Source organism: Triticum aestivum, chromosome 3A, assembly GCF_018294505.1.
Source record: "Triticum aestivum cultivar Chinese Spring chromosome 3A, IWGSC CS RefSeq v2.1, whole genome shotgun sequence".
Classification (NCBI taxonomy): domain Eukaryota; kingdom Viridiplantae; phylum Streptophyta; class Magnoliopsida; order Poales; family Poaceae; genus Triticum; species Triticum aestivum.
In genome coordinates, this window is record NC_057800.1 from 554,318,281 (window position 1) to 554,462,459 (window position 144,179).

A 144,179-nucleotide genomic window follows, 5' to 3' on the forward strand; every position below is an offset into this window, starting at 1 on the left:
CTTTATACGAGGTAACGAAAAATTTATTATCGGTTCAGATGTATATTTGTTTACTCAATATTGTGTTAGATTACAAAGATTTTATGCACATGAACTTAGACATAAACAACTATTAAATAAATACAACATGGTGAGGGGGGGGGGCAATGCCCTCCTACCCACCCCATAATAGCTGGAAAATAAACCAAGTGAGTAAAGACATACTAATAGAATTTCTTTTTTTTTTGATAGCAATGTATTCTTTTGGGAGTTCAACTGTACATTTCCTTGCTCGGATTCGAGTCAACCGGTTTCGTGTGGTGCATGGACTAACTGAGGAAGAGATGGAGTCGTTCCATGGGTACCAGTTCATCCATGAGGATGATTAGTTGAAGCTCAACTAGTATGAAATATAATGTTCCTATCATCACTTTGTAGCCGTGAGAGTTTTTTCATTTTAGTTGCCAACATTTCCTCTTGCAGGTTGAAAAGTTGAGTTCTCTGTAGTTCTAAGATTGCATCTGTAATGATTTAACACTGGCATTAGGCAGTCTTTGGAGCTCCAAACTATAGTTAACTAAAAATATCCACAGGCACTCGGATCGATGCTAGTGAAGCTAAGTCGCATGGTCGAGGGAAGACTGTCAGCAAACCTAGCACATGCTCGCCTCCCACCCCCTACAGTTGAGGAAAGAAAGCCCTGCTCATAAACTTTTCACATGTTTATTCTTGTGGAGAAAAGTTAGAGTTCATTCAGCGACGGGAAATCCCTCCTAATAGGGAGAGAACGCCCCTCCCTTGTATTCCTGGTGCAAATAATTGTTCGCTCTGGGGTGGCTCATTCGAGTGACAGTGCCACCATAGTGTTGCCTCAAAAAACCCTCTCTCTTCAGTAATTGTCATGCTACAACAGAGATAGTTGTCGTCTTATAACAGAGAGATTTGTCATGCTGAGAAGAAATAATTGCATTGCTATAGCAGGAAAAAATATTGTACTACAACAACGAAAATTGCCATGCATTTGAGGGATTTGCCATGTTGCAGAAAAAGGGAGAAGTGGCCGTCATATCCAGGATTTGCCATGATGCAGCAAGGCAAATAGCCATGCTATGCAAAGAAGTTGCCATACATGCTTCGAGTAATTATCATGCTACATCATATGAGAGTGCCACGCTTGTGTCGTTTGTAGAAGTGCATGCTCTAGCCAGTGCAACCAAAAGACCGATCTGATGGAAGAGACTAGGCAACACATTATACGTCAACACTCCCCCTCACGTGTGGCCCCCTCAGGCCTAAACGTGGACCGAAAGTGGGCTGCAATTTAATTGCGCCAGCCGGGTCTTGAACTCAAGACCTCTTGGCTCCGATACCATGTAGAAGTGCATGCTCTAGCCAGTGCAATCAAAAGACCGATCTGATGGAAGAGACTAGGCAGCACATTATACGTCAACATCGTTCTCTCGGGAGGGTGCATGAGAGTGAATGGTGCGCCAATGGAAATTGCCATGTGTCAACGTTTTGAAATTCGTAGTTGGGACCGGACGCATCAGGCAATGTTCCCTAAAAAACCCACTCCAGAAAACATTCGCTCAATATGATTTCCATTTTCTAAATAGTCCTCCTAGGATTGGAGGTAGATGTTTGGCTCTCAGGTGCCAGTGCATCCAATTTTCATTTTTTAAATAGTAATTGCAAAAAAGTATAAAAATCCTGACACTTTTTGGCAACAAACATGATCAAGTGTTGTACTCGTGTAAAAGTTTCAACACTATATACTCCCTCTGTTCCATAACCTAGTGTGCATAGATTTTCTGAAAAGTTAAACTTTGCAAACTTTGATTAAGTTCATAGACAAACTTCAAATATATAAAATATGAAACTACCTCTTATCATGAATCTAATGACATATGTTTGGCATTCTAGATGTAAATATGTTTTCCCACAAACTTGGTCTTTGACTTTTAAAAAAAATCTATGTGCACTACATTATGAAACAGATGGAGTACAAGTTACTATTCATGCTTTTTGTCCTCAAAAATATTTTTCCCTGGAAGTCATGGAATTTTTTCGTTCACGAAACTTTTTATACAGGTACAATAGAAGGTCAAAGTTTTATTTTCAAAATGCTTCAGATTTTTTAACTTTTCTTTGAAACATAATTTTAAAACTTTTTTTACAGTTACTAATATGTTTTTTCCATATCAGGTCCACTGACGTCTGAGAGACAGGGGGTGTGTATTTCCCTCCTAGGATGATACTACTTGCTGTGCTGACCGCTGTCGAAAGGAGGGTAGAATGCTTGTGAGTTTGTGACATGATCAAACTTAGCTATTCCGTGGGTAATTGTGGGCGAAATATTGGTATTCACGATGGACCAAAGTTAGATAGAGAGCCAATCAATACTGCACGCAGGGACTGAATGGTTGTTGCATGCCTTAGAACCTTTGCCGGATACTCATCGTTCCATGCTGCTGATGCTTTTATGGAGATGTTGATATATCCTAAACGAGATTGTCCATGACAAGTCGCCACCACTGTCTGAGGTTTCGAAAAGATTCTTATGGAGCTATCTGGAGTCGCTGGTATGTATAAAAAATGATCCGTATTCTGATCCTTGCAAAGGAAAGATGGCAGTCTCACCTGATGCCTTAGCCCGAAGCTCACACAGAATAATAGCGGCAGCTCCTCAACTTGGCTGGGCACGCCCACCCCATGGGTAGGTTAAACTGAATTCGGATGGCTCCTTCTCAGAGGAGGGACGAGCTGGTTCGGGCGTGGTGTTGCGTGACGATCAAGGTTCAATTATTTTCTCCTCTTGTAGAGAGTTGTTCTCTTGTCGAGGTGCTTTGGAAGCCGAGCTGAGAGCATGTATGGAAGGTCTCCCGCTAGCACTGGTGCGTACTGAGCTGCCGGTGGCGATCGAGATGGACTCTTCAGTAGCTGTGAAGATGATTCACTCGAGCGATACGAATAGATCACTTTACTCGTCGCTGGTGAATGAGATTAAGCACTTGATTAGTCTTCGTAGAACTAGTATTACTCATGTTAGTCGTTCCCAAAACAAAGTTAGTAACTCTTTGGCAAATTTTGCTCGTGTGGAGGGTAAAACAATGACCTGGTTTGGGTCTGGGTCACCAGAGGCCGTTGAGCTCAATGACTTTGATTGTAATCTTGTGTGATGTGAGTAATACAGAGTTTTACCGAAAAAAGAAAAGAAAAAGAAGAGCCAATCACAAGTATATGTACAAGTACAACCAGGATATATTCAATACCTTTGGGAGAAGACGCGTTAGGGTCGCTAGGCACGTAGAACACGGGCATCAAAACTCTATGGCCATGGGATACCTTTTCCGTTTTAGATGCTTGTGAACGCAACCTTGTGATTCAAGAATCTTGGTCCAAAGTGCATGAATTGCGCATGCCCGCGTCTGAAAGCTACACTACTCCTCAAGCAAGTTGCACTGTTGAGCCCATGCCCGCCATCATTTTTTGAATACCAAATAGGACTAACACATGGCTTGATATCGCCGAAGCGTACTTGAAGAGTACTTGCAACCCTCAAAAGTGTTCGATTTTATTTGGCCCTATGTGCCCGTCGGCAGTACAGGATACAATCAAGGCCACCCTGCAGATCTCCCAGAGCACCTTCGAGGCAAAATATCTTGGCCTACCAACGCCAGATGGTCGCATGAGTAGGGGTAAGCTGAAAACTCTTGAGGAGAGACTTGCAAGAGCACTGTTGGAGTGGGGTGAAATTCAGTTGGCTATGGCTGGACGGGAAGTAAAAATCAAAGATATTGCACAAGCCTTGCCAGTTTACATTATGAGTGTTTTCAAGGTGACGGCCGGGCTGTCAGAGGAGCTCACCAAAATGATCCATCGTTTCTGGTGGGGTGCAAAGAAAGGGAAGAGAAAGACTCATTGGGTCGGCTGGGATATTATGCTAAGGCCCAAGGCTAGGGGAGGAATGGGCTTTAAGGACCTGAGATTATTTAACCAAGCACTCTTAGCTCGGTAGGCCTGGCGATTAATCCAGTACTCAGACAGTCTATGCGCACAAGTTCTGCGAGCAAAATATTATCCCCAAGGAGATATCACTGACACGGTGTTCACTGGAAACAGATCAACTTCTTGGCAGGCTATCGAGCATGGCTTGGAACTGCTAAAGCAAGGATATATATGGCGAGTGGGCGACGGCTCTAGCATACGCGTGTGGCAAGACCCATGGATCCCAAAAGGGCTGTCGTTCAGGCCGATCGCTCCAAAGAGAAGGTGCAGACTGAAGTGGGTTGCTGATTTTATGCAAACTGATGGTTCATGGAACATCACACTCCTTCGACAACATTTCTTTCCGGTCCACGTTGATGAAATACTGAAAATCAAACCCTCTAGTAGAATGGAAAAGGACTACATTGCCTGGCAGCCAGACAAGCATGAAATGTTCTATGTCAGATCAACATATATAATGGCTCAGGATCGTCTCATGGAAACACAGGAGATTGGCGAGTCGAGTGGCCGTCCAGATGGGTCAAGACCAGCTTGGAAGTTGTTGCGGAGCTGTGGCGCCCCACCTAAAGTTCGGGTATTCGCGTGGAAGGCTGCGAGAGGGGCCTTGGCCACCAGGGAAAATAAGTTGCGCCATCATCTTGATCATGATGCGATCTATATCATCTGCGGGCAAGAGATTGAGACGACATTTCACACACTCGTACAATGCCCACATGCACGTAATTTCTGGACTATGATGAGATTAGTTTGGTGTTGGGGAATGTAGTATTTCAAAAAATTTGCCTACGATCAGGCAGGAACTATCTAGGAGAAGCATAGCAACGAGCGCGGAAAGTGTGTCCATGTACCCTCGTAGAACGAAAGTGGAAGAATTTAGTAACGCGGTTGATGTAATCGAATGTCTTCACGATCCAACCGATCTAATTACTGAACGTATGGCACCTCCGCGATCAGCACACGTTCAGCTCGGTGACGTCCCTCGAACTCTTGGTCCAGTTGAGGACGAGGGAGAGTTCCGTCAGCACGACGGCGTGGGGACGGTGATGATGAAGTTTACCGGCGCAGGGCTTCGCCTAAGCACTACGACGATATGACCGAGGTGTGTAACTGTGAAGGGGGGGGGCACCGCACACGGCTAAGAGAAACTTTTGTGTGTCTTTAGGGTGCCCCCCTCCCACGTATATAAAGGAGGGAGGAGAGGAGGCCGGCCATAGGGGGGCGTGCCATAGGGAGGAGTCCTACTTGGACTCCCGGTCCAAGTAGGATTTGCCCCCCTTTCCTATTCCAACTAGGAGAAGGAGGGAAGGGGAAGGAGGGGAGAAGGAGGGGGGGGGGGCGCCGCCCCCTCCTAGTCCAATTCAGACCAGCCCATTGGGGCGCGCGCGGCCACCCCTTGAGGCCCCTCTCTCCTTTCCCCTAAAGCCCATTAAGGCCCATTGCTCTCCCCGGGGGTCCTGGTAACCTCCCGATACTCCGGAAAATACCCGAAACACTTCGGAACCATTCCGGTGTCCGAATATAACCTTCCAATATATCTATCTTTATGTCTCGACCATTTCGAGACTCCTCGTCATGTCCGTGATCTCATCCGGGACTCCGAACAAACTTCGGTACATCAAATCACATAACTCATAATACAAATTGTCATCGAACGTTAAGCGTGTGGACCCTATGGGTTCGAGAACTCTGTAGACATGACCGAGACACATCTCCGGTCAATAACCAATAGCGGAACCTGGATGCTCATATTGGCTCCTACATATTCTACGAAGATCTTTATCGATCAAACCGCATAACAACATATGTTGTTCCCTTTGTCATCGGTATATTACCTGCCCGAGATTCGATCATCGGTATCATCATACCTAGTTCAATCTCGTTACCGACAAGTCTCTTTACTCATTCTGTAATGCATCATCCCGTAAATAACTCATTAGTCACATTGCTTTCAAGGCTTATAGTGATGCGCATTACCGAGAGGGCCCAGAGATACCTCTCCGAAATACGGAGTGAAAAATCCTAATCTCGATCCATGCCAACTCAACAAACACCATCGGAGACACCTGTAGAGCATCTTTATAATCACCCAGTTACGCTGTGACATTTGATAGCACACTAAGTGTTTCTCCGGTATTCGGGAGTTGCATAATCTCATAGTCATAGGAACATGTATAAGTCATGAAGAAAGCAATAGCAATAAACTAAACGATCATAGTGCTAAGCTAACGTATGGGTCTTGTCCATCACATCATTCTCTAATGACGTGATCCCGTTCATCAAATGACAACACATTGATACATCGCCATCGTATCTATAATTTTTGATTGTTCCATGCCAATATTATACAACTTTCATATACTTTTGGCAACTTTTTATACTATTTTTGGGACTAACATATTGATCCAGTGCCCAGTGCCAGTTCCTATTTGTTGCATGTTTTTTGTTTTGCAGAAAATCCATATCAAATGGAGTCCAAATGGGATAAAAACTTACGGAGATTTTTTTTGCAATATATGTGATTTTTGGGAAGAAGAATCAATGCGAGACGATGCCTGAGGGGGCCACGAGGCAGGAAGGCGCGCCCCAGGGGGGTGGGCGCTCCCCTGACCCTCGTGGCCACCCCATAAGGCGGTTGGTGCCCTTCTTTCGCCGCAAGAAATCCAATATCTGGATACAAATCGTGTTAAAATTTCACCCCAATCGGAGTTATGGATCTTCGGGAATATAAGAAACGGTGAAAGGCCAGAATCTGGAACGCAGAAACAGGGAGAGACGGAGAGACAGATCCAATCTTGGAGAGGCTCTCGCCCCTCCCATTCCATGGAAGCCAAGGACCAGAGGGGAAACCCTTCTCCCTGTTGGAGATATGCCCTAGAGGCAATCATGTATGATGATATTTCCTATGTGTTTATGAATAAAGATAGTCCTTGGACATTGTCAATGATGTGTATCAGCAAGTACGTGACTTGTTTGTGGGACTATGCATTGTATGATGAACGTCCTAAAATGTCCCTAGTCGAAAGGGATGTGTGGACACGCAGCCAACTAGACTAGCATATTACACGGTCGATGGCTTGGTCTCACTAGCCATGGGGAATTGGATGCTAACCGGATAATATGGACTTGGAAGGATCTGGTCGGATTCGACGTAGTAGGATCCGAGTCGAGATAAGGTCCGAGTCGGACAGACCCAACAATGAGACGCAGCGATGTGTCATCTGTGAGTCTCTAGTACAACATAAGTTCTATGTCCTAAGACCTGAGCTGGCGCATGTACTCGGGATGGTGACAGACTTGCCTTGGGCAAACCAAATGCTACTCCGTGACTGGGTAGTTACAAAGGTAGGTTTCGGGCTTGTCCAGACCCATGCTGTGAGACATGGTCGAGCAAGATGGGATTTGCCCCTCCGATCAGGAGAGATATACTCTGGGCCCCTCATGTGATCCGACCAGGATAAGCATGCCATGCGACAAGGATTATGAGATAATCTGGTCTGTGGTCGGCATCACTGGAATGAGAAAGAGGTCGGGCTAGCACAAAGATGACATACTCGCCTTGAGCCCGACAACATATATCGTGTGGCAAAAGGAATAGAAGTGTGATGTACATGTTCGCCTAACCAGCTTCATAGTCTGCTTGGTGGTCGGCACACCTTGCTAGGGGCCGCTACCAACCGTGTAGTTCGGAGGTGATCCGAACTGCGACCAAGCCGGCTTGAACCTAAGGGGTTGCGCGCTTAAGGGAAGGAGCCTACAAGGTCGAATCCGAGGTCACTAGTCGGATGTGATCTGAGCTGTATTCAGATTGTGGCCGAGTAGACTTATGGGCTTTAGGGTCTGTGCGAGGCCCAAGTGTTGAGCCCGCGACAGACGCCTATATAATGTGGGGTTGCGACACACTCATGTGACTGATTGCTTCGGCGTGGTCACTAGGGTTTGCATGTGTTGCGAATAAACACCTCCACTCGCCGCCAGTTGTGTGATCGGACCTAGCAGTCCGCTGCACGACGTTCCTCCTGCACGCGTGGATACAGTTAGAGGCGGTGCACCTGTGCCGCTCCGGCGAACTTGTACGTGGGATCCGGTGACCGGCTATTCGAGGGAGATCGGACGAGGAGGAGATGATCCACGCGGACGCGCTGCACCAACTATTCTTCCGCTGCACGACACTGCGCGTCTAGTGGTAATGAACTATGATCCATCTCCCGTAGCATGTTCTTGGTTGTTCTGCGCATAGGAAATTTTTAATTTGTAGTCGACGCACCCTACCGTAGAACCCAACAGTGGCATCAGAGCCTCTGCTATAGGATTTGGATTCAGATCGTATGCATATTAGATATGTGGAGGCGATAGATGAGATATGTTGTCGTTGATGAGATCGGATGTGTGCACGGTTGATGAGATCAACTGCACATGGGGATTGATGTGGTTACGTTTTCTGATGATCGGAGTCGATGAGGTCGTGACACAATCTACCCCTACTGGTCGGTATCCACCATCGGGGTTAACAGTGAAACGTAAATCCGAATCTGACTTGCGATGATTGATAAGTTCGGTCAGATCGAAAAATTCGGCATCATCAAAGTTCAGATGTGATCTGTAATTTCCGCCGTGTGTGTAGCGCCTTGTATTTCGTACACATCACCCAAACCGGTAGAATGCAATTCTATGCATAACTTTATTTTGCAGGCTTTGATGTGAATATTATGGCTCATGTGTATGTTGTCAGGACCCCAATTCCAAGTCACATCGATCTAGCCGGTAACACCTCATATCACTTTGCGGCCTCACACACGGTATTTCCACGGGTGTCGCCTTACCATGGCCCGGGACCGTTTGCGCCTTTTGGCTCACGTATATGATAGTGTTGCTAGCATCCATATGACAGAGAACCCGGGCCGACATGACTAGTCGTGAACCCAAAGTGGCACTAACTTACGAGGACAGACATACATGAATCAACATCGAGCATGTCGGTCAGCAGCGTGCGAATCCGGGCTGTAGCACTGGGCTAACAGGACTCCGGTGAACCAGGCTGTAGCAGGCTAGGCAGGACTCCGGATATCACCGTGTGACATTTCCCCGAAGGGACAGACACAGGAACGAAGTGAATCACATGCCGGCCAGTCAAGTGTTCTGGAGCAGTAGTGCTGGGCTAGCAGGACTCCGGTGAACCGAGCTGTAGCGGACTACTATGGCTCATGGAAGCACAAGACTACATTTTCCCATAAGAGAGGCTACCAAGGATAAACAACTAGGTTGTTGGATCCCACACATACCAAGCATTTCAATCATACACACAATATGCTCGATATGTGTAAATACAACATGGCATCACGACATAACTCTACGACTCAAGTATTTATTCATTAGGCTCCGTGGAGCGAGATATTACAAACATGGGTCTCATGACCCAACATTCAGAGCATACAATTCAAAGCACATGCGGAAGCTTAATTTGTCTGAGTACAGACAACTACAAATGAAGAAGGCTCAGAAGCCTGACTATCTACAAGACCCTCCCAAGGGTACAAGATCGTAGCTGAGGTAACAAGCTAAACGCCGAAGTCCACTTGGAACTACTAGCGAGACTGAAGTCTCTCTGCAAAACATAAAATAAGAAAACGTGAGTACAAATGTACCCAGCAAGACTTACATCAGAACTAACTACATATGCATCGGTATCAACAAAGGGGGTGGTGGAGTTTAACTACAACAAGCCAGCTTTGACTCAGTGGCTAACCTGAACTACGACTGCAAGTAACTCTTTTGAGGTGGCGCACACGAGTCCACAAATTCACCATATCAATACTCCACTATGGATCCGCTCCCGTCTCCCTGCGAGAATGCCATCCATAGCACTCATGCTTATCTTGCGAGTTTTAGAGTATCCACTTTCACTTGTCTATGAACTGTACAAGGGGTCCAAGTTTCCATATCCGAGGAATCCGGCTATTCTAATAGATAACGATAACCCTACAGGGGTGTACTTCTTCACACACGCTCTCGCCACTTATCGCCCTGTACACGTCATGTACCTCGGCAACCTTCAAGCGGAAGCCGGGCGAGGGAGTCGGCCATGACCTGACTAACCAACAAGTCTCTAGTCCAGGTTTAACACCTATTCGGGTTCCATCCGCAAGGAGATCCGGCCGGGGTGTCGCTCACGGCCCCAAACGATGTGTACAGGGTTCCCAAGCCCACCATCCGGGTGCCACTTGGTACACCGGGCCACTGTGCCTAGTCTGTCCCAAGCCCACCTGTACCGGGTGCCACTTGGTAGACTACTAACACTACCTACAAACATCAGAAACTAGTTGCAACTCCTGGATAGAGATCAGGTTGTTTAATAAGACGAGAGGGGCACTTAAGCATTCCAATGTGTGGTAGTAGCTGTTCATGGATCACAAACACAGAACTCAGTTCCTAAGGAGGGCTGCAATGAGACAACCCACCATGTACTCCTACATGGCCTCTCACCGCTACCCTTACCAAATCGTGTTCACACACTTAGCTCTCAACAGTAGGACATGTTCACCACATTCCAATTCATCCCCGATGAATCAGACCTGACTCAACTCTAAGTAGTAGCAGGCATGACAAACAAACATGAATGAGTAGGCACATCAGGGCTCAAACAACTCCTACTCATGCTAGTGGGTTTCATCTATTTACGGTGGCAATGACAGGTCATGCAGAGGAAAGGGGTTCAACTACCGCAGCATGTAACAGTTGAAACGTTGTTGTCCTAATGCAGTAAAAGAGAGCAGGAGCGAGAGAGTGGGATTGTATCGGAATGAACAAGGGGTTTTGCTTGCCTGGCACTTCTGAAGATAGTATAGCTCTTCATCGGTGTCATCGAATTCATTGCTGGAACAACGTCTACTGAGGGGGGGGGGACAAACGCTGGCAATTGAGAAAGAACACAATCAACACATGACGATATGCAACAATATGATGCATGCTATGACATGGCAATATGAGTGTGTTGGGCTAATGCAACTACAACCAGGGTGGTTTGAGCTTATTTGAATCAAAGATTCAAATACTAACTCAAGTTCTGAATTCAAAAGAGTGCATTATCATGTTTGATTTAAACAGCAGGGTTAAGTTGCTTTAACATGCATGAAACTAGTACAGATGGAAAGATTGGATTTTTCTGATCATTTTTCATATATAATTTATCTTATTTGGAGTTATAGATAATTTTCTATGATTTTTAGAAGTTTATACTATTTTCTGAAATTTCCTCGATTATTTTTAAACCAGAAAATTAATAACTGAGTTAGCATGACGTCATCACTGCGTCAGCAGGTCAACGTGGTCAGCCCAGGTCAAACCTGACCACTGGGCCCCGCAAGTCAGTGTCTCAGGTCTAATTTGGTTTAACTTTAAACTAAACCAGAGATTAACAGGGGCTGTACCCACCTATCAGTGGCGCAGGGGAAGTCAAATCCCGGTCAACCGGGGTCAAACCCACGGGCTTGGCCCATGGCTCATCGCCAGCGACGATAGAGACAGAGGGGCGGCTCGGAAATGCTCCTCCGGCGACCAAAACGGCGGCGGAGAGGCTCTACGTGATGCTGGAGCTCGTCCGCGTCTAGTGCAGCAAGCGGCAGCAGCTAGGGTGGCCGGGGTTGAGCGCGGCTGTTGGTGTCAAAACCGGTGGATCTCGGGTTGGGGGTCCCGAACTGTGCGTCTAGGTCGGATGGTAACAGGAGGCAGGGGACACGAAGTTTTACCCAGGTTCGGGCCCTCTTGATGGAGGTAAAACCCTACGTCCTGCTTGATTAATATTGATGATATAGGTAGTACAAGAGTAGATCTACCACGAGATCAGAGAGGCTAAACCCTAGAAGCTAGCCTATGGTATGATTGTTGTTCGTCCTACGGACTAAAACTCCCCGGTTTATATAGACACCGGAGAGGGCTAGGGTTACACAGAGTCGGTTACAATGGTAGGAGATCTACATATCCGTATCGCCAAGCTTGCTTTCCACGCCAAGGAAAGTCCCTTCCGAACACGGGACGAAGTCTTCAATCTTGTATCTTCATAGTCCAGGAGTCCAGTCGAAGGTATAGTCCGGCCATCCGGACACCCCCTAATCCAGGCTCCCTCAGTATCCCCTGAACCAGGCTTTAATGATGACGAGTCCGGCGCACAGATTATCTTCGGCATTGCAAGGCGGGTTCCTCCTCCAAGTACTTCATAGAAGATTTTGAACACAAAGGTAGTGTCCGTCTCTGCAAAATAAGTTTCCACATATTGCCATAGAGAGAATAATATTTACACAAATCTAATATGCTGACGTATTCCATAGCATGACATCACACCACGGCCAAGTCTTTATTCGAATCGTTTTACTGTCCCACCTCAGCGCGTTTAGCGAGGCAGTTTCCTTGGCACGTCTTGTTAAAGCAGAGATCGTGTCCCCTTATTCCAGGATTCTCATCAATACGGGTGTGGGTAACCCAACCGCGCCATTGACTATGGCGCTTGGGAGATAAGCGAGTTTTACCAGGCTGGTGGGGGCGCATAGTCGCATCTGCCCATATAAGGGGATAAGGATCCACCTTTTCATCCTCGCCTTCTTCCTCCTTTGCCTATCCATTTCCGCGCACTCGAGCTCCAACGCCCAAGTCCGCACACCCCACCTCAACCTTCTCCAGCCATGTCCGGAGCGGGAGGCAAGTGGATGGTCTCCTCCGTCACGGAGGGACACATCAAAAGACTAAGGAAGGCCGAATACTTGTCTAACGACATTGCGCACCGGCTTCCCGAAGAGGGGCAGCTCATCCCCACCCCTAGGCCCCATGAGAGGGTGGTGTTCCTCCCCCATTTCCTCCGTGGACTAGGCTTCCCTCTCCACCCATTTGTCCGGGGGCTCATGTTCTACTATGGCCTGGATTTCCACGATCTGGCCCCGAATTTTGTCCTCAATATCTCGGCGTTTATCGTCGTGTGCGAGGCTTTCTTCTGCATCCGCCCCCATTTCGGCCTATGGCTCAAGACTTTTAATGTCAAGCCGAAGGTGGTGCGCGGCACTCAGGCGGAGTGCGGAGGCGCCATGGTGGGCAAGATTCCCAACATCCTATGGCCCGAGGGCTCCTTCGTGGAGTCCCTAAAGGGGTGGCAATTGGGGTGGTTTTACGTCACCGAGCCGCGCGACCTTGAATGGGTCGCAGCCCCCGAGTTCCGATCCGGACCCCCTACGCGGCTCACCTCCTGGAAAGAGACGGGCCTGTCATGGGGTAAAGAAGGAGAGCTGACCGGACTCCAAACATGCGTCCAAACCCTGGTGGACAAGAAGCTCAAACTTGTCAACGTAGTCCAGGTTATGCTCATCCGCCGGATCCTCCCGTGTCAACAACGGGCTTTCAACCTGTGGGAGTTCGACCCGGCACAACACCAAACTCTAAGCAGGCTCTTCGACACAATGTATGAAGATGCCTGGAAGGTGCTTTTCAAGGGCGCCGAGGCCCCCGCATCCGCTACCGAGGATCGTGGATTCAGCACGCAGCGTCGCGCTCGTGCGGTAAGCTGTATTTACCTTTTACAGGGTATTAGTTTTTCATAGTTTGACTCCATGCGGGATCTTAAGCTCCCTTACCTTTGACAGGATTGGCAGGAGACGTCCGGACAGATCAACTATCCGGCTCCTTTGCCCGAAGGCCCAGCGGACACTCGCTTGGCGAAGCTGCTGGTTCCGGCACCCTATGTGGTGCCGGAGAAGAAGGCCAAGAAGAAGGCCACGGGGACTCGAAAGAGTGCCCGGTGCCCGGGGGTGTCGGATTCATCATCCAACGACTCCAAGGCGCACTCCTCCCATGAAGACGAGGAGGAGGAAGAAGAGACCTCTCCCCCTCCAGCGGGGGGAGAGAAGAAAAAGGAAGGCCGCCCCAACTGGGGAGGCCGAAGGGTCCAAGAAGGGGAAAACCCTTCCTCCGGACGGCTCCACCAATGCTGACGACGGCGAAGAGGAGTGGCCGCACAGGGCCAAGCCCCTGGCGAGATCGTAAGTGTCCGGATACCAGAGTGATTCATAGTATTCTTCCATTGCATAGCTTTTCCTTATGTCGAACATGTTTATGCAGTCCACCCAAAGACCGGCTCGACGTGTCGTCGAGCGGTTCCCTGGATTCATCGGATGTGAATTCACTTCCGACAGCTACCTCCCCCACCCTACGGATGACGTCGAGGTGCTGTCCCAACAGGTTCCAAGCTAGGAGGAGGTGGTCCTGGAGGCGCCACAAGGTGACCTCCCGGACTCCAGGCGCGAAGGGGATAAAACCCTCAAGGGCTCCGAGTCCGGCCTTGAGCCGGACACCGCGCCGGAACCTTCAATGGTTCCGGACTCCAGTAGGTGGCCTCCTTCCAAGAGGGGCGATCCTACCGACCCGGTGACCTCCTTCCAACCGGAGGCACCAGACAATTTGCTGGAGACACTTAACGGCGCCTCCATCGACGAGGAGCACCGTACTATTATGAGTGTGGTGATCCAGAAGGTTCAGTCCGCCAAGAGCGGACTGACTGAAGCCTGTGCCAGCCTTCTAACAGGCTTTGAGGTAGGTAAAGAATATGTAAAAATATTACCGCATGGACAGTAGCCCCTGATGCTTTGCTCGGTGTTCGGAAAGAAAAGCCGAATAGAGGATCTAATAATCGCAGGAGTCTAACATAATCAAGTCAATATGCGTATGCAGGCTTCGCTGCTGGCCTCCGCTGCACTGACTGCGGAGGTGGATACGCTGAAGCAGAACCTCACGCGGCTCGAGAATGAGCTCGACCATGCCAAGAGGCAACTCGAGGAGAAGGAAGGTAAGTAATACCTTGCGCAATTATATAAAGAAGATGTGGTTGCAAAAAATGACAGGATCAACGTGCTATTATAGGGGCCACGGCCGAGGTGGCAACCCTTAAGCAAGCGCTGTCCGAGGCCGAAAACAAGGCGGCCGTGGAGCGCACGGAGAGAGAGAAGCAGGAGGCGCGGGTGGAGGAGGTGCAGAAAGAGCTCCAGGCTCTCGTGAAAATACACGAGAGTTTGGAGCTTGACTCAAAGACGCAAGCGTCCGAGCTTGTGGCAGCCCTCAAAAGCGCGAAGTCTGCCAAGGCCGAAGCCCAGAAAGCCCTCAAAGAAATTGACGCGATGAAGAAGATAGCGGCGGGTAAGCCATTCATTATGCAAAGCAAGCACGTGAAAGTGAATTATTTGTTACTTACCCGAGTCCGGAGCTCTCCAGGAGCATTCGCAGATTTGCCCCGTAGTGCGTCTGATGCCGCCGCCTACTACCGAGCCGAGGAGGGGAGCTCGACGGAGAAGGTGTTCTGGTCTCAGTATGCTGAGGCTGGACACCTGGTGCCTTTGAGCGACCAGCTGAAGCAGATGGTCGAGCTCCACAAGGTTGCCGAACAGGCCGTAAAGGGCCTCCTAGTTCGGCTATGGCCTGGAGAGGCTCTGCCTGGGAGCTACTTCGGGCTGGTGAGGCGGCTGGTGGATGCCTGTCCACGGCTTGAAGTAATCAAGCGCTCCGTCTGCATCGAAGGTGCCCGTAGGGCGCTTGCCCGTGCTAAAGTGCACTGGGGCAAGATGGATGCGGAGAAGCTGGTGAAGGACGGGTCGCCGCCGGGCAAGGAGCATCGTGTCCCAGAAGCGTATTATGAGGGCGTCCTAAAGGGTGCCCGCCTTATAGCGGATGAATGCTCCAAAGATGTAATTTTTTAGTAAACTCGCATTTGTGATCCTGTACGCTGAAAACTTGTTTATATGCGCTAAGCAACGCTTTACCTTCGGTGCGTCTGTTTATCAAATTTGAGAGATGGCGAGTCGTCGGCTTCTGCCCCCATGCCACGAGTGTTGGGGTGTTCGGGATAAACATGAGCGCTCTTTTTCCCATTCTTGGGTCCTTCGAGGGAGGCGCTCAACACAACGAACAAGGCAATCGGACTATAATGCTTGAACACTCTCACTTAGCCATAGAATTCTATAATTTTAAATTTCGGCGAAGCCCCTAGTGTTCGGAAGACCGAGTTCGGGGCGCTATCCACGCCTAAGCCGGACAAAGCCGACTCCTCGCTCTAAGCAACATAAGTCTTTAGGAACTCGAAAACCTCTCGAACAGCGACCAGCTCTCTCCTCATCATGACGGTCAGTTTTAGCTTTCTCTACTGAGGTGCTTAGCCCAGCTCAACTGGGGCACAATCGCAGTAGTTCTCCTAGTGCTACCTTAGCCGATATGACGGAACGTAAGGTACCAAAACATAGGAGCCGGGCAAACCCAACTATTGACCCAAGACATGATTCGGAGCTGATGCATATAATGCTATAAGTTCGGGGTGCCGCACTTGGGAAAGTGTTCGGACTTCTCACGCCATGTTGTGGGGTACTTAAGCCCCTGGCATATTGGCCGTACCAAAGTGTACGGGTGCAACATGTCATTAATGAACATATATTCATAAAAAAGAGGTAATGCAATAATGGACGGAAGCTATGCATTGTTTATTATAAAAAAGTTGCGATTAAAGCAGAACGATACAAATAGTGCGATAAGCAAAAGATGGGACTATCAAATATGTCCTTTCCAGGGGCGAGCTGCGGAATGTTATGCGAAACAGGTATACTACTCATTATAGAGACCACCTTAGAGTTCCGTAGTGCGGCGTAGCTTTCTGCTTCCCTGGTTGTATCGTTTGTGCGGCAATTTTACTGCCGGACAAGCCTTCCGAAGAATGGAGTCCTGAAAATAAGAGAAAATTAAGAAATCGGCAGCCCCTAGTGCGGTTTAAGCCACGTTTCGGGCGTGCCGTGATGGTGCCCCTCCCCCTGTGCCCATGGTATTTCCAGAGCATAGTTATGTACACGCAGCACTGGTTTCGCAAGTTCGCGAGGGATGGGGTTGGGGCCACATTGCTACGCTTTCTCTGAACATGCCGGGCGGCCTTGGTGTAGGTTACTCCGGGCGCGCTTGATAGTGTCCGGACGTTTAATGGCCGGACTAGAGAATTGCCTTGAGAGGCTGCTTTGTACTTCCGCTGCGATAGCCGCCGTATGCTCCTCCGTTCGGAGAGAGCGTTCGGTATTTCCATTGACCGTGATGATGCCTCGAGGTCCTGGCATTTTGAGCTTGAGGTATGCGTAGTGTGGCACCGCATTGAATTTGGCAAATGCGGTTCGCCCGAGTAGTGCGTGATAGCCACTGCGGAACGGGACTATGTCAAAGATTAACTCCTCGCTTCAGAAGTTATCCGGAGATCCGAAGACCACTTCAAGTGTAACTGAGCCTGTACAGCTGGCTTCTACACCTGGTATGACGCCTTTAAATGTCGTTCTGGTGGGTTTAATCCTCGAGGGATCGATGCCCATTTTCCGCATTGTATCCTAATAAAGCAGGTTCAGGCTACTGCCGCCGTCCATAAGGACTCTAGTGAGGTGAAATCCGTCAATAATTGGGTCTAGAACCAATGCGGCGAATCTGCCATCACGGATACTAGTGGGGTGGTCCCTTCGATCAAAAGTGATCGGGCAGGAAGACCATGGGTTGAACTTTGGGGCGACTGGCTCCATCGCGTATATGTCCCTTAGCACACGCTTCCGCTCCCTCTTGGGGACGTGGGTTGCGTATATCATGTTCACCGTCCGCACTTGTGGGGGAAAACCTTTCTGTCCACTGTTGTTCGGCGGCCGGGGCTCCTCCTCGTCATCGCTATGTAGCCCCTTGTCTCTGCTTTTGGCATTTAACTTGCCTGCCTGCTTGAACACCCAACAATCCCTGTTGGTGTGATTGGCTGGTTTTTCGGGGGTGCCATGTATCTGGCATGAGCGGTCGAGTATTCGGTCCAAACTGGACGGGCCCGGAGTATTTCTTTTGAATGGTTTTTTCCGCTGATCGGGTTTAGAGCCTCTGAATCCGGCATTAACTGCCGTGTCCTCAGCATTGTCGCTGTTAATGCGACGCTTTTGCTTGTTGCGACGCGACCTGCCACTGCTGTCCTTGGTATCCGAATTACCAGGTCTCTTGGTCATGTTATTGTTGCGAGCTAGCCAGCTGTCTTCTCCCGCGCAAAAGCGGGTCATAAGTGTCATGAGGGCTGCCATAGATTTCGGCTTTTCCTGTCCTAGGTGCCGTGCAAGCCACTCGTCGTGGATGTTATGCTTGAAGGCTGCTAGGGCCTCTGCGTCCGGACAGTCGACAATTTGATTTTTCTTGGTTAGGAACCGTGTCCAGAATTGTCTGGCTGATTCCTTTGGCTGCTGAATTATGTGGCTTAGGTCACCGGCGTCTGGTGGTCGCACATAAGTGCCCTGGAAATTGTCGAGGACTGTGGCTTCCAGGTCCTCCCAACAACCAATTGATTCTGCTGGCAAGCTATTAAGCCAGTGTCGAGCTGGTCCTTTAAGCTTGAGTGGGAGGTATTTGATGGCGTGTAAGTCATCACCGCGGGCCATGTGGATATGAAGGAGATAGTCCTCGATCCATACCGCAGGATCTGTTGTGCCATCATATGATTCGATGTTCACGGGTTTGAAACCCTCGGGGATTTGATGATCCATTACTTCATCTGTGAAGCATAGTGGGTGTGCGGCGCCTCTGTACTGGGCTATATCACGACGCAGCTCAAACGAGCTTTGTCTACTGTGTTCGGCCCGACCGGATTTACTATATCCGGCGTGACGAGTACCGTCTCGTGCCGCGGGGCACCCACGTGATCCGTAGATCGATCTTGTTTGCCTTGTCCTCCAATATGTCTCACAGGTCTGGCGCATTTTCCCATGCCTTGGTATTTTTGGAGCGGCACCGGGGTGTGACTTGAGTGGAGGGCCGAGAGGCCTCCCTGTCGCGGCCACGGGGTGGCCGGTCGGCCGCATCATGTGCTGGTGATGTAGGTTTAAGTGCTTCCTCCTCTAATTGGGGTAGCAACCTGTGCTTTGGGTAACTCTTGGAGGGGCGTTCGAGTTCATACTTTTTGGCCGCAAGGACTTCAGTCCATCTGTCGGCTAGCAAATCTTGATCAGCTCTAAGCTGTTGCTGTTTTTTCTTGAGGCTGCTCGCCGTGGCCATAAGCCTGCGTTTGAAACGCTCTTGTTCGACGGGATCCTCCGGCATGACAAATTCGTCATCGTCGAGTCTTGCCTCGTCTTCGGAGGGAGGCATGTAATTATCGTCCTCGACCTCTCTGTCTGCCGCTCTCTCATGAGGGTTGGCTTCTCTATCCTCCTATGCTGACTCTTGCTGGAGGTGGTTGTCTCAGCACTGTACGGGGTGTTATTATCCCCCATGCCGGAATCACCGTTTTTGTTTTGGCGGGATTTAGAGCGGCGCCGCTGACGGTGGCGCTTAGGCTGCTTCTTGGAGGGGTCATCCTCCGCTGTTCCATCGCCATTGCCTTCTTTTGGGGTGTCCACCATGTATATATCATACGACGAGGTGGCTTTCCAGTGCCCTATAGGCGCTGGTTCTTGATCGTCTCCTGCATCGGCGTCCATACCGTCGATGTCTTCGGAGTCGAAGTCAAGCATGTCAGTTAAATCATCGACAGTGGCTACGAAGTGGGTGGTGGGTGGGCTTTGAATTTCTTCATCATCCGCATCCCAACCTTGCTGACCATAGTCCGGCCAGGGCTCTCCTGACAAAGAGAGAGACTTTAGTGACTTCAGAATATCGCCGAAGGGCGAGTGCTGAAAGATGTCCGCGGCGGTGAACTCCATGATCTGCGCCCAATCAGGTTCGATCGATCAGGGTGCGGAGGGCTCGGAGTCTGGAGAGGAGTCCGACTCCTTGGAGTCACGGGCTTCACAGAGAACAGGGCTGGTGTTCGGCTCGATCGCCATAGAAATTGCAGCCTCCAAGGCGGTGTCTAACCACCCATCCTCGGTTGGTGTGATCGGCTCCGAGCTAGGGGTCGGAGCGGACACAGGTGCGTCCTCCAGGGCACTATTCGGCGGCAGAGCTAAATCATGCCCATCGTGACAGTGCGGCGTGCTAGGCTATGGCTTGAATCCGTCGAAGATCAAGTCTCCGCGGATGTCGGCCGTGTAGTTCAAACTTCCAAATCTGACCTGATGGCCAGGGGCGTAGCTTTCGATCTGCTCCAGATGACCAAGCGAATTGGCCCGCAGTGCAAAGCCGCCGAATACGAAGATCTGTCTGGGGAGAAAAGTCTCACCCTGGATCGCATCGCTGTTGATGACCGGAGAAGCCATCGGGCCTAAAAGCGACGACACAGAGGAACTCTCAATGAAAGCACCAATGTCGGTGTCAAAACCGGCGGATCTCAGGTAGGGGGTCCCGAACTATGCGTCTAGGTTGGATGGTAACAGGAGGCAGGGGACACGAAGTTTTACCCAGGTTCGGGCCCTCTTGATGGAGGTAAAACCCTACGTCCTGCTTGATTAATATTGATGATATAGGTAGTACAAGAGTAGATCTACCACGAGATTAGAGAGGCTAAACCCTAGAAGCTAGCCTATGGTATGATTGTTGTTCGTCCTACGGACTAAAACTCCCCAGTTTGTATAGACACTGGAGAGGGCTAGGGTTACACAGAGTCGGTTACAATGGTAGGAGATCTACATATCCGTATCGCCAAGCTTGCCTTCCACGCCAAGGAAAGTCCCTTCCGGACACGGGACAAAGTCTTCAATCTTGTATCTTCATAGTCCAAGAGTCCGGTCGAAGGTATAGTCCGACCATCCGGACACCCCCTAATCCAGGACTCCCTCAGCGGCGTCGACCTCGGCGGTGGCCGGAGTTCGGGCGCACTCGGGAACAGGGCTGCGGTGGCTGTGGAGTGGCATGCTTAGCTCCTACGGCACCTACGCGGCGCGGTGAGCATGTTAGACGCACGCCCTGGACCAAATGGTCACCGGAGCGTCACCGACGACGAGTGCAGGCGGCGGCGCGTTCGGTCACAGGAGAGATGGCGGGTATGGCATGCAAACGAAGCAAATGAGAGGGGGGTTAGTGGGAGGAGCTCATGACGGATGCGAGGAGAGGCTCAGCGGGCTCGGGGAGGTGTCGGAGAGGGCGCAAGGTCGTCGGCGATCTCGGCGGCCGAAGGAAGAAGACGAGGGCGATGCAGGCGCTGTGCTGCGTCCCTAGTTGCGTGGGGCGTCGAGGAGGAAGACGGAGCCGAGGCGGTTCTCTTGGACACGCTGGATGGACTAGGGAGGGCCGGTGGCCGCGGTTGCAGCGGACGGCGGCGACGGAGTCGCTTGGGCACGTTTGGGAGATATGGCTAGAGTCCGAGGGAGAGAGCAGAGAGAGAGGGAGAAGGTTCAGGGCGTCTAGGGCAGCTCAACGACGCTAGACGAGGGCGCAGGGGGCGTCGACATCGCGAAGCAGGAGGTGGCTGCTCGGGCGCGTGCGCTGGCTGCCAGTAGGCGCAAGGTTGAGGACAACCTTGCCCCTGGTGGCTGGGCCAGGTAAGTGGGCCGCCGGGTGGGCTGCAGGTAAGCTCTTTCCTCTCTCTGGTTTTCTATTTTGTTTTATGTTTTTCTATTTTTGCTATTATGTTTTGATTTAGTTCAAAGACCAAAGGGACAATTACATTTGAGCCCCTAGTTGTGTCACACCCGTGTGTTTTGCCCCTAAATTCAAAAAACCCTCATTTCTATCCAAGCTCGTTTACTCCTCTTATGTTTTTGCCCTTTGACCGTTTGACTGCAACTTTGAAAACTTCATAACGAATTAATACTAACTCAGAAAAATGCAAATAAGATATCAAAATGATCAGAAAAACATCACCTATATGTGCATGCCATTTGCATTCATGACAAAAGTACTGAAAAGTCCCTATCACAGTTTGAGCTCATATGATGTCTTTTGTCATGAATGCCCTTTTTGTCATGAATGCAAATGACATGCACATATAGGTGATGTTTTTCCGGACATTTTGATATCTTATATGCATTTTTCTGAGTTAGTATGAATTCGTTATGAAGTTTTCAAAGTTACGGTCAAACGGTCAAAGAGCAAAAACATAAGAAGAGCAAACGAGCTCGGGTAGAAACGAGGGTTTTTTGAATTTAGGGGCAAAACACACGGGTGTGACACAACTAGGGGCTCAAATGTAATTGTCCCAAGACCAAACCATTTTCAAAATTCATGAAAATAATTGTGTGAACTAAATGGACTTATCCAAAGCTACACAACAATTTCCAGAATTATTGAACATATATTTATTATATAACAAATATAGATCCAATTCAAATATTTATTGGATTAATTCAAAGGCCAAAAATAATTGTTTCTGAGATTCTAGAAATATTGGTTTGAATTTCATTCCTTCCCAATATTTCCAGAGATTAACATGAACATTTTCTTGGACTCATTTGATGAGATTTAAATGTTGGTTATTTTTAGAGGTCTTCTGAGGCTTTTGAAAATTCCTCAATTCAAATTTCATTTGAATTTAAACATGATGCTCACATGAAGGGCTAGCCTAGTGCATACCTGAACTAGGGATGTGACATATGTGATGCATGTGTGTAAATTATACATGGCATGCGTGTCATGTTTGTCAGCTGGCAGGAGCCAAAGTGCTGTCATTATATTGTATAACGACCTGCGTGTCGACTTATGACTCTATGTAAAAATTCATTACTAGTTGTAGTAGTTGGATAATAGAGATCAAGTTGGTGGCTTAGCGTCCCGGCGTGACAAACAAAGATGGAGTTCCTAGATGGTCACCGGAGTCGGAGCCGACCTGGAAGAACATCCAAGAAGGAGTCATACTATTTCACAATATGTGTTTATTTGTGATTATTATGCTTCTTTGTTTCTATGCATGTTAGAATGGTAGAAAGATCCCTCGTTAATATCAAGCGTTTTGCCATTCCCGATGTTGCACCTTCGCACGTCAAGTACGTCTAGTAGTGGGCTCATAAAATTGGGGTGCTGCTAGGTGTCCTTGAACTGAAGGGTTCATGTCGGACATGGACATGCACTACATCAGGTTAACTTGACAAGGCTATCAAAATGGTTTTGGTCCTTGTGGCAAAGAAGGTTGGGGGCCGGGGTATGAGGTACCTTCACGACCGACAGGAGTCGTATAGAGATACGATTAGCAAGGAGTTGCTTACTGGATAGGCATGTTTGATGAAGCTATGCACCTAGGGTAGGGTCATAAGCCTGACCTAGACACCCTCCCCAAGGACATCACTCTAAAGCCAGACGCATTCAAAGGGTAGCATCATCCAGTCGACCAGAGACACTCCACTCGGAAGAATCAATGTCACTCGACTGTCACAAAAATCACTCGACAAACAGAAGATCTAAAGTCACTCTACACAACAACGGTCGGGTGTTTACTCATAGACTTAACTATCATTTATAGCACTTTAATACAAACGTTACATGTAACGCTCCTTCTTTATGTACATTGAACCCCGCATAATGGAGGGGAGCTGGGGCCCTAGCGCACTCTATATAAGCCACCCCCTCCTCCAGGACAGGGGTTCGCATCTTTTGTTAACTCACACACGCATATAATCCAGTCGACCGCCTCAGGGCACCGAGACGTAGGGCTGTTACTTCCTCCGCGAAGGGCTTGAACTCGTAAACTCATGTGTACAACTACTCCATAGCTAGGATCTTGCCTCCTCATACCTACCCCCCATTCTACTGTCAGTCTTAGATCCACGACAATTGGCGCCCACCATGGGGCAGGTGTCTTAGCAGTTTGTTGGAGAAGTTGCATTTTTTCCGATTCCCGTCATCATGATTTCCGGCGGAGGATTGGCTGAAGGCCGCGAGATCCGTCTTGGCACGCTTGTCTTCATCACCGACGACTCCGCTTGGCTCCATGAGGCTCCACTCAACATTGAGGCGCTTCCCGTCCGCGGGGCGACGCACTTCTGCGCATGCGTCCGCGGCGTCCTTCTTCGGCAGACGTCGACTCAGTAGCAGTCGGCTCCTACGGCAACCTCGCTTTCCGTTGTTCGCCGGCGCCAGTGATCCGGTCAGTCGCAGCTTCAGCGGTGGGTGAGGCATGCAGTGGCCCGCCAATCCGCCACCCCACAAATCGCGGAGATCAAGCCCGATGAAACTCTCTATGGCCTGTTCGATCTGTCGACTGGCTCCGTCGAGACTGCATCTGAGTGCGACAGCAGCGACCCCACGGCGGAAGTCTTGATGGTCAATGGACCATGCAGTCCTCCTGACTTCACCTGTGAAGACGGTGGCGATGGCGTCGGCGACCCATCACATGTCCACGAGGAGTACCACCCCGAACCCCTCTCTTCGCAGCGGAGGGAAGATCTTTGCCGCCGTAATATGGATGCACTTCACACTCCTATCGTTGGAGAAACCCCCGAGGCCCAGGCCTTGGAGGAGGCGCGCCTGGCCAACTTGGTTGAGCACACTCGTTTGGAGAACCTCCAGCGCACACTCGACGAGCGTGCTCGGCAGCGGATTCCTGAGTCCAGTCAATGACAACTTTTTCCGCCTCCGACTCAGGTATACCGAACTCCGATCCAGAATCTCACAGCTACAACTTGAATAGCAGAGTCAATTCAACCTTCCCATTCAAAAGCTGGCCGAGGTTTGATGCAGATCCGGGCTTTATTCTGGGCAGCAGGAGAGCATAACACAATAGTATCTCAGTCGTGGAATAGGATTCATAGCAGATCCGTGGTGGCAAATACTGTCCAATCTGCTCACAGCCCAAGATCGCCTCCGCGGCGTGAGGAACGTGGGCACTGCTACCTCTTGAGCTTGCGTTGGATTTCCCCGAAGAGGAAGAGATGATGCAGCAGAGTAGCGTAAGTATTTCCATCAGTTTTTGAGAACCAAGGTATCAATCCAGTAGGAGGCCACGCTCAAGTCCCTTGTACCTGCACAAAACGATAGCTACTCGCAACCAACGCGATTAGGGGTTGTCAATCCCTTCACAGTCACTTATGAGAGTGAGATCTGTTAGATATAATATTTTGGTATTTTTGGTATAAAGATGCAAAGTAAAAAGTAAAAGGCAAAGTAAAAAGCAAAACAAGATTAAAGTGATGGAGATTGATATGATGAGAATAGACCCGGGGGCCATAGGTTTCACTAGTGGAATCTCTCAAGAGCATAAGTATTCTACGGTGGGTGAACAAATTACTATTGAGCAATTGACAGAATTGAGCATTGTTATGAGAATATCTAGGCATGACCATGTATATAGGCATCACGTCCGTGACAAGTATACCAAAACGATTCTGCATCTACTACTATTACTCCACTCATCGACCGCTATCCAGCATGCCTTTAGAGTATTAAGTTAAAAACAGAGTAACGCCTTAAGCAAGATGACATGATGTAGAGAGATAAATTCATGCAATATGAAATAAACCCCATCTTTTTATCCTCGATGGCAACGATGCAATACGTGCCTTGATGCCCGTTCTGTCACTGGGAAAGGACACCGCAAGATCGAACCCAAAGCTAAGCACTTCCCCCATGGCAAGAACTACCAATCTAGTTGGCCAAACCAAACGGATAATTCGAAGAGACTTGCAAAGATAACCAATCATACATAAAAGAATTCAGAGAAGATTCAAATATTATTCATAGATAGACTTGATCATAAACCCACAATTCATCGGTCTCAACAAACACACTGCAAAAAGAAGATTACATCAAATAGATCTCCACAAGAGAGGGGGAGAACTTTGTATTGAGATCCAAAAAGAGAGAAGAAGCCATCTAGCTACTAACTATGGACCCGAAGGTCTGAGGTAAACTACTCACACTTCATCGAAGAGGCTATGGTGGTGTAGAAGCCCTCCGTGATGACGGCCCTCTCCGGCAGAGCTCCAGAACAGGCCCCAAGATGGGATCTCGTGGATACAGAAAGTTGCGGCGGTGGAATTAGTTTTTGGCTCCTGTTCAGATCGTTTGGGGGTACGTAGGTATATATAGGAGGAAGGAGTACGTCGGTGGAGCTCCGAGGGGCCCACGAGGCAGGGCGCGTGCCCTAGGGGGGGCGCCCCCACCCTCGTGACCGCCTCTCTGATGCGTTGGCGTAGGGTCCAAGTCTCCTGGATCATGTTCAGTGAGAAAATCACGTTCCCGAAGGTTTCATTCCGTTTGGACTCCGTTTGATATTCCGTTTCTTCGAAACACTGAAATAGGCAAAAAAACAGCAATTCTGGGCTGGGCCTCCGGTTAATAGGTTAGTCCCAAAAATAATATAAAAGTGGAAATTAAAGCCCAATATAGTCCAAAACAGTAGATAATATAGCATGGTGCAATCAAAAATTATAGATACGTTGGAGACCTATCAGGCACCAGCAAGATCAGTACAGGAACCGCGAGCAGTATGATCATCGACTCGGCCACGATGACCGTCGTCGAGTGCCCACGCCTCCTCCGAGGAGTGGGTCATACGCGCCTCGGCGGCAAGATGACAGGCGCCCCCACAGCGGCGAACGAAGAATTCCAGTCGACCCCAGAGAGCCAGGCTTTGATGCAAGATCTATCCTCGTTCAAGGTCTGGTTGATAGGAACATGGCTCACAGAGAAGGCCACAATAGAGATCATCCGACTGGAAGCAGGGTGCACGTTTCAGGACCCAAGTGTTTCAGTAGAGCCATCAGAGCAGCAGTGATTCCTCCCAACTTCAGGTTGGCGACTAGAGTCAGCAAGTTCACCGGCGAGTCCAAGCCAGACACTTGGCTTGAGGACTACCGAGTGGTTGTGCAGATTGGTGGCGGCAATGATGATGTGGCTATGAAGCACCTCCCCTTGATGTTGGAGGGCTCAGCCAGAGCGTGCTTGAATCAGTTGGCTCCTGGCAGCATATATAGTTGGGAGGAACTTGCTCGAGTGTTTGTTAGAACCTTTGAAGGTACTTGCAAAAGGTCGGCAGGGTTGACAAAATTGCAGTGTTGTGTTCAGAAACCGAATGAAACCTTGAGGGATTATATCCAGAGATGGATCACGTTACACCATACAGTGGAGAATGTGTCAGATCACCAAGCAATTTGTGCCTTCAAGGAAGGCGTTAAGTATCGGGAGTTGAATCTGAAATTCGGTCGGACAGGAGATATGACTCTGACTCGGACGATGGAGATTGCCACCAAATATGCCAATGGTGAAGAGGAAGACCGGCTCCGGAGTGGCAAGCACAAAACAATTGTTGCCCAAGGAAAGTTAAAGGGAAAGCCCAAAGGGCCTTGGACTCCCAAAAAAGTTAAGGATAAAGATGGGAATGCTGTGTTGGATCTACCGTGCCATATTCATACCAAAAAAGATGAAGAGGGGAACATCATTTACCCTAAACACACCACTCGACAGTGTCGTTTCCTGATCCAGCAGTTCCGAGAGAAACAACCCAAGGAGAAGGAAAGGAGTCGGACAGAGGTGAAGATAGGGAAGAAGATGATGATGGTTTTCCCAATGTCAATTCCACACTGATGATTTTTGCTGATGTTGAAAGCAAAAGTCAGTTGAAAGTTATTAACAGAGAAGTAAACATGGTTGCTCCTACAACACCCAATTATCTGAAGTGGTCCCAAACTGCCATCACATTCGACCAGTCGGACCATCCAGCCCATATAGCCACCCCTAGGAGGCAAGCACTGGTGGTCGACCCTGTAGTTGAAGGCACTCGACTGACTAAAGTGCTGATGGATGGTGGCAGTGGCCTGAATATCCTTTATGCTGAAACCTTGAAGGGAATGGGCATCTGATGTCCAAGCTTAGTGAAAGCAACATGAGTTTCCACGGCGTTATACCTGGCAAGAAGGCTCAGTCACTCTGCCAAATCGCCCTTGATGTGGTTTTCGGTGATTCCAAGAATTACCGCAAGGAAAAGTTGACATTTGAGGTAGTGGATTTCAAGAGTGCTTACCATGCTATTCTAGGTAGGCCCGCTTATGCACATTTTATGGCTCGACCATGTTACATGTATCTCAAATTGAAGATGCCTGGTCCTAGAGGAGTAATCACTGTCACTGGTAATCGACAGAAGGCAGAAGAGTGCTTCCAAAAGGGCTCAAAAATTGCCGATGCACAAACGGTAGTAGTAGAACTGCAAGAATATCAGAAAAATGCAGATCCGAGTGATTGCTACGAGCCAAGAAGCCTGCCACAGATTCTGCATTTCAGTCTTCCAGTGAAACAAAGTCGATTCATATTCACCTAACCGATCCCAATGCTGCTTTGACCCATATCTCAACAACACTCGACAGCAAATAGGAAGAAGCGCTCATCCAGTTCCTCTGTGAGAACTGGGACATCTTTGCATGGAAACCTTCTGACATGCCGGGTGTACCCAGGGGACTGGCTGAGCATCGTTTGCGAGTCGACCCAAAAGTAAAACCAGTCAAGGAACATCTCCAACGGTCCGCCGTCCAGAAGAGAAAATCAATTGGCGAAGAAGTGGCTCGGCTCCTGGCTGCTGAGTTCATCTGAGAGATTTACCACTCCGAGTGGCTCGCCAATGTTGTCATGGTCCCCAAGAAGGATGATTCACTTCGCATGTGCATTGACTTCAAGCATATCAATCGGGCCTTCCCAAAAGATCATTTTCCTCTCCCCCGCATCGACCAAATTGTCGAATCGACTGCGGGGTGTGAGCGTTTGTCCTTTTTGGACGCCTATTTGGGTACCATTAGATCCGACAGTATGGGCCCGATGAGATAAAGACGACTTTCATCACTTCATTCGGATGCTTCTGTTATGTCACTATGCCATTCGGTTTGAAGAACGCCGGAGCCACATTCATGAGGATGATCCAGAAGTGTCTGCTCACTCAAATCAGTCGGAATGTGGAAGCATACATGGATGACATTGTGGTCAAGTCACGTAAAGGTTCCAACCTGCTGGCTGACCTTGCCAAAACCTTTGCCAATCTCAAAAGATATGATATCAAACTTAATCCATCAAAGTGCACATTCGGAGTTCCTGGCGGAAAGTTACTCGGTTTCCTCGTTTCCGAACGAGGGATCGACGCTAACCCAGAGAAAGTTGGTGCTATACTTCGGATGAAACGCCCCGTGCGTGTGCACAATGTCCAGAAGCTTACTGGTTGTTTGGCCGCCTTGAGTCGATTCATTTCTCGCCTCGGTGAAAAGGCATTGCCTTTACCGACTGATGAAGAAGTCTGATAGGTTCGAGTGGACTCCCGAAGCTGATGCAGCATTTGCAGAGCTCAAAGCCCTGCTTTCCACCCAGCCGGTGCTTGCGGCACGAATCAGCAAAGAGCCTTTACTGCTTTATATTGCAGCCACTAGACAAGTTGTCAGTACAGTACTCACGGTCGAGCGGGAGGAAGAAGGAAAAGCCTATAAAATTCAGTGCCCAGTGTATTATGTTTCTAAAGTTCTGACTCCGTCGAAGAAAAGATACCCACACGATTTACATGACCACGAAGAAGGTTGCACACTATTTCTCTGATCATTCCATTACAGTCGTCAGCGACGCTCCATTATCAGAGATTCTGAACAACAGAGATGCAACTGGTCGAGTGGCAAAATAGGCGATTGAACGCCTTCCCTTGGACATCAAATTTGAGGCAAAGAAAGCTATCAAGTCCCAAGCAATAGCTGATTTCCTCGCCGAGTGGATCGAACAGCAACTTCCGGCCCAAATTCACTCGGATTATTGGACCATGTTCTTCGTGTTGGGGAACGTAGTAATTTCAAAATTTTCCTACGCACACGCAAGATCATGGTGATGCATAGCAACGAGAGGGGAGAGTGTAATCTATGTACACTCATAGACCGGCAGCGGAAGCGTTATGACAACGCGGTTGATGTAGTCGTACGTCTTTGCGACCCGACCGATCAAGCACCGAAACAATGGCACCTCTGAGTTTTAGCACACGTTCAGCTCAATGACGATCCCCGGACTCCGATCCAGCAAAGTGTCGGGGAAGAGTTCCATCAGCACGACAACGTGATGACAATCTTGATGTTCTACTGTCGCAGGGCTTCGCATAAGCACCACGACAATATTATCGAGGACTATGGTGGAGGGGGGCACCGCACACGGCTAAGAGAACGATCTTGAAGATCAACTTGTGTGTCTAGAGGTGCCCCCTTCCCCCGTATATAAAGGAGCAAGGGGGGAGGAGGCCGGCCCTAGGAGAGGCGCGCCAGGGGAGTAGGATTCCTACTCCTAGTTGGAGTAGGTTTCCTCCTTTCCTAGTCCAACTAGGAGAAGGGGGGAAAGGGGGGAAGAGGGGAAGGAAGGGAGAGAGGGGCTGCGCCCCAAATCCCTTGTCCAATTCGGACTGGGCTTGGGAGGGGCGCGCGCCACCTCCTGGTCCTTCCCACTAAGGCCCATTAAGGCCCATTGCTTCTTCCTCGTATTCCCGTAACTCCCCGGTACCTCCAAAAATACCTGAATCACTCAGAACCTTTCCGATGTCCGAATATAGTCGTCCAATATATCGATCTTTACGTCTCGACCATTTCGAGACTCCTCGTCATGTCCCTGATCTCATCTGGGACTCCGAACTCCTTCGGTACATCAAAACTCATAAACTCATAATATAACTGTCATCGAAACCTTAAGCATGTGGACCCTACGGGTTTGAGAACAATGTAGACATGACCGACTCACGTCTCCAGTCAATAACCAATAGCGGAACCTGGATGCTCATATTGGCTCCCACATATTCTATGAAGATCTTTATCGGTCAGACCGCATAACAACATACATTGTTCCCTTTGTCATCGGTATGTTACTTGCTCGAGATTCGATCGTCGGTATCTCAATACCTAGTTCAATCTCATTACCGGCAAGTCTCTTTACTCGTTCTGTAATACATCATCTCGCAACTAACTCATTAGTTGCAATGCTTGCAAGGCTTAAGTGATGTGCATTACCGAGAGGGCCCAGAGATACTTCTCCGACAATCGGAGTGACAAATCCTAATCTCGAAATACGCCAACCCAATATTTACCTTTGGAGACACCTGTAGAGCTCCTTTATAATCACCCAGTTACGTTGTGACGTTTGGTAGCACACAAAGTGTTCCTCCGGCAAACGGGAGTTGCATAATCTCATAGTCATAGGAACATGTATAAGTCATGAAGAAAGCAATAGCAACATACTAAACGATCGGGTGCTAAGCTAGTGGAATGGGTCATGTCAATCACATCATTCTCCTAATGATGTGATACCGTTAATCAAATGACAACACCTGTCTATGGTTAGGAAACATAACCATCTTCGATTAATGAGCTAGTCAAGTAGAGGCATACTAGTGACACTCTGTTTGTCTATGTATTCACACATGTATTATGTTTCCGGTTAATACAATTCTAGCATGAATAATAAACATTTATCATGGTATAAGGAAATAAATAATAACTTTATTATTGCCTCTAGGGCATATTTCCTTCAGTCTCCCACTTGCACTAGAGTCAATAATCTAGTTCACATCGCCATGTGATCTAACATCAATAGTTCACATATTTATGTGGTTAACACCCGTAGTTCACATCGATATGTGACCAACACCCAAAGGGTTTACTAGAGTCAGTAATCTAGTTCACATCGCTATGTGATTAATACCCAAAGAGTACTAAGGTGTGATCATGTTTTGCTTGTGAGAGAAGTTTAGTCAACGGGTCTGTCACATACAGATCCGTAAGTATTTTGCGAATTCTATGTCTACAATGCTCTGCACGGAGCTACTCTAGCTAATTGCTCCCACTTTCAATATGTATCTAGATCGAGACTTAGAGTCATCCAGACCTGTGTCAAAACTTGCATCGACGTAAGTTTTTACGGCGAACCTTTTGCCACCTCCATAATTGAGAAATATTTCCTTATTCCACTAAGGATAATTTTGACCACTGTCCAGTGATCTACTCTTAGATCACTATTGTACTCCCTTGCTTAACACAGTGTAGGGTATACAATAGATCTGGTACACAGCATGGCATACTTTGTAGAACCTATGGCTGAGGCATAGGGAATGACTTTCATTCTCTTTCTATCTTCTGCCGTGGTCAGGCTTTGAGTCTTACTCAATTTCACACCTTGTAACACAGCCAAGAACTCTTTCTTTAACTGTTCCATTTTTGAACTACTTCAAAATATTGTCAAGGTATGTACTCATTGAAAAAACTTATCAAGCGTCTTGATCTATCTCTATAGATCTTGATGCTTAATATGTAAGCAGCTTTACCGAGGTCTTTCTTTGAAAAACTTCTTTCAAAAACACTCCTTTATGCTTTGCAGAATAATTCTACATTATTTCCGATCAACAATATGTCATTCACATATACTTATCAGAAATGCTGTAGTGCTCCCACTCACTTTCTTGTAAATACAGGCTTCACCGCAAGTCTGTATAAAACTATATGCTTTGATCATCTCATCAAAGCGCATATTCCAACTCCGAGATACTTGCACCAGTCCATAGATGGATCGCTGGAGCTTGCACATTTTGTTAGCACCTTTAGGATTGACAAAACCTTCTGGTTGTATCATATACAACTATTCTTTAATAAATCCATTAAGAAATGCAGTTTTGTTTATCCATTTGCCGGATTTCATAAAATGCGGCAATTGCTAACATGATTCGGACAGACTTAAGCATAGATACGAGTGAGAAACTCTCATCATAGTCAACACCTTGAACTTGTCGAAAACCTTTTTGCGACAATTCTAGCTTTGTAGATAGTAACACTACTATCAGCGTCCGTCTTCCTCTTGAAGATCCATTTAATCTCAATGGCTTGCCGATCATTGGGCAAGTCAATCAAAGTCCATACTTTGTTCTCATACATGGATCGCATCTCAGATTTCATGTCCTCAAGCCATTTCGCGGAATCTGGGCTCATCATCGCTTCCTCATAGTTCGTAGGTTCGTCATGGTCAAGTAACATGACCTCTAGAACTGGATTACCATACCACTCTGGTGCGGATCTCACTCTGTTTTACCTATGAGGTTCGGTAGTAACTTGATCTGAAGTTACATGATCATCATCATTAGCTTCCTCACTAATCGGTCTAGTAGTCACAGGAACAGATTTCTGTGATGAACTACTTTCCAATAAGGGAGCAGGTACAGTTACCTCATCAAGTTCTACTTTCCTCCCACTCACTTCTTTCGAGAGAAACTCCTTCTCTAGAAAGGATCCATTCTCAGCAATGAATAACTTGCCTTCGGATCTGTGATAGAAGGTGTACCCAACAGTCTCCTTTGGGTATCCTATGAAGACATATTTCTCCGATTTGGGTTTGAGCTTATCAGGTTGAAACTTTTTCATATAAGCATCACAACCCCAAACTTTAAGAAACGACAACTTTGGTTTCTTGCCAAACCACAGTTCAGATTGTGTCATCTCAACGGACTTAGATGGTGACTTAGATGGTTCCCTTTTAAACGTGAATGCAGCTGTCTTTAATGCATAACCCCAAAACGATGTTGGTAAATCTGTAAGAAACATCATAGATTGCAAGTACGGTTATGACGTTTGGACACACCATTATGATGTGGTGTTCCAGGTGGCGTGAGTAGTGAAACTATTTCACATTGTTTTTAACTGAAGGCCAAACTCGTAACTCAAATACTTTACTTTTGTGATCATATCGTAGAAACTTTTATTTTTGTTATGACGATTCTCCACTTCACTCTGAAATTCTTTGAACTTTTCAAATGTTTCAGACTTGTGTTTCATCAAGTAGATATACTCATATCTGCTCAAATCATCTATGAAGATCAGAAAATAATGATACCTGCCGCGAGCCTCAATATTCATCGGACCACATACATCAGTATGTATGATTTCCAACAAATCTGTTGCTCGCTCCATGTTCCGGAGAACGGAGTCTTAGTCATCTTGCCCATGAGGCATGATTCGCAAGCACCAAGTGATTCATAATCAAGTGATTCCAAAATCCCATCAGTATGGAGTTTCTTCATGCGCTTTACACCAATATGACCTAAACGGCAGTGCCACAAATAAGTTGCACTATCATTATTAACTTTGCATCTTTTGGTTTCAATATTATGAATATGTGTATCACTACGACCGAGATTCAATGAACCATTTTCATTGGGTGTGTAACCATATAAGGTTTTATTCATGTAAACAAAACAACAATTTATTCTCTTACTTAAATGAATAACCGTATTACAATAAACATGATCAAATCATATTCATGCTCAACGCAAACACCAAATAACACTTATTTAGGTTCAACATTAATCCCGAAAATATAGGGAGTGTGCGATGATGATCATATCAATCTTGGAACCACTTCCAACACACATCGTCACTTCACCCTTAGCTAGTCTCTGTTTATTCTTCAACTCCCGTTTCGAGTTACTAATCTTAGAAATTGAACTAGTATCAAATACCGAGGGGTTGCTATAAACACTAGTAAAGTACACATCAATATGTATATCAATATACTTATGTTCACTTTGCCATCCTTCTTATCCGCCAATCACTTGGGGTAGTTCCGCTTCCAGTGACCAGTCCCTTTGCAGTAGAAGCACTTAGTCTCAGGCTTAGGACCAGACTTGGGCTTCTTCACTTGAGCAGCAACTTGCTTGCTGTTCTTCTTGAAGTTCCCCTTTTTCCCTTTGCCCTTTTCTTGAAACTAGTGATTTTGTCAACCATCAACACTTGATGCTCTTTCTTGATTTCTACCTTCATCGATTTCATCATCATGAAAAGCTCGGGAGTCGTTTTCGTCATCCCTGCTCTTAGTATGGCCACTTTTGCAGGATGAATCCGTTCACTGCCTGCTGCATACTATAGTTCATCACGAAGTTCTACTAACTTGGTGATGGTGACTAGAGAATTCTGTCAATCACTATCTTATCTGGAAGATTAACTCCCACTTGATTCAAAGCGATTGTAGTACCCAGCCAATTTGAGCACATGCTCACTAGTTGAGCGATTCTCCTCCATCTTTTAGCTATAGAACTTGTTGGAGACTTCATATCTCTCAACTCGGGTATTTGCTTGAAATATTAACTTCAACTCCTGGAACATCTCATATGGTCCATGACGTTCAAAACGTCTTTGAAGTCCCGATTCTAAGCCGTTAAGCATGGTGCACTAAACTATCAAGTAGTCATCATATTGAGAGAGCCAAATGTTCATAACGTCTACATCTGCTCCTGCAATAGGTCTGTCACCTAGCGGTGCATCAAGGACATAATTCTTTTGTGCAGCAATGAGGATAAACCTCAGATCACGGATCCAATCCGCATCATTGCTACTAACATCTTTCAACACAATTTTCTCTAGGAACATATCAAAATAAACATATGAAAGCAACAACGCGAGCTATTGATCTACAACATAGATATGCTAATACTACCAGGACTAATTTCATGATAAATTAAAGTTCAATTAATCATATTACTTAAGAACTCCCACTTAGATAGACATCCCTCTAATCCTCTAAGTGATCACGTGATCCAAATCAACTAAACCATGTCCGATCATCACGTGAGATGGAGTAGTTTTCAATGGTGAACATCACTATGTTGATCATATCTACTATATGATTCACGTTCGACCTTTTGGTCTCCGTGTTCCGAGGCCATATCTGTATATGCTAGGCTCGTCAAGTTTAACCTGAGTATTCCGCGTGTGCAACTGTCTTGCACCCATTGTATTTGAACGTAGATCCCCGATCATCACGTGGTGTCTCAGTACGAAGAACTTTCGCAACGGTGCATACTCAGGGAGAACACTTCTTGATAATTAGTGAGAGATCATCTTAAAATGCTACCGTCAAACTAAGCAAAATAAGATGTATAAAAAGATAAACATCATATGCAATCAAAATATGTGACATGATATGGCCATCATCATCTTGCGCCTTTGATCTCCATCTTCAAAGTACTGTCATGATCTCTATCGTCACCGGCATGACACCATGATCTTCATCATCTTGATCTATATCAATGTGTCGTCATGTGGACGTCTCGCCAACTATTGCTCTTGCAACTATTGCTATCGCATAGCGATAAAGTAAAGCAATTATTTGGCGCTTGCATCTTCTGCAATAAATAGACAACCATAAGGCTTTTGCCAGTTGCCGATAACTTCAACAAAACATGATTATCTCATACAACAACTTATATCTCATCACGTCTTGACCATATCACATCACAACATGCCCTGCAAAAACAAGTTAGACGTCCTCTACTTTGTTGTTGCAAGTTTTACGTGGCTGCTACGGGCTTAGCAAGAACCGTTCTTACCTACGCATCAAAACCACAACGATAGTTTGTCAAGTTGATGCTGTTTTAACCTTCGCAAGGACCGGGCGTAGCCACACTCGGTTCAACTAAAGTTGGAGAAACTGACACCCGCTAGCCACCTGTGTGCAAAGCACGTCAGTAGAACCAGTATCGCGTAAGCGTACGCGTAATGTCGGTCCGAGCCGCTTCATCCAACAATACCGCCGAACCAAAGTATGACATGCTGGTAAGCAGTATGACTTATATCGCCCACAACTCACTTGTGTTCTACTCGTGCATATAACATCAACACATAAAACCTAGGATCGGATGCCACTGTTGGGGAACATAGTAATTTCAAAATTTTCCTACGCACACGCAAGATCATGGTGATGCATAGCAAAGAGAGGGGAGAGTGTAATCTACGTACCCTCGTAGACCGACAGCGGAAGCGTTATGACAACGCGGTTGATATAGTCGTACGTCTTTACGGCCCGACCGATCAAGCACCGAAACTACGACACCTCCGAGTTTTAGCACACGTTCAGCTCAATGACGATCCCCGGACTCCGATCCATCAATGTGTCGGGGAAGAGTTCCGTTAGCACGACGGTGTGATGACGATCTTGATGTTCTACTGTCGCAGGGCTTCGCATAAGCACCACGACAATATTATCGAGGACTATGGTGGAGGGGGGCACCACACACGGCTAAGAGAACGATCTTGAAGATCAACTTGTGTGTCTAGAGGTGCCCCCCTGCCCTCGTATATAAAGGATCAAGGGGGAAGGAGGCCGGCCCTAGGAGAGGCGCGCCAGGGGAGTAGGATTCCTACTCCTAGTTGGAGTAGGTTTCCTCCTCTCCTAGTCCAACTAGGAGAAGGGGGGAAAGGGGGGAAGAGGGGAAGGAAGGGAGAGAGGGGCTGCGCCCCAAATCCCTTGTCCAATTCGGACTGGGCTTGGGAGGGGCGCGCGCCACCTCCTGGTCCTTCCCACTAAGGCCCATTACGGCCCATTGCTTTTTCCTCGTATTCCCATAATTCCCCGGTACCTCCGAAAATACCCGAATCACTCAGAACCTTTCCGATGTCCGAATATAGTCGTCCAATATATCAATCTTTACGTCTCGACCATTTCGAGACTCCTCGTCATGTCCCCGATCTCATCCGGGACTCTGAACTCCTTCGGTACATCAAAACTCATAAACTCATAATATAACTGTCATCGAAACCTTAAGCGTGCGGACCCTACGGGTTCGACAACAATGTAGACATGACCGAGACACGTCTCCAGTCAATAACCAATAGCGGAACCTGGATGCTCATATTTGCTCCCACATATTCTACGGAGATCTTTATCAGTCAGACCGCATAACAACATATGTTGTTCCCTTTGTCATCGGTATGTTACTTGCCCGAGATTCGATCGTCGGTATCTCAATACCTAGTTCAATCTCGTTACCGGCAAGTCTCTTTACTCGTTCCGTAATACATCATCTCGCAACTAACTCATTAGTTGCAATGCTTGTAAGGCTTAAGTGATGTGCATTACCGAGAGGGCCCAGAGATACCTCTCCGACAATCGGAGTGACAAATCCTAATCTCGAAATACGCCAACCCAACATGTACCTTTGGAGACACCTGTAGAGCTCCTTTATAATCACCCAGTTACGTTGTGACGTTTGGTAGCACACAAAGTGTTCCTCCGGCAAACAGGAGTTGCATAATCTCATAGTCATAGGAACATGTATAAGTCATGAAGAAAGCAATAGCAACATACTAAACGATCGGGTGCTAAGCTAATGGAATGGGTCATGTCAATCACATCATTCTCCTAATGATGTGATCCCGTTAATCAAATGACAACACATGTCTATGATTAGGAAACATAACCATCTTCGATTAACGAGCTAGTCAAGTAGAGGCATACTAGTGACACTCTGTTTGTCTATGTATTCACACATGTATTATGTTTTCGATTAATACAATTCTACCATGAATAATAAACATTTATCATGATATAAGGAAATAAATAATAACTCTATTATTGCCTCTAGGGCATATTTCCTTCACTTCGATGGGTCCAAGATGCTGAATGGTTCTAGTGCTGGGGTGGTGTTGGTATCCCCCCGTGGTGACAAACTTAGCTATGTTCTCCAGATTCACTTTGACTCCTCCAACAATGAAGCTGAATATGAGGCACTTCTGTATGGGTTGCGTATGTCCATTTCACTCGGCGCCCGTCTCCTCATGGTCTATGGCGACTCGGATTTAGTGGTCAACCAGGTGATGAAGAATGGGACATCAGAAGCCCAGCTATGACTGGTTATTGCAATGTAGTGAGAAAGTTAGACAAGAGATTTGAGGGATTAGAGCTCCATCACATCCCTCGACTGAAAAATCAAGCAGCCGATGATCTGGCAAAGATAGGCTCCAAGAGAGAAGCCATTCCCAGCAATGTGTTCTTGGAGCACATTCATACACCTTCAGTTCAAGAAGATCCCTTCACTGAAGAGCCCCCACAGCCGAAGAGTGCCACCAATCCGACTGAAGTCGAGGTTCCAGCCGTGGTCGATTTCATTATGGAGGTTTTGGTCACCATGCGTCCTCTCGGACCATTGTGGCCAAAGCATACCGAGCGGGATTTTACTAGCCATGGGAAAATGATATGGCAAAAGAAATAGTCGACAAATGTGAAGGTCGGCCCTGAAGACCATTCCACTCGTCTGGCCCTTTGCTGTTTGGGGATTGGACATGGTTGGATCTCTGAGGACTGGTAGGAGTGGATTCACTCATGTGCTTGTAGCAGTCGACAAGTTCACCAAGTGGATTGAGGCCAAGCCTATCAAGAACCTTGAAGCCAATACTGTTGTCAGCTTCATCAGAGAGTTAACATTCAGATATGGTGTTCCACATAGCATCATCACTGACAGTGGGTCAAACTTCGACTCTGATGAGTTCAGAACTTTCTGTGCTTCCCAAGGTACTCGAGTCGACTATGCCTCAGTCGCCCACCCCAGTTGAATGGGCAAGCTGAAAGAGCAAATGGATTGATTCTCATAGGACTGAAACCCCGACTGATGCGTGACCTCAAACACGCAGCAGGAGCCTGGGTCGATGAACTTCCATCAGTATTGTGGGGATTGAGGACAACGCCCAATCGGTCAACTGGCAGAACCCCTTTTTTCTTGGTTTATGGAGCTAAAGCTATACTTCCGAGTGACTTACTCCACAATGTGCCCCGAGTCGAGCTTTTCTCAGAAGAAGAAGCAGAATAGGCACGACAAGATGCATTCGATCTCCTGGAAGAAGAAAGAGAGATGGCCTTGATCCGATCAACCATCTATCAGCAAGACCTGCGTCGATTCCATGCCCGAAACGTGAGGGGTTGAGCATTTCAAGAGGGAGACTTGGTTCTCCGAGTGGATCAGCAGAAACCTCACAAGCTTGCTCTTGCCTGGGAAGGCCCCTTCGTTGTCACCAAAGTGCTCCACAATGGAGCGTACCACCTCTACAACGTCGAGCACAAGAAAGACGAGGCGCGAGCTTGGGATGCAGAGCTGCTCCGCCCCTTTTATACTTAAGCATTCAGTCTATTGGGATGTAATAAAAAGCACCTTTGTAGTTTGTTTATCAAAGACAAGAGTTTTTTACAGTCTTCTAAAATGATTGTCGATTGCTTACATTTGTTTCTGAAATCCCCCAGTGGGTGTCTTAGCTGCGAATCCGTTTCGCCTAAGTTTTAAAAAAATCCTACCGAGTGATGAGCAAGCCTCTCACTCGGTAGCTTAGCTGCGAATCCATTTCGCCCAAGTTTAAAAAATCCTACCGAGTGATGAGCAAGTCTCTCACTCGGGGGCTTAGCTGCAGTTCAGTACTCGCCTAAGTTTAAAAAATCCTACCGAGTGATGAGCAAGTCTCTCACTCAGGGGCTTAACTGCAGTCCAGTACTCGCCTAAGTTTAAAAACCATCCTACCGAGTGATGAGCAAGTCTCTCACTCGGGGGCTTAGCTGCAGTCCAGTACTCACCTATGTTTAAAAAATCCTACCAAGTGATGAGCAAGTCTCTCACTCGGGGGCTTAGCTGCAGTCCAGTGCTCGCCTAAGTTGAAAAAATTCTATCGAGTGATGAGCAAGTCTCTCACTCGGGGGCTTAGCTGCAGTCCAGTACTCGCCTAAGTTGAAAAAATCCTACCGAATGATGAGCAAACCTCACACTTGGGGGCTTAGCTGCAGTCCAGTACTCGCTTAAGTTTAAAAATCCTACCGAGTGATGAGCAAACCTCACACTCGGGGCTTAGCTGCAGCCCAGTGCTCGCCTAAGTTTCAAAAATCCTACCGAGTGATGAGCAAACCTCACACTTGGGGGCTTAGCTGCAGCCCAATGCTCGCCTAAGTTTCAAAAATCCTACCGAGTGATGAGCAAACCTCACACTTGGAGGCTTAGCTGCAGCCTAATGCTCGCTTAAGTTTCAAAAATCCTACCGAGTGATGAGCAAACCTCACACTCGGGGGCTTAGCTGCAGCCCAGTGCTTGCCTAAGTTTCAGAAATCCTACCGAGTGATGAGCAAACCTCACACTTGGAGGCTTAGCTGCAGCCCAATGCTCGCCTAAGTTTCAAAAATCCTACCGAGTGATGAGCAAACCTCACACTCGGGGGCTTAGCTGCAACCCAGTGCTCGCCTAAGTTTCAAAAATCCTACCGAGTGATGAGAAAACCTCACACCCGGGGGCTTAGCTGCAGTCTAGTACTCACCTAAGTTGAAAAACCATCCTTATCCGCAAGGTTAACGAGGTGCAGGCGACTGCAATCCTCTCCACGGAACTGCGCTACAAGTACAATGTCCGCTCCATCCCTATCCGCAAGGATGACGAGGTGCAGGTCGACGCAATCCTCTCCACGAAGCTGTGCCACAAGTACAATGTCCGCTCCATCCCTATCCGCAAGGATGACGAGATGCAGGTCGACTGCAATCCTCTCCATGGAGCTGCGCCACAAGTACAATGTCCGCTCCATCCCTATCCGCAAGGATGACGAGGTGCAAGTCGACTGCAATCCTCTCCATGGAGCTACGCCACAAGTACAATGTCCGCTCCATTCCTATCCGCAAGGACGACGAGGCGTAGGTCGACTGGGATATCTTCCTCAAAGTTGCATCTCAAAAAATATTTCGAGTGAAGATTAAGTTCCACTCGAAGGCAAACGCAAGCACATGCAGAAGATAAACCAGTATCAGATAAAGTCTCAAGAGTTTCAGGACGAAGATAAAAGTACTCGAGCGTCAGGCCCGAAGGAGTTTAACGGTTACGAGAACCACTCGGCATTCCGAGGCAAATTTAAAGCAAGTTTAAGTATCAAGTTTGTTCACTCAGCAGGAGGAGGACTTGCAGGCTCGACGAACTCGTCCAAATCAATCCCGTCAACGATCCGAGTGGCAGCAGCAATGAAAGTCTCCATGAAGGACTAGAAGTCGTGCCTTTTTGTGTTGGCAACCTTGATCGCCGCCAGCTTCTCCTCTCGAGCTTCTCTACAGTGGACCCTGACCAGTGATAGAGTCACGTCAGCACCGCATCGGGCAGAGGACTTCTTCCATTCCTGCACTCGACCAGGGACCTCATTGAGTCGAGCCATCAAAGACTCGAGATCATTCTGAGGCGTTGCCCTTGGCCAGAGCGATGAGTCGATGCGTGAAACTGCAACCTTCAGACGGGCAAGATAACTTGTAACACTGGCGACGCGGGATTCTAGTCAAAGCACATTCATGGCAGCCTCGTCGCCGACTGGAGAAAGGATAGGGTCCAAGCCCGTCTCGACCCGTCCAGTCTCCTCTTCAAAGTTTTGGCAGAATTCTGCAGAGTCAAGGAGTTAATGAGTCGACTGGTCAGGTCTAACTTGCAAACAGTAAAACAGTTGGGTAAAAAATGGGTACCTTCGAGCATAAGAAAGAGTTTCTTGGCGAGAGCTTTCAGATAAGCCTCCAGATCATTCCTCCAGCGAGTCATGCTTTCCAACTGGTCGTTCAGAGTCACTTTATCTTTTTTCAGACGAGTCGCCTCTCGATTGGATTCAGTGAGAGATGACTTCAGCTTGTTGATTTCTTCCTCCAGCGCTCCGACCGAAGCCAGTTTCTGGACAGCAAGGGCAGTCTTCTCCTGAGCTTCCTTCTGCGCAGCTGTAAGGTCCAAGTCCTTCTTCTCCAGGGCCAGCCTCATTTTCTCTACAAAATACACATTTAGATCAAACAAAAGAATGAAGAGATAACTTGAAGGATGGTCAAGATAAGCAGTCGACAGGCCGTTACCTTTCGTACCAGCGACTTCATCTTGAGCCTTCTTCAAGTTCTGCTAAGCCAACTCCAGGTCAAGGTTGAGTCACTACAACAAAGACCCCCCTATACCAACATATATCTAGCAACGGAGATGCCATATGCATTGGCCGACCATGGACTCAACCTCCCCCACCTCCCCACCAATAGTTAACCTCCTCCCTCTATGTACCCACCTCCTTAATTATCTACACCTCACGGCCAAACATGTGGAGAAGGGGGAACACGAACTTATCTTATTGGGGGGCACCACCACAAATCCTCCATCGATCTCACCTGATCCACCGCCCCCGCCGTTGGCTTGGCACGCATCCAGGTTTCTCCCACTTGATCCTTCGGTTATGCTATCACGGCTGGACAAGAAACTGTCATGGTGCCGCCGGCCATCTCCACCGCCGGCACCATCGTGCTCTCCCTGTAAGCCCCGCTCCCCCGGATCCATTTTGATAGTCGCAGCCGGGAACGACTACATGACAAACACGCATAAGGTTTCTTCTCGCCTTCTTTTGGTTTTTCTCTTTGACTTTCTTGCCTTGGGCGTTTGTTAATTCCTTCTCTGGCATCTATGTGAAGGTGTCAGAGATGCGGTTCAGGGCGACGGGGATGGCAAGGTCATGCGTCGCTGCGCCGGGAGACAGCGTCTACACCGCTATAAGAAGGTCGCGCGGCGCTAAGCAAAGTAAGAGGCTCTCCAAGATGGTATATGCTGCTTCTGTTTACTCACTTTTTTTGACCTTTTCAGCTAATCATAGTTCAGTTGTGAGAAGTCAATAAGAATTTAGTACTGCCAGAACTATCCCACGTTCATGCAGTTCGGTTGGTGTTATGTTCTGAATGCTTGGTGAGATTTCCAGGGCTTCATTTGAGTTGTGCCTTTCTCTGCATCATCCAGGTTCAGCAAAAACATAGTTTCTCCTTTGTAGTGATTACAAAAATTAGGCTTGCTTCTCTCCGTTTCCTATCTAGATCTTCATGTGCAGGTTGTTACTAGCTAGTTGTCTTCATTAATTTAGATAAATGCTACTTTGTTGACCTCTTGGTTGATAGAAATTTAGATCATATGTCAATAGTGCAGGGGCAGGGGGCTACTCGATGGCCGAAAAAGTGAAGGTTCAGTTGCGGTTCCCAGATGCACAGCAGTGGTGCGGCGACTCCCATACGCACAAGGATGGCGCGACGACTGCGAGATGTACAGAAGCGGCACGGCGACTCTACAGTGATGGTTCGTAGTGCAGCACGATCAGTTTGCCATCTGCCCCATCCCAATCCAGTACCATAGCTCAATCACCTAGGCTGATATGTCCGTTCATATTTCTAATGCCACATTGATTCATCTATGGTTAGCGGTTGGCATTTACTATAGTTTTTTGCGGCTCTCCGTGGGTTTGTGTTTCTCGTATGTTTATTGATTTATAATTCTTCATAGTAACTTAGCCATATTCCTACAGTACAATGCAAGATGCAGCAGCTAGAAGTTATACGGATATTACTTGGTGTAGTTGCAGCTATTAATTTTGTACTAGTATAGTTGTTCAGTCATGTAGGAAAAGTTAGATGCATGTACATGTACGAGACTGACTATGCAGTATTCAAGTTTCTAGCAGTTTTTTCATTGAAGAAAACTAATCATCGTTGAAAAAGTAGCTTTCAATTTGGACAGTAATCTTTTACTGGAAATACTGAACCATCTCGCCTAGCAAAGTTTATCTATTAATTAAATATATTGGCAATACCAAATCGCATCATCTCAGTATTTTCACTATCTTAAGAGAGTTCATATTTAGAGAACCATTTGGTCTAGAGACCTTAGTGTGAGTAATGTTGTTCTGTTGACTTCTCCATTCTAACCATGGTATTGGCTTATGGAGATCATAGTTTGTCTATGGACCAACTTTAATGTCAGTATACATACATTTGAAATATTGGTCTGCAGTCTTCTAAGTTACCAATACATATGTTGTATCTTCAGGTTACAGAAACTGGGTTGTTCCAGGTCGTGACGACGTTACATGGTGACTGTGACGTCAAAGGACAACACATGGTTCAGGTTTTTTGCTTGTGTTTACTACATCTAAGTGTAGTTCGTGTATGTATAATTTAAATTTATAACTTTGAAATCACATCTTGTGAATCATAGCACCACCAGTGTTCCATGTCAATATTCCTGGCGCTAAAACATACTGTAGAAGATAACTAGCGCCCATCAGGAATTTTTATGATATAATTTGTAACTGTAGTTCGGTACAAAGGAAAATTAGACTACTAATTGTAATCCTAAATATTATTTCCTATCTACCATATACCTATCTTTTTCCCACCTAATTTGTACAAAAGAAAACTTTTCTTGGATGTGAAATTCTCAATACTGCTTTTGTGAGACAAGACTCATTGCGACTAGATTAGGTAAAAAAATCATCAAATACTGTGTGTGTAAATTACATTACCTGCTTCCTATAAAACACTATTTCTATCAACATGGTGAAACTTAATTATTGAATGAGGTGAGTTAGTTTAGTACGCTAATATATACTCTCAGTTACAGTTGTGTGATACTTTCCAACTCTAACTAGTCTGGGTTTTGTGAACATATCACACCATATTCACTCATGCTATCGCCGACCAGTCACATAAGTTTACTCAATATCAATTAGATATGTATTTTAGTGTTTAAATTATAACTGAAATGCGTGCTGCAATATGAAATGATATCTAATTATGGGTGCATGTTGTATGTTATCAAGCAATTTGTGGTTAAAAACCCAATGAATTATAGGTTTTCTTCCTTACAGATGTACATGGAGTGTGAGTTCATGCTACATTAGCAAAATCTGAAATGTTGAGACGACCACTAAAAAGGCTAAAATTATTGGTCATGCAGTCGGATTAATTATCACATAGCCTTCAACCTTTGTTTGTTGATTTGCTTCTCTGTTAACCTTTTTTTCTACTGTATGTTACTGATCTCATTTCTTTATTTTTGTAGATTCATCAGATATATTTTGAGATGCATGGCCAGATGTTGATTCCAAGGTCGAGAATGGCGTTGCTGCTGGATAGTCTTATGTTATGTTTTAGGATATCATTTCCGATGTCAATGTTTCAAAAATTGTAATTTAGAATAGTTGAGAATGATTGAAAGATCCAAAATTGGGCTAGTACTAATTAGTACTCCTATGCTAGAGTATCACAACTTGTAATCTTTGGATCATGTTCTTTGTAATGCAACAGAGGAAATTTAATATATTAGACCTTTCTCTTTATTATATTGGGCCTCCTATGCACTATCACCTTTTCCTTATCATTATGAATGACAATATATAAAATAAATGTTATATCCATTTGAATATCCTTTTGTGTAGGGTGACTAGCAACACATATCAAACGTTGTTAGGGCCTTACTCTATACGTTGCTAATTTGCAACGTTTATTCACATCGTTTACCAACGCATGTGTATGTGTTGTTGTAGACCTTTGGAACGCCACTAACGGCAACACATATTAATCCGTTGGTGTAGACCCTAGCAACGGTTATATGGACATAGAACAACGCATCGATGCGTTGCTGCAGGGGGGTTCCTGTTGTAGTGAGTTGCCTTTGCTTTTTCTCAAATTCGGCAAACTTGGAGATAAGCGAACAAGATTTCTACAGTGAGTAAAAGACATATCAATTGACAAGATCAAAGATTATCTACTTCTGAGTGAATAAAACTTCAAGACTACTCAGACCTCAACCGACTGCCAGCAGTCGACTGCGGTCTCGGGGACTACACCCAGTGGATGCACTTAGCGTGTCCCCACTGGTTTGGATTCCACTCAGCCGGTCCGCCCAGGCCGAGTAAAAAAAGAAAAAAAGAGGAAGTGCTCAGACCCCAACCGACTGCCAGCAGTCGACTGCGGTCTCGGGGACTACACCCAGTGGGTGCACTTAGCGTGCCCCCACTGGTTTGGATTCCACTCGGCTACACCAAGTGGGTGTACAATCTCAAAGTGCAAGACAATGAAAGATTGCGTGAAGGAAAATATTCGGGTAGCATATCCTAAAAGAACAAGTTCAGTCAGAAGTTAACTTACCTGGACATTGGCTCGAAGAGCCGTGCTTGCGTCATAAGCAGCCTGACTGCTTTCGTGCACCGCCTTCACCCGCTCCATCATTATGCCATCCTGACGAATAGCCTCCGCAGCGGCGTCCGACTGGCTTTCTGGAACATGATGAGTGGCAAAGAAGGGGATGGACGGTCCAGACGCAGCGGCTTGGAGATCCGAGGCATGAAGTTGGATGGTTGAAACAAGCTCTGGAGCAGTCGACGATGCAGGATGCACACTCGACACTGGCTCGACAAAGGTTACAGAAACTTACTTGCATCTTCGAGCCGTTGAACTACCCGCTCCGCCGCCGGCTCCGACTAGGATGTCTTGCTAGCTGTTGCCTTCTTCCTCCTGGGCCTCAACGACACGTCCTCGTCATCATCCGGAAGCTCAATGACATTGGGAGGGGTTGCAAAGAAATCAGCCGACCCTAGATGAGTCACCAAAATTTAATCAACCAAACAATCGAGAACAAGATCACGAGGATTGTAGGTGACCACATCTTCCATGTCCTCATCTTCATACTGGCGGGTGGAGGTCCCAGAAGTAGCGGCACTACAAATTTCAGAATTCAGTCGGTCATGTTTGACGAAATGAGTCGACTCAAATCCAGATTCATACTAAAACAAGAAATCAAGTCCAACTAATACCCGGAAGCAATGGGGATGGCCACTTTGATCTTCGGCAAGGCTTTTGGCGGTTTGGACGGCGTAGCTTTCGGTTGCTTCGACGCGTTTTTAGTTGGCGCTGGAGAAGACGTCCGAGGGCGCTTCGATGACTGTCCAGTTTGCACGGTCGCTTTGCCGCGAGTGCTTGCTGGATCGTGAGAAAGCTTGGATCGTATTTCCCTACGAGGAGGAGAGTCGACCTCTTCCTCATCACTCAGGTCGTTGCTATCCTCGTCCTCTTCATCGTCCGAGTGCCACTCGCCGCTTTCACCTCCACTCGCTTCTCCTTCTGGGTCCTGCTCCTGCTCCCCGTTGGGCATCGAGTACATCTTAGTCAAGGCCTGGAAGACAACAACCAAGATAGGAGTCAGTCGGATGACAACAAACAACTACTTGATAAATCAAGAAGACACTCGACCATTTGGAGTCATACCTTGTCGGTTTCGTACGAGTTGTTGAGTGGAGGAATCCTCCGAGATCCTCTGGGGTTGTCCTTGTTGCCAGTAATACTCTTCAGCCACCCTTCCAACGTAGCATCATCGACTTCCTCTGGATGGATCCGAGTGGTGTCGTCGGTGCCCGAATACATCCACATCGGATGGTCATGAGCTTGAAGTGGTTGGATGCGTCGCCTGAGGAAGACCTCCAACAGATCCATACCGGTTACCCCATCACGGACAAGCTGAACTACTTGCTCAACCAGCACTTTCACTTGAGCCTTCTCCTCTGGGATCACTTTCAAAGCAGTGGGCTTCTCCATTCGGGCCATGGAAAAGGGAGGAAGTCCAGTCGAGTGACCCAGAGTCGGCTGGTCCTTGCAGTAGAACCAGGTCGACTGCCACCCTCGGACCGACCCAGGAAGGATCATGGCTGGGAAAGTACTTTTACTCCTCATCTGAATCCCAAGACCCCCGCACATCAGAATCAGTTGCGTCCTCTCGTCACTCAGGTTGGCCTTCTTGACCGACTGAGAAAGGCACGTGAATATGTGTTTGAAGAGGCCCCAATGCGGCCGACAGCCCAGGAAGCTCTCACACATGAACACAAAAGCAGCAAGATACACGATGGTGTTCGGGGTAAAGTGGTGGAGTTGCGCCCCAAAGAAGTTCAAGAAACCTCAAAAGAAAGGGTGGGGAGGCAAGGAAAACCCGCGGTCGACGTGAGTAGCGAGGAGAATGCGCTCACCCTCCTGTGGCTGCGGCTCTGTCTCGTTCCCCGGGAGTCGCGCCGATTCATGGGGGATCAGTCCCCACTCGACCAGGTCGTCGATGTCATCCTGACGGATCGTCGAGCGAATCCAGTCGCCCTGGATCCAGCCCGGCGGCAGGCCGGCCCTCGAGGAAGATCTACCCCGGCCGGACTTCTTTCCCTTCGCCTTCACCATCGCCTTCTTTGCGTGCTCCAATGCCACCGTCTTCTCCTTCCCCATCGCGGCGAGCGGAGCTCGAACGGGGCGGCGGCGCTGGAGCAGGAGCAGATGCAGCGGAGAAAACTAAGAGAGAAAGAGAAGAACGAAGACGCACTGTTCAAAGAAAACCCCGGCCCAACGCCTTATATGGGGCCGCTTTCGAGTGACTGACCTGTGGATCCGGACGACCCAATCAAATCCCGCAACAGTCGCGCACGAGGTATGTGGAGAAAAAGGTGGTGTGGTGATCGAGGCAGCCACACCTAATCCCTTCCGATTACAGCGGCCTCCCCCGTCCCGCGCGCTTCCCCAAAACCAAATCCCACGATATCCGCGCGCAGCAAGGCAATCTGTCAGACAGAATATCTTCTCCATATTAGTACTCAAGACATCATAATAAAGTTCACTGGCAGATTCAAGAATGGATCAAGGCGTCTGAAAAAGAGTCGAGATCATCATGGTTGTTCGCTTGGTCGCAATAAGTCACTCCCAGAGCACAAAAATTGAATCGGAGGAATTCTTGAATCCTCCTCCACTCAAGCCTCGAACCATTCGGGGGCTAATGATGAATCTATGCACCTAGGGTAGGGTCATAGGCCTGACCTAGACACCCTCCCCAAGGACATCACCCTAAAGCCAGATGCATTCAAAGGGTACCATCATCCACTTGACCAGAGACATTCCACTCGAAAGAATCAATGTCACTCGACTGTCATAGAAATCACTCGACAAACAAAAGATCTAAAGTCACTCTACATAGCAACGGTCGGGTGTTTACTCATAGACTTAACTATCATTTATAGCACTTTAATACAGACGTTACCTGTAACGCTCCTTGTCGGTGTCAAAACCGGCGGATCTCGGGTAGGTGGTCCCGAACTGTGCATCTAGGCCGGATGGTAACAGGAGGCAGGGGACACGATGTTTTACCCAGGTTCGGGCCCTCTTGATGGAGGTAAAACCCTACATCCTGCTTGATTGATATTGATGATATGAGTATTACAAGAGTTGATCTACCACGAGATCATAGAGGCTAAACCCTAGAAGCTAGCCTATGGTATGATTGTTGTTGTATATGTTGTATCGACTAGCCTGGCCTCGGTTTATATAGTGCACCAGAGGCCTAGGATAACAAGAGTCCTAGCCGAATACGCCGGTGGGGAGGAGTCCTTGTCTTGATTGCCAAGTCTTGTGGAATCTTCCTTGTATGCGGTAGCTGTCCGAACTGGCCCATGAGTATACGGCCATGGGGGTCCTTGGACCAATCTAACAGATCGGGAGATGACGTGGTGAGTACCCCCTCGTCCAGGACACCGTCAGTAGCCCCCTGAACCGGTCTTAAAGTTAGGGACGCTCCTCGATTCTTCTGAACCGTTCTTCATCTTCGGTCGTCGGTCTTGAAAACTGGTTCAACAAATCTTCTCATCTTCGATCTTGAGGATCGCCGAAATGCATTCGACGAGTTTACACGTCGGGATTCCGAGGAACCCCTTTAAGTTTCCGGCCTTTATCCATGCCTTGTTATTTTTATGCCACACCTCGGGTTTGAAGTTGTTCCCGGGCGACAGCGTCCTCTTGCGTCCGAGCTCCAATGCCGGACTGCATTCGAGGTATCTTTTGCGGCCGAGCACCAACGCCGGACCGCTTCCCAGCTCTAATGCCGGAATGTATCTGAGCTCCAACGTCGGACTATGTATCCGAGCTCCAACGCCGGACTATGTATCCGAGCTCCAACGTCGGACTATATCCGAGGTGTCATAAATCACCTTGGTTCAAAGAAGTTTGAAGGAGTTTAGCCGAGCTTAATGCCGGAAATGCCCTTTATGGAGCCAGCCACTAGCGCTCGAGCTTTATGCCGGACTGCTTCCGAGGTGGTGCACCACCCCGAATGTGGGCCGATTTTTGTCAATACTTTTGATTGGTGCAATTTATTCTCTGCCGAGATATATAGCCAGTAGCCCTCAAGGTGGGTATCGGTCTAAAACCCGAGATGCACATGAAGGATGACATAAGACCGCTGATCCCAGTAGCCGCTAAGACTTAGGTTGATTTGCAAAATCGTTCTGAGGATCAAGTCCTAGCTCGGCAGAATACCTCGGGACACAAAAAGCGGCATGCTCAGTCCTCGAGACTCAGGTTGGGTGCGGCCGACCAACCTGAGGATCAAAATCTCCTCGGAAACTGTATTACACTTAAAATTTTCTGCATTGGACAGGCAATGCAGTAGCCCCCGAGACACTGGTCGGGTGGCAACACCAGATCAGGGGATTGATTTGCCCTTTAATATTTGTAAATAATAAGCCCGAAGCCTAGTAGCCCCCGAGCCTTAATGCGGGCACGTGTGGCCGAATTAAGGATTGATATCCATAGTAAATCACAAATTATGTGTAATGACTCTATGTATCCAAGTACTTTACGTCATTAATGCTCAGATCCGCATTGTACAAAACTTTGTTGACCGACCATCGGCTTCCACCTCCTCGGCCAATAGCCGAGGAGTGTTTGTCCTACTTTATAAAGCCTTTATGAGGGCAAAGATTTACAACAAACAAGGCAATCTGGCCATACGGTTTTATAAACAAAGGTACGCAGAGAGATATGTTATATTACTGTTTAACAGAAGAAATTTCTTCCAAAGAAAATAGTCCCACTATCGGTTCCTTTCTTTGGGTTGTCATGCTAAGCATGATCATGAAACCTCAGCTCCAATGTAAGAGCAAAATATCGAGGATTTAGTTTGGGATGCCAGTTAATAGCCCCGGTAGTGTTCGGCGACATTTGAGGTCAAGCCGTAAACACTTCGGCCATTGTTATGAATGGCCCGTCATTTAACACCGTCATCGGATCGCTGGCCCGTTTACGCTTATTGTGACAGTCAGTTTTCGGCTTTCTCCACTGAGGTTCTTAACCATGTGATCTGGAAGCACAATCGCAGTGGTTCTCCCTTTGCACACCTAGCCGAACAAAGCGGAACGTAGGAGGCAAGCGCAGGAGCCGGGCAACCCAACTATTGACCGAAGACACAATTCGAAACCGATGCATATATAGCAATATCCGAGAATGTTTTTGCCGAATCTCTAAAGGTGTCCGACGTTGCACTGCGAGACTTGTGCTGAAAACACACAAATAGTTTAAAAGTGCCACAAGCTTGGAAAACCAAAAAACGTAAGTAAAAACTTGACGTCCGAACAAGATCAAGTGTTCGGTGCCAATCCAAAAATTGGCCTTAGAAAAAAAGTGCTTCTGTCGTGCTTTAACATGACACATCCTATCTCAAGACTTCAAGCGGGTCAGCCTACGGCTTCAACCTCCTATCCCGAAGGCGGAGTACTTCTCGTTAGGCCAGCTTAGCAAACTAAACTCTAGAGGCTTTGAGAGAGAAATTAGGCTCCCCGGCTAGTGACCACACACTCGTGTCAAAAAAAGGAGTGATAGATAATAATAATAATAAAACTTTGCAACGACTAAGAAGAAGAACACTTGTCATAAAACGGCTCATATAAATTTAAGAGCCCCCAAGTGACTTGGGTAAAAGAATGATTGCATGTACCGAAGTACTTATATCATATCTATGTTCAACCAAACTTTAAACGCATCTTAACCGACCGTCGGCTTCTCCCTCTTCGGTCAGGGACCAAATAGTGTTATGTACTCCATCTGTCGAGAATACCGATGGTGTTTCCAATAACCAGGCAATCAGACCATAAGGCTGTAACAGACAAAGCGCGCTCAGAGAACTTATGCTATATTACTGCAAAGTGTAAGAAGCATCTCCGAAGAAAATAGTACCCCCACCGATACCTTTCTTCGGTGCTCATTGTTATTATGAGACTTGTGCAATAGATTTTTTGTACTCATGAGTTCTGTTGTGTGCTGACCATAATTGAAAACAATAAGAGCGCTAGCTTTCGACTTCACCCAGTCTGAGGACCGGCTCGGGTGACCCGATTGTGACAATCGCAGAGGTGCTCCCTTTACTCCCTAGCCGAACAATCGGGAACGTAGGGGTAAACATAGGACCGAGGCAACCCAGCTTGCAAATCGCTTAAGTCAATATGGTGCATATTGTGGTCTAATACACGAACAAGGAACGAAGCCGTATAAGTATAATCATATGCAAGAAGAAAAGCTTCATGAAGGAAGCCCCCAAATGAATTGGGTATTTGAATTTATGCGTCACAAACAAAGTTTGGACAAGAAATTTTTTTACAAGCAACTTTTTTCCAAAAACTATAATGCTTGGTCGAACCGAACACAAGTTAGAAATTAAAGCTTTGAGCATGAAAGCGACTTAGCTGGTTAATGTGTTCGGTATTGATGACGCGGTCCGAGCTTGATGCGGGACAAGGTTCCATCCCCCAAGCCTGTCCTGAGGTGGCGGAGCGGAGAGTTCGACACGCTGAAGTGGTGAGATAGCACGGTCAATGCAGACCGGCAGAGTGACGCCGAAGTCTTCGGATCATTTTCCTGTGCACAAAAAATAGTGCAAACCGGAGATAATAGTAATAGTGATAATTAAAAAATGTTGCATAATAAATAATTTATGTAAAGTGAGTAATAAAAGAAATATGGCCTGGCGCTGAAGTCAATGTCGGCGCAGGGCGTCGGCGTGATGCGGTGAAGGCGTGACAAAGCCTGAATTCACAGGTCGGTCCGAGCTCCGGATGCGGTGTTCATCGGACTATGTACAGAAACTGACCGAACCACCATGCGACTGTCGTTAATGCGGCCATCATTTGATAGACCTGTGTACATATGATGGACAAACCAGAGTAATAATTCCTTGGGAAAAATGAACCAAACAAGCAAAAAATACTGGGATTAATAGCATCTGGTTTATTTGTTGTAGCAATCCGAAGGAAGGTGATTCCCAAAATTGGGACTCGCTCCGCACACCCATTGCCTGATGGGGATAAATCGATGGCATGGCAATGCTGGCAAAGGTTGGCTCGTCGAGGCAAAGCCCTCGGCCCAGCTAACGTGACGGAGCTGGTTGGCTAGTGAAGCCAAAGTGTACGGAGTAGGTTGATGAAGAGATGGCGAAGCTCCCGGTCTAGCTGAGATGTCGAAGCCTCGATGTCAGCCGATGAGTTGAAGTAGGTCGGCGTGATGGACACCAGCTTGAAGAAGCAATAGTGCGGCCTTGCCGATGTAGGTCGTGACATGGTCGATGCCGGCTTGATGAAGCGACCGTGCGGCGATGCCGGTATGCCCGCTCCGTGTAATCCGTGGGGCGGCGATGTTGGTGATGATTTATTCTTCGCGATGCCGGACTCTTGTTCGGCTTGCCGAGATGATGATCCGAAGAAGTTGAGCTTGGCTCAACAAAGTGACGACGTGTCTAGCGCAGGTCGGCAGGCGTGGAGCAATATTGCCGGACTAGTTTGACACCAGCATGATGTTGAAGATCATGTTCAAAAGATCTTAAAGTTAGTGGGATGTGTTCGGGAACAAAACACAATACCACATACAAAACTTCCTTCAAAAGGGATGTCCGAAATCCCCTTCATAAAAAAGACGAACTCGGGTCGGATTAGTTTTCGCGCAGAAAACAGATCCGAAAAGTGATGCACTAATCGGAAGGTTCCCGGAGTTTGGACGGTCGGATCAAGCTGAAATTTTGAGAGGTGGTAGATATATAAATTCCGCAGACGATCAACGGTTGGATCTTCCAAAGGACGTCTGAGCTAGAAGCTGAACACCACGCCCTAAACTCATCAAGATTCCCGTCTAGATTTGACACGGCTCCGGTATATCGTGGATTGCCAGAGATTCCTTCATCGGAACTCGACGAAATTTTCCAGGGTTGTTGTAGACTCAATTCTGCACGATTCCACCAAAGCGATCGTCAAAGCGATACTCGAGGAGATGGTGGCGGCAGATACGAGTTCGCTGTCCAGAAAAACAGCACAGTCGCTTGAGGGCAATGTTGACGTTGAGCCCCTGAGCTCCATGGATGATTTCTCCGTGATCTTGATAGAGATTGGAGTTGATGTTTGATGAAGGCCCTCGTCCGAACATGGTGATCCGAACACGGGACGCAGATCTTGGTCGAACCAAGGTGACCAGTCGAGCTGGTGACGAAGATGCTGAAGTCGCAGTTGATCTGCAGGCGAGCCATCGATCCTTTTGTTGATCACACAGCGGAACTCTCAATGAAAGCATCAATGTCGGTGTAAAAACCGGCAGATCTCGGGTAGGGGGTCCCGAACTGTGCGTCTAGGCCGGATGGTAATAGGAGGCAGGGGACACGATGTTTTACCCAGGTTCGGGCCCTCTTGATGGAGGTAAAACCCTACGTCCTGCTTGATTGATATTGATGATATGAGTATTACAAGAGTTGATCTACCACGAGATCGTAGAGGCTAAACCCTAGAAGCTAGCCTATGGTATGATTGTTGTTGTATATGTTGTATCGACTAGCCTGGCCTCGGTTTATATAATGCACCAGAGGCCTAGGATAACAAGAGTCCTAGCCGAATACGCCGGTGGGGAGGAGTCCTTGCCTTGATCGCCAAGTCTTGTGGAATCTTCCTTGTAAGCGGTAGCTGTCCAAACTGGCCCATGAGTATACGGCCATGGGGGTCCTCGGCCCAATCTAACAGATCGGGAGATGACATGGTGAGTACCCCCTCGTCCAGGACACCGTCACTCCTTCTTTATGTACATTGAACCCCGCGTAATGGAGGGGAGCTGGGGTCCTGGCGCACTCTATATAAGCCACCCCTCCTCCAGGACAGGGGTTCACATCTTTTGTAAACTCACCCACGCATATAATCCAGTCGACCGCCTCAGGGCACCGAGACGTAGGGTTGTTACTTCCTCTGCGAAGGGCCTGAACTCATAAACTCGTGTGTACAACTACTCCATAGCTAGGATCTTGCCTCCTCATACCTACCCCCATTCTACTGCCAGTCTTAGATCCACAACAATGTTATCTAGCAGTGATGCTAAAGCTCACTAGTCGCATGTGCTAGTCGGATCCTGAATCACTGAGAGTTTGCAGAGGGATGCCAACTTCAGTGGGAGTACTTATATTAAAGATTGAATTACTCTACATAAACACATTGCTTAGTGATTGCATATTTTCTGTTGTAGATCAATGGCACCACCTGCTCAACCCAACTTTGCATTGAAATCAATTCTAGAAAAGGATAAACTAAATGGAACAAACTTTACCACCTGGTATAGAAATCTGAGAATTGTTCTCAAGCATGATAAAAAGGAACAAGTTCTAGAGGATCCACTTCCAGAGGAACCTGCCGATAATGCTAGTTCCACAGCTAAGAATGCCTACCAGAAACTCATTGATGAATCAATGGAGATCAGCTGTCTGATGCTGGCTTGTATGGAGCCCGATTTGCAACAACATTTTGAAAATGTTGAGGCTTATGATATGATTGAAAGTCTTAAGAGCATGTTTCAGACACAGGCTAGGACCGAAAGGTTCAATGTCTGACGATCCTTAATGGATTGCAAGATGAAGGAAGGTGATCCACTGAGCCCACATGTGATCAAGATGATCGGATATGTGCAAGCTTTGGATCGTTTGGGCCTCCCACCCTTGGATGAGCTGGCTACTAATGCAGTTCTGGGTTCTCTTCTGCCCAGCTATGGGACGTTCATCTCGAACTATCATATGGATGGCATGGATAAGAAGCTCACTAAATTGCATGGGATGCTCAAAGTGGCAGAGCAAGATATTAAGAAAGGCACACATCAAGTGTTGATGGTGTAGAAATCGGCAAAGTTCAAGAAGAGTTGGTCTAAGAAGAAGGCTAAGGCAAAGGGCACAGAGATGATAACCTCCACTGCTGTGCCGAAGTCTGGACCGGACTCAAAGACCATTTGCTATTATTGCAAGGAAACCGGTCACTGGAAGAGGAACTGTAGAAAGTGGCTTGCAGAGCATGGCAAGAAGGCCGGGAATTCTGCTTCAGGCAAAGGTACACTTGTTGCATATGTTATAGACATTTACCTTGCTGACATACCTAGTAGCTCTTGGGTATTTGATACCGGATCGGTTGTTCATATTTGCAACTCGATGCAGGGGCTGGTAAGAACTAGGCGTGTGGCACAAGGGGAGATTGACATCAGGGTCGGCAACAAAGCAAGAGTTGCTACATTGGAGGTCAGCACGATGCAGCTCCAGCTTCCTTCTGGATTTATTTTGGAATTAAATAATTGTTATTACATTCCAGCACTTAGTCGGAACTTTATTTCTGCCTCATGCTTGATGAGTCAGGGTTATGAATTCAATTTAAAGGACAATGGTTGTTCGATTTATTGGATGGTATGTTCCACGGCTATGCACCCATTGTTGATGGGCTATTTATATTGAATCTAGAATAGGAATCAATCTGTAACGTGAATGTCAAGAGGCATAAGCCTAATGAGATAAATCCGACGTACTTCTGGCATTGCCGGCTTGGACACATTAGTCTGAAACGCATGAAGAAGCTCCATGATGATGGGCTCCTAACTTCGTCTGACTTTGAGTCGTTCGAGACATGCGAATCATGCTTGCTCAGCAAGATGACTAAGTCTCCTTTCGCAAAGAGTTGCGATAGGGCACCCAAGCTATTGGAACTTATACATAGTGATGTGTGTGGTCCAATGAGCACAACTACTAGAGGTGGCTATCAGTACTTCGAGACTTTTACTGGCGACTTGAGTAGATATGGATATATATATTTGATGAGGCACAAGTCAGAAACTTTTGAAATGTTCAAAGAGTTTCAAAATGAGGTTGAGAATCAGCTCGGCAATACTATAAAACTTCTACGATCTGATTGTGGAGGTGAGTACATGAGCCAGGAGTTTGATGATCATCTGAAAAGCCGAGGTATAGTACCTCAGCTCACACCTCCAAGTACGCCACAGAGAAACGACGTGTCAGAACGGAGGAATAGGACCTTGTTGGACATGGTCCGGTCAATGGTGAGCAAATCATATTTACCCTTATCTTTTGGGGATACGCTCTAGAAACTGCAACTTTCACACTTAATAGGGTACCATCAAAATCCGTAGATAATACACCACATGAGATGTGGATCGGGAATATTCCCAGTTTGTCTTTTCTAAAGATTTGGGGTTGTGAAACATTTGTCAAGCGACTTATGTCACACAAGCTTACACCCAAGTTGGACAAATGCATATTCGTGGGATATCCGAGGGAAACCTTGGGTATAGCTTCTACAACCAGGAAGAGAACAAAGTGTTTGTTGCTCGGAACAGGGTTTTCCCTAAGAAAGAGTTTCTCAGTTGGGAGGCCAGTGGGACGATGGTCCGACTCGAAGAAATTCGATTACCACTTGAGGATGGCTCGGCGGGTGATGAGATCATACCGGAGTCAGTCAGGGAACCCATAGTGGAAGCGGCACCTGAACCACGAAGGTCGGAAAGATTGTGCAGAGTGTGTGATGTATTGTTGCTAGAAAGTGACGAGCTGGCCACGTATGCGGAAGCGATGGTGAGCCCGGAATTCGAGGCATGTCTAGAGGCCATGAGATCCGAGTTAAAGTCCATGGATGAAAATCAAGTCTAGGACTTGGTTGATCCGGCTCCTGGCGTAAAGGCCATTGGCTGCAAATGGGTCTGTAAGAAGAAAACCGATGTGGATGGAAATGTCTAGTTCCACAAAGCTCGGCTTGTCGCTAAAGGTTATGGACAAGTTCAAGGAATTGACTACGACGAGACTTACTCGCCGGTAGAGAAGCTGAAGTCAGTGAGGATTGTAGTAGCTATAGCTGTATATTTCGATTACGAGATATGGCAGATGGATGTCAAAACGGCTTTCCTTCATGGAAATTTAACCGAGGACGTGTATATGATACAACCCGAGGGTTTTATTGATCCGACTAGCACTAGTAAAGTATGCAAGCTCAAGAGATCCATTTATGGGTTGAGGCAAGCATCTTGGAGTTGGAACATTCATTTTGATGAGGTCATCATTGGTCTCGGTTTCATCAAAAGCGATGAGGATGCTTGTTTATACAAGTAGTTAAGTGGGAGCTCGATTGTGTTTTTGATCTTGTATGTGGATGACATACTACTGATTGGAAATGATGTTTCGATGCTGAACTCGGTCAAGGAATCATTGAATGGCAAGTTTTCAATAAAGGACCTTGGTGAGGTAGTTTACATTTTAGGCATCAAGATCTATAGAGATAGATCGAGGAGGCTTCTCCGCTTGAGCCAAAGCACGTACATAGATAAAGTGTCGAAGCAGTTCAACATGAGTCATGCCAAGAAAGGATTCTTGACTGTCTCACATGGTGTAAGGCTACGAGAGACTCAGATTCCTTCGACATCTAATGAGCGAAGTAGGATGAATCGGATTCCGTATGCCTCGGCAATTGGATCCATCATGTATGCCATGATATGTACATATCCTGATGTTGCTTTTGCAATAAGCCTAACAAGTACATACCGGGCCAACCCAGGTGAGAGTCACTGGGCAACGGTAAAGACTATTTTGAAGTACTTGAAAAGGACTAAAGAGATGTTCCTAGTTTATGGAGATGAGGAAAAGCTCGTCATAAAGGGGTTATGTCGATGCTAGTTTCCAAACCGACAGAGATGATTGTCGATTACAGTCCGAATTCGTGTATGTCATGAATGGAGGAGCAGTGAGCTGGATGAGTTCCAAGCAAGATACGATGGTCGATTCTACCACAAAAGCCGAATACGTTGTGGCTTGTGAAGCTGCAAAGGAAGGTGTCTGGATCTGGAACTTTCTGGATGATCTTGGTATTTTCCCATCCTCGATAAAACCGTTGGACCTTTATTGTGATAATTCTGGTGCCATCACACAAGCCAAGGAGCCAAGGGATCACCACAAGACCAGACACATAGATCGGAAATATCACCTGATACGAAAGATCATAAAGAATGGTGATGTTGAGTTATGCAAAATTCACACGGATGCAAATGTTGCAGATCCGTTGACTAAGCCGCTTCCACAATCCAAGCATGAGGGGCACGTTAGAGCTATGGGCATTCGATGTCTATTTGATTTAGTCTAGTGCAAGTGGGAGACTGTTGGAGATATGCCCTAGAGGCCATCATGTATGATGATATTTCCTATGTGTTTATGAATAAAGATAGTCCTTGGACATTATCAATGATGTGTATCAGCAAGTACGTGACTTGTTTGTGGGACTATGCATTGTGTGATGAACGTCCTAAAAGGCCCCTAGTCAAAAGGGCTGTGTGGACGCGCAGCCGACTAGACTAGCATATGACACGGTCGATGGCTTGGTCTCACTAGCCATGGGGCATTGGATGCTAACTGGATAATATGGACTTGGTGAAGGAAATATGCCCTAGAGGCAATAATAAAGTTATTATTTATTTCCTCATATCATGATAAATGTTTATTATTCATGCTAGAATTGTATTAACCGGAAACATAATACATGTGTGAATACATAGATAAACAGAGTGTCACTAGTATGCCTCTACTTGACTAGCTTGTTAATCAAAGATGGTTATGTTTCCTAACCATAGACAAAGGAGTTGTTATTTGATTAACGGGATCACATCATTAGTTGAATGATCTGATTGACATGACCCATTCCATTAGCTTAGCACCCGATCGTTTAGTATGTTGCTATTGCTTTCTTCATGACTTATACATGTTCCTATGACTATGAGATTATGCAACTCCCGTTTCCCGGAGGAACACTTTGGGTGCTACCAAACGTCACAACGTAACTGGGTGATTATAAAGGATCATTACAGGTGTCTCCAAAGGTAGATGTTGGGTTGGCATATTTCGAGATTAGGATTTGTCACTCCGATTGTCGGAGAGGTATCTCTGGGCCCTCTCGGTAATGCACATCACATAAGCCTTGCAAGCATTGAAACTAATGAGTTAGTTGCGAGATGATGTATTACGGAACGAGTAAAGAGACTTGCCAGTAACAAGATTGAACTAGGTATTGGATACCGATGATCAAATCTCGGGCAAGTAACATACCGATGACAAAGGGAACAACATATACTGTTATGCGGTCTGACCGATAAAGATCTTCGTAGAATATGTAGGAGCCAATATGGGCATCCAGGTCCCGCTATTGGTTATCGACCGGAGATGTGTCTCGGTCATGTCTACATTGTTCTCGAACCGTAGGGTCCGCACGCTTAAGGTTTCGATGACAGTTATATTATGAGTTTATGAGTTTTGATGTACCGAAGGAGTTCGGAGTCCCGGATGAGATCGGGGACATGATGAGGAGTCTCGAAATGGTCGAGGTAAAGATCGATATATTGGACGACTATATTCGGACATCGGAAATGTTCTGAGTGATTCGGGTATTTTTCGGAGTAGCGGGTAGTTACGGGAGAAGCAATGGGCCTTGATGGGCTTTAGTGGGAAGAGGAGAAAGGGCCAAGGGGCTGCTGCGCCCCCCTCCCCTTTGGTCCGAATTGGACTAGGGAAAAGGGGGCCGGCCACCTCTCCTTCTCCTCCACTTCCTTCTCCCTTCCTCCCCTCTTGATGGACTCCTACTAGGACTTGGAGTCCTAGTAGGACTCCCATCCTGGCCACACCATAGCCTTGGCCGGCCTCCTCCTCCTCCATCCTTTATATACTGAGGCAGGGGGCACCCCATAGACACACAAGTTGATCTTCGTGATCGTTCCTTAGCCGTGTGCGGTGCCCCCCTCCACCATATTCCACCTCGATCATATCGTAGCGGTGCTTAGGCGAAGCCCTGCGACGGTAGAACATCAAGATTGTCACCACGCCGTCGTGCTGACGGAACTCCTCCCCGAAGCTTTGCTGGATCGGAGCCCGGGGATCGTCATCGATCTGAATGTGTGCTAAGAACTCGGAGGTGCCGGTGCTTGGATCGGTCGGATCGGGAAGAAGACGTACGACTACTTCCTCTACGTTGTGTCAACGCTTCCGTTGCAATCTACAAGGGTACGTAGATCATACTCTCCCCTCTCGTTGCTATGCATCACCATGATCTTGCGTGTGCGTAGGAATTTTTTTGAAATTACTATGTTCCCCAACAGTGGCATCCGAGCCTAGGTTTTATGTGTTGATGTTATATGCACGAGTAGAACACAAGTGAGTTGTGGGCGATATAAGTCATACTGCCTACCAGCATGTCATACTTTGGTTCGGCGGTATTGTTGGACGAGACGACCCGGACCAACATTACGCGTACGCTTACGCGAGACCGGTTCCCCCGACGTGCTTTGCACATAGGTGGCTTGCGGGCGACTGTCTCTCCAACTTTAGTTGAACCGAGTGTGGCTACGCCCGGTCCTTGCGAAGGTTAAAATGGAGTCAAATTGACAAACTATCATTGTGGTTTTGATGCGTAGGTGAGATTGGTTCTTGCTTAAGCCCGTAGCAGCCACGTAAAACTTACAACAACAAAGTAGAGGACGTCTAACTTGTTTTTGCAGGGCATGTTGTGATGTGATATGGTCAAGACATGATGCTAAATTTTATTGTATGAGATGATCATGTTTTGTAACCGAGTTATCGGCAACTGGCAGGAGCCATTTGGTTGTCGCTTTATTGTATGCAATGCAATCGCGATGTAATGCTTTACTTTATTACTAAGCGGCAGTGATAGTCGTGGAAGCATAAGATTGGCGAGACGACAACGATGCTACGATGGAGATCAAGGTGTCGCGCCGGTGACGATGGTGATCACGACGGTGCTTCGAAGATGAAGATCACAAGCACAAGATGATGATGGACATATCATATCACTTATATTGATTACATGTGATGTTTATCTTTTATGCATCTTATCTTGCTTTGATTGACGGTAGCATTATAAGATGATCTCTCACTAATTATCAAGAAGTGTTCTCCCTGAGTATGCACCATTGCGAAAGTTCTTCGTGCTGAGACACCACGTGATGATCGGGTGTGATAGGCTCTACGTTCAAATACAACGGGTGCAAAACAGTTGCACACGCGGAATACTCAGGTTATACTTGACGAGCCAAGCATATACAGATATGGCCTCGGAACACGGAGACCGAAAGGTCGAGCGTGAATCATATAGTAGATATGATCAACATAGTGATGTTCACCAATGAAACTACTCCATCTCACGTGATGATCGGACATGGTTTAGTTGATTTGGATCACGTGATCACTTAGAGGATTAGAGGGATGTCTATCTAAGTGGGAGTTCTTAAGTAATATGATTAATTGAACTTTAATTTATCATGAACTTAGTCCTGGTAGTATTAGCATATCTGTTGTAGATCAATAGCTCGCGTTGTTGCTTTCATATGTTTATTTTGATATGTTCCTAGAGAAAATTGTGTTGAAAGATGTTAGTAGCAATAATGCGGATTGGATCCGTGATCTGAGGTTTGTCCTCATTGCTGCACAGAAGAATTATGTCCTTGATGCACCGCTAGGTGACAGACCTATTGCAGGAGCAGATGCAGACGTTATGAACGTTTGGCTAGCTCAATATGATGACTACTTGATAGTTTAAGTGCACCATGCCTAACGGCTTAGAATCGGGACTTCAAAGACATTTTGAACGTCATGGACCATATGAGATGTTCCAGGAGTTGAAGATAATATTTGAAACAAAATACCCAAGTTGAGAGATATGAAGTCTCCAACAAGTTCTATAGCTAAAAGATGGAGGAGAATCGCTCAACTAGTGAGCATGTGCTCAGATTGTCTGAGTACTACAATCGCTTGAATCAAGTGGGAGTTTATCTTCCAGATAAGATAGTGATTGACAGAATTCTCTAGTCACCATCACCAAGTTAGTAGAACTTTGTGATGAACTATAATATGCAAGGGATAATGGAAACAACTCCCAAGCTCTTCGTGATGCTGAAATCAACGAAGGTAGAAATCAAGAAAAACATCAAGTGTTGATGGTTGACAAGATCACTAGTTTCAAGAAAAGGGCAGAGGGAAGAAGGGGAACTTCAAGAAGAATAGCAAGCAAGTTGCTGCTCAAGTGAAGAAGCCCAAGTCTGGTCCTAAGCCTGAGACTAAGTGCTTCTACTGCAAAGGGACTGGTCACTGGAAGCGGAACTACCCCAAGTGATTGGCGGATAAGAAGGATGGCAAAGTGAACATAAGTATATTTGATATACATGTTATTGATGTGTACTTTACTAGTGTTTATAGCAAACCCTCAGTATTTGACACTAGTTCAGTTGCTAAGATTAGTAACTCGAAACGGGAGTTGCGGAATAAACAGAGACTAGTTAAGGGTGAAGTGACGATGTGTGTTGGAAGTGGTTCCAAGATTGATATGATCATCATCGCACACTCCCTATAATTTCGGGATTAGCGTTGAACCTAAATAAGTGTTATTTGGTGTTTGCGTTGAGCATGAATATGATTTGATCATGTTTATTGTAATATGGTTATTCATTTAAGTAAGAGAATAAATTGTTGTTCTGTTTACATGAATAAAACCTTATATGGTCACACACCCAATGAAAATAGTTCGTTGGATCTCGATCGTAGTGATACACATAATCATAATATTGAAACCAAAATATGCAAAGTTAATAATGATAGTGCAACTTATTTGTGGCACTGCTGTTTAGGTCATATTGGTATAAAGCGCATGAAGAAACTCCATGCTGATGGGCTTTTGGAATCACTTGATTATGAATCAGTTGATGCTTGCGAACCATGCCTCATAGGCAAGATGACTAAGACTCTGTTCTTTGGAACAATGGAGCGAACAACACATGTGTTGGAAATCATACATACTGATGTATGTGGTCCGATGAATATTGAAGCTCGCGACATGTATCATTATTTTCTGATCTTCATAGATGATTTGAGCAGATATGAGTATATCTACTTGATGAAACATAAGTCTGAAACATTTGAAAAGTTCAAAGAATTTCAGAGTGAAGTGAAAAATCATCATAACAAGAAAATAGAGTTTCTATGATCTGATCGTAGAGAAGAGTATTTGAGTTACGAGTTTGGCCTTCAGTTAAAAACAATGTGAAATAGTTTCACTACTCATGCCACCTGGAACACCACAATGTAATGGTGTGTCTGAACGTCATAACCGTACTTTATTAGATATGGTGCGATCTATGATGTCTCTTACCGATCTACCACTATCGTTTTGGGGTTATGCATTAAAGACAGCTGCATTCACATTAAAAGGGCACCATCAAAAATCCGTTGAGACGACGCCTTATGAACTGTGGTTTGGCAAGAAACCAAAGTTGTCGTTTTTGAAAGTTTGGGGCTGCGATGCTTATGTGAAAAAGCTTCAACCTGATAAGCTCGAATCCAAATCGGAGAAATATGTCTTCATAGGATATCCAAAGGAAACTATTGGATACACCTTCTATCACAGATCCGAAGGCAAGACTTTTGTTGCTAAATTCGGAAGCTTTCTGGAGAAGGAGTTTCTCTCGAAAGAAGTGAGTGGGAGGAAGTTAGAAAACTTGATAAGGTAATTGTACCTTCTCCCTTATTGGAAAGTAGTTCATCACAGAAATCTGTTCTTGTGACTACTACACCAATTAGTGAGGAAGCTAATGATGATGATCATGTAACTTCAGATCAAGTTACTACTGAATCTCGTAGGTAAACCAGAGTGAGATCCGCACCAGAGTGGTACGGTAATCCTGTTCTGGAAGTCATGTTACTAGACCATGACGAACTTGCGAGCTATGAGGAAGTGATGATGAGCCCAGATTCCGCAAAATGGTTTGAAGCCATGAAATCTGAGATATGATCCATGGATGAGAACAAAGTATGGACTTTGATGGATTTGCCCGATGATCGGCAAGCCATAGAAAATAAATGGATCTTCAAGAGGAAGATGGACGTTGATAGTAGTGTTACTATCTACAAAGCTAGAATTGTCCCAAAAGGTTTTCGACAAGTTCAAGGTGTTGACTACGATGAGAGTTTCTCACTCGTATCTATGCTTGAGTCTGTCCAAATCATGTTAGTAATTGCCGCATTTTATGAAATCTGGTAAATGGATAAACAAAACTGCATTCCTTAATGGATTTATTAAAGAAGAGTTGTATATGATGCAACCAAAAGGTTTTGTCAATCCGAAAGGTGCTAACAAAATGTGCAAACTCCAGCGATCCATCTGTAGACTGGTGCAAGCATCTCGGAGTTGGAATATACGCTTTGATGAGTTGATCAAAGCATATAGTTTTATACAGACTTGCGGTGAAGCCTGTATTTACGAGAAAGTGAGTGGGAGCACTACAGCATTTCTGATAAGTATATGTGAATGACATATTGTCGATCAGAAATAATGTAGAATTATTCTGTAAAGCATAAAGGAGTGTTTGAAAGGAGTTTTTCAAAGAAAGACTTCGGTGAAGCTGCTTACATATTGAGCTTCAAGATCTATAGAGATAGATCAAGACGCTTGATAAGTTTTTTCAATGAGTACATACCTTGACAAGATTTTGAAGTAGTTCAAAATGGAGCAGTCAAAGAAAGAGTTCTTGCCTGTATTACAAGGTGTGAAGTTGAGTAAGACTCAAAACCCGACCACGGCAGAAGATAGAAAGAGAATGAAAGTCATTTCCTATGCCTTGGCCATAGGTTCTATAAAGTATGTCATGCTGTATACCAGATCTATTGTGTACCCTGCACTGATTTGGCAAGGGAGTATAATAGTGATCTAGGAGTAGATCACTAGACAGCGGTCAGAATTATCCTTAGTGAAATAAGGATATGTTTCTCGATTATGGACGTGAAAAAAAGGTTCACCGTAAAGGGTTACGTCGATGCAAGTTTTGACACTGATCTGGATGACTCCAAGTCTCGATCTAGATACATATTGAAAGTGGGAGCAATTAGCTAGAGTAGCTCCGTGCAGAGCATTGTAGACATAGAAAATTGCAAAATACATAACGGATCTGAATGTGAAAGACCGTTGACTAAGATTCTCTCATAAGCAAAACATGATCACACCTTAGTACTCTTTGTGTGTTAATCGCATAGCGATGTGAACTAGATTACCGAATCTAGTAAACCCTTTGGGTGTTGGTCACATGGTGATGTGAACTATGGGTGTTAATAACATGATGATGTGAACTATCGATGTTAATCACATGGTGATGTGATCTAGATTATTGACTCTAGTGCAAGTGGGAGACTGAAGGAAATATGCCCTAGAGGCAATAATAAAGTTATTATTTATTTCCTCATATCATGATAAATGTTTATTATTCATGCTAGAATTGTATTAACCGGAAACATAATACATGTGTGAATACATAGACAAACAGAGTGTCACTAGTATGCCTCTACTTGACTAGCTTGTTAATCAAAGATGGTTATGTTTCCTAACCATAGACAAAGGAGTTGTTATTTGATTAACCGGAATCACATCATTAGTTGAATGATCTGATTGACATGACCCATTCCATTAGCTTAGCACCCGATCGTTCAGTATGTTGCTATTGCTTTCTTCATGACTTATACATGTTCCTATGACTATGAGATTATGCAACTCCCGTTTGCCGGAGGAACACTTTGGGTGCTACCAAACGTCACAACATAACTGGGTGATTATAAAGGAGCATTACAGGTGTCTCCAAAGGTAGATGTTGGGTTGGCGTATTTCGAGATTAGGATTTGTCACTCCGATTGTCGGAGAGGTATCTCTGGGCCCTCTCGGTAATGCACATCACATAAGCCTTGCAAGCATTGCAACTAATGAGTTAGTTGCGAGATGATGTATTACGGAACAAGTAAAGAGACTTGCCGGTAACAAGATTGAACTAGGTATTGGATACCGACGATCGAATCTCGGGCAAGTAACATACCGATGACAAAGGGAACAACGTATACTGTTATGCGGTCTGACCGATAAAGATCTTCGTAGAATATGTAAGAGCCAATATGGGCATCCAGGTCCCGCTATTGGTTATTGACCGGAGACGTGTCTCGGTCATGTCTACATTGTTCTCGAACCGTAGGGTCCGCACGCTTAAGGTTTCGATGATAGTTATATTATGAGTTTATGAGTTTTGATGTACCGAAGGAGTTAGGAGTCCCGGATGAGATCGAGGACATGACGAGGAGTCTCGAAATGGTCGAGACATAAAGATCGATATATTGGACGACTATATTCGGACATCGGAAAGGTTCTGAGTGATTCGGGTATTTTTCGGAGTACCGGGTAGTTACGGGAGAAGCAATGGGCCTTGATGGGCTTTAGTGGAAGAGGATAAAGGGCCAAGGGGCTGCTGCGCCCCCCCTCCCCTTTGGTCTGAATTGGACTAGGGAAAAGGGGGCCGGCCACCTCTCCTTCTCCTCCACTTCCTTCTCCCTTCCTCCCCTCTTAATGGACTCCTACTAGGACTTGGAGTTGATCTTTATATACTGAGGCAGGGGGCACCCCATAGACACACAAGTTGATCTTCGTGATCGTTCCTTAGCCGTGTGCGGTGCCCCCCTCCACCATATTCCACCTTGGTCATATCGTAGCGGTGCTTAGGCGAAGCCCTGCGACGGTAGAACATCAAGATTGTCACCACGCCGTCGTGCTGATGGAACTCCTCCCCGAAGCTTTGCTGGATCGGAGCCCGAGGATCGTCATCGAGCTGAACATGTGCTAAGAACTCAGAAGTGCCGGAGTAACGGTGCTTGGATCGGTCGTATCGGGAAGAAGACGTACGACTACTTCCTCTACGTTGTGTCAACGCTTCCGTTGAGATCTACAAGGGTACGTAGATCATACTCTCCCCTCTCGTTGCTATGCATCACCATGATCTTGCGTGTGCGTAGGAATTTTTTTGAAATTACTACGTTCCCCAACACTTGGAATGTAACATCCCAAATTTGCAATTTGGAATGTTATACACTAGATCATCATGCATAGCATATTTTCATGCATTTTGGTTGATCCTAGAAATTTCACGCAACTCAAGGACCCACGGAGAGAGTTGGAGATTTCGTTATTTTCATATTTGAGTTCTCTCAAATTTGAAAAGAGGATCATTTGATTTATTTATTTCATCTTAAATAATTTTTCCGATATCAAAAATATAAGAGAGGGAATAATGTGACTTTCCCAAAATTGAGGAAAAATGAAGATTTAATAAATAGATCAAATTTTGTTTTGCTGGAGTTTTATTTGCATTTTATTTGGATAGGGAAAAATGCGTGTTTTCAAAAATTGCATTTTAGGCCCGGAGAAAAATTCATTTTGTTCGACTCATTTTTAGGAGTCGGGGAAAATTTACTTTAGTAATTTTGTAGTTCGTTTAGTTTAGTTTTCTTTTTTGTTTTTTCTGTGTGGAACCGATTTAAAAAAACCCGCAGCGCCTTGGGCCAAGGCCCAGCCAGCAGGCCGGCCGGCCAGGCCCCAGCCCCGCGCACGCCAGGCGCAAGGCGCCAGCACCCCAGGCTGCCGCCTCTCGCTCGAGCCGAGTCCCAGCGGGACTCTGGCCACTGTAGCCCCCCTTTTTCCTTTGTTTCGTTTTCCTTTTCCTACTCTATTTCTTGTCCCCTACCCCAAGTAAATCCCCCCCTCACCTATATAAATACCAACACCCCCCTCCAAAACATCAAATCAAACCCTAAGCCCCACACCACCCCGTGCCTCCCCAAGCCGCGCCCCACCGCGAGCTCCTCACCACTGCCGCCGCCGCCCCTCACCCACGCCGCCACCCTTGTGCATCGCCGCCGCCGCCCAACGCCGCCGTTCGCCGGAGCCCCTCGCCGGAACCTCGCCGAGGTAGTCGTGCCGCGTTTCTCCTCTTACCTCGGTTTGGTTTTTCTTATAAACCGTTCCGATTCTTTTCTTCTCTTCCGATCCGTTTTCTCTCCGATTATTTTCTTTTTCTTCTGAAACCCTAGATCGGTTTCCCGTTTCTTTTTCGGTTTCTTTTCCGAAAACCCTAGATTGGTTTTCGTTCTTCTTTCAGACCGTTCGTCTCAACGAACGTGATCACCGATTATTCCCCGGTTAACGAACGTCCGTTCGTTTAACCGTTCGTCTCTTTCTTTTCGTCGGATTTATTCCGCGATCGTGATCTCAGATCCGATCTTCGTTCTAGTCTTTCTTCCCGCTCGTTTATCGGAATCAGGTGATTCAAGCGCCTGGAGTTTCGTTTCGAAACCGCCATTCCGTCTAATCAACTTAAACAAGTTTTTGCCCTGGTAAAATTTGACCTAGTTTCAACTTGCTAGAACCGAGTTGTTTTCTTCCGCCGTTTGTTTTCCGTTTCTTTGTTCGGTTCGTTCTTTCTTTGCAACCGGAGTTCTTAAGTTGAACTTCCTGGTTCGTTCTCCTGTTCGAGTTTTACCTGTGCATTAGATGAGTACTTATTGTATGCTTGTTGTTTGTCTGCGATAGATCACCCAGATTGCGCCGCTTGTTACTTAGAAACCCTAGGTCTCGCGGATCATCAGCAAGGCAAGTAACACTTTGATCATACCTTTTCTACAACCCATGTTTTATTGCATTAGATCAATCCTCTCACATTGCATGATTAGGATCTAATTAAATTGTGGGATGGGAAGTAGATGAGGTAGTACCTATCACCTGTATTATTATGAAACCTTTGGGAGTTACTTCTACGTTTGCTTATTATGCCATGCTATGCTAGTAGACGTGGATTGGGTGAGTGATATCCATGACAGATGTGAGTTGATAATTATAATGGTTTATCTAAGGTGGCAACTTAAACACACATCTGGGTGGATTGAGGCACCTGATGTCTATCAGGACTTGCCTGTTTTATTTTGGACCGCCACCCAGGCTCAAAGCGATCATAAGATCTTTCATGCTACAAACTTTCGTGTGCAGCCACATGCTACTATGGGCTCTGGCATAGTTGACTAAGTTGTGCGAACTCTTACGGGGTGGACTAGCAGATGTAGGGGTTGTAGGTGGTACGGTGTACCCCACATGTAAGGTGCTAGCGCTTCTGAAAGACTATGTCTCGGTCATCCGTTTCTCAAACACCATGTAGTGCGAGAAAACAAACGGAGGCGATCGAGTCATGTGGGGAAAAGTGCGCAAACCTCTGCAGAGTGTACAAACTAATCATGATTAGCCGTGTCCCCGGTTACGGACAACTTGAGTATCTAGTACTTGAATATCATGTGAATCTCATCATGTTACTTCTAATTAATGCTGTTGGGTTTTAATTGTTCACTTAATTGGGATCGGAATGCTGTCAACCATTCTCGATGTTTAACAACCACCATGATAGTTAAATAAATTTATTCCTTTGCAGTAGGGAAAAACTGGCTTTACGCAAAACTGTAACCATAGAGCTTTCCACCAGCCATATATGCATGTAGTATAGCTGTTTCATTCCATTACTCTCTATGTGTTACATTGCCAGCATATTCCATGTGCTGACCTGTTTTCGGGCTGCAACCTCTCATGTTGCAGACTTTTCAGATGACGAGTAAGGTGCTTTTAGGTCGTGGTTCTATACTCAGTGATGCCGTTGGAGTTGATGGACCCATTTATCTTCCAAGTCTTCCGCTGTTATCGTTATTAGATGGCCTTAAGCCATATTTATTGTAATAAGTTCTCTTTGAGACAACGATGTAATAAGTGTGTGATTGCCACTCTGCTATAAATCCTTCGATGTACTGTGTGGTGTCAGCATTACTGATCCAGGGATGACACCTGAGCACAGAGCACTTGATCCATTCGGGTCGGGTCGCTACAGAGATGGTATCAGAGCACACGTTGACTGTAGGACACGAACACTAAGTTAAAGCCATAGATCACCATTCTCTTCTCATTTTCTAACTCCTCATCTTTTCTACCCTATTAGGATGACGAACGCGAAGATTAAGTACGCTCAACCGGATGAAGGCACACCTTTTGGATTTCACTTGAAAGAAGTCACCAAGTACCTGGACATTGGATTACCAAGCTTCCCGAGAACCTTCAACGCCAATCACGAAGCCTATAGATAGTGTTTTCAATGCACCAACCTGGAGTCGGGGAAGGAGCATGGTAGCTCATATCACCATAGGACGCATTGGAGAAGTTTACTAAGAAGACCTCAAGGACACTATCTACCAGATTTGCGGACGCCGAGATGAACAATGGGAGTTAGTCAGCACCAAGAAGGATAGATCCATTGCATCTTTCATCCAGGAGTTAAACCAGCACAACGCCACGAGAACCAGATGTGCAATGATATGATAGAGTTGAAAAATGCAAAGGCAAGGATCATCGAGCTAGAAGGAGAACTGAAGTCTACACGCAAGGACTACATGGACGAGATCGTAGCTCTAGCAAGGCACAATGGCGATCTTAAGCAGGAGATTGAAGAACTCAAGAGGAAGTTAGCATCCACGGAGGAAGACGAGTACGTCGCATGTCCGGAAAACTACATCATCATCGACGACACCGATTCGGATCCAAGTGAACCCGACTTTGAAGACGAAGCTGGAGCAGATATCATGGAGTCTTCCACTGGTTCAAATTTCTAGATGACCACCAGATAGTAGTAGCATTTCCCCCATGTAAACATTATAGTTCGAGCACTTTTGCGATAGTTAGACCGTTTGTAAGCCCTTGTTTGATTGAATGAAGCGATTCTGTGTGCATTTGCTCATGTGCATTGGGGTAGTGTTTTCCCTTTAGACCTCACTCTATTCTTAATTCTCATCTTTTCTAAACCCTCAGATGCCTCCGAGACGTGACAATGGATTTCCACTGGAGCTCACTCAGTTGATCCAGCAGCAGAATCAATTGATGCAGATGTTAGTCCAGAACTAGCAGAACAACAACAACAACAACCCACCACCACCACCACCTGTTGACCACTTAGCCCGTTTCCTTAGGCTGAATCCGCCGGTGTTTTCCAGTAGCACCGAGCCGATAGTAGCAGACGATTGGCTCCACAAGATAGGAAGGGAGTTGACCACTGCAGGATGCACGGATGGTAAGAAAGTAAAGTTTGCCGCTCACCAGCTTGACAGACCCGCGGCAGCATGGTGGGAGAATTTCACAGCCACTTACCCAGTTGAAACTGTCACATGGGATCAGTTTCAGCAAGCTTTCCGCACTGCCCATGTTTCAGCAGGAGCTATGGCCCTAAAGAAGCATGAGTTTCGCAACTTACGCTAAGGAGGAAGGATAGTTGGCCAGTATGTTGACGATTTCAGCAAGTTAGCACGTTATGCCCCAGATGACGTTGCTACGGATGCAGCTAAGCAGGAGAAGTTTCTGGAAGGACTGAATGATGAACTAAGCATGAAGTTGATGGTAGCGAGTTTCAACAACTACCAGGAGTTGGTAGATCGTGCCATCATGATTGAAGGGAAGCAACAGCAGATTGAGAACCGTAAGAGGAAGTATGGACAGGGGAAATATAACGCTGGAGCCCAGCAGAAGCCCTGTTTTGCCCCTAAACCAGGATTTCAGTTTCAGCATACCCATGGAGGAGGTAGCTCACACAACCATAATGGCCACAAGAATGGTAATGGGAATGGAGGAAGCAACGGCCAGAACCGTACCATCCCATCGATCCCAACCAGGAGAGACCTGAGTCAAGTCACCTGTTTCAAGTGTTCTAAGACCGGACATTATGCCAATGAATGTCCCGAAGGCCAGACTGGAAATGGCAATGGAAGCTCTGGGAAGAAGCCGAACCCTTTCAATAGGGGACAGGTGAACCACATTAATGTGGAGGAGGTTGAAGCTCAGCCCGATGCAGTAATAAGTAAGTTTTTGGTTAAGTCATTTACTGCACTCGTTCTTTTTGATACTGGAGCATCGCATTCATACATATCAAGGGGATTTGTGGATAAATATAACTTGCCAACCCAAGCCCTTAGGACACCCATGTTAGTAAACTCGCCAGGAGCGGAGTTTATGGCTAGACGATGGTGTGATCGGTTACCATTAAGGATTGGTAACTATGTGTTTCCCTCAGACCTAATAGTATTGGAATCTCAAGGATTGGATGTGATATTAGGCATGGATTGGTTGCCGGTGTATGGAGGAAACATCGATTGCGCCAGTAAGACAATTTTGCTTACCACACCATAAGGAAGAAGGATCAAGTATGTATCCCGGCATGTGCCAAACAGGACACAAGTAAACTTCCTAACAGGAGTTGTGCAAGAGGAAGTACCAGTGGTAAAGGATTTTCCAGACGTATTTCCTGAAGAGTTGCCAGGCATGCCACCGGATAGAGACATTGAGTTTTTGATTGAGTTATTGCCAGGTACAGGCCCAATATCGAAGAGACCATATAGGATGCCAGGAAAAGATTTGGTGGAAATTAAGAATCAGATTAAGGAGTTATTGGATAAAGGTTACATTCGCCCAAGTTCTTCGCCTTGGGGATCACCCGTACTTCTAGTGGAAAAGAAGGATGGATCATTAAGGATGGTTGTAGATTATCGGGGATTGAATGAAGTAACCATCAAGAACAAGTACCCACTGCCAATGATCAATGATCTGTTTGATCGATTGCAAGGAGCTAAAGTGTTTTCCAAGATCGATTTGCGATCAGGGTACCATCAATTGAAGATTCGAGAGCAGGACATACCTAAGACATCATTCACCACAAGATATGGACTGTATGAGTATACCGTTATGTCATTTGGATTGACTAACGCACCTGCCTATTTTATGAACCTGATGAACAAAGTGTTTATGGAGTTTTTGGATAAGTTCGTCGTAGTGTTCATTGATGACATCCTGGTTTATTCAAAGAATGAAGAGGAGCATAAGGAACATTTGCGTTTGGTTTTGGAGAAACTAAGGGAACATCAGTTATACGCCAAATTCAGCAAATGTGAGTTTTGGTTGAAGGAAGTTGGATTCCTCGGACACGTTATATCCGGAGAAGGTATAGCAGTTGACCCCACTAAGGTTGAGACCGTAACCGAATGGGAAGCACCAACAACAGTTGGAGAGATCCGGAGTTTTCTTGGACTCGCAGGATACTACCGGAGGTTCATTGAGAACTTTTCAAAGATTGCAAAGCCTATGACTGAATTTTTGAAGAAGGATACTAAGTTCAATTGGACTGAGGAATGTGAGGCTAGTTTCCAGGAATTGAAGAAACGCTTGGTTACCTCACCAGTATTGATTTTGCCAGATCAGACCAAGGATTATGAGGTGTATTGCGACGCTTCACGTCGAGGACTTGGAGCAGTGCTTATGCAGGAAGGGAGAGTTGTTTCGTATGCTTCATGACAACTGAAGCCTCATGAGTTAAATTATGCCACGCATGATTTGGAGTTAGCAGCCGTAGTGCATGCATTGAAGACGTGGAGACATTTCCTTATTGGAAATCATTGTGAGGTGTACACGGATCACAAGAGTTTGAAGTACATTTTCACGCAGAAGGAGTTGAACCTCAGACAAAGGAGATGGTTGGAGCTCATCAAGGATTATGACATGAGATTGCATTACCATCCCGGAAAAGCTAATGTAGTAGCTGACGCATTGAGCCGTAAGAGCCATGTCAACACCCTAGTGACGGGGAAAATACCCAAGGAGTTAGCAGAAAACCTTCGTGAGCTATGTTTGGAAATAGTTCCGAGAGGCTATGTAGCAGCATTGGAGATTCAGTCAACATTGATGGATAAAATCAGAGAAGCTCAGAAATCTGACAAGGAGATTGCTGCTATAAAAGAGAAATTGAGTGAAGGAAAAGCAAAGGGATTTCGTGAGGATGAGCACGATACCCTATGGTTTGAGGACCGTGTTTATGTGCCAAATGACCCGAAGATCAGGAAGTTGATTTTGCAAGAGGCACATGATTCACCGTATTCGATTCACCCAGGGAATACCAAGATGTATTTGGATTTGAAGGAAACATTCTGGTGGACCGGAATGAAGAAGGATATTGCAGCATATGTAGCAGTTTGTGACGTATGTCAGAGAGTAAAGGCAGAGCATCAGAAGCCAGCAGGATTGTTACAACCATTGCCGATACCCGAATGGAAGTGGGATAAGATAGACATGGATTTTATCACAGGACTACCCAGGACGAAAGCAGGCTATGATTCGATATGGGTAGTAGTTGATCGTTTGACAAAGGTAGCACATTTTATTCCAGTTAAGACCACTTACACCAGTGCTAAGTTGGCAAAGATATACATGACTAGGATCATTTGTTTGCATGGAGTTCCGAGGAGTATCGTATCAGATAGAGGAACCCAATTTACCTCAAAGTTTTGGAATCAGTTGCATGAAACTTTAGGAACCAGACTGGAGTTCAGCACAGCTTTTCACCCACAGACAGATGGACAGATCGAGAGAGTCAATCAGATTTTGGAAGATATGCTGAGAACTTGTGCACTAGATTATGGATCTAGTTGGGACGATAACTTTCAGTATGCGGAGTTTTCTTATAACAACAGTTACCAAACCAGTTTGAAGATGGCACCTTTCGAAGCTTTATACAGAAGGAGGTGCAGAACACCGTTGTCATGGGACGAAGTTGGAGACCGTCAATTCTTTGGACCAGATTTGATTAAGGAGTCTGAACGGAAAGTTAAGTTGATTCGCGATAGGCTCAAGGTAGCCCAGTCCAGGCAGAAGAGCTACGCAGATTCTAAACGCAAGGAGACAGTCTACGAAACCGGAGACAGAGTTTATCTCCGAGTATCCCCACTTCGAGGAGTAAAGCGCTTTGGAGTTAAGGGAAAGTTAGCACCGCGTTTCGTTGGACCGTATAAGATCTTGCAACGTATGGGAGAAGTCGCTTATAAGTTGGAATTACCAGAGGGACTGTCAGGAGTTCATGATGTATTCCATGTTTCTCAGCTGAAGAAATGTCACGCCGAGATAGCGGAGGTACCGCTAAGAGATACAGTACCACTCGAAGCGATTCAGTTGAAGGATGACTTAACATATGAGGAGAAGCCAGTCAAGATTCTCGATTATGCCAGCAGAGTTACCCGCAGCAAGGTTATCAAGTTTTGCAAAGTTCAGTGGAACCACCACTCAGAGGATGAAGCCACCTGGGAAAGAGAAGAAGATTTGCTCAAGGACCACCCTCACCTATTTTCTAGCCAACCCGAATCTCGAGGGCGAGATTCATCTTAAGGGGGGTAGGTTTGTAACATCCCAAATTTGCAATTTGGAATGTTATACACTAGATCATCATGCATAGCATATTTTCTTGCATTTTGGTCGATCCTAGAAATTTCACGCAACTCAAGGACCCACGGAGAGAGTTGGAGATTTCGTTATTTTCATATTTGAGTTTTCTCAAATTTGAAAAGAGGATCATTTGATTTATTTATTTCATCTTCAATAATTTTTCCGATATAAAAAATATAAGAGAGGAATAATGTGACTTTCCCAAAATTAAGGAAAAATGAAGATTTAATAAATAGATCAAATTTTGTTTTGCTGGAGTTTTATTTGCATTTTATTTGGATAGGGAAAAATGCGTGTTTTCAAAAATTGCATTTTAGGCCCGGAGAAAAGTTCATTTTGTTCGACTCATTTTTAGGAGTCGGGGAAAATTTACTTTAGTAATTTTGGAGTTCGTTTAGTTTAGTTTTCTTTTTTGTTTTTCTGCGAGGAACCGATTTTAAAAAAAAAACCGCAGCGCCTTGGGCCAAGGCCCAGCCAGCAGGCCGGCCGGCCAGGCCCCAGCCCCGCGCGCGCCAGGCGCCAGCGCCCCAGGCCGCCGCCTCTCGCTCGAGCCGAGTCCCAGCGGGACTCTGGCCACCGTAGCCCCCCCCCTTTTCCTTTGTTTCGTTTTCCTTTTCCTACTCTATTTCTTGTCCCCTACCCCAAGTAAATCCCCCCCTCACCTATATAAATACCCACACCCCCCCTCAAACATCAAATCAAACCCCAAGCCCCACCACCACCCCGGCCTCCCCAAGCGCGCCCCACCCCGGCCCCTCACACCGCCGCCGCCGCCCTCACCCACGCCGCGCGCCCTGCATCGCCGCCGCCGCCCCCCGCCGCGCCGGAGCCCTCGCCGGAACCTCGCCGAGGTAGCCCGCCGCTCTCTTCTTCCTCGGTTCGGTTTTTCTTATAAACCGTTCCGATTCTTTTCTTCTCTTCCGATTCGTTTTCTTTCCGGTTTTTTCTTTTCTTCCGAAACCCTAGATCGGTTTTCCGTTTCTTTTTCGGTTTCTTTTCCGAAAACCCTAGATCGGTTTTCGTTCTTCTTTCGGACCGTTCGTCTCAACGAACGTGATCACCGATTTTCCCGGTTAACGACGTCCGTTCGTTTAACCGTTCTTCTTTCTTTTCGTCGGATTTATTCCGCGATCGTGATCTCAGATCCGATCTTCGTTCTAGTCTTTCTTCTCGCTCGTTTATCGGAATCAGGTGATTCAAGCGCCTGGAGTTTCGTTTCGAAACCGCCGTTCCGTCTAATCAACTTAAACAAGTTTTTCCCCGGTAAAATTTGACCTAGTTTCAACTTGCTAGAACCGAGTTGTTTTCTTCCGCCGTTTGTTTTCCGTTTCTTTGTTCGGTTCGTTCTTTCTTTGCAACCGGAGTTCTTAAGTTGAACTTCCTGGTTCGTTCTCCTGTTCGAGTTTTACCTGTGCATTAGATGAGTACTTATTGTATGCTTGTTGTTCGTCTGCGATAGATCACCCGGATTGCTCCGCTTGTTACTTCAAAACCCTAGGTCTCGCGGATCATCAGCAAGGCAAGTAACACTTTGATCATACCTTTTCTACAACCCATGTTTTATTGCATTAGATCAATCCTCTCACATTGCATGATTAGGATCTAATTAAATTGTGGGATGGGAAGTAGATGAGGTAGTACCTATCACCTGTATTATTATGAAACCTTTGGGAGTTACTTCTACGTTTGCTTATTATGCCATGCTATGCTAGTAGACGTGGATTGGGTGAGTGATATCCATGACAGATGTGAGTTGATAATTTTAATGGTTTATCTAAGGTGGCAACTTAAACACACATCTGGGTGGATTGAGGCACCTGATGTCTATCAGGACTTGCCTGTTTTATTTTGGACCGCCACCCAGGCTCAAAGGGATCATAAGATCTTTCATGCTAGAAACTTCCGTGTGCAGCCACATGCTACTATGGGCTCTGGCATAGTTGACTAAGTTGTGCGAACTCTTACGGGGTGGACTAGCAGATGTAGGGGTTGTAGGTGGTACGGTCTACCCCACATGTAAGGTGCTAGCGCTTCTGAAAGACTATGTCTCGGTCATCCGTTTCTCAAACACCATGTAGTGCGAGAAAACAAACGGAGGCGATCGAGTCATGTGGGGAAAAGTGCGCAAACCTCTGCAGAGTGTACAAACTAATCATGATTAGCCGTGTCCCCGGTTATGGACAACTTGAGTATCTAGTACTTGAATATCATGTGAATCTCATCATGTTACTTCTAATTAATGTTGTTGGGTTTTAATTGTTCACTTAATTGGGATCGGAATGCTGTCAACCATTCTCGATGTTTAACAACCACCATGATAGTTAAATAAATTTATTCCTTTGCAGTAGGGGAAAACTGGCTTTACGCAAAACTGTAACCATAGAGCTTTCCACCAGCCATATATGCATGTAGTATAGCTGTTTCATTCCATTACTCTCTATGTGTTACATTGCCAGCATATTCCATTTGCTGACCCGTTTTCGGGCTGCAACCTCTCATGTTGCAGACTTTTCAGACGACGAGTAAGGTGCTTTTAGGTCGTGGTTCTATACTCAGTGATGCTATTGGAGTTGATGGACCCATTTATCTTCCAAGTCTTCCGCTGTTATCGTTATTAGATGGCCTTAAGCCATATTTATTGTAATAAGTTCTCTTTGAGACAACGATGTAATAAGTGTGTGATTGCCACTCTGCTATAAATCCTTCGATGTACTGTGTGGTATCAGCATTACTGATCCAGGGATGACACCTGAGCAAAGAGCACTTGATCCATTCGGGTCGGGTCGCTACATGGAAGGATCTGATCGGATTCGACGTAGTTGGATCTGAGTTGAGATAAGGTCCGAGTCAGACAGACCCAACTATGAGGTGTAGCGATATGTCATCTGTGAGTGTCTAGTACAACATACGTTCTAAGTGCTAAGACCTGAGTTGGCACATGTACTCGGGATGGTGACAGACTTGCTTTGGGCCAACCAAACGCTACTCCATGACTGGGTAGTTACAAAGGTAGGTTTCGGGCTTGTCCAGACCCATGCTGCGAGACATGGTCGAGCAAGATGGGATTTGCCCCTCTGATCAGGAGAGATATACTCTAGGCCCCTCGTGTGATCCGACCAGGATAAGCATGGCCAAGCGACAAGGATTATGACATAATCTGGTTTGTGGTCGGCATCACTGGAACGAGAAAGAGGTCGGGCTAGCACAAGGATGAGAGACTCTCCTTGAGCCCAACAACATATATCATTTGGCAAAAGGAATGGAAGTGTGATGTACAGGTTCGCCTAACCAGCTTCATAGTCTGCTTGGTGGTCATCACACCTTGCTAGGGGCCGCTACCAACCATGCAGTTCGGAGGTGATCCGAACTGCGACCAAGCCGGCTTGAACCTAAGGGTTCACGCGCTTAAGGGAAGGAACCTACGAGGTCGGATCCGAGGACACTAGTCGGATGTGATCCGAACTGTATTCAGATTGTGGCCGAGTAGACTTATGGGCTTTAGGGTCCGTGTGAGGCCCAAGTGTTGAGCCCTAGACGGAGGCCTATATAAAGTGGGGGTGTGACACACTCATGCGGCTGATTGCTTCGGCGTTGTCACTAGGGTTTGCATGTGTTGTGAATAGACACCTCCACTCGCCGCCGGTTGTGTGATCGGACCTAGCAGTCCGCCGCACGATGTTCCTCCTTAACGCGCGGATACCGTTAGAGGCGGTGCACCTACGCCGCTCCGGCGAACTTGTACGTGGGATCCGGCAATCGGCTCTTCGAGGGAGATCGGACGAGGAGGAGACGATCCACACTGACGCACTGCACCAACTCTTCTTCTGCTGCACAAAACTGCGCATCTAGTGGTAACGAACTGTGATCCATCTCCTGTAGGATGTTCTTGGTTGTTCTGCGCGTAGGAAAATTTTAATTTGCAGTCGACGCACCCTTCCGTAGAACCCAACACTCCCATCTAGGGAGAAGGTCAAGGAAGAAGAAGAAGAAGAAGAAGGGGCCCTCTCCCCCACTCTTCCGGTGGCGCCAGAACACCGACGGGGCCATCATCGTCACCGCAATCTACACCAATACCTCCGTCATCTTCACCAACATCTTCATCACCTTCCCCCATCTATCTACAGTGGTCCACTCTCCCGCAACCCACTGTACCCTCGAATTGAACATGGTGCTTCATGATTCATATTATTATCCAATGATGTGTTGCCATCCTATGACGTCTGAGTAGATTTTCATTGTCCTATCGGTGGTTGATGAATTGCTATGATTGATTTAATTTGCTTGTGGTTATGTTGCTGTCCTTTGGTGCCCATCACATGAGCGCGCGCGTGGATCACACCATAGGGTTAGTTGTATGTTGATAGGACTATGTATTGGAGTGCAAGAGTGACAGAAGCTTCAACCTAGCATAGAAATTGATGCATACGGGATTGAAGGGGGGCCAATATATCTTAATGCTATGGTTGGGTTTACCTTAATGAACGTTAGTAGTTGCGGATGCTTGCTAATAGTTCCAATCATAGGTGCATAGAATTCCAAGTCAGGGATGACGTGCTAGCAGTGGCCTCTCCCAGATAAAACTTGCTCTCGGTCTAGTAAAGTAGTCAATTTCTTAGGGACAATTTCACAACTCCTACGACCACCTTTCCACACTCTCTATACTAACTTTATTTCATCTTTACCTAAAATAGACCCTAGTTTTTATTTACGTGCTCTTTATATTCTTGCAAACCTATCCCGTTACACCTACAAAGTACTTCTAGTTTTATACTTGTTCTAGGTAAAGCGAACATTAAGCATGCGTGGAGTTGTATTGGTGGTCGATAGAACTTGAGGTAATATTTGTTCTACCTTTAGCTCCTCGTTGGGTTCGACACTCTTACTTATCGAAAGAGGCTACAGTTGATCCCCTATACGCGTGGGTTATCAAGACCTTTTTCTGGTGCCGTTGCCGGGGAGTTATAGCGTGGGGTGAATATTCTAGAGTGTGCTTGTTTGCTTTATCACTAAGTAGTTTTTATTTTGTGCTCTTGTTTTCTATCTTTAGTTGTGGGTAGGAAACGCAAAATACCAAAAACATTAGTGGTACCTACTGAACCAATGGTTGAAGAACCACTCAAAATCTATCACAGTACTAAAGTTGTTTACTTGGATCATCTTCGATCCCTATGTGCTCGGGCTGAAACCCCAACTAGCTTATTTGAAGGCAAATCTTTAGATGAGCATGCTTGTTATGTGCGACACCGCATATCTAAAAAAGGGAAACTTTTACTGGATCAAATTCATCGTTTGTAGTGCTATGCTTGGAATTTATGTGAAATATATGATTGTACTTGTTGTTCTAAAGACCCTAAGAAACACCTTCCTTACCAATGTGAGTTGAGTGATAATGGAATCGTAAATTTGTATACTAAGGGTGTTTATAATTACTATGATGTTCAACAAATTGAAGAATTTGTTGCTTTTTGGGGTACTTGTGAAATTGCTTCTTTTATTGAAGAGTGTGATACTACTCTCCATAAATCTGAAAATTTGGCCATACTTAAATATTGCTATGATAATTATGCTTCTAATCCCTGTATTAAACCATATATTGAGGACTCCTCCGCTGTCCAATAAGAGACTAATATTTTGCAGGAGTCTATGGAAGAAGAAATTAATGACATTGTGAGCTCATTGGATGAAAAAGATGAGGAGGAGAGCGAAGAACAAAAAGAGGAAGAGCGGATTGATCACCCGTTCCCAGCATCTAATGAGAGTAACTCTTTCTCCCATACATTGTTTAATTTCCCTTTGAATTTACCAAAGGATGAATGCTATGATGATTGTTATGGTCTCGTTGATTCTTTTGAAATATCCCTTTTTGATGATGCTTGCTATGCTTGTGGCCAAGATGCCAATATGAATTATGCTTATGGATATGAACTTGCTATAGTTCCTTATGTTAAACATAAAAATTGTTGCTATTGCACTCACGCATGATAGTCCTATTATCTTTTTGAATGCTCCCGACTACACTATATCGGAGAAGTTTGCCCTTATTAAGGATTATATTGATGGGTTGCGTTTTACTACTACACATGATGATTTTGATAGATATAATATGCATGTGCTTGCTGCTCCTACTTTCAATTATTATGAGATAGGAACTACATCTCCGCCTCTCGATGTTTCCAATATGATAAAATTGCAAGAAACTGTTTATACTATGCATTGGCCTTTACTATGTGTGCATGAATTGTTCTTTTATGACATGTCAATGCATAGGAAGAGAGTTAGACTTTGTTTTTGCATGATATATGTTAATTTATGCTCACTAATAAATCACAAATCATTGTTGGATCCGGGTGGATCCATTACTTGAGCACTATATGCCTAGCTTAATGGCTTTAAAGAAAGCGCTGCCTGGGAGACAACCCGAAAGTTTTAGAGGGTCATTTATTTCCGTTGTGTGATTTTATAAAATACAAATCCATTGTATCATAAAAATAATGTGCCAAGATTTGCCTTTAGGATGTTTACATTGCTTGTTGGTTTGTGCGGTGCAAAACAGAAACTTGGGCTGTAGTGCGAGATTTTACATTTTTTACCAGAACGTCAAACGGTTCTGAAACTTTTTACACTGTCTTTCTATACAATTTTTTTCCTATTTTTGTTCAGAATTTTTGGAGTACCATAGGTATGGTGAATGTTCAGATTACTACAGACTGTCCTGTTTAAGACAAATTCTGTTTTTGATGCATAGTTTGCTTATTTTGATGAAACTATCAATTTCTATCAGTGGATTAAGCCATGGAGAAGTTATATTACAGTAGCTACAATGCAAGAACAAAATATGAATTGGTTTGCAACAGTACTTAGAGCAGTGATTTGCTTTATTATACTGAAGGATCTTACCGAGCTTTCTGTTGAGTTTTGTGTGGATGAAGTGTTCGAAGGTCGTGGAGGTCTCGATGTGAGGAGAAGGAGGAGAGGCAAGAGCTCAAGCTTGGGCATGCCCAAGGCACCCCAAGTAAATATTCAAGGAGACTCAAGCGTCTAAGCTTGGGGATGCCCCAGAAGGCATCCCATCTTTCTTCAATAAGTATCAGTATGTTTTCGGTTTTGTTTCGTTCATGTGATATGTGCAAATCTTGGAGCGTATTTTGCATTTAGTTTTCACTTTTATTTTATGCACCATGCTGGTATGCGATAGTCCTTGGTTGATTTATAGAATGCTCATTGCACTTCACTCATATCTTTTGAGTATGGTTTTATATAATGCTTCATGTGCTTCGCTTATATCATTTGATGTTTGGATTGCCGTTTCCCTACACATAGAAAACCACCATTTGTAGATTGCTCTTTTGCTTCACTTATATCTGTTAGAGCGCGGGCTTATATTTTGTTGAAAGAATTAAAACTCTCTTACTTCACTTATGTCTATTTAGAGAGATGACAGGAATTGGTCATTCACATGGTTAGTCATAAAATCCTACATAAAACTTGTAGATCATTGATATGTTTCATTCCTTGCAATAGTTTTGCGATATAAAGGTGGTGATATTAGAGTCATGCTAGTGGGTAGTTGTGGATTGTAGAAATACTTGTGTTGAAGTTTGTGATTCCCGTAGCATGCACGTATGGTGAACCGTTATGTAACGAAGTTGGAGCATGAGGTATTTATTGATTGTCTTCCTTATGAGTGGCGGTCGGGGACGAGCAATGGTCTTTTCCTACCAATCTACCCCCCTAGGAGCATGCGTGTAGTACTTTGTTTCGATGAATAATAGATTTTTTGCAACAAGTATGTGATTTCTTTATGACTAATGTTGAGTCCATTGATTATACGCACTCTCACCCTCCCATCATTGCTAGCCTCTCCGGTACCGTGCATTGCCCTTTCTCACCTTGAGAATCGGTGCAAACTTCGCCGGTGCATCCAACCCCCGTGATATGATACACTCTATCACACATAAGCCTCCTTATATCTTCCTCAAGACAGCCAGCATACCTACCTATCATGGCATTTCCATAGCCATTCCGAGATATATTGCCATGAAACTTCCATCATCATCATATACATGACTTGAGCATTTATTGTCATATTGCTTTGCATGATCGTAAGATAGCTAGCATGATGTTTTCATGGCTTGTCCGTTTTTTGATTTCGTTGCTATGCTAGATCATTGCACATCCCGATACACCACCGGATGCATTCATATAGAGTCATGTTTTGTTCTAGTACAGAGTTGTAATGTTGAGTTTTAAGTAAATAGAAGTGTGATGATCATCATTATTAGAGCATTGTCCCATGTGAGGAAAGGATGATGGAAGCTATGATTCCCTCACAAGTTGGGATGAGTCTCCGAACTTTACGCAAAAAAGAGGCCAAAGAAGCCCACAAAAAAAGAGAGGGGAAAGAAGCCCACCAAAAAAACACAAAAAAATGAGAGAAAAGAGAGAAGGGACAATGTTACTATCCTTTTACCACATGTGTGCTTCAGAGTAGCACCATGTTCTTCATATAGAGAGTCTCTTGAGTTATCACTTTCATATACTAGTGGGAATTTTCATTATAGAACTTGGCTTGTATATTCCAATGATGGGCTTCCTCAAGTGCCCTAGGTCTTCATGATCAAGCAAGTTGGATGAACACCCACTTAGTTTCAGTTTGAGCTTTCGTACACTTATAGCTCTAGTGCATCTATTGCATGGCAATCCCTACTCCTTGCATTGACATAAATTGATGGGAATCTCCATAGCCCGTTGATTAGCCACGTTGATGTGAGACTTTCTCCTTTTTGTCTTCTCCACACAACCTCCACCATCATATTCTATTCCACCTATAGTGCTATATCCATGGCTCACGCTAATTGATATGTCTCCAACGTATCTATAATTTTTGATTGTTCCATGCTATTATATTATCTATTTTGGATGTTTATGGGCTTTATTATACACTTTTATATTATTTTTGGGACTAACCTATTAACCGGAGGCCCAGCCCAAATTGCTGTTTTCTTGCCTATTTCGGTGTTTCGAAGAAAAGGAATATCAAACGGAGTCCAAACGGAATGAAACCTTTGGGAGAGTAATTTTTGGAATGGAAGCAATCCAGGAGACTTGGAGTAGAAGTCAGGGAAGCTTCGAGGAAGCCACGAGGCAGGGAGGCACGCCCCCACCCTCGTGGGCCCCTCGTGGCTCCCCTATCCGACTTCTTTCGCCTATATATGTCCATATACCCTAAAAACATCAAGGAGCAGAATAGATCGGGAGTTCCGCCGCCAGAAGCCTCCGTAGCCACCGAAAACCAATCTAGACCCGTTCCGGCACCCTGCTGGAGGGGGGAATCCCTCTCCGGTGGCCATCTTCATCATCCCAGCGCTCTCCATGACGAGGAGGGAGTAGTTCACCCTCGGGGCTGAGGGTATGTACCAGTAGCTATGTGTTTGATCTCTCTCTCTCTCATGTTCTTGAGGTGGTACGGTCTTGATGTATTGTGAGCTTTGCTATTACAGTTGGATATTATGATGTTTCTCCCCCTCTACTCTCTTGTGATGAATTGAGTTTTCCCTTTGGAGTTATCTTATCGGATTGAGTCTTTAAGGATTTGAGAACACTTGATGTATGTCTTGCATGTGCTTATCTGTGGTGACAATGGGATATCACGTGATCCACTTGATGTATGCTTTGGTGATCAACTTGCGAGTTCCATGACCTCGTGAACTTATGCATAGGGGTTGGCACACATTTTTGTCTTGACTCTGCGGTAGAAACTTTGGGGCACTCTTTGAAGTTCTTTGTGTTGGTTGAATAGATGAATCTGAGATTGTGTGATGCATATCGTATAATCATACCCACAGATACTTGAGGTGACATTGGAGTATCTAGGTGACATTAGGGTTTTGGTTGATTTGTGTCTTAAGGTGTTATTCTAGTACGAACTCTTGAATAGATCGATCAGAAAGAATAACTTTGAGGTGGTTTCGTACCCTACCATAATATCTTCGTTTGTTCTCCGCTATTAGTGACTTTGGAGTGACTCTTTGTTGCATGTTGAGGGATAGTTATATGATCCAATTATGTTATTATTGTTGAGAGGACTTGCACTAGTGAAAGTATGGACCCTAGGCCTTGTTTCAACGCATTGAAATACCGTTTGTAATCACTTTTATCATTAGTTACCTTGCTGTTTTTATATTTTCAGATTACAAAAACCTTTATCTACCATCCATATTGCACTTGTATCACCATCTCTTCGCCGAACTAGGGCACCTAAACAATTTACCATTGTATTGGGTGTGTTGGGGACACAAGAGACTCTTTGTTATTTGGTTATAGGGTTGTTTGAGAGAGACCATCTTCATCCTATGCCTCCCACGGATTGATTAACCTTAGGTCATCCACTTGAGAGAAATTTGCTACTGTCCTACAAACCTCTGCACTTGGAGGCCCAACAACGTCTACAAGAAAAAGGTTGTGTAGTAGACATCAAGCTTTTTTCTGGCGCCGTTGCCGGGGAGGTTAGCTGTTGAAGGTATATCTTTAGATCTTGCAATCGAATCTTTTAGTTTCTTGTTTTATCACTAGTTTAGTCTATAAAATAAAACTACAAAAAATGGAATTAAGGATGCCTCATATGCTTCATCTTTTCAATGTCTTTTGTGAAAATAAGATTCCGATAATTGTGCTCAAGTGCTAGAAGAAGAATGCATTAGAATGTTTGGCACAAAATATTTGAATGATGAGCATGATTGCAATGTTGTTAGTACGAATTCCTTGACTATCCATGATGCTAATGATATGCAAAGCCACAAGCTTGGGGAAGCTATGTTTGATGAAGATGATATTTTTTGTACCCCAATTTTTGATGAGCAAATTTATTACGATTAAAGCATGCCTCCTATTTATGATGATTATATTGATGAAAGTAGATTTGGAGAGGTCATGACTTTATTTAGTGATGATTCCACTATTTCGGAAGAGGTTCCAATTGATTATGAGAACAAAGTTGCTATATATGATGATTATTGTGATGACTTGTATGCTATTGAGAATAATGATACCCATGAAACATGTCATCATGATTTTAATTTTCAATTGGATTATGCCTCACATGATAGTTATTTTGTTGAGTTTGTTCCTGCTACTATTGATGAGAATAAATTTTCTTATGTGGAGAATAGTAAATTGTCTATGCTTGTAGATCATGAAAATAATGCTTTATATGATAGTTATATTGTTGAATTCATTCATGATGCTACTGAAAATTATTATGAGGCAGGAATATATGCTTGTAGGAGTTGCAATAATATCAAGTTTCCTCTCTATGTGTTGAAAATCTTGAAGTTATGTTTGTTTTGCCTTCCTATGCTAGTTCATTATTGTTCCCATAAGTTGTTTGATCACAAAATACCTATGAATAGGAAGTGGGTTAGACTTAAATGTGCTAGTAATATTATTCATGCTGCTCTCTTTATGTTTCAATTCTTATCTTTTATGTGAGCATCATTGAGATCATCATGCCTAGCTAGGGGCGTTAAACGGTAGCGCTTGTTGGGAGGCAACCCAATTTTGTTTTTGTTATTTGTTTTTTGCTCCTATTTAGAAATAAATAATTTATCTAGCCTCTGTTTTGTTTGGATTTTTTGTGTTTAATTAGTGTTTGTGCCAAGTAGAACCATTGGGAAGACTTGGGGGAAGTCTTTTTGATCTTGCTGTAAAAAAACAGAAACTTTAGCTCTCACGAGATTTGCTGCCATTTTTTAATGGAGAGTGCTATTTAGTTAATTATTTCTGCAGATGATTAATAGATAAATTCCTCATGTCCAGCAATTTATTTTAGAATTTTTGGGGTTCCAGAATTATTACAAACCTACATATTACTACAGACTGTTCTGTTTTTGACAGATTCTATTTTCATTGTGTTGTTTGCTTATTTTGATGAATCTATGAGTAGTATCGAAGGGTATGAACCATAGAGAAGTTGGAATACAGTAGATATTACATCAATATGAATTTTGAATGAGTTCACAACAGTACCTAAGTGGTGATTTATTTTCTTATACTAACGGAGCTTACGAGTTTTTCTTAAGTTTTGTGTTGTGTGATACGTCTCCGTCGTATATATAATCCTTGATTGTTCCATGCCAATATTATACAACTTTAATATACTTTTGGCAACTTTTTATACTATTCTTGGGACTAACATATTGATCCAGTGCCCAGTGCCAGTTCCTGTTTGTTGCATGTTTTTTGTTTCGTAGAAAATCCATATCGAACGGAGTCCAAACGGGATAAAAACGGACGAGATTATTTTTGGAATATATGTGAAATATGGGAAGAAAATCAATGTGAGATGGTGCATGAGGGAGCCACGAGGCAGGGGGCGCGCCCCACCCCCTGGGCGCGCCCCTGACCCTCGTGGGGCCCCCGTAAGGCAGTTAATTCTCTTCTTCAGCAACAAGAAAGCTAATTTTCGAAAAAAAATCAGAGCGAAGGTTTCAATCCAATCAGAGTTCCGGATCTCCGGATATATAAGAAACGGTGAAAGGGCAGAATCTGAGAACACAAAAACAGAGAGAGACAGAGAGACAGATCCAATCTCGGAGGGGCTTTCGCCCCTCCCATGCCATGGAGGCCAAGGACCACAGGGGAAACCCTTCTCCCATCTAGGGAGGAGGTCAAGGAAGAAAAAGAAGAAGAAGGGGCCCCCTGTCCCCTTCTCTTTCGGTGGCACCGGAATGCTACCGTGGCCATCATCATCATCACCGCGATCTTCACCAACACCTCCACCGTCTTCCCCAACATCTCCATCACCTTCTCTCCTTTATCTACAACGGTCCACTCTCCCGCAACCCACTGTACCCTCTAATTGAACATGGTGCTTTATGCTTCATATTATTATCCAATGATGTGTTGCCATCCTATGACGTCTGAGTAGATTTTCATTGTCCTATCGGTGGTTGATGAATTGCTATGATTGATTTAATTTGCTTGTGGTTATGTTGATGTCCTTTGGTGCCCATCACATGAGCGCGCGCGTGGATCACACCATAGGGTTAGTTGTATGTTGATAGGACTATGTATTGGAGGGCAAGAGTGACAGAAGCTTCAACCTAGCATAGAAATTGATGCATACGGGATTGAAGGGGGACCAATATATCTTAATGCTATGGTTGGGTTTACCTTAATGAACATTAGTAGTTGCGGATGCTTGCTAATAGTTCCAATCATAAGTGCATAGAATTCCAAGTCAGGGATGACATGCTAGCAGTGGCCTCTCCCACATAAAACTTGCTATCGGTCTAGTAACATAGTAAATTGCTTACGGACAATTTCGCAACTCCTACCATCACTTTTCCACACTCGCTATACTAACTTTATTGTTTCTTTATCTAAACAGCCCCTACTTTTTATTTACGCACTCTTTATTATCTTGCAAACCTATCCAAAAACACCTACAAAGTACTTATAGTTTCATACTTGTTCTAGGTAAAGCAAACGTTAAGTGTGCATAGAGTTGTATCGGTGGTCGATAGAACTTGAGGGAATATTTGTTCTACCTTTAGATCCTCGTTTGGTTCGACACTCTTACTTATTGAAAGAGGCTACAATTGATCCCCTATACTTGTGGGTTATCAAGACCTTTTTTTGGCGCCGTTGCCGGGGAGTCATACCATGGGGTGAATATTCTCGTGTGTGCTTGTTTGCTTTATCACTAAGTAATTTTTGTTTGGTGTTCTTAGTTGTTTTCTATCTTTAGTTATGGGTAGGAAACAAAAAATACCAAAAAAATTAGTTGTACCTACTAAACCAATGGTTGAAGAACCACTCAAAATCTATCACACTCCAGAAGCTTATTACTTGGATCATCTTTGATCCCTATGTGCTCGTGCTGAAACCCCAACTAGCTTAGTTGAGGGCAAATCTTTAGATGAGCATGCTTGTTATGTGCGACACCGCATATCTGAAAAAGGGAAACATTTACTGTATCAAATTCATCGCTTGCAATGCTATGCTTGGAATTTATGCGAAATATATGATATTACTTGTTGTTCTGAAGACCCTAAGAAACACCTTCCCTACCAATGTTTGTTTAGTGATAATGGAATCGTATCTTCTTCTGCTAAGGGTGTTTATAATTACTATGATGTTCAACAAATTGAAGAATTTGTTGCTTTTAAGGGTGCTTATGAAATTGCTTCTTTGATTGAAAAGTATGATGCTACTCTTTACAAATCTGAAAATTTTGCCATACTTGAATATTGTTATGTGAATTATGCTTCTAATGCCTATGTTAAACCATATATCGAGGTCTCCTCCGCTGTCCAAGAAGAGACTAATATTTTGCAAGAGTCTATGGAAGAAGAAATTGATGAAACTGTGAGCTCATTGGATGAAAAAGATGATGAGGAGAGCGAAGAACAAAAGGAGGAAGAGCGGATTAGCTACTCATGCCCACCTTCTAGTGAGAGTAACTCTTCAACTCATACATTTTTTAATTTCCCTTCATGCTTACCGAAGGATGATTGTTATGATCCCGTTGATTCTCTTGAAATATCCCTTTTTGATGATGCTTGCTATGCTTGTGGCCAAGATGCCAATATAAATTATGCTCATGGAGATGAACTTGCTATAGTTCCTTATGTTAAACATGAAATTGTTGCTATAGCACCCATGCATGATAGTCCTATTATCTTTTTGAATTCTTCCGACTACACTATATCGGAGAAGTTCGCACTTATTAAGGATTATATTGATGTGTTACGTTTTACTATTACACATGATGATTTTGATGAATATAATATGCATGTGCTTGCTGCTCCTACTTGCAATTATTATGAGAGAGGAACTATATCTCCACCTCTCTATGTTTCCAATACGATAAAATTGCAAGAAACTATTTATACTATGCATTGGCCTTTACTATGTGTGCATGAATTGTTCTTTTATGACATGCCGATGCATAAGAAGAGAGTTAGACTTCGTTCTTGCATGATATATGCTACTTTGTGCTCACCACTAAATTACAAATCATTGTTAATTAAAATTGGCTTTGATATACCTTGGGATCCGTGTGGATTCATTACTTGAGCACTATATGCCTAGCTTAATGGCTTTAAAGAAAGTGCTGCCAGGGAGACAAACCGGAAGTTTTAGAGAGTCATTTATTTCTGATGTGTGCTTTTATATAGTTTAAAAACAAAAAAATAAAGATGGGAACCCAAAACTTTTCAAAAAGAAAAGTGAAAGTGAGATAGACGAGCATTGTGAAAGTGGGGGACGTCCTTGAACTTTGTTCATGCCCATGGAAACTTTGTGAATCTTAATTACAGAAACTTTTCAACAAAAATAATTATCCCCTTGTAAAATTCCATTGTATTATAAAAATAATGTGCCAAGGTTTGCCTTTAGGATGTTTACAATGCTTGTTGGTTTGTACGGTGCAGGACAGAAACTTTGGCTGTAGCGCACGATTTTACATTTTTTTACTGGAATGTCAAATGGTTCTGATTCTTTTCGCACTGTCTTTCTATACAAATTTTTTATTTTTCCTAATTTTGGTAGAATGTTTGGAGTACCAGAGGTATGGTGAATGTTCAGATTATTACAGACTGTTCTGTTTTAGACAGATTCTTTTTTTTTTGATGCATAGTTTGCTTGTTTTGATGAAACTATCGATTTATTTCAGTGGATTAAGCCATGGAAAAGTTATAATACAGTAGCTATAATGCAAAAACAAAATATGAATTGGTTTGCAACAGTACTTAGAGTATTGATTTGCTTTATTATACTAACGGATCTTACCGAGTTTTCTGTTGAAGTTTTGTGTGGATGAAGTGTTCGATGATCGAGAAGGTCTCGATATGAGAAGAAGGAAGAGAGGCAAGAGCTCAAGCTTGGGGATGCCCAAGGCACCCCAAGTAAATATTCAAGGATACTCAAGCGTCTAAGCTTGGGGATGCCCCAGAAGGCATCCGCTCTTTCTTCGACAAGTATCGGTATGTTTTCGGATTCATTTCATTCATGTGATATGTGCAGATCTTGGAGCGTCTTTTGCATTTAGTTTTCATTTTTTATTTTATGCACCATGCTGGTATGAGATAGTCCTTGGTTGACTTATTGAATTCTCTATGCACTTCACTTATATCTTTTGAGTATGGCTTTATAGAATGCTTCATGTGCTTCACTTATATCATTTGAAGTTTGGATTGCCTGTTTCTCTTTACATAGAAAACCGCCATTTGTAGAATGCTCTTTTGCTTCACTTATATTTGTTAGAGCGTGGGCATATATTTTGTAGAAAGAATTAAACTCTCTTGCTTCACTTATATCTGTTTAGAGCGACGACAGGAACTGGTCATCCACATGGTTAAAATCCTACATAAAACTTGTAGATCACTGAATATGATATGTTTGATTCCTTGCAATAGTTTTGCGATATAAAGATGGTGATATTATAGTCATGCTAGTGGGTAGTTGTGGATTGTAGAAATACTTGTGTTGAAGTTTGTGATTCCCGCAACATGCACGTATGGTGAACCGTTATGTCATGAAGTCGGAGCATGATTTATTTATTGATTGTCTTCCTTATGAGTGGCGGTCGGGGACGGGCGATGGTATTTTCCTACCAATCTATCCCCCTAGGAGCATGCACCTAGTACTTTGTTTTGATGACTGAGGGAGTCCTGGATTAGGGGGTGTTCGGGTAGCCGGACTATACCTTCGACCGGACTCCTGGACTATGAAGATACAAGATTGAAGACTTCGTCCCGTGTCCGGATTGGACTTTCCTTGGTGTGGAAGGCAAGCTTGGCGGTGTGGATATTCAAGATCTCCTACCATTGTAACCGACTCTGTGTAACCCTAACCCTATCCGGTGTCTATATAAACCGGAGGGTTGTAGTCCGTAGGCAATCAACTCCATACACAACAATCATACCATAGGCTAGCTTCTAGGGTTTAGCCTCCTTGATCTCGTGGTAGATCTACTCTTGTACGACCCATATCATCAATATTAATCATGCAGGAGTAGGGTATTACCTCCATCGAGAGGGCCCGAACCTGGGTAAAACAAAGTGTTCCCTGCCTCCTGTTACCATCCGGCCTAGACACACAGTTCGGGACCCCCTACCCGAGATCCGCTGGTTTTGACACCGACATTGGTGCTTTCATTGAGAGTTCCTCTATGCCGTCACAATCAGGAAGGATGCCTTCTCCCATCTTTAGAGATGGTGCCGTTGCTAAGGGAGCCTTGGCTGTCGGCCAAACCCTCCGGCTAGGTGGTTTCCTCATGACCGCCTGTTCGGCTGTTGCGCCGACGGTGACCTCTCGGGTCATCAAAAGCAACCTACACGTTAGCTCGGAGCTCGTCGAGCAGCTAGATCCAATGGAGCTCTCTTCCGTAAACGAGCTCTTGGATCGCATCGCCGCCCTGGGGGTCGCTACGGATTACGACCAGGTTGGGCTTAAACCCGATCTAAGAGAAATTAACTCTCCCCAAGTCACCCACCACGTTGCCGTGGTAGAGGCGCAGTGCGGCGACCCTTCATCTATTTTAAGGACTAGCTACGTCCGAATTCCCGACTCCTCCAAGCCGGACACCCGCGGAGGGGAGGATGTAACTCAAGACCTGAGCTTAGAATCAGGCAACGGGCTAGATTCGTTGGACAACATCCAAGAATCCGAACTTCAGAGTTCGGAAACTCTTCGGCCTCCGAATCTTGGATTGGGTAAGGTTTCAGATTCAACGACACCCGCCCACCTGAACATAAGCGATCTCTCCCAAATCAGGCAGAAGCCCGAGGAAACAGTACATCATTACTGGGCCAGATTCCTCCTGGTTATGAACAGGATAAAGGATTGCCGCGAGGAAGACGCAATCTCAATTTTCTGCAGTAATTGCACGGACGAGGGAATCCTTAACGCCGTAAGTCGTCATGATATTACACGCGTCGCTGACTTGGCGTCCATAGTACAAAAATATTATGCGATGGAAAGTGCCTGGAAAACCGAAATAAAATTTTGGGATAATCCGGCCTTGAATAGTAATCCCGTCCGAACTAAGAGGGTGCATCATCATAGGACACCCAGGATAAACACAAAAAAGCCAAAACCCTCTACAGGGCATGGAACCGTACTGGAAAGGTGGCTTGATGGACCATGTAGAATTCACAGTACAGAGGACGCCACACCAACTCACAGCCTTAGAGCATGTTGGATACTCCGGCAGGTGGCCAAAATTGGTGAGGCCCTCTTAATCCTGGAGGCCGCAGAAAGCCAGCCCGAGGACACCAGTACTATTCTCACAGTCTTCGAGACTTTCGCATCAAACAATGTGTGAAAAAGAACACTCCGCAGCCTCGCCGAAGTCTATCAAGTTGCAACAATAAATCCATGGAGCGACGCTGCTATTACCTTCAACGCAAGTGATGAACCTAAATTCCGAACAGCCCGAGCACCAGCCAAGGTGCTCATGGATGGAGGCAGCAGACTGAACCTCATTTATGAGGAAACCCTTCAAAAAATGTAAATAGACTGGAGCCGCGTCGAGCGAAGCAGCACAACCTTTAGAGGAATAATCCCCAGTCGGGAAGCGCGCTGCATAGGAAAAATCACACTAGATGTGGTGTTCGGCACGCCGGATAATTACAGGTCCGAAGAAGTCACGTTTCAAGTGGCCCCGTTTAAGAGCAGACATCACGCTTTACTGGGACGGGAAGCATTCACAATCTTCCAAGCAATACCCCATTACGGGTACATGAAGCTTAAGATGCCCGGGCCGAACGGAATTATCACTCTAGCTAGTGATCCGGACGTCGCACTCCGCGCCGAAAACAAGACGGCCGAATTAGCCCTTGGGGCACTATCCGAAGCCCTAGCGGCCGAGGAACTGACTGCGCTGTGCCCCACGGTTAACAGGGATGATGTGATGCTCGATAAGAGATCCAAATCCACATCCTTCAAGGCAGCTGACGAAATAGTCAAATTCCAGGTCCATCCAACGGACCCCAATAAAACAACTTCCATCGGGGCACGACTGAGCCCTGATGTCGACGCCGCACTGCGAGAGTTCCTACGAGAGAACTGGGACATTTTCATCTGGCACCCTTCAGACATGCCAGGGATCCCACGCAAGCTGGACGAACATAGCTTAAATATCCTAAAAGGATTTAAACCTGTAAAACAAGCCCTTCGGCGTTTTTCCGAACCCAAGAGACAGGCTATGGGAGAGGAGCTAGCCAAGCTATTGGAGGCCGGATTCATTAGAGACATAAAACATCCGGACTGGCTAGCAAACTTGGTGATGGTACCAAAGAAGGACAAATCCTGGCGCCTGTGTGTCAATTTTAAAGACCTTAACAAGGCTTGCCCAAAGGATCCCTTCCCCCTCCCCCGTATCGATCAAATTATCGATGCCACCGCAGGACACGACTCGTTGTGTTTCCTCGACGCATACTCTGGTTACCATCAAATCAAGATGGCAGAATCAGACCAAGCTGCAACAGCATTCATCACACCATACGACCCATTCTGCTTCAACACAATGCCCTTCGGGCTGAAAAACGCCGGCGCAACATATCAGCGCATGATCCAGACATGTCTGGCAAATCAGATCGGCAAAACAGCAGAGGCGTATGTGGATGATGTGGTCGTCAAATCTAGACATGTCGAATCTCTAATAGACGACTTGAGGCTTACTTTCGATAACCTCCAAAAATACGACATCAAGCTCAACCCGGAAAAATGCGTCTTCGGCGTTCCAGCCGGAAAGCTCTTGGGCTTCATTGTATCCGGTAGAGGAATTGAAGCTAATCCAGCCAAGATCCGAGCTTTGTCACAATTGGATATCCCAAAGGACCTCAAACAAATACAAAAATTAACCGGATGCGTGGCGGCTTTAAGCCGCATCATCTCTCGCTTGGGAGAAAAGGCACTACCCCTCTATCGCCTCTTTCGGCGCACCGAACACTTCGAATGGACAGAGGTTGCCATGACTGGACTTGATGAAATAAAAGCCATATTGGCAACAAACCCAGTCCTGGCCGCGCCGAACACCGGCGAACCAATGTTATTATACATTGCAGTAACACATCAAGTTGTCAGCGCAGTGCTTGTTGTCGAGCGGGAAACAGACGGACACAAATCCCCCCTTCAAAGGCCGGTCTACTACGTATCCACTGTCCTCACTCCATGCAAATCACGGTACCCGCATTATAAAAAGATTGCATACGCGGTATTCATGGCATCCCAGAAGCTACGACACTACTTTCAAGAGTGTTCCATAACAGTAGCCTCGGAAGTACCAGTCAACGATATTATCAACAACCGCGACGCAACGGGCCGGATTGCAAAATGGGCATCGAGCTCCTCCCGTTCGATATAACCTATAAGCCACGGTGAGCTATTAAATCGCAAGTTTTGGCCGACTTCGTCACAGAATGGACGGAGGCCGAGCTCCCTAAAGAGTACGGCACATATTCAAACTGGATTATGCATTTCGACGGCTCTAAAATGTTGGCCGGACTGGGGGCTGGTGTCGTCCTGACATCCCCCACAGGAGACACGGTCCAATATGTGCTCCAGGTCATATACATGGATTCCAACAATGCAGCCGAATATGAGGCCCTCCTACATGGTCTCCGGATAGCAGTATCCATGGGTATCCAGCGCCTAGAGGTACGCGGGGATTCAAACCTCGTGATATCCCAAATAAATGGAGACTTCGACGCCAAGGACCCAAAAATGGCAGCTTACCGCAACGCTATCCTAAAAATGTCAGCTCGGTTCGAAGGGCTGGAGTTTCACCATATAGCCCGAGAAAACAATCAAGCAGCGGATGTCCTGGCACGCATCGGAGCAAAACGCGATGCAGTCCCCCCAACATCTTTTTGGAAAGATTGTTCAAGCCATCCGTAACATGGGAGGGGGAACCCGTAAATAACAGCCCGGACCCAGCCGCACCACTCAACGCCGAACAATCTGACACAATTGGAGGCTCTGCCAATGAAATTACACCTTCAGCCCACGTAATAATGGCGGTCATCGCCCCGTGGACAGAACCATTCCTAGCCTACCTTACTAGGCAGGAACTCCCGGAGGACCAAAACGAGGCCCGCTGCATAGTGCGGCGATCTAAAGCCTATAGAGTCCATGAGGGAGAGCTTTATAAGAAAAGCACTACCGGAGTCCTTCAAAGGTGCATCTCCGAAGAGGAAGGGCGGAACCTTCTGGCTGAAATTCATGCCGGACTCGGTGGTCACCAAGCCGCTGCTCGGTCCCTTGTTAGCAAGGCTTTCCGTACAGGCTTTTATTGGCCGACGGCCCGGGCAGACGCTCAGGACTTAGTTCAACGATGCGCTGGTTGCCAACTTTTTTCCAACCAAAGCCATATGCCACCCACCGCACTCCAAACTATACCCATCACCTGGCCTTTTGCTGTCTGGGGGCTTAACATGGTCAGACCCCTTAAAGGTGGGACTGATAGGAAAAAATACTTACTGGTCATGGTGGAAAAATTCACCAAATGGATAGAAGCCAAGCCTGTTAAAACGGCCGAATCCGGACCTGTGATAGACTTCATATCCGGGGTGGTACACCGCTATGGTGTCCCCCACAGCATCATAACCGATAACGGTACAAACTTTACCGCCGACGAGGTAAAACTCTGGTGCAAAAACATGGGCATCAAGCTCGATTATGCTTCCGTCTATCACCCACAAACCAACGGCCAGGTCGAACATGCAAATGGTCTTATAATGAGCGGCATTAAACCCAGACTGGTGCGGTCCCTCAAGGAATCTAACACGCACTGGGTAGAGGAGCTCGACTCCGTGCTATGGGGGCTGCGGACCACGCCAAATCGCACCACCGGATACACACCATTTTTTATGGTGTACGGCGCAGAGGCAGTTCTGCCCTGCGACATAATTCATGACTCACCTAGAGTGCGCATGTACGAAGAAAGAGAAGCCGAGCTCGATCGGCAGGACAACTTGGACGCCCTGGAGGAGGAGCGTGACGTGGCAAAAGCCCGTTCCGCATTTTATCAACAGCAGGCCCGAAGATATCAAAGCAGAGAAGTACGGGCCAAAAATTACAATGTTGGCGAACTAGTTCTACGCCTGCCGGATAAGAAAAAGGACAAACTCAAGCCCAAGTGGGAAGGTCCATTCATAATCGACCAAGTCCTGACTGGCGGGGCGTACCGCCTGCGAGATGCGTCGGATAACCGACTCGAGCCGAACCCGTGGAACGCCACCCGTCTCCGAAGATTCTATGCCTAGCGCCGGACTCTGTGTTCATCTCCTTCCTCTGTCCATTTTTTGCATTTTTCTGTCTTACATTTCTCTCCTTCCCCTCTTTTCTTTTATAGCCCTTAAAGGCTTACCTAGTGACGCGCCACTCGTGCTCATTAAACCTGGGGGCTTCTTTAACAGAAGCTTATTTATACGGGCTTCATGCCCAACACATGCGTCAAACTTCCGCATGTCCCTTTTTCTTCACCATTATATGCATCGATATGACTTATGTTTTGGCCAAGCTGGGTTACCTGGCTCCTGTGCTTACCCCTACATTCCCAATTGTTCGGCTAGGTGGTAAAGGGAGCACCTCTGCGATTGTTACTGCCGGGTCAGCCGGATGTGTACCTCAGACTGGGTGAAGCCGAAAGCTAGCGTTCTTAAGGGAATATTCGGTCGGTGAGATAAAAGATGATCTTTTTTCTTTTTTATATGCGCCCCCAGATGCTTTTTTCTGCATCTTTTTATGTAGTCCGGACATGCACTTTAGGGCATGCCTCCCAGCGAAAGGAACCCCTAACGGAACTATTCTCTCTGGAAGATGTTTCTTACTAACCATGTAATATAACATAACTAGTTGGGCACTTGTCTGATAAAGCACTAATGACCCCTACGCCTGGTCTCCACGCATACCACGGTTCTTATATAACCGCTATGGTATTCGGACACACTCCGGACCGTCAGGTCCCGAGGTCGAAGCGAAAAGGTCGGCAACGACAAACGATCTACAATCCGGCTAGAAGGCATTACACATGTCAATTCAAAATTACATAGTCATTCTGACTGATTGTATTCCTCTTCTATACCATCTAACAGGCTGTCTAATTTACAGTCCTGCTGGGAATACTTCGCGGCCAACTCTACTTGGCCGTATACTAAGCTCACAGGGATCTCCTTCCCGTCAGGCCCCACTGGTCCGACCTCGGCCATGTGGTTTGGGTCAGACTTCGTAAAACGGGTCTTCACCATGGCCCAGGCTTCCCTAGCGCCTTGTCGGCAGGCCGATATCTTCCACAACCGGAAGCGCCGCCGAGCTCCCTTCAGCTTCTCCGCAAGCTCTCCAAGGCCCTCGGGCATGGAGTGGGCAGGCCATAAGGCTTGGGCAACACCTCGCATCGCCTGCCGAATTCGCTCGTGCAGTTGCATGAGTTCGGGAAGAAGGTCACCCGTAGAACCAGGCATCTCCTCTGCAGGACGACCTGTGAGCATACCTACAGACATTACTCTGTTAGTCGACTTCCTCGCCGAACTCTTTTTTCAAAGTTCGTTCAAGCACTTACTAAAAATGCCGAGTCGAAGCCGCTGATTCTCCTTCGTGGAGTCCGACAGCTGGCCACGAACATCTTTAAGTTCGACGTCCAGCTTGGTGTTGGCATCCTGAAGATCATTCTTCTCTCGCCTCACCCTTGTCAACATACTCTCACCGGCCTTTAGCTGGCGTAAGAGTTGTTGTTTGTCCGGATCGAGTCCGGCGCCATCTGCAATATGATTTGTCAGATTTACACCCACACCGCACAATACTAATCTTTCGAAGTGTATCTTACCTGAGGGGGTCTCTTTGGACTCCCCTGCTGCGGCTAGTGCGGCCTCTAGTTGGGCCTTGCACTTTTCCAGCTCCTGGGACAGTACAATATTCTTCTCTGTAAGAACCTGCATATTAAAAGATCCTTAAATCAGTTGCTCTAACTGTTTCAAGTCTCGGGGGCTACTGGTATATATATATTTGACCAAAATTTTCTTACCCGTATGTCTTTTACATACTGCTCCGTGGCTCTGGCTAAACCATTTTGAGCGGCACGGAGGTACGCATCTCCCGAATTAAAGGCATCTAAAGCCTCTTGGGAGAAACAAGCGTCGCGTAGAACTGTCTGGCGACGCCTGTGGTTCATGGCACTCTCCACTTCAGAATTTGTGGCAGAAAACCTGTCCTCATCCTCTGTCGGAGGAGCGTCCGGTACGCGCCTTGTGCTCGCCTCCGCTTCCTGGCCAGCCATTGGAGCCTGGCTGGTGGAGGCGCGATTGGCAACCTCTCCGGATGTAGTCCGGCGAGGTCTCTTCGTTCTGAAGATAGCACGAACGTTAATATGCCCTGACAGAATAACACCAGGGAAACAGAGGGTGCGCTATACCTTTGCGCCGGCATCTCAGTCCGTACTTCATTCCTTTTTGCCCCACGGGGCCCTGCGGCCCCTCGTTGGCTAGCCGCCGCAGGTTTGGCCTCCTACCTCGGAAAACTCCCCTGCAAAACACGGTTGTCGTCAGAAACACCGGAATACGCGAGAGTGCAATCTCTCTCAAGGGAATGAGACTCCGGTTTCTGTCACCTGGGAGGCCGGAATTAACCCTCGGTAATCAGCCATGATGGCTACCAAGGTATTGTCCTTGCTTAGCTGATGGAACACCCCGTCGATAAGATCCACCGATATGTCCGGATCCTCTTCGGAGTCCGGATAGAGGGACCGTTCTGGGTCCTTGGGCTGTGGAGGGCGGCTGCTTATGTCCTTTACCTCCTGTCGCAGTTCCTGCATTGAAGTCGTTAGACTACCTATCTAACCATGGGAGTATAAAACAACGGGCAAGTGCAATTGTTCACTTACCCAACTTGGAGGATCGTACATACTGAATCCGGCATGCGGATTGATGCGGAGGAATTCCTCCTTTTCTCCCTTATACAAAGAGGATAAGATCTTTACTAAGGCGGCGGATGAGTCCGGCCCCTTACGACCGTAACGTGTGGCGTCATCCTCCCCGTTGAAATCCCACATGGGGTGGCCTCTATATTGAAGCGGCTGCACCCCCCGCATAATGCATGCGGCCATGACTCCAATCATGGTTAGTCCGGAATGAGCCAACAGTCTTATCCGGCCCATCAGGTAAAGGACGTCTCTGTCACTTTCTCTCCGAGAGCTCCGCGGACGCCAGCTCAAGCGTTTCTTCAATGGAGCACTATTGAACTCAGGGAGACCGACCCAGGTAGGGTCCGGTAGCGGGACATCATCTATGTAAAACCATTCCGAAGGCCAGTCCTCGGACGCCTTCTTTGGGGTTCCGGATAGCTATCCGGTCCCGGCGATGCGCCATACTTCGGCTCCGCCCACTTGATATATAGACCCCTTTTCGGAACGGGGCACTAGGCAGAATAACCTCTTCCACAGCGCGAAATGAGCCTCAACGCCTAAAAATAGCTCCCAAAGGGCGACGAAACCCGCAATGTGTAATACGGAGGCGGGCGTCAGATTGTGTAGCTGGAGGCCGTAGAACTCCAGAAGCCCGCGGAGAAATGGGTGAATTGGAAATCCCAGTCCCCTCATTAGATAAGGGACAAGGCACACCCGCTCTCCTTTAGAAGGATTGGGGGTGCTCTCCGCTTGTTTTCCGCCATTATAGGTGGCGAGACCTGCTCAGACCGGGACCATACATGCCTAAGGAAGGAATCCCTTGGCCTGAAGTGACGCTAACTTGCTGTGCAGGATGGTGCAACTCTCCCAGTCCCCGGGTTTGGGACCGGAGGGGCGAGGGGAGGAGCTGCGACGGCTGGTCATGATGGAATGGACCTTTGCTGGAAGCGCTCTGATGATAACTCACGGAAAGGAGAAGATGTGGTTTGGACCTAAATCCCCATCCCATTAATTAGGCGGATCGTTTATACGGCTAGGGGTGTGGATGTAAAAACGCCCCGGCTTTTCGCATTTGTTTGAACACGTGGAAGACGGCCATTATTGGGTATGGAAGCCGAGGAGCACTACATTACAAAAATCGGACATTATTCCTACAGGTACACAAGATTTGGAGAGGAACCCGCCTTGCAATGCCGAACAATCTGCGCGCCGGACTCATCGTCATTGAAGCCTGGTTCGGGGGCTACTGAGGGAGTCCTGGATTAGGGGGTGTTCGGGTAGCCAGACTATACCTTCGGCCGGACTCCTGGACTATGAAGATACAAGATTGAAGACTTCGTCCCGTGTCCGGATGGGACTTTCCTTGGCGTGGAAGGCAAGCTTGGCGGTGCGGATATTCAAGATCTCCTACCATTGTAACCGACTCTGTGTAACCCTAACCCTATCCGGTGTCTATATAAACCGGAGGGTTGTAGTCCGTAGGCAATCAACTCCATACACAACAATCATACCATAGGCTAGCTTCTAGGGTTTAGCCTCCTTGATCTCGTGGTAGATCTACTCTTGTACTACCCATATCATCAATATTAATCAAGCAGGAGTAGGGTATTACCTCCATCGAGAGGGCCCGAACCTGGGTAAAACAAAGTGTTCCCTGCCTCCTGTTACCATCCGGCCTAGACGCACAGTTCGGGACCCCCTACCCGAGATCCGCCGGTTTTGACACCGACAATGACTAATAGATTTTTGCAATAAGTATGTGAGTTCTTTATGACTAATGTTGAGTCCATGGATTATACGCACTCTCACCCTTCCATCATTGCTAGCCTCTTCAGTACCGTGCATTGCCCTTTCTCACCTCGAGAGTTGGTGCAAACTTCGCCGGTGCATCCAAACCCCGTGATACAATACGCTCTATCACACATAAGCCTCCTTATATCTTCCTCAAAACAGCCACCATACTTACTTATCATGGCATTTCCGTAGCCATTCCGAGATATATTGCCATGCAACTTCCATCATCATCATATACATGACTTGAGCATCCATTGTCATATTGCTTTGCATGATCGTAAGATAGCTAGCATGATGTTTTCATGGCTTGTGCGTTTTTTGATGTCATTGCTATGCTAGATCATTGCACATCCTGGTACACCGCCGGAGGCATTCATATAGAGACATATCTTTGTTCTAGACATGGAGTTGTAATATTGAGTTGTAAGTAAATAAAAGTGTGATGATCATCATTATTAGAACATTGTCCCATGTGAGGTTATCAAAATAAAAGAGGCCAAAGAAGCCCAAATAAAAAAAGAGGCCAAAGAAGCCCACTAAAAAAGCAAAAAAAAGAAAAGAAAAATAATAACAAATAAAAAAATGAGAGAAAAGAGAGAAGGGACAATGTTACTATCCTTTTACCACACTTGTGCTTCAGAGTAGCACCATGTTCTTTGTATAAAGAGTCTCTTGAGTTATCACTATCATATACTAGTGGGAATTTTCATTATAGAACTTGGCTTGTATATTCCGATGATGGGCTTCCTCAAATGCCCAAGGTCTTCATGAGCAAGCAAGTTGGATGCACACCCACTTAGTTCCAGTTTGAGCTTTCATATACATATAGCTCTAGTGCATCCGTTTCTTGGAAGTCCCTACTCCTCACATTGACATCAATTGATGGGCATCTCCATAGCCCGTTGATTAGCCGCGTTGATGTGAGACTTTCTCCTTTTTTTCTTCTCCACACAAACACCATCATCATATTCTATTCCACCCATAGTGCTTTGTCTATGGCTCACGCTCATGTATTGCATGAAATTTGAAAAGGTTTGAGAACGTCAAAAGTATGAAACAATTGCTTCGCTTGTCATCGGGGCTGTGCATGATTTGAATATTTTGTGTGGTGAAGATGGAGCATAGCCAGACTATATGATTTTGTAGGGATAACTTTCTTTGGCCATGTTATTTTGAAAAGACATGATTGCTTTATTAGTATGCTTGAAGTATTATTGTCTTAATGTCAAATGATAGACTATTGCTTTGACTCACTCGTGTCTTAATATTTATGCCATGATTAGATTACATGATCAAGATTATGCTAGGTAGCATTCCACATCAAAAATTATCTTTTTTATCATTTACCTATTCGAGGACGAGCATGAATTAAGCTTGGGGATGCTGATACATCTCCGTCGTATCTATAATTTTTGATTGTTCCATGCAAATATTATACAACTTTCATATACTTTTTATACTATTTTTGGGACTAACATATTGATCCAGTGCCAGTTCCTGTTTGTTGCATGTTTTTTGTTTCGCAGAAAATCCATATCAAACGGAGTCCAAATGGGATAAAAACGGACGGATATTATTTTTGGAATATATGTAAAATATGGGAAGAAAATCAATGCGAGACGGTGCCCGAGGGAGCCACGAGGCAGTGGGGCGCGCCCCACCTCCCTGGGCGCGCCCCTGACCCTCGTGCCCCCCGTAAGGCGGTTAATGCTCTTCTCCAGCCGCAAGAAAGCTAATTTTCAAAAAAAATTGGAGCGAAGGTTTCAATCCAATCGGAGTTACGGATCTCCGGATATATAAGAAACGCTGAAAGGGCAGAATCTGAGAACGCAAAAACAGAGAGAGACAGAGAGACAGATCCAATATCGGAGGGGCTTTCGCCCCTCCCATACCATGGAGGCCAAGGACCAGAGGGGAAACACTTCTCCCATCTAGGGAGGAAGTCAAGGAAGAAGAAGAAGAAGGGGCCCCCTCTCCCCTTCTCTTCCGGTGGTGTCGGAATGCTGCTGTGGCCACCATCATCATCACTGCGATCTTCACCAACTCCTCTGCCATCCTCACCAACATCTCCATCACCTTCTCCCCTCTATCTACAGCGGTCCACTCTCCCGCAACCTGCTGCACCCTCTACTTGAACATGGTGCTTTATGCTTCATATTATTATCCAATGATGTGTTGCCATCCTATGACGTCTGAGTAGATTTTTGTTGTCCTATCGGTGGTTGATGAATTGCTATGATTGATTTAATTTGCTTGTGGTTATGTTGCTGTCCTTTGGTGCCCATCACATGAGCGCGCACGTGGATCACACCATAGGGTTAGTTGTATGTTGATAGGACTATGTATTGGAGAGCAAGAGTGACAGAAGCTTCAACCTAGCATAGAAATTGATGCATACGGGATTGAAGGGGGACCAATATATCTTAGTGCTATGTTGGGTTTTACCTTAATGAACGTTAGTAGTTGCGGACATAAGTGCATAGAATTCCAAGTCAGGGATGACATGATAGCAGTGGCCTCTCCCACATAAAACTTGCTATCGGTATAGTAACATAGTCAATTGCTTACGGACAATTTCGCAACTCCTACCACCACTTTTCCACACTCGCTATACTAACTTTATTGTTTCTTTATCTAAACAGACCCTACTTTTTATTTACACGCTCTTTATTATCTTGCAAACCTATCCAAAAACACCTACAAAGTACTTCTAGTTTCATACTTGTTCTAGGTAAAGCAAACGTTAAGCGTGCGTAGAGTTATACCGGTGGTCGATAGAACTTGAGGGAATATTTTTTCGACCTTTAGCTCCTCATTGGGTTCGACACTCTTACTTATCGAAAGAGGCTACACTTGATCCCCTATACTTGTGGGTTATCATGGTGAAGTTTTCAAGTTTTGGGTAAAGATTCGATGGACTATGGAATAAGGAGTGGCAAGAGCCTAAGCTTGGGGATGCCCAAGGCACCGCAAGGTAATATTCAAGGACAACCAAGAGCCTTAGCTTGGGGATGGCCCGTATGGCATCCCCCTCTTTCGTCTTTGCCTATCGGTAACTTTACTTGGAGCTATATTTTTATTCACCACATGATATGTGTTTTGCTTGGAGCTTCATTTTATTTTCTTTTGTTTTGCTTGCTGTTTGAATAAAATACCAATATCTGAAATTATTAAATGTTTGAGAGTCTTCACATAGTTGCATAATTATTTGATTACTTATTGATCTTCACTTATATCTTTCGGAGTAGTTTGTCATTTGCTCTAGTGCTTTACTTATATCGTTTTAGAGCACGGCAGTGGTTTTATTTTGAAGAAATAGATGAACTCTAATGCTTCACTTATATTATTTTGAGAGTCCTAAACAGGATGGTAATTTGCTTTGGTTATGAAACTAGTCCTAATATGATGGGCATCCAAGATGGGTATAATAAAAACTTTCATATAGAGTGCATTGAATACTATGAGAAGTTTGATACTTGATGATTGTTTTGATATATGAAGATGGTGATATTAGAGTCATGCTAGTTGAGTAGTTGTGAATTTGAGAGATACTTGTGTTAAAGTTTGTGATTCCCGTAGCATGCACGTATGGTGAACTATTATGTGATGAAGTCGGAGCATGATTTATTTATTGATTATCTTCCTTATGAGTGGCGGTCGGGGACGACCGATGGTCTTTTCTTACCAATCTATCCCCCTAGGAGCATGCGCGTAGTACTTTATTTCGATGGCTAATAGATTTTTGCAATAATTATGTGAGTTCTTTATGACTAATGTTGAGTCCATGGATTATACGCACTCTCACCCTTCCACCATTTCTATCCTCTCTAGTACCACGCAACTTTCGCCGGTACCATAAACCCACCATATATCTTCCTCAAAACAGCCACCATACCTACCTATTATGGCATTTCCATAGCCATTCCGAGATAGATTTCCATGCATCTTTCCACCGTTCCGTTTATTATGACACGCTTCATCATTGTCATATTGCTTTGCATGATCATGTAGTTGACATCGTATTTTTGGCAAAGCCACCTTTCATAATTCTTTCATACATGTCACTCTTGATTCATTGCACATCCCGGTACACCCTCGGAGGCATTCATATAGAGTCATATTTTGTTCTAAGTATCGAGTTGTAATTCTTGAGTTGTAAGTAAATAAAAGTGTGATGATCATCATTATTAGAGCATTGTCCCAGTGAGGAAAGGATGATGGAGACTATGATTCCCCCACAAGTCGGGATGAGACTCCGGACAAAAAAAAGAGAAAAAAGAGGCCATAAAAATACCCAAAAAACAAAAAAAATGAGAGAAAAATAGAGAAGGGTCAATGCTACTATCATTTTACCACACTTGTGCTTCAAAGTAGCACCATGATCTTCATGATAGAGAGTCTCCTATGTTGTCAGTTTCATATAGTAGTGGGAATCTTTCATTATAGAACTTGGCTTGTATATTCCAATGATGGGCTTCCTCAAAATGCCCTAGGTCTTGTGAGCAAGCGAGTTGGATGCACACCCACTTAGTTACTTTTTGAGCTTTCATACACTTATAGCTCTAGTGCATCCGTTGCATGGCAATCCCTACTCACTCACATTGATATCTCTTGATGGGCATCTCCATAGCCCGTTGATACGCCTAGTTGATGTGAGACTATCTTCTCCTTTTTGTCTTCTCCACAACCACCATTCTATTCCACCTATAGTGCTATGTCCATGGCTCACGCTCATGTATTGCGGGAAGATTGAAAAAGTTTGAGAACATCAAAAGTATGAAATAATTGCTTGGCTTGTCATCGGGGTTGTGCATGATTTAAATATTTTGTGTGATGAAGATAGAACATAGCCAGACTATATGATTTTGTAGGGATAGCTTTCTTTGGCCATGTTATTTTGATGAGACATGATTACTTTGTTAGTATGCTTGAATTATTATTATTATTATTATGTCAATATTAAACTTTTGTCTTGAATCTTATGGATCTGAATATTCTTGCCACAATAAATAAGATTACATGGATAAATATGTTAGGTAGCATTCCACATCAAAAATTTTGTTTTATCATTTACCTACTCGAGTACGAGTAGGAATTAAGCTTGGGGATGCTGATACGTCTCCAACGTATCTATAATTTTTGATTGTTCCATGCTATTATATTATCTGATTTGGAATTTTATGGGCTTTATTATACACTTCTATATTATTTTTGGGACTAACCTATTAACTGGAGGCCCAGCCCAAATTGCTGTTTTCTTGCCTATTTCAGTGTTTCGAAGAAAAGGAATATCAAACGGAGTCCAAACGGAATGAAACCTTCGGGAGAGTTATTTTTGGAACGGAAGCAATCCAGGAGACTTGGAGTAGACGTCAGGGAAGCTTCGAGGAAGCCACGAGGCAGGGAGGCGCGCCCCCACCCTTGTGGGCCCCTCGTGGCTCCCCTGACCGACTTCTTTCGCCTATATATGTCCATATACCCTAAAAACATCGAGGAGAAAAATAGATCATGAGTTCCGCTAGTAGAAGCCTCCGTAGCCACCGAAAACCAATCTAGACCCGTTCCGGCACCCTGCTGGAGGGGGGAATCCCTCTCCGGTGGTCATCTTCATCGTCCCGACGCTCTCCATGACGAGGAGGGAGTAGTTCACCCTCAGGGCTGAGGGTATGTACCAGTAGCTATGTGTTTGATCTCTCTCTCTCTCTCATGTTCTTGAGGTGGTACGATCTTGATGTATCGCGAGCTTTGCTATTATAGTTGGATCTTATGATGTTTCTCCCCCTCTACTCTCTTGTGATGAATTGAGTTTTCCCTTTGGAGTTATCTTATCGGATTGAGTCTTTAAGGATTTGAGAACACTTGATGTATGTCTTGCATGTGCTTATCTGTGGTGACAATGGGATATCACGTGATCCACTTGATGTATGTTTTGGTGATCAACTTGCGAGTTCCGTGACCTCGTGTACTTATGCATAGGGGTTGGCACACGTTTTCGTCTTGACTCTCCGGTAGAAACTTTGGGGAACTCTTTGAAGTTCTTTGTGTTGGTTGAATAGATGAATCTGAGATTGTGTGATGCATATCGTATAATCATACCCACAGATACTTGAGGTGACATTGGAGTATCTAGGTGACATTAGGGTTTTGGTTGATTTGTGTCTTAAGGTGTTATTCTAGTACAAACTCTTGAATAGATCGATCAGAAAGAATAACTTTGAGGTGGTTTCGTACCCTACCATAATATGTTCGTTTGTTCTCTGCTATTAGTGACTTTGGAGTGACTCTTTGTTGCATGTTGAGGGATAGTTATATGATCCAATTATGTTATTATTGTTGAGAGGACTTGCACTGGCGAAAGTATGAACCCTAGGCCTTGTTTCAACGCATTGCAATACCGTTTGTGCTCACTTTTATCATTAGTTACCTTTCTGTTTTTATATTTTCAGATTACAAAAACCTTTATCTACCATCCATATTGCACTTGTATCACCATCTCTTCGCCGAACTAGTGCATCTATACAATTTACCATTGTAATGGGTGTGTTGGGGACACAAGAGACTCTTTGTTATTTGGTTTCAGGGTTGTTTGAGAGAGATCATCTTCATCCTATGCCTCCCACGGATTAATAAACCTTAGGTCATCCACTTGACGGAATTTTTCTACTATTCTACAAACCTCTGCACTTGGAGGCCCAACAACGTCTACAAGAAGAAGGTTGTGTAGTAGACATCACTAATGTATTGCGTGAAAGTTGAAAAGGTTTGAGAACATCAAAAGTATGAAAAATTTCTTGTCTTGTCATCGGGGTTGTGCATGATTTGAATATTTTGTGTGGTGAAGATGGAGCATAGCCAGACCATATGATTTTGTAGGGATAACTTTCTTTGGCCATGTTATTTTGGAAAGACATGATTGCTTTATTAGTACGCTTGAAGTATTATTATCTTAATGTCAAATGATAGACTATTCCTTTGAATCACTCGTGTCTTAATATTCATGCGATGATTAGATTACATGATCAAGGTTATGCTAGCTAGTATTCCACATCAAAAATTGTCTTTTTTTATCTTTTACCTACTCGAGGACGAGCAGGAATTACACATGTCTATGGCTAGGAAACTTAACCATCTTTGATTAACGAGCTATTCAAGTAGAGGCATACTAGGGACACTCTGTTTTGTCTATGTATTCACACATGTATCAAGTCTCCGGCTAATACAACTCTAGCATGAATAATAAACATTTATCATGATATAAGGAAATATAAATAACAACTTTATTATTGCCTCTAGGGCATATTTCCTTCATTTGGGACCTTCCTGCTGATGACTCACTCAAAGGTATGGAACCAGAATGGCTCCTTCTTTGCCTCCAGCAATTAGATGAGACCCAGTGTATGGTCCTACTCATGCTACTATGGCGTGTATGGAATGTTTGAAACGAGCTTACCCATGACAAACCACTAATTCTGGTCGAGGCGTCGGAGAAATGTCTCTATAGCTATGTCGAGTCCTTGCTACTCATCAAACAGGGGCCAGAGGTGGACATCCTCAAGGGGAAGCAACCAGCTCTTTTATCTAGCAATGGTTTTCAACATAAGCTGGAGCCTAGCATACAACCCAGTTGGATTCCTCCCCCATGCGGTGTTGCAAAGCTCAATTTTGATGGTTCGTTTGTACAAGCAGATGAAAGGGCCGGTGCCGGTATTATCCTACGTGATCACACAGGTGCGGTTATCTACTCTGACGCCCGAATAATGAAGCTACAGTAAAACTCTGCTAAAGATGCCATGTCGCCTCTGTTACTGATGCTAATAACGTGTTAGTCCAAAACATTTCAAATTCAAATTTGAATTAATGGCAAACAACCAAAGTTTTCAAACATTAAAACAAAAATGTTTGGTTTGTGCCAAATATTGCACATTTAATTACAGTGAAGAAAACACATTTTTAGAAAATTCTAAAATGCTCTATAATAAATAAAATAGAAAAATGAAATATAAGTAAAAAGAAAAAGGCAAAACAGAAAATAAAATAAAATAGAAAAAAGGAACCCCCACTAGACCAACCGGCCCACCTAACCCCTATACCCCCGGTCCACCCCCGCAAACCCTAACCACACCCACTCACCCCCACGTCGCTATCCCCTCCCCCCGATCCAGGACTAGATCGGGGCTCGACGACCTGATGCCGCCAAACCTCGCCGTTGCCCTGTGCCGCCCGCCGATGCCGCACGGGGCCCGCGTCGCTCGCCTCCTCGCCGAAGCTGGCCTGCCGACCCCGACCTCGCTGTGGCCTCCTCGTCCCCTCCCCGCGTTGCTACCTCGCGCCTCGCCGACCCCCTGAACCCATGCAATGCTCATGAGCCGCCGCCCTTCCCTCCTCCCCTTCCCCGTCGCGCCACCGCAGCCGCCCTGCTGCTGCTAGCCCCTCTGCCGCTCGCGCCGCCCTCTGCTTCGTCCACGCTCCACCGCGCTCGCACCTTACCTCGCCGCTGCCTAGCTCCGCCGTGGCCTTCACTGCCCTCTCCTGCACACATGCTTGTTGCCCCCCTCGTGCCCGTGCTCGTGCTCCCGCGCGTGCGCACTCGCGCTTGCTGCCGTCGTACTCCACCCGCTATCGCTGCCTGCTGCTGCTCCGGCCGGCGAGCCTCGCCGTGGCTGGCCTGGGCCAGTGCCTAGTTGGGCCAGCGCCCGTGCCCGCTATGGCCAGGGCCACTGACCACCGGGCCAGTGCCCCCTGGCCCTATGACAGATGGGGTCCATGCTAGAACGTTTTTTAAGGAATTTAAAAATAAATAGTTAATTAATGAATTAGTTAAATAAATAATTAACTTAATTAAGTCTGATAAATTAACCTAATTAACTACTATTACTTAGCTAAACAATCAATGACACGTGGGCCCCACTGACCCTGTTGGCCAGTCAACATTGACTGGTCAACTGCTGACTGTACATGCTGACTCAGCCCCCTGGACCCCACCTAGTCATTAGATTAACCAAAACTGTTAATTAGCATTGTGCCTATGACATGGGTCCTGGAACCCAGTTGACCAGTCAACTGTTGACTGGTCAACTGCTGGCTGCCCCGCCGGCCCCACTGTCAGCCGCTAGTACAAACTACTGGGTACATTTGTGTGTACCCGTAGCAGTCCAGTATTGATATATTGTCGAATTAAATAAAATCTAGAAAATTAGAAAATAATTTAAAACTTTGAAAATTAATATAAAATAATCCGTAACTCGGATGCAAATACTTTGTACATGGAAGTTGCTCAGAACGACGAGACAAATACGAATACGCAGCTCGTTCATCCGCCACACATCCCTAGCATAGTGAACACACAACTTTCCCCCTCTGGTTCATCTGTCTGAAAACGCGAAACAACAAGAATACTTTCTCGGATGTTTCCCCCTTCGCTGGTATCACCTACTGCCGCATTAGGGCACACCTAACACCGCTCATTGTCATGTCATGCATCGTCATGCTTATGTATGCATTATATTTATTGTTTCTTCCACCTCTTCTCTCGTTAGACAGCGAGACCGACGCTGCTGCTACCCAGTACGACTATGGTGTTGACGACCCCTCCTTGCCAGAGCAACCAGGCAAGCCCCCCCTTGATCAACCAGATATCGCCCACTCTGTTCTCTCTTATTCTTGCATTAGGTTTGCTACTGTTGTTGATTCGATATCTCCTATTCTGTTGCATAGCCTGTCATTGTTGCTACAGTTGTTGATACCTTTACATGTTATCCTAATGCTTAGTATAGGTTGTTAGTATTCCATTAGTGGCACTACATTCTTGTCCGTCTGCTATGCTATATTACCGGGCCGTGGTCACTTCGGGAGGTGATCCCGGGTATATACATACTACACTATTATACATGATACATGGTGGTGACTACAGTCATGTAGGCTCGTAGAGTACCCGGAAGTGATTCCGATGTGGGGGCTGAAGGGGCAGGTGGTTCCATCCAGGTAGTGTTGGGTCTGGGTTCCCGATGGCCCCGACTGTTACTTTGTGGCGGAGCGACAGGGCAGGTTGAGACCACCTAGGAGAGAGGTGGGCCTGGCCCTGGTCGGCATCCACGGTTACTTCAAAATAACACGCCTAACGAGATCTTGGTATTTGATCTAAGTTTGGCCACTGGCCTATACGCACTAACCAACTACGTGGGAACAGTTATGGGCACTTGACGTCGTGGTATCTGCCGAAGCCTTCTTGATGTCAGCGACTGAGCAGCGCGCGCCGGATTGGACCATAATCCTGCGCTTGTATTAAGGGGGCTAGGTCTGCTTCCGGCCGCGTACGCAACATGCAGGTGTGCAATGGGCCCAGACTCCTGCGTGCATAGGATTTAGACCGGCGTCCTGACGTCTCTGTTGTGCCTAGGTAGGGTTGCGACGTGTTGATCTTCCAAGGCCGGGCATGACCCAGGAAAGTGTGTCCGACCAGAGGGATCGAGCGTGTTGAGAAATGTGGTGCACCCCTGCAGGGAAGTTTATCTATTCGAATAGCCATGTCCCTCGGTAAAAGGACGAACCGGAGTTGTACCTTGACCTTTGATACGTCCATTTTGCATCATGCTTTTATATCGATATTTATTGCATTATGGGTTGTTATTACACATTATGTCACAATACTTATGCCTATCAATCTTATTTTAAAAGGTTTACATAGAGAGGGAGAATGCCGGCAGCTGGGATTCTGGGCTGGAAAAGGAGCAAATATTAGAGACCTATTCTGCACAGCTCCAAAAGTGCTGAAACTTCACGGAAGGCGTTTTCCGAATATATAGAAAATAATGAGCGCAAGAAGTTCACCAGGGGGGCCACACCCTGCCCACAAGGGTGGGGGTGCGCCCTACCCCCCTGGGCGCACCTCCTACCTCATGGGCCCCTAGTGGCCCTCTGATGACCATCTTCTGCTATATCAAGTCTTTCGATGAGGAAAAAAATCATAAGCCATCTTCTCAGATGAAACTCCACCGCCATGAGGCGCAACCTTGGCGGAACCAATCTAGGGCTCTGGCGGAGTTGTTCTGTTGAGGAAACATCCCTCTGGGAGGGGGAAATCATTGCCATCGTCATCACCAATGCTCCTCTCATCGGGAGAGGGCAATCTCCATTAACATCTTCATCAGCACCATCTCCTCTCAAAACCCTAGTTCATCTCTTGTATCCAATTCTTGTCTCCAAGTCTGGGATTGGTGCTAGCAGGTTGCTAGTAGTGTTAATTACTCCTTGTAGTTGATGCTAGTTGGTTTATTTGGTGGAAGATCATATGTTTAGATCCTATATGCATATTAATAACCCTCTGATTATGAACATGTTTATGCTTTGTGAGTAGTCGCGTTTGTTCCTGAGGACATGGGAGAAGTCTTGCTATTAGTAGTCATGTGAATTTGGTATTTGTTTGATATTATGATGAGATGTATGTTGTCTCTCCTCTAGTGGTGTTATGTGAACGCCGACTACATGACACTTCACCATTTTTGGGCCTAGAGGAAGGCATTGGGGAGTAATAAGTAGATGATGGGTTGCTAGAGTGACATAAGCTTAAACCCTAGTTTATGCGTTGCTTCGTAAGGGGCTGATTTTGATCCATATGTTTCATGCTATGTTTAGGTTTACCTTAATACTTTTGTTGTAGTTGCGGATGCTTGCAATAGAGGTTAATCATAAGTGGGATGCTTGTCCAAGTAAGGACAACACCCAAGCACCGGTCCACCCACATATCAGATTATCAAAGTACCAAATGTGAATCTTATGAACGTGATGAAAACTAGCTTGACGATATCCCCATGTGTCCTCGAGAGCGCTTTTCTCTATATAAGAGTTTGTCCAGGCTTGTCCTTTGCTACAAAAAGGATTGGGCCATCTTGCTGCACTTTATTTACTTTTGTTACTTGTTGCTCGTTACAAATTATCCTATCACAAAACTATCTGTTACCACTTATTTCAGTGCTTGCAGAGAATACCATGCTGGAAACCGCTTATCATTTCCTTCTACTCCTCGTTGGGTTCGACACTCTTACTTATAGAAAGGAATACGATAGATCCCCTATACTTGTGGGTCATAAAGACTCTTTTCTGGGGCCGTTGCCGTGGAGTGAAGCGCCTTTGGTAGGTGGGATTTTGTAAGGAAAAATTTATATAGTGTGCTGAAATTTACTGTCACTTGTTACTATGGAAAGTAATCCTCCGAGGGGCTTGTTCGGGGTATCTTCACCCTGACCAGTAGAGCAAAGAGTTGCTCCTCAACCTACTGAACCTACTAAAAATGAAAATGTCTGCTTTGAAATTCCTTCGGGTATGATAGAAAAACTGCTAGCTAATCCTTTTGTAGGAGATGGAACAAAGCATCCTGATGAGCACTTAATATATGTGGATGAAGTTTGTGGATTATTTAAGTTTGCAGGTGTACCCGGAGATGTTGGTAAGAAGAAGGCCTTCCCTTTATCTTTGAAGGGAGATGCATCGACATGGTATAGGCTATGTGATGATATGGGGTCTTGGAATTACAAACGATTGAAATTGGAATTTCATCAGAAGTTTTATCCTATGCATCTTGTTCATCGTGATTACAATTATATATATAATTTTTGGCCTTGCGAAGGAGAAATCATCGCTCAAGCTTGGGGAAGGCTTAAATAAATGTTATATTCATGCCCCAATCATGAGCTCTCAAGAGAAATGATTATTCAAAATTTATATGCTTGGCTTTCTGATAACAATCGCACCATGCTCGATACTTCTTGTGCTGGCTCTTTTATGATGAAGACTATTGAATTCAAATGGGATTTATTGGAAATAATTAAACGCAACTCTAAAGATTGGGACCTCGACGAAGGTAAGGAGTCAGGTATGACACCTAAGTTTTATTGTGTTAAATCTTTTATGGATACCGATGTTTTCCGTAAATTTAGCACTAAATATGGACTTGACTCTCAGATAGTAGCTTCTTTCTGTGAATCTTTTGCTACTTATGTTGATCTCCCCATGGAGAAGTGGTTTAAATATCATCCTCCCATAGAAGTAAATGTAGCTGCACCTATTAAACTTGAAGAAAAGATTGTCACATATAATGATCCTATTGTTCCTACTGCTTATGTTGAGAAACCACCTTTCCCTGTTAGGATAAAGGATCATGCTAAAGCTTCAACTCTGGTTCGTAAAATCAATATTAAAACATATACACCTTCTGAGAAAGTTAAAGTTGAACCTAATATTGCTATTGTTAAAGATCTCTTATCTGATAATATTGATGGGCATGTTATTTATTTCTGTGATGAAACTGCTAGAATTGCTAACCCTTGTGCTAAAGATAAACCTAGACCTGTGGTAGGCATGCCTGTTATTTCTGTTAAAATAGGAGATCATTGTTATCATGGCTTATGTGATATGGGTGCCAGTGCTAGTGCAATACCTATTAGCCTATATATAGAAATTATGCATGATATTGCACCTGTTGAGTTAGAAGATATTGATTTCACACACTACAACAGGACCCCCACTATAGCAGCCTTTTTCTGTATCTAAATGTCCATACATGTGTTGCTAGGGTCTTTACCAACGGTTTGGGATGCGTAGCCTTATCCAGTGTTGCTAGCGCATAATGCAATGCTTATACTATCGTTGGTAAAAGGGTCCTTTGCAAGAGAACAACAGATAAAACGGACTTCTACAACAATTTTATGTGTTGGTGCTTGATGTACATGAATCAAAATCCCATTGCTTGGCAATGGAGAATTTCCAACATTTCAAGTGTTGGTACATATATAGTGTCAATAATAATATTACATCTATATATAATTATATATTGCTAGCAATTAAATTAATGCTCCATGTAAAGTCGATAATTATGTATTCCAAGTGAACGAAAAACAACACAATATACTCATGAGAGGAAGAAATCATATATTAGATCAAAACTGTTGGATTACAATAGTGGATATTACAGGAGGAACATCATCCAAATGTGATGCATAATCTAACAATTTTCTTGACCGCGAAACTTAAACTGAAAATATCCATCTTAACTGAGGAACAACATCCGACAAGAACGTCATCCCTACAATATAACTAAAACTAAATGCATCCATCATCATCATCATGAAATGGATCATCGACATCATCATTGCAGTATAATTGCCACGCTCCCATATACTCATCCATTTATCTTTTGAATCTACAAACAAGAAAACAAAACTGAACTGTTAACACACAATACCTTGACATGATGCAAGTAGTAATATAGGCAAATATTAGTCACGTACAAAGGTTGAAGGCCATGGAAGCTTTTATTTTTATGCATTACCGAGAGTATTGCAGTTTTGCAACTTCATACCAAATATTCAGTTTGCACTAGTGCCATATCGACATGCACTACCCAGAATTCATTTCTAATTTCAGGACCATCAAGTTTAAATTTAGGATCAGAACTTACCATTGTATCTAGAGCTACGCCCTTGTTATGATTTTTCGGGCTCTTCAAGAATACTTTAGTTCCTGCCTGTTAGAAAAAATAAAAGTTGCCATATGAGAAGACAGAAACAAAACAAGGGAACATATGAAATGAATTTGAGCACAACAGATAGTTCATTGGCATCCATCCAACTCAGGGAACCACTTCGAGCACTCTTACAGCATGCATTAGCACCTTATGTTGTTTTTGTAGTCTGGACAATAGACTGATAGCAAAGAAGTAATAAACAACTAAACAAGCCACAAATAGTCTAAACAAAATTTGTATGTGATTATGAAAGGATACCGCTTGTTTGCAACAGAAGTTTTTTCTCCCTGACATGCACTAACATTCTTGTTTTTAACAACATTTAGCAAGACGACCAGTAGATACATAACCATTGGAGCAACATATTTTGAACATATTGTATATGGGAATGGATATATAACTTATGTGCAGCAGAATCTATTTCCCTTCGCTCGTGCACTGAAATTCTTGTCCATCACATATCTGCTGCAACATGACAATGACCAAAAGTTTAAATAAATTATGTAAAAGACAATATTCTGTGGTCCTACTCGACCTTATGATAGTCATCCCCACAGATGTGAAGACGATTAATTCAGATTTCAGCTCAAACAATCATATTTTGAAGTAATTTCTGCCCCTACAATCAATAAAATAAGTCTTACCACATTTATTCCTTATCAAATCAAAATATCAACTCATTTAGTACTAAGTAGGTACTCGGAATAAATCAAGCTATTCCTATTTCATAGTGAAAACGATGAACTAAGACATGAAACCGTTACTCTGAAATGTAAATTTGCAAGGGGTCCATTATTTTGTTCATTGGGTGTATAAGAAAAAGAGCAAGTAGCAAAATGAAACTCTATATAGAAGCTCTTTCAATGACCCCATGCTTTTTAGTTTTTTTCTATGCTGGGAACATTACTATGAATAAAATGCAGTTATCTTCCGATACTAGTAATTTAACTGTTGATCTATTTCAGTTGCTTAGGGAAGATGAACTTGTACTTGTGTGGTATGATGTTTAACTTAGTTTTTGCAGGGGGGAACACATGTTCAGGTTTAACACTATCCACGGATAGTAAGAGGATCATAAGCTCAAGGACACCCAAGTTCATTCTCTTTGGTCTTAAGGAGGTTTCGTTCATGCACAAGCATTAGAGCTAGGCTGATGAGATTTTTAAGTTGGAACTGTGAGGAGATCCCATGGGCCAAGGCTGATTGTGTTGCAGAGTATACATGTGTTTTCAGTATCGTGCACATGGTTGTTCACTAACATTTATTTTCAGAACAAGTGTGTCGTTTTGTAGACTGGACTTGTAGTTGTGCTGCTGCAGATCATGTTCTGATATTCATAATAAAATTAACATTTTATTAGGGCCTCACTAGTCTACATGATACTTACTGCAATTTGTCCATAGGTACGACCAAGATAACACTTCTTCTAGTCACTCCATCGTTCATTTCTACAAATGACACCCCAGCCAGAATACAATATGATAGCAATAAGAAAATAACAAGGTCACAAATGTCTGCATACACACGAAGAAAGAAAGAAACTATGCTAGGTGTTCAACCGCAAAATGTTAGGCAAGAACTAACCCAACTGTACTACCCAACTAGAATAGGATAGTCAGAATTGGAGTTCCATGAAGAAAGTCTATGAAGAGATTGAACTCACCAAGGTAGTAATGGTGCAGAACTACATTGAAATATTGCACGCGTCCACACCTGAAACCTTAATAGTTACTAGATTTAAGCCACCTCTTATGTTCAGTAAACCTACGAACACCAAAACAAGGAGGCGTCAGGGCACTATAATGAATAAAACCTAAAAAGCTATTCTCAATCAAATAGGGAACGTGTAAGCTTATAGAAGAAGAATCTGAAACAACCCCCTCTTTTTCAAGGCCCCCAAAATTCTGAACCAATAACAGAGGATAGATATCAAACACTTGGTGTGCACTACCAAATTCACACAAGAGAAGAGTAATTAGAAAGCATAGAAGGGACAGATCTGGACCAAGGGGGGAGGAGGCAAAATCGTCAAGTTGTACTAGTGTTTACCTTGTGTTTCTATGAATCGAGGGTGGGGACTGATCTGCTTTCCATCCCAGTTGCTGAACAAGACATGCCTCTTGTGCCCTCAACCTCAAATCCTCAATGAATCGGCAGGGTGCGTTACGAGGTTCAGGAGGGAGGGCAGGCCATGATCGATCTCCTCAAGATAGAGATCCTATGAGACGAGGAAGGGAACTGTGTTGATATGGGGAAGGGGGAGGTTTCCGATTTTGATGGCGCAGTTACCTCCTCGCGATGCCAAATTTTGGTCTGCGTTCTTCATTCGTATGGCGGGTGGGGCCGTGGTAATCAAGTGCGCGTGCTTATTCGCTATCGCAGGAGAGAATGGAGGGAAAGGAAAACTTTGGTGCGAAATCACAAAAGAATACCAGTAGTAAAAAATTATGCAAAATAATTTATAATTTTTGTTATTATCATATCTGGCCCTTGACACGCACATGTACATATATTTGTGCCAAACACAATGTGCTTCCTCTATGTTTGTAAAAATGCAGTGCAAGATGGGTGAAGTAATATTGATTTTTGTTGCTCAAACCGGGCCTGATTGGCCGCGAATTGCCGCTCGCGGTGTTTCTGCTCAACTTCATTCGTCGTTGCGCGCATGGTACCGTCAGCCGCGGACACCACCCCGCTCCATCACCCATCCCTTGCCCTTGTCGGCGACAAGGGCGGCGGAGTGCAGCGGCTAGGCCAAGCCGATCATGACCAATTGGTCATCGGGGCGGCACCAACGCCGCGCGCAGACATCTTCACGGTGGTCTTCGACTGGTAGATGGTATAGGCCTTCACCAGCACGGCGTTTGCGAGGACCCAGTCTGGCGCAACATCTAACAATGTGAACACGGCATGATGATGCGCATTGCGCCATGTCATGAAACTCGGCCGTCACTAGAGCACCGCGGCGACATTCTCCTGTTTCAGTGTTTGAGCTACGGCACGAGGTGCCCATGTGCATTCGTGAGCTCCAGGTATGGATCCAGCTTCATAGCGACCGGGCATCGATAGGGCGGCAATCAGCGATGAGGCGGGGAAGGCAGTGGCGAGGGTGGCGCCGAATTGCGGTCACGGAGGGAGCTCGAACTGTCACTAAAACTCCTCGTCCATTGCGGCAGCATCGGCCAGGAGGGTGACTGTTGCTACTCTTGGTCATCCAAGGAGAGCACGACCTCCTTCTTTGATGGCGTAGAGGAGAATGATGGAACAAAAGACCACGCGTGGGCGGCGCCACGATCTGAAGGAAGATCTTCCACCGGTGCCGAGAACAATCTGGAAGAGCCTGAGTAGCCTATCTTGCCGGTCCAGGAGAGGATCGGATTGGATGCTATGGTTGTGCGGAGAGGAGCGAAGATGAGATAAAGATGGGGTTGGTCGATGCCGGAGCCGTACTTAATTAGCCCGGGTAGGCGGATTGATGTTGCTTCAATGCGGCACGGTGGTCGGAGTATGCTTCTTGGTCGTTGCGCCCGCATTGAAGCGGTGCCACACTCCCGTCCTGTCAGGTCGCTCCGACCGACATCAAGGCCGCCGAGTCGCGTCCATTCTAGAGTGGCTGGCCGACATCGATACGCGGGCGCAGTTCCTACAACGGTTCGCGTGGGAGAGTGTTTTGTTGGAACTGCGTACATTAGCACGAGTCCGGATGCCTTCAAACTTCCCCAGCTTTGGTTCCGTTTCAAGAGTTTGGCTCTTGGACTTAACTGTATATGTGTGTGTTAATACCTTTAATATATTATAACAAAAGAGTATAAAATCATTCTTATTTTCGGTAGTGCCTCATTATTTTGTGACCTCATAATATTTCCCTACTGCTCAAAAAAATTCCTACAATTCATAGTCCACCGCTGCTTATTTTTGCTTTTTTATTTCAATTTACGCCTATGGCAAGAAAAGATCTATTTATGCCTGGGGTATGAAATTTTGTCGTAGAGCAGTTCACGCTGGAGAGTGTTCTTGTGGAACTGCGTACATTAGCATGAGTTCGGACGCCCGCAAACATCCCCCAGCTTTGATTCCGATTTGAGGGGATTTTGGCTCGCGAACTTAATTGTATATGTGCGTTTTAATACCTTTAATATATTATAATAAAAAATCATTCTTATTTTCTGTTGTGCCTCATTATTTTGTGACCACGTAATATTTCCCTGCCGCTCAAAAACAATCATGCCTACAATTCATAGTCCAATGCTGCTGAATTTTGATTTTTTATTTCAATTTACGCCTACTATGGAAAAAAAATCTATTTATGCTTGCATTATGAAATTTTGTCCTAGAGCGGTTCGCGCGGGAGAGTGTTCTAGTGGGACTGTGTACATTAGCACGAGTACGGACGCCCGCAAACCTCCCCCAGCTTTGGTTCCGGTTCAAGGGAATTCTCACTCACGGACTTAATTGTATATGTGCATTTTAGCAGTAGGGAATTTACGCCTACGGCAAAAAAGATCTATTTATGCCTGGGGTATGAAATTTTGTCGTAGAGCAGTTCACGCTCGAGAGTGTTCTTGTGGAACTGCGTACATTAGCATGAGTTCGGACGCCCGCAAACATCCCCCAGCTTTGATTCCGATTTGAGGGGATTTTGGCTCGCGAACTTAATTGTATATGTGCGTTTTAATACCTTTAATATATTATAATAAAAAATCATTCTTATTTTCTGCCGTACCTCATTATTTTGTGACCATGTAATATTTCCCTGCCGCTCAAAAACAATCATGCCTACAATTCATAGTCCAATGCTGCTTAATTTTGATTTTTTATTTCAATTTACGGCTACTACGGAAAAAATCTATTTATGCTTGCATTATGAAATTTTGTCCTAGAGCGGTTCGCGCGGGAGAGTGTTCTGGTGGGACTGTGTACATTAGCACGAGTACGGACGCCTGCAAACCTCCCCCGGCTTTGGTTCCAGTTCAAGGGAATTCTGCCTCGCGGCTTAATTGTATATGTGCATTTTAATATCTTTAATATATTATAATAAAATGGTATAAAATCATTCTTATTTTCTGTCATGCCTCACTATTTTTTGACCTCATAATATTTCCCAACTGCTAAAAAAATATGCCTACAATTCGTAGTCTAACGCTGCTTAATTTTTCTTTTTATTTCAATTTACGCCTGCTGCGGAAAAAAGTTAATGCCTGTGATATAAAAAATTTGTCAGAAAACAACCATGCAGAAGTTCGAACAAACCCTACTAGAATGGACGCAAGGAAATCACCAACAGGATAGACTAGTGTTTACAGTACATATGATTATGGCTACAACATTTATTTATTTCTTGTTTCTTAAGGAGAACTTGTTGGATCGATGGGAGAAAAGAACTCGGCCCTACAGCAACGAGTTCAACTTGCCATTCTCTTCAAGCCCATCTCTTATCCCGGGACGATCTGCAGGGTAAGCTGTTACTGGGCTTATTTTCCCTCCAAGCCCATCTCTTAAGCCCTCCTGTTTTTTTTCTTTTGGATGTGTTGTGCTTCTGATTGACAGAAAAAACCGGCCAACGGTTAACACAATTTTGAAAAGTTCATAGAATTCCGAAAAAGTTCACAATTTTCTAAACAAATCATGAAATTTAAAAGTTCATCAATTTAAAAAAATGTTATTGAATTTCAAAAAAAGTTCATCGATTTGGAAAAAGTCAGCAGAAACAAAAAAACATATATTTGAGAAACTTTTTATGAAATGGACAAAAATTTCACGAATATGAAAATTTTCATCAATTTTGAAGAAAGCTCATCGATTTCAAAAAATGTACATTGAATTAAAAAACGTCCATCGAATTTGGAAAAAGTTCATCAATTTTCAATAAAATTTCCCAAATTTCAAACGAGTTCATCAATTTTGAAAAACAATCATCAATTTAGAAGCAAATCTCAATTTTGAAAAAAGTCCATCGTTACTGAAAAAATTCATGCATTTTGCAAAAATTAAAAAATATAAATAGAAAAAAAAATGAAAGAATAAACAAACAAAAACGGTCTAGAAAAAACCCGTCTAGGGAAGCTTCCCAAAACCAGGGGCTTCCCTGAACTGAAGAAAGAATAAAATGGGAAAATGAAGTTAGTAGGCACAAGCATTTAGATATTCTAGTGGTTACTGGGTGTGGATTTGAAAGAAGATGTCTAGAGTTCAATCCCATCGCCACTCATCATTTTTTGTTCTTTAAGCAGAAAAAGGGTCAATGGGGTGCGCCCGTTTGTGCCGATGCCTTTAACCGAATAGGATTTAACCTGATGTGGATCGGAGAATAAAATGAAGGGACTACGTGCGATTTGGTTTTCGCTCGAATGGTTAGCAGATATTTTTTCCACCACATTCATTATGTTTGTTGGCATGTCTAATTTTTATTTTTAATTATGTAAATTTGCAGTCTTATAACAGACATAATATAGAACAAATACAAGGCAACATATAAGATCTGTTACAATCTATGTATGACACTATGGTCATGAGATGTAAGTCTACAACGCATATGCTGCAACGCTTATATGCGTATCTCTTGTGAATTTTGCAGCCTATGGTCAAAATGTTGTAGAATATGTGTTGCTTTATAGGGGTTATCCTTGTAGTGACAATTAAACTTGCAAATAGAGATACCATTTCACCAATGGGAATTGTTAGAGATGTTAAAGTCTTGTGTGGGAAAACAAAATATCCTGCTGATTTTCTTGTTCTTGGTTCCCCACAAGATAGCTTTTGTCCTATTATATTTGGTAGACCTTTCCTGAACACTGTTAATGCTACCATAGATTACAAAAGGGATGTTGTTACTATCGGTTTAGATGATATGACTCATGAATTTAATTTCTCTAAATTTAGTAGACAACACCGTGAAGAATTGCCTAGTAAGGATGAAATTATTGGTCTTGCTTCTATTGCCGTACCTCCTAGTGATCCTTTAGAACAATATTTGCTAGACCATGAAAATGATATGTTTATGAATGAAATAAGGGGAATAGATGAAGTATTCTTTAAACAGGAACCTATTCTGAAAAACAATTTCCCTGTTGAAATCTTAGGGGATCCTCCTGCACCCAAGGGTGATCCTGTGTTTGAGCTTAAACCATTGCCTGATACTCTTAAATATGCTTACCTTGATGAGGAAAAGATATATCCTGTTATTATTAGTGCTAACCTTTCAGATCATGAGGAAGAGAGATTATTGAAAAATCTGAAGAAGCACTGTGCTGCTATTGGGTATACTTTTGATGATCTTAAGGGCATTAGTCCCACTCTATGTCAACATAAAATAAATTTGGAAGAAGATGCTAAACCAGTTCGTGATCATCAACGACGGCTGAATCCTAAAATGAAAGAAGTGGTAAGAAAGGAAATACTAAAGCTCCTTGAGGCCGGTATAATTTATCCCATTGCTGATAGTCAGTGGGTAAGTCCTGTCCATTGTGTCCCCAAGAAGGGAGGTATTACTGTTGTTCCTAATGATAAAGATGAATTGATCCCTCAAAGAATTATTATAGGTTATAGGATGGTAATTGATTTCCGCAAATTAAATAAGGCTACTAAAAAGGATCATTACCCCTTACCTTTTATTGATCAAATGCTAGAAAGATTATCCAAACATACACATTTTTGCTTTCTAGATGGTTATTCTGGTTTCTCTCAAATACATGTGTCGGCCAAAGATCAATCAAAGACTACATTTACTTGCCCTTTTGGTACTTTTGCTTATAGACGTATGCCTTTTGGTTTATGTAATGCACCTGCTATCTTTCAAAGATGCATGATGGCTATATTCTCTGACTTTTGTGAAAAGATTTGTGACGTTTTCATGGATGATTTCTCCGTCTATGGATCCTCTTTTGATGACTTCTTAAGCAACCTTGATCGAGTTTTGTAGAGATGTGAAGAAACTAATCTTGTCTTGAATTGGGAAAAGTGCCACTTTATGGTTAATGAAGGTATTGTCCTGGGCATAAAGTTTTTGAAACAGGTATTGAGGTTGATAAAGCCAAGGTTGATGCTATTGAAAAGATGCCATGTCCCAAGGACATTAAAGGTATAAGAAGTTTCCTTGGTCATGCAGGATTTTATAGGAGGTTCATTAAGGACTTCTCAAAAATTTCTCGGCCCCTGACTAATTTATTACAAAAAGATATACCATTTGTTTTTGATGATGATTGTGTAGAAGCATTTGAAATACTTAAGAAAGCTTTAGTCTCTGAACCTATAGTTCAGCCACCTGATTGGAATTTACCCTTTGAAATTATGTGTGATGCTAGTGATTATGCTGTAGGTGCTGTTCTAGGGCAACGAGTTGATAAGAAATTAAATGTTATTCAATATGCTAGTAAAACTCTAGACAATGCTCAAAGAAATTATGCTACTACTGAAAAAAATTCTTAGCAATTGTATTTGCTTGTGATAAGTTCAGACCTTATATTGTTGATTCTAAAGTAACTATTCACACTGATCATGCTACTATTAAATCTCTTATGGAAAAGAAAGATGCTAAACCTAGACTTATTAGATGGGTTCTCTTGCTACAAGAATTTGACTTACATATTGTTGATAGAAAGGGAGCTCAGAACCCCGTTGCAGACAACTTGTCTAGGTTAGAAAATGTGCTTGATGACAGCTTTCCTGATGAGCAATTAAATGTCATAAATACTTCTCATACTGCTCCATGGTATGCTGATTATGCTAATTACATTTTGCTAAATTCATACCACCTAGTTTCACATACCAACAGAAGAAATAGTTCTTCTATGATTTGAGGCATTACTTTTGGGATGACCCACATCTTTATAAAGAAGGAGTAGATGGTGTTATTAGATGTTGTGTACCTGAGCATGAACATGAACAGATCCTATGCAAGTGTCACTCGGAAGCTTATGGAGGACACCATGCTGGAGATAGAACTGCACATAAGGTATTGCAATCTGGTTTTTATTGGCCTACTCTCTTCAAGGATGCCCGTAAGTTTGTCTTATCTTGTGATGAATGTCAAAGAATTGGTAATATTAGTAGACGTTAAGAAATGCCTATGAATTATTCACTTGTTATTGAACCATTTGATGTTTGGGGCTTTGATTATATGGGACCATTTCCTTCCTCTAATGGATATACACATATTTTAGTTGCTGTTGATTATGTTACTAAGTGGGTAGAAGCTATTCCAACTAGTAGTGCTGATCATAAAACTTCTATTAAAATGCTTAAAGAAGTTATTTTTCCAAGGTTTGGAGTCCCTAGATATTTAATGACTGATGGTGGTTCACATTTTATTGATGGTGCTTTCCGTAAAATGCTTGCTAAGTATGATGTTAATCATAGAATTGCATCTCCTTATCACCCTCAGTCTAGTGGTCAAGTAGAATTGAGTAATAGAGAACTCAAATTAATTTTGCAAAAGACTGTTAATAGATCTAGAAAGAATTGGTCCAAGAAACTTGATGATGCATTATGGGCCTATAGAACTGCATATAAAAATCCTATGGGTATGTCTCCGTATAAAATGGTTTATGGAAAAGCATGTCACTTACCTCTCGAACTAGAACACAAGGCATATTGGGCTATTAAAGAACTCAATTATGATTTTAAACTTGCCGATGAGAAGAGGTTATTTGATATTAGCTCACTCAATGAATGGAGAACCCAAGCCTACGAAAATGCCAAGTTGTTTAAAGAAAAAGTTAAAAGATGGCTTGATAAAAGGATACAAAAGCGTGAGTTTAATGTAGGTGATTATGTATTGCTATACAACTCTCGTTTAGGATTTTTTGCAGGAAAACTTCTCTCTAAATGGGAAGGTCCTCACGTTATCGAGGAGGTCTATCGTTCCGGTGCCATAAAAATCAACAACTTCGAAGGCACAAATCCGAAGGTGGTGAATGGTCAAAGAATCAAACATTATATCTTAGGTAATCCCGTAAATGTTGAAACCAATGTTATTGAAACCGTAACCCTGGAGGAATACATAAGGGACACTTTTCGGAACGTTTCAGACTCCGAAAAGGAATAGGTATGTGGTACGGTAAGTAAACCGACTCCAAAACAGTTTTTAAGGCAATATTTCTCCGTTTTGGAATATTTAGAAAAATAGAAAAATAAGTAGTAGTCCGGGAAGGACACGAGGCCTCCACGAGGGTGGAGGGCGCACCCTACCCCCTGGGCGTGCCCCCTACCTCGTGGACATCTCGTGTGCTCTCTGGACTCCGTTTTCTTACACGACATGTATTTTGGTCGGTAAAAATTCATTATATAATCTCCCGGAGGTTTTGACTCCCGTATCACGCAAAAATCTCCTGTTTTTGTTTCGAGCTGTTTTCTGTCAGGGTTCTTAAGGCCAGGCACTATGTCGTCTCCCTCCTCCTCCAACCATGAGGGCAACGATGCTTGGCTAATGAAGACAGAGCTGAAGAGAGAAGAACCCATGGAGATCAACAAGGATGAAGGGATCAAGAAGGCCATGGAGGACCAAGTTCCGGCAACAGAAGACCTCCTTCAACTTGATCACAATCTTCTTACCCCAACTGAGATCGAAGCTTTCAAGATGATTGAGTTAGCTCGTATACAAAATAAGTATCTCACACGTGAAAATATTTTGTTGAAGGAGCATATCATTGCACTCAAAGGCATTATCCGCAAGTTAGAAGACCTCCTACGCTCAATGTGTGACTATCCATCATCAAAAACTCCACCTTCTTCACCAACAAAGAAGAACTGAGCATCGGGTATGGGCACTCCCCTTGGCAACTGTCAAGCTTGGGGGAGTGCCCCAGTATCGTATCACCATAACTTTTATCTTTACCGTTTTTCTTAGTTCGATCCTTTTTGTAATATCTTGATCTAGTAGAATAAAAGTTCTTATTATGATCTAGTTGTGAGTTTTGCTTTATAATTCTTCTATGTAATCGAGTCCGTGAGCTATATAATAAAGATTAGTGTTGAATCAAGGGCTTGATTCTTTTGCCATGATCCTAAGTGAATAAAAGAAAAGAGAAAGAATAAAAGAGATTATATGGATCTCATGGAGAGTAATGAGCTCACATAGAAAAAGTATGATGAATAAAAGTTGTTGAGAGTTGACAAACATAGTTTTGGTCATCGTTGCAATTAACAGGAATTAATAAAGGAAGAGAGGTCTTCACATATAGATATACTATCTTGGACATCTTTTATGATTGTGAGCACTCATTAAAATATGACATGCTAAAAGAGTTGATGTTGGACAAGGAAGACAACATAATGGGTTATGTTTTCTTACACCTGAGATAAATTATATTGTCATGGATCATCCAACATGGTTGAGATTGCCTTTCCCTCACATGCTAGCCAAATTCATCGCACCAAGTAGAGATACTACTTGTGCTTCCAAATATCCTTAAACCAGTTTTGCCATGAGAGTCCACCATACCTACCTATGGATTGAATAAGATCCTCCAAGTAAGTTGTCATCGGTGCAAGCAATAAAAATTGCTCTCTAAATATGTATGACTTATTAGTGTGGGAGAAAATAAACTTTATACGATCGTGTGATATGGAAGAAATAAAAGCGACAGATTGCATAATAAAGGTTCATATCACAAGTGGCAATATAAAGTGACATTCTTTCGCATTAAGATTTTGTGCATCCAACTATAAAAGCGCATGACAACCTCTGCTTCCCTCTGTGAAGGGCCTATCTTTTACTTTTATCTCCTACCTTGCATAAGAGCCATGGTGATCTTCACCCTTCCTTTTTACATTTTATCCTTTGGCAAGCACAATATTTTGGAAAGATCCTGGTATATATGGCTAATTGGATGTGAGTTTTCATGAACTATTATTGTTGACATTACCCTAGAGGTAAAGTGTTGGGAGGCAAAACTATAAGCCCCTATCTTTCTCTGTGTCCGATTAAAACTCCATACCCATAAGTATTGCGTGAGTGTCAGCAATCATGAAAGACCATATGATAGTTGAGTATGTGGACTTGCTGAAAAGCTCTTATACATTGACTATTTCCTATGTTATGATAAATTGTAATTGCTTCAATGACTGAGATTATAGTTTGTTGGTTTTCAATGAAGTTACGATTCATACTTGAAATCGTGATTGAATTATTACTCTATCATAAGAAATTATATGACAAGAATTATGTAAGTTTCTGTTCTAAGAATGATCTTGATGCCCTCATGTCCGTATTTTATTTTTACCGACACCACTATCTCTAAACACGTGGACATATTTTTCGATTTCGGCTTTCGCTTAAGGACAAGCGAGGTCTAAGCTTGGGGGAGTTGATACATCCATTTTGCATCATGCTTTTATATCAATATATATTGCATTATGGGCTGTTATTACACATTATGTCACAATACTAATGCCAATTCCCTCTTATTTTACAAGGTTTACATAGAGAGGGAGAATGCCGGCTGCTGGGATTCTGGGCTGGAAAAGGAGCAAATATTAGAGACCTATTTTGCACAGCTCCAAAAGTCCCGAAACTTCACAGAAGAAGTTTTCCGAATGTATAAAAAATACTGAGCGCAAGAAGTTCACCAGGGGGGCCACACCCTGCCCACGAGGGTGGGGGGCGCGCCCTACCCCCCGAGCGTGCCCCCTACCTCGTGGGCCCCCTAGTGGCCCTCCTATGACCATCTTTTGCTATATCAAGTCTTTCGATGAGGAAAAAATCATAAGCCATCTTCTCGGACGAAACTCTGCCGCCACGAGGTGGAACCTCGGCGGTACCAATCTAGCGCTCTCGTGGAGCTGTTCTGCCAGGGAAACTTCCCTCCGGGAGGGGGAAATCATCGCCATTGTCATCACTAACACTCCTCTCATCGGGAGAGGGCAATCTCCATCAACATCTTCATCAGCACCATCTCCTCTCAAAACCCTAGTTCATCTCCTGTATCCAATTCTTGTCTCCAAGTCCGGGATTGGTGCTAGTAGGTTGCTAGTAGTGTTAATTACTCCTTGTAGTTGATGCTAATTGGTTTATTTGGTGGAAGATCATATGTTCAGATCCTATATGCATATTAATACCCCTTCTGATTATGAACATGTTTATGCTTTGTGAGTAGTTACGTTTGTTCCTAAGGACATGGGAGAAGTCTTGCTATTAGTAGTCATGTGAATTTGGTATTCGTTCGATATTTTGATGAGATGTATGTTGTCTCTCCTCTAGTGGTGTTATGTGAACGTCGACTACATGCCACTTCACCATTGTTTGGGCCTAGAGGAAGGCATTGGGGAGTAATAAGTAGATGATGGGTTGCTAGAGTGACAGAAGCTTAAACCCTAGTTTATGCGTTGCTTCATAAGGGGCTGATTTGGATCCATATGTTTCATGCTATGGTTAGGTTTACCTTAATACTTTTGTTGTAGTTGCAGATTCTTGCAATAGAGGTTAATCATAAGTGTGATGCTTGTCCAAGTAAGGACAACACCCAAGCACCGGTCCACCATCATATCAGATTATCAAAGTACCGAACGCAAATCTTATGAACGTGATGAAAACTAGCTTGACGATATCCCCATGTGTCCTCGGGAGCGCTTTTCTCTATATAAGAGTTTGTCCAGGCTTGTCCTTTGCTACAAAAAGGATTGGGACATCTTGCTGCACTTTATTTACTTTTGTTACTTGTTGCTCGTTACAAATTATCCTATCACAAAACTATCTGTTACCACTTATTTCAGTGCTTGCAGAGAATACCTTGCTGAAAACTGCTTATCATTTCCTTCTGCTCCTCGTTGGGTTCGACACTCTTACTTATCGAAAGGACTACGATAGATCCCCTATACTTGTGGGTCATCAACCTTATGACAACTAGAATCGGATACTTAATAAAACACACCCTTTCAAGTGCCAGATACAACCCGATGATCACTCTCTCATAGGGCGACGAGGAGAGGATCGCTGGGTAGGATTATGCTATGCGATGATACTTGGTTAACTTACCATCTACTCTCTTCTACTGCTTCAAGACAAAGGCTGCCAGAAGTGTAGTCTTCGATAGGACTAGCTTTCCCCCTCTTATTCTAGCATTCTGCAGTTCAGTCCATAGATACTACCCATTTCATTGATACCAATGCATATGTAGTGTAGATCCTTGCTTGCGAGTACTTTGGATGAGTACTCACGGTTGCTTTGCTCCCCCTTTTCCCCCTTTCTATACCTGATTGTTGCGACCAGATGTTGGAGCCCAGGAGCCAGACGCCACCGATGACGACTCCTACTACAGCGGAGGTGCCTACTACTACATGCAGGCTGCCGACGACGACCAAGACACTACAAAAAAAAGACATCCATGACATTTTGGGCCGAACGAATTTTTTTTCTGTCATACATATGACACTTCTATCATGATAATTGTGACAAAACCCGGTATCATCATAGATGTGGTGGGCTCCTACTTCTATGGCAGAAAATGGGTTTTTCGTCCTGGGCGGGCTGGAGACGCAGCTACATGACATTCTTTGGGCCGTCCATGACGGAAAAAACTATGGTAGAAGCGAGGGGGAGGAAAATTTCGGGGAGTTCCCGGTTACGGTGGGAGGTCAGGGGCCGAGCGATGCGCGTTTCTCTTGTACACGTACGCACGTGTGTGCGAGGTGTTGGCTCTAACTGAATCCGAGCGAGGCGTTGGGCTCTAACTGAACCCGAGCGATTGCACTGCAGGCTATGCGTTACTGAACCCGAGCGATCGATCGATGGCTGTTAACTAAACTCGATCGAGCGATTCCTTTGCTACTGCTGCTAACTAAAGCCAATCGATGCTGCCTCTGGGATGAAGAGTGAGCGTTGCGGGCGGTTTTGGATGAACAGTGAGTGGTGGTGTTGCCTCTGAATGAACAGGACCCCGTGGTGTGGAGGGCTGGATGAACAGTAGATGGTGGAGCGGTGCCCGTGGAGGGGTGGTTGAACATGACCCCGTGGTGTGGAGGGCTGGATGAACAGTAGACGGTGGAGGGGTGGTTGAACAGTAGCTAGTGGAGTAGCACGCGGTGGAGGCAGGATGAACAGGAGCCCGTGGAGGCTGGAGGAGGTCGATGGTAGCTCGTGGAGGCTGGAGGAGGTCGACGGTGGAGATGAATAGTATCCCGTGGAGTGCCGTTTTGCGGTACGCCACACCCCTCCCGATGAACAGGACCCCCGTTTCGACTATAGGAGGTCCGTTTCGTCCGTTTTGCGGTACGCCACACCCCTCCCGATCAACAGGACCCCCGTTTCGACCATAGGAGGTCCGTTTCCTCCGTTTTGCGGTACGCCACACCCCTCCCGATCAACAAGACCCCCGTTTCGACCGTAGGAGGTCCGTTTCCTCCGTTCTGCGGTACGCCAGGCCTCGTTTCCATTGCCTGTTCCGTCCAAGCCCTCCCGATGAACACGACCATGCATTCCGTTCCGACCCAGCCAGTTGGCTCCCACACCTTTCGTTGCCTCCCGATGAACACGACGCATTTCGTTGCCTCCCCATGAACACGGCGCATACCGTTGCCTCCCCATGAACACGACGCATTCCGTTGCCTCCCCATGAACACGACGACGACGTTGTTTCTCTGTTCCGACCCAGCCATGTACACGATCCCTGGCCGTACGTATGCGTGAGTAGGCGTTCGAGACCCCGCCCGTATGTACACATACGTGGCCATATTTTCTTTGTTGCACCCTGGCCGTTGTACGTACGTGTACATGCTACGTGCGCACCTCTACTACGACACGTGCGCGCCTCTACTACGACACGTGCGTGCCTCTACATCGACCAGTATGTACATACATGTTCGCGACCAGAATGACAACGCTACATACGCTTCGACCAGGTGGGTCCCGACTGTCAGGCACTTCCCTGTGTGCGAAGATGTAGCTGGTCGGTCCCAGCAGTCAGGGGGCGAATCGTTTTTTTTTGCCCGGACGCACTTCCTTGCGTGCGAAGGTGTAGCTGGTGGGTCCCAGCAGTCAGGGGGGAAACATTTTTTTTCGCGAAATACGGTGGCCCGTTCGGTGGTCCCCGCTGTCAGGTGGAGGAATAATTATTTTGCACGTAATAAGGAGGCACTTCCTTGCTGCGACCGTGGACCCAGCTGTCAGCCTCTCCACGTACAGTCCACGTCCGATGGAAGCCGTTCCTTGACCATGTTGACCACGCCGCGCCGAGAGCACCAGGGTGGTGGACAACGGCGAGGCATAGGAAGGGGACGACGCGGAGCCGGGGAAGACGCGGCAGTGGATGCCCACGCGTAGAGGAGTACGAGGGTTCACTGGTTCGCTGCGGTGTGAGGCTGCCGTCGCCGTACAATAACAGGGGGTGTGGGTGAGTAGAGGGATGGCCTGGCCAGCGGTGGGAGTAGTAGGGGGCGGTGAGGCCTACGCCGCATCGCAGGCGGCCTCCGGAGGCAGGAGCACGAGGCATGACCGACACTAGTTTGGGCGGCTGGAGCAAGAAGACCAGAGGTTGAAGAAGCACTACGGCCATTGGATGGACATCGTACGGTCACTGGAGCTAGAATCGTGCATATTGACTAAGTTGACAAGGCCCTCCGTCCCCGTCAACTTAGTAGGCCCACAAGTCAGCCTACCACTATACTGGGTCCCAGCTAACAGGGGGAGTATTCATTTTTTTGTGCCTAATAAGGAGGCACTTCCTTGCGTGCGAAGATATAGCTGGTGGGTCTGAGCTGTCAGCGGCGGTAACGTTTTTTTCATGAAATACAAAGGCCCTTTCGGTGGGTCCCTGATGTCAGGTGGAGGAATCATTATTTTGCGCATAATAAGGAGGCATTTCCTTACGTGCGGCCGTGGACCCAGCTGTCGGCCTCTCCATGTATAGTCCACTTCAGATGCATGTCAGTCATTGACCACGTTGACTAGGCCGCGCCGAGAGCACCGGGGCGGTGGACGACGGCGAGGTCTAGGAAGGGAACGACACAGAGGCAGGGAAGACTCAGCAGTTGTTTCCCACGCGGAGGGGAGTACAACTGTACGAGGGATTACTGGTTAGTCTGCCGTCGCCGGAGAATAACAGCAGGTGTGGGTGAGTAGAGGGATGGCTAGGCCAGCGATGGGAGTACGGTGGGGCGGTGAGGCCTGCGCAGCAGCATAGCCGGTCGCGGGGAGGAGGGAGCAGGCAGTCCCGCCGACGCTTGTTTGAGCGGCTGGAGCAGGAAGAGTAGAGATTGAAGAAGCACGACGGCCGTTCGATGGACATCCAACAGTCACTACTTGTGCGTCAACCTTTTTTTAGGAAAGCCTCAAATCTGTGGAAAACAACATATAGCCCATCTACCATAATTTCTAATAATTTACAGCACATTTGCTAATTCTTATGGTTTCTTTGGAGCCCATATTCTTTTTGTTAGCATTACAACCCATATTGTCGCCACGGTTAAAAAATTATACGAAATTTTGCATACTTCGGTCCGGTCCGAACTGTTTTTAATCTCGAAGTTTCGACTCACATTCAAACTGATTTTAAAAATAAATTTATATCAATACAAAATCCAACAAATTCTCCACGCATAAAAATTAATGTAATTTAAAATCTCGAAATAAAAAAAAGATATTTGAAACTAATTGCCGGTTTGATGTGTTTAAAAAATGTACAGCCCATTTCTCATTACTGATGGGCCATTTTCTCGGCCAGCCGAATGAAAGCTCTCCTTGTCTTGAAAGATTTGCAGCCAAACAAGCCTGACAAAGCAATTTACTTGGCAAATCACAAAAAAACTGGGCTGTGGCCGTGGACCCAGCTGTTAGCCTCTCCACATACAATACTCTTCCGATGGAAGTCGTTCCTTGACCACGTTGACCACGCCGCGTGGAGAGCACCACGGCGGTGGACGATGGCGAGGCCTAGGAAGGGGACAACGCGGAGCCGGAGAAGACGCGGCAGTGGAAGCCCGCGTGGAGAGGAGTACGAGGGTTCACTGGTTCGGCCGTGGTGTGAGGCTGCTGTCACCGCAGGGCCTGGCCAGCGGTGGGAATAGTAGGGGGCAGTGAGGCCTCCGCGGCAGCACAACCGGCCACGGGAGGCAGGAGCATGCAGCACGACCGGCGCTGCTTTGGGCAGCTGGAGCAAGAAGACCAGAGGTTGAAGAATCGTTCATATTAACTAAGTTGACAAAGCCCTCCGTCCCCGTTAACTTAGTAGGCCCACAAGTCAGCCTCCCACAATGGTGAGTCCCAGCTAGCAGGGGGGTCTTCATTTTTTTGTGCGTAATAAGGAGGCACTTCCTTGCGTGCGAAGATATAGCTGGTGGGTCCGACATGTCAGCGGGGGGTACATTTTTTCGCAAAATATAGAGGCCCTTCTGGTGGGTCCCAGCTGCCAGGTGGAGGAATCATTATTTTGCGCGTGCAGTCCATGGCCGATGGATGTCGTTCGTTGACCACGTTGACCAGGCCGTGCCGAGAGCACCATGGCGGTGGACGACGATGAGGCCTAGGAAGGGAACGACACGGAGCCGGGGAAGACTCGGCAATGGTTGCCCACGCGATGGGGATTACGAGGGTTTACTGGTCCGGCTGCCATCGCCGGAAAATAACAGGAGTGTGGGTGAGTAGAGGAATGGCCTGACCATCAATGAAGTAGGGTGGGGCGGTGCGGCCTGTGCGGCAGCACAGCCGGCCACGGGAGGCGGGAGCAGGCAGTCCTACCGAAGCTGGTTTGGGCGGCTGGAGCAAGAAGATCAGATATTGAAGAAGCAGCACGGCCGTTGGATTAACATCCAACGGTCACTGCTGCTAGAATCGTTTGTGGACTAAGTTGACAAAGCCAAAGTACACGTCAACCTAGTAGACCCACAAGTCAGCCTCCAAATCTGTCCCAAACAGCATATAGCCCAAAATTTCTAGCCAGATTCAAATTAATTTTAAATCTAAATATACCTTAATTTAAATTCAATGAAATTTTACCCGCACAAAAACAATGAAATTAAAATATCAAAATCCAAAAGAAAACAGTATTTTGGAACTAATTGCCTGTTTGCTGTATTTTTCATTTTATAGCCCATTTATTATTACTTATAGCCCATTTCTTATTACTTATAGCCTATTTTCTGGGCAAAATGCATTCCTCCTCGTCTTGAAAGATTTCTGGCCCAACAGGGCGTAGAAAAGCAAGTAGGCCTATGTTGGTTATTCAACAAAAAACAAAATAGCTGGCTAGCCATTTTCAGAAAGGAAAAAAAACAAACTGGGTTGGTCATGTGCTAAACATATGAAATAAAAGCCTAGGCTAGACGGGCACGGGTCCCGCACAACCCAGTTGATACCCTTCTTCGTCTTGAAAAAACAAAATTATTACACGCGCTGCTGGGTCCCTACTGCCATCCTCACCATGTATAGTCATCTCCTTATTACTCTTGGTTGTTGACCATGTTGACAACACCGGAGGGAGGCGCCGTGGCAAGCGAACCAAGGCAGAGGATGATGGTGAGGCCTCGAACGGGAACGAACAGGAGCCGGGGAAGATCACATCCAGCTGTGGGAGGCGGGAGCAGGCAGTCCTGCCTGCGCTGGTTTGGCTTTGGCGGCTCGAGGAAGAAGAGACTGAAGAAACGCGACAGATGTTGAATGTCAATCCAACGATCAAGGTTGGCACAATCGTTTGTTGACTAAGCGGACACCAAGTAGCATAGTTTTTTTTATATAGAAAGAAAATCAAAGACTTGGGAAGGCGTACAGAACAAGCTAGTGTACCAGTAAAGAGACGTTGCCGAGTTTTAGAAAAAAAGAAAGACGTGCTCCTATAGCTGGTCCGAATCCAAACCTAGACTATGACTATATATGGTGCTATGCTACTCTGCAAGTAATGAAACTGACATATCCAACATTCGTTTCTCCTCTTCTCTACTTACTCTGCCTAGCATCAGAAGCTCTGGCCGCAGCAACCATGTCCGCTGGCTGCTCGTCCACCTGCTCTTCAGCAGGCAACAACCAGATATACGCCAAGTCGCCACCCGTACCATTGCCTGTGGGTCTCATCACACCCCCGCCGGCATGTGCACCGTAGCCGATTGCTCATCACAACCCGCTGCCGTTGGTGTGGTGCCATTGCTGCAAATCACGTAGAGTCATCCGTCGCGTCTCAACCACAATCCGCAACCCTGGCCGAGTCTTCTACAAATGCCCGAATCATGGGGTAATAATATGTTTAAGTGTTGTTCTGCTGCTTTCAGTTGCTGATTTTTTAAAAGTTTGGTTGATGATCTTCCAATTTGATTCATGCAGAAAAGGGAAGATTCGTGTGACTTGTATTTCTGGGAAGTTGCTGATGTGGGGGAATGCAACTACATTGATTATTTGTTTAGCCGAGGAATCCCAATACCAGCAGGTTGGGGTGTTGGACAAGCAACTGAAGGAACGGCAGAAGAGGAAGATGCAGAGCAGAAGGTTGAAGATGCAGTTCCTCTGATCATGGCCAAGCAATAGCTGCTGAACGGCCTTGACAGCAATGAGGAGATGGAAGAGCTTGTGAAGATAATGGGCAAAATCGATGTGCTCTGTAGGATGATTGTCTCTTTATTTGCCGTGTATGTAGCACTCGTGATGTATTCAGTGGCTACGATATGAGCACTTTGCTGAAACTAGTAATGAATGAAACCTGTGTAGCAGGCCGGGCGTAGTGTTGTGAACATCTAATGATTTATATTAACAGAAATCAGGGGGTGTCTCCTTTTGCTCATATAAATAAATAAATAGCAGAGGCCCTGTCGGGCCAGCTTTGTTATCATTCGAAGACGTCGAGCAAATTGCAGTCCAACAACAAACTATGTCATCAAATTCAAGTTTCACAGCCAAATATGAGTACAACTAAACAACAATGTCATCATGTTTTAGTTGTCATACAATCACCAAACACAAATCAACATACATAACAAGTGATGTTCTCACAACAAAATACTAAACAACATGTTCATCAGGTTTCAGTTGTCATAGCAAACACAATTTCACATAGTAGATAAAAAATGTCTTCTGACAAGCAAATACGACAAAAGCAATGTAATCATCATCCGCAGCAGCAACATCAACATCTTCGCCATGTGTATCAGTCTGAATCGTAATTCCCCATGGTGTCATCTTCTTCTTCGTCCTCAACGTCCTTGAACATTGGCTTCTTCTTGATCAACTCTTGTATGTCGACAACACGACAGGCAATCTTTTCACCAGCGTCATTGACGTGATGGTTCTCAAAGATATTAGGAACATCTGTGTTATCTTGTACATCAGGAGCAGTGTAAGCATCATCTTGTTGTGCAACTTCATTAAACGAATTCCTCTGCTCAAACCTTTGCAATACTCTCCAGTCATCGCTACGTGCAAATGTGTCTTCCAAGAAAAATATCTGTGTTGCTTGATTTGCCAAAATAAAAGGCTCGTTGGTCTACTACGCCACCTTGATATTGATGGATTTGAAATTATCATCAGCTCTGCGTTTTGCAATCCTGGAAAACAGGTTATACCAACGACAACACAACAGAACCACACACCGATGATCCTCGAAACTGGAGATATACTGCAACTGAACAATGTCTATTATGTTAGCATACATTTCAGTTGTCTCTTTGTCATACGTATCCGTGCTCATGATGGCACTGTTTTGTGTCTTCCTGCCTTCGTCTCGTGCAAGGGTGTTGTAGCGCACATCTCCAACAACGCAAGATTCATAATGTCTTACCCGAGTATCAGGACCCATTGCTAGTGAGTAAAGGGCATCATCAACTGCATGCCCATCCTCCCACATCTTCTTAACCTATGGTTAGAAAATAGACAAGCTGATCATCTTATGTACTCAATATATTAAAAAAAACTGACAGTGCACTTCAAAAGCTTACATGGTTCTTGAACCATTTTGCAAATCCTACCATAACCAGTTTGTCAATGTTTCTTGGATTTTGCGGCAGTAACTCCTCTTCGTAGATGCTGCACAACATAGTGATCGCGTCAAACATCTAAATATATAAGAATGTGTTGCAAGTTTATTAGATTACGATGTATAAGCTGCAGTACTGCACTTACTTGATATAAGGTAGTATCTCAGGACAGTTATTCAACACATACCAAACCATTTTGTCCAAATCTTTAGGTTTGTCCTCTTGTCGACTCTTCCCTGTAACTCGAACAGAATAATCGAAAACATTGAGCCCGGGATTGTCTTCACCCACCTCTTTGCTAAGCTGATCAGCTGTTTCAATGTATTTTGAGCAGAATGTCAACGCTTCTGTAGCAATGTAGGCCTCTGCAATGGAACCCTCGGGTCTAGCTCTGTTCCTAACATAGGCCTTGAAAGTGCCTAGCCGCCTTTCAATAGGGTACATCCAGCCATACTGTACTAGACCTCTAAGTAGTGCCTCATCAGGTATATGAACAACCAAATGCACCATCACATCAAAGAAGGCTGGAGGATATATCTTCTCAAGGTCGCATAGGATAGTTGGTATCTTGTCTCTAAGACGCTCCAAAGCATCTATCCTGATATTCCTACTATAGAGTTCCCTGAAGAATTGTCCCAACTCTGCAACTGCTCTGTATAAGTCAGGGCGGCCCAATCCTCTAAGGATAACAGGTAAAACCCTTTGAAGTAGGGCATGGCAGTCATGAGTTTTCAACCCTTGTACATTGTTTCCATCTGCACTGACTCTCCTTTCAGGGTTGGAAGCAAATCCATGTGGGAATCTCACACGTGACAGGACCTCGCAGAATTCTTTTCTTTTTACCTTGTCCAAGACGTACACAGCTGGTGCCATATCCCATGGTTTACCTTCATCTTGCACCTGCAAATCCTTTCTGATACCCAGGTGTGTCAAATCAATCCTAGATTTTAAGGTATCTTTCGTCTTGCCTTCAATATTAAGAAGTGTGCCGATAATGCTATCACATATATTTTTCTCGATGTGCATCACATCAAGATTATGCCGCAGATCCAAATCTTTCCAATACTCCAAGTCCCACAAAGTGGACCCGCGGGTAAACAATAATCTCTCTTCTACCCTGCCACACTTCCTTTTCCCGCTACCATTACCAGGATGGTTTCCTGGTGTAATATGCCTGACCTTCTCTAATTCCACTTGCAACTCATCGGCGGTGAGCCTCTTTGGCGCATCACGGTTTCCATGCTTTGCATAGAACACATGTCTTCGGTATTTTCTAGGATGCGGCTTGTCCTTGGCAAGGAAACAACTGTGTCCAATATAACAAATCTTGCTAAGTATTGCGCATGATAGCGGATTCCTGTCACAGCGAACACATGCATTGTAACCATGTGTCGTTCGCCCTGACATAGTTCCCAAAGCCGGATAATCATGGATGCACCAAATTATAACAGCACGCAGAAAGAAATCAGCTGGTGGGCTGCTATATAGGTCTCGAGTGAGAGCACCCTTCCATAGCTATTAAAGTTCCTCTACAAGAGGCTCCATGAACAAATCAAAATCCTTTCCAGGACTTTTTGGACCTAGGATGAGCAAGGCCATCATGTAGTTTGATTCTTTGGTGCAGACATTTGGAGGCATGTTGTAAGGGATAACAAGCACTGGACGATGCTATATGTGGCGCTCTGGCGGCCAAATGGGTTAAATCCATCTGAAGCTAAGCCAAGTCTAATGTTTCTCGGGTCAGCAGCAAACTCTTTGTGTTTATCATTGAAGCTTTTCCACTCACTACCATGAGATGGATGGCTCATTACATTTTGATCTCTGTACTCCTGGTTCCTAGAATGCCACAGTACATCCTCTCTTGTTTCAGCATCATGAAACAACCTCTGCAATCTTGGTGTAATTGGAAAATGTCTCAGAACATTATGAAGAATCCCCTTCATAGCATCGCCATCTTTCCATCTTGATGATTTGCATTTTGGGCATTCACTTAAGTTGGCATAATCCTTCCGGAACAGAACACAATTATTCTTACAAACATGGATCATATGATATCCAATTCCAACTGCACGAAGGAAATTCTTCATTTTACTGTAGGTGTGTGGCAACTCAGACGCATCTGGGAAAGATTTGTGGAAAGCAGCCAACATTGCATCGAATGATTTGTTGGTCATCCGCTCAGATGTCTTCACCTGAAGAAAGGTGACCATAGCTGAGAATACTGACAGCTTATTTCCTGGGGTGACAGCAATGCTGCATTGTTCCAACATGCGGGCCCACCATTTTTCTTCTGCAGGTGAAAGTTCACGGAATGCACGAGCATTTCGTAGCATTGTTTCAATGTTGGTCAAACTCACTGGCTCCGTCACCACCACCTCCTCCTCCTCTTCCACCTGAGCATCAGGCAGATCAAGATGGTGATCTGCTTCTTCCACATAGTCAATAACATTGACGTTCACGGCTTCACCATGATGAACCCACCTAGTATATGTGACCGACAACCCATACAAGTGTAGATGATTTTGCACAGTTGACTGGGGTCTTGTAACTAAATTCATACAACTGCTACACGGGTAGAGCACATCTGATTTCGGACCACCGTACTCAGCTCTGATAAAGTTCATGAAGTTTTCAACCCCCTCGACATAAAAAGCGGAGAATCTTTGAGCAGAAGTTATCCAAGTCATGTCCATCTGTTAGACATACAAAATAGTTCTTCTACTAGATATTATAGGAAAAACATATATGCTTTTTTATGAAGTCCAGGAAAAAAATACCTAGGTCGATGTCGAAAGTTATGGCAAGATATTTGGACGAGCAGATCTAAGTAACGAATTATATGTAAAGCTAATTCAGCAAACAAATTTGAGTGCCAAATTATGGCAGGCTGTCTTAGTAGTCAATGAGGCTGAGCACACAGCCATCGAACTATCGAAATCCATCGCAGCAACAAAGATCGAGTATAAAATGGTGTAGAGCTATTTCACCTAACAGATTGGCTACTAGACCATAGCAATCTATGTCACAATAAATATATGGCAGGATATTTTAGCAACTAATCAGCCTTGGCACGCCATCTCAGGTAAGCAGATTGAGTGCAGAACAGGGCAAGGAAGCTTCTTAAGCAGAGCATATTGACAGTAAACTACTTCGGCAAACAGTGAGATTAACAACATCTATCAGCTAACATTCAGCGCTACACCGACATGAATGGGGCCTCAGTCTAGAATGCATGTACCGTGGGAGAAGCTGACCGCCGTGCGTCTCCACATGAACGTCGCCAGCAGTGGCGGCACTGACTGCCGTGCGCCTCCACAAGAACGTAGCCAGAGGTGGCGGCGCGGCTAGAGGATGGCAGTCTACAAGAGCGTACTGTGGGAGCGAGAGGATCGCCGAACCGCGGCACCGACGTATCAGCACGGCGGGGAGGGCGGCTTTGGCGGAGCGAATGGAGTGGATGGGGACAGGGGGAGGGGAGTTTGGGGAATATTTTTGGCTAGTTGGCCGAAGGGCGGTTGAATCGGATTTCGGGGGAATTTTTGGGTGTGTAGGGGGGAGGATTTTCGCGCGATGGGCGGTGGGAGTTTGGCGCATGGTCGGTTTCTCCAAGTGCAGTCCCACGTGTCAGTGAAGAGGCAAGCCGAAGCGCGTTTCGTTTGCGTGAGCCGTGTGCATGACCGAACATGTGTGGGGTGCAATGCGACCGCGACAGGGGTGCTGTGAGTGTACCACCTTTTTTCCTTTTAAACTAGGTGCTTTTCCCCCTCAAAAAAATTTGTTGCTTCACGCGATCCATCGATACTACTACTAGTAATCCAGTAATCCCGACTAAAACGGCGCGGCCGGGTCTTTTCCCGCGTGATATGCTGGGAGGTTGGCTTAGTTGGGTTTTTAACGAGTAATGCTACACCTACGTAATCCCAGTTACGTAATTAACGTAATGTGAAACGTGTGAGATGTTGATTGTAGATTGGGGGGAGGGAGGGGCCCACCACCATGAAAATCAGGGGAGGAGAGAGAGAGGCAATTTACGTTAACCCTTTCATAGGTTCCCGTAGATGTAGAAAGATGTGAAATGCGTGAATGTGTAGTGGACGTACTATTGGAGTGCCTAAGATAATTTGTGTATGTATAGACCCTATGTGTTTATTTTACTTCGCATGTTAGATTTGTCTCGGTTCAATAAAAAGCAGAGTTGGTGATAATGGTGTGCCTGTCATCCTGTAATATAGGCCGCCCGATCTATATCTAACGGATAGGAAGGAAACTATGACAATTTACCCGCTCTCCTCTCCACATTTGCAGATAAGGCTTTCCCTCATTCATCCTTTTCTACCACAAGATCTTGATCTTCCGTGCAAGGCACGGGCATCTTGCTAGT